This window comes from Sorex araneus, chromosome 5 (genome assembly GCF_027595985.1).
Source record: "Sorex araneus isolate mSorAra2 chromosome 5, mSorAra2.pri, whole genome shotgun sequence".
NCBI lineage: Eukaryota > Metazoa > Chordata > Mammalia > Eulipotyphla > Soricidae > Sorex > Sorex araneus.
In genome coordinates this window covers 118,095,932-118,198,103 of record NC_073306.1, presented here as the reverse complement: position 1 = coordinate 118,198,103, position 102,172 = coordinate 118,095,932, and the positions used below count along the sequence as shown (strand labels likewise).

General features: G+C 45.6%; 2 protein-coding genes and 2 non-coding genes across 4 annotated transcripts in view; 1 reads left to right on the top strand and 3 right to left on the bottom strand.

Moving 5' to 3' along the window:
* AHCY (adenosylhomocysteinase) overlaps window positions 1-9,782 on the top strand; it is a 17,644-nt gene extending 7,862 nt beyond the window's left edge. The window contains exons 2-10 of the mRNA XM_004612557.2: window positions 578-768; window positions 2,206-2,281; window positions 3,790-3,939; window positions 5,080-5,192; window positions 5,464-5,671; window positions 5,752-5,839; window positions 5,927-6,044; window positions 8,018-8,212; window positions 8,919-9,782. Coding sequence (XP_004612614.1) covers window positions 578-768; window positions 2,206-2,281; window positions 3,790-3,939; window positions 5,080-5,192; window positions 5,464-5,671; window positions 5,752-5,839; window positions 5,927-6,044; window positions 8,018-8,212; window positions 8,919-9,050 — 1,271 coding nt within the window. The 3' untranslated portion in view covers window positions 9,051-9,782. The remainder of the gene's footprint in view (window positions 1-577; window positions 769-2,205; window positions 2,282-3,789; window positions 3,940-5,079; window positions 5,193-5,463; window positions 5,672-5,751; window positions 5,840-5,926; window positions 6,045-8,017; window positions 8,213-8,918) is intronic.
* A 21,130-nt stretch (window positions 9,783-30,912) lies between these two features.
* On the bottom strand, window positions 30,913-57,711 carry ASIP (agouti signaling protein). Its single transcript, XM_004612558.2, has 4 exons — window positions 57,602-57,711; window positions 36,194-36,351; window positions 33,121-33,179; window positions 30,913-31,083 (listed from the first exon to the last, which is right to left on the bottom strand). Exons 2-4 carry the CDS (start codon window positions 36,339-36,341, stop codon window positions 30,913-30,915), a joined length of 378 nt encoding a protein of 125 aa, XP_004612615.2. The 5' UTR covers window positions 36,342-36,351; window positions 57,602-57,711.
* Window positions 57,712-74,171: 16,460 nt separating this feature from the next.
* Window positions 74,172-74,308, bottom strand: LOC129405340 (small nucleolar RNA SNORA72). Its single transcript, XR_008630506.1, has one exon. It is a non-coding gene; the product is annotated as a small nucleolar RNA SNORA72 (small nucleolar RNA).
* A 5,969-nt stretch (window positions 74,309-80,277) lies between these two features.
* LOC129405258 (U6 spliceosomal RNA) lies at window positions 80,278-80,384 on the bottom strand. Its single transcript, XR_008630439.1, has one exon. It is a non-coding gene; the product is annotated as a U6 spliceosomal RNA (small nuclear RNA).
* Between the last annotated feature and the right edge of the window lie 21,788 nt (window positions 80,385-102,172).

The following is a 102,172-nucleotide window of genomic DNA, read 5'->3' as shown; positions in this document are numbered from 1 at the left end:
GCAGCTCATTGCTGCAAAGGAAGGAAGAGCCGACCAAGGCTGTCCCACGCCGTCCACCTCCCCTGGGAGGAGAGCCCGAGAGCACACCTTCCACAGGCCCGTGCCCTTCCCGCAGAGCGAAACACTTGGGTGTTCACAGTCTTAAACAGCTGTCAATTCCAGGGTGTTAGATAAGACCAATTTGGAGTGTTGGCGTCATCCCTTCCCGAGAGGGATGACTGGGAAGGTGGAGAGCCAGGAATGGGGTGTGTCGGCGGCGGCAGAGAGGGGGAGGAGTGGGCGGTGTATTTGGTCTGGCGGTTGTTTTTCAACGGGGCATTTAGCCATGTTAAACGTTCGCTTGTATGTGGGCCTCTTTGGTTAAGCGTGCGGCCGGCCAAGGCTGTACGCGGCGGCTAGGCAGGGACCCGGGTGTCACGGTGTGGACTGCCCCGGCTCTGGCTCCGGCTCCGTGAAGTCCGCACTGAGCTTGTGGTGCACATCCCTACGCGGGGGCGTGGGGAAGGGCTGAGAGGCGGTGCTTTGCGGGCGGTGGGACAGGTGGCTGACCAACTCCCACCCTTCCCTGCCCCTGCAGCTGACATCAGCCTGGCTTCCTGGGGACGCAAGGCCCTGGACATCGCGGAGAATGAGATGCCGGGCTTGATGCGCATGCGGGAGATGTACTCGGCCTCCAAGCCACTGAAGGGCGCCCGCATCGCTGGCTGCCTGCACATGACGGTGGAGACCGCCGTCCTCATCGAGACCCTCGTTGCCCTGGGCGCCCAGGTGAGGCCCGGAGCTGCTCGCTGTGGAGCCGCCAAGTCCAGGGCGGTGATGGCCCCTCAGGCCCGCTGGAGCTCCAGCCGAGTCACAGTGTTTCCACCATTGGAGGGACCGGGGGACGAAGGCGGGAGGTAGGAACACCCAACGGGTGCTGGGAGACCATGCCACGCAGGGATTGAACCCACGGCACCCACATGCAGATCGTGGCACCAACACTGTTAGCCACCTCTCTGGCCTTGCTGCCATCCTTTGTGCCTTTGTGTAGTGACTGCTCTGCATTACTTTCTTCCCAATTGGGAAAACAATCTCACTGTCCTCGCTTCACATCTTCCTGACTGACAAATAAACAGGAAGAGACTAACAGGAAAAAACTAACAGGAATCTCTAACAGGAAGCTCTAACTGGAAGAAACTCACTCCCCTTGTCCCACTGGATTAGCTAAGCTCTGATCTCATAGGCTGGCCCAGGGTCATGTGCCTGCCTTCCACCAATCGTGGCTGCCTGTGGATGGTGTGTTCTGATTGGTTCAGTTTGGGTCATGTGTGCCATTGATTGACAGGCCTTCCAAGGTCATGCATAGGCGTGAACTGGTTAATGGAAAAAGGAGCTGGGCAGAGCAGTCAACATCAAGGTACTCTAGGGCTCAGTTCTTTAGACCTTTACTTTGTAATATTCATGTCCCTGGTGATTTTGATTAATTTTGGTTTTAAGTCCGGAGCTCAGAGGTCCAGAGAGATAGTACTGGGAGTAACGGGATTACCTTTCGTGGGACTGACTCCGGTTTGATCCCCATCCCCCACGTACCGCTAAGGAGTGACCCTGAGCACAGCCAGAAATACAATGAAGAGTGTGACCCAAATCTGCGCCTTGCCACCCCCTGTACCCCAGTTCTGCTTAGATGGCAGTTATGTACAAGTATGTATTCTGCACTTCTGAACTCTGGGTGTTTTTGTGTGTGTACACATATATATATGCAGCTGCTGAGACATCATCTCCATATGGACATCTAATAGTTTAACTTTGACAAGCAACAAACTGCTTTCCTAATCCCTTATCTACCCCCTGCAGTTTTCTCCACTTAAACAGGAACTTGAGCCATCCAGAATTTTTTTGTTTTTCGATTTGTGGGTCACACCCTGTGATTGATGCTCAGGGGTTACTCCTGGCTCTGCACTGAGGAATCACTCTGGTGGTGCTCAGGGGACCATATGGGATGTTGGGGATTGAACCCAGGTTGGTCATGTGCAAGGCAAACTGCTCCAGCCATGCCATCCAGGTTTTGTCAGCTCTACAACTTCGGTTCCTGAATCCTCTCTTGCCAACAACTAATTTCCTCAGCAAGTCCTGTCAGCCTGGCCTTCAGGATATACCTTCCCCAGTACTGCTACTAATTGCGTTCAGCACTGCAGTTGCCTTTTAGCTGTCTTGCCTGTCTTCCAGGTGCAATGGTCCAGCTGCAATATCTTCTCCACCCAGGATCACGCAGCAGCTGCTATTGCCAAAGCTGGCATTCCTGGTGAGTTGTGTGGGCTGTTGGGAAATGGGGCTGCATCCTGGGGCGCTTCTGTGTGTCACTGACTCCCATGGGGACAGGCAGGTTGGGAACTTAGGCCCACAGGCTCTTAGCCTAGTGGCCATAGGAAAGCACTGATTTGTCCCGCTGGCATCCAGAGTCCTTGGGAAAGTGTGTATGGTCCAGTTTCAAGTTATGTGATGGGCTAGAGAGATAGTACTACAATGGGTAGGGCCCTTGTCTTGCACTCAGAAGTCAAGTTCTGTGACAGGGAAAGGTGGGCTTTTAGGATTGGGAACCACATGATGTAAAGGAGGGGAAGTTCATGCAGGAAGAATGTTGTCTGTTTGCCAGAGTTGGGAGGGGGAAATAGTGGTCAGAAGAAGTCTTCTGATAGGTTTCCATTACCTAAGACTTAAGGTCTAGAGGGTATGAAGCAGAAGGATTTTTCTCAAGTTGCTGGAGAAACAGGGCATTTGCCTATGCCTGGGGAGGAGAGTAGAGACCCTAGGAGGGGAGTGGAGGCCAGGAAGGAGGAGAGACCAAGGAGGGGATAGGGGGAGGGGTAGAGGCCCAGGAGGGGAGGGGGAAAGGAGAGGGGAGTAGCCGGACATGGAGGCCAGGTAATGAACTAGAACCTTAGCGATTCCTTCCAGCCAGCTCCAGTTGGAAGATGGAGGGGGACGGGGGTGAGGCCCCCTCCAGAGACTGTGCAGCTGTCTCCTACCCTCAGCCCTGCTGGGGCTCCATGGCCCTCTGGGAAAAGCTTGGCTTCCATAACCGTGCTGCCCCAGGTGGGGAGAGGCAGCTGGCTGGCTTTATCCTTTGCTTATGGGAAGGTCATAGGAGTGCCGCACCTGTGTCCCAGTCATGCCGCCTCATGGGAACGCTCGTTTCACAGGGTTTCTGTGAGGGGAAAATGAGTTGGGGCATGAAGCAGTTAGAGTAATGCCTGGCACAAAGAAGTAAGTGCTTCATACATAGTAGCGGCTATTAGTAATTTTTTTGGCCAGACTCTGGAACCACCCACCAGTGCCTGCAGGGTCCTTGAGTTCTTGTAATGGAACTAAAACTTGAACCTTGTTTCGTGGGTCCATGTGAGTGTGGCTTCCTCCCCGTGGGGCACCCCATCTCAGCCGCAAGCAGCGTGGGTAGGAACTCCAGGGTCGCTGTGGGTTTATGCCCCAAATCCCTGGGGCCCGGTCAGAAAGGATTGGGAATGGAAATAATTCTTCCTAGGTACTTCTGGGGCATGGGTGGTCAGGGTGGGGGTGAGGTACCTCCAGCTCACTTAGTCTGTACCATAGTGAGCCCCATTTACAAACTGGCTCACTGAGGTGAAGTGGTTTGCTCAGACCCACAGCTCTGCGGTGCAGAGCCAGAGCTCCGGTCTTCCCAGCTCCCAGGGGTGAAGTGTCGCTGCTAAAGGGGCTGGAGGTGGCGGGGGTGGGAATCTTCAAGGCGATGGAACTGGCTCTGCCCTGGCGGTTGAACGTGCGTCTCCCTTGCAGTATATGCCTGGAAGGGGGAAACGGATGAGGAGTACCTGTGGTGCATTGAACAGACCCTGTACTTCAAGGACGGGCCCCTCAACATGATTCTGGACGATGGTGGTGACCTCACCAACCTCATCCACACCAAGTACCCTCAGCTCTTGTCTGGTGAGCACCGTGGGTGTGGGTGGAGCTGGAAGGCAGACAGGACCTCAGGCTGGCCTGGCAGGAATGCTGGGTGCCTGAATCCAGGAGGGGCTCCTGGAGGGAAGCTGAGGCCTGGCTGATAACGTTCCAAGGGCCAGGCAGGGTGAGGTGAGAACTGGGGAGGAGTGAGCTTTGTTAAAAGCAGAGGGAAGGGACGATCAGTGCTAAGGGGTCTAAGTGGTCAGTGCTAGGGACCTCAGGTGGGAAAGCAGGCCTGTTCCTAAACAGAGGAAGCCCACCTGGCCACATCTTCACTGGGAAGTGCAGATTTTTTTGTTTTTGTTTTTTTGTGTTTTTTTGCTTTATGAGTCACACCCGGTATTGCACAGGGGTGACTCCTGGCTCATGTACTCAGGAATCACTCCTGGCAGGGCTCGGGGGACCATATGGGATGCTGGGAATCGAACCTTGGTCAGCCACGTGCAAGGCAAACACCCTACCCACTGTGCTATCATTCCAGCCCCCAAGGGAATTGCAGCTTTTGGACTTCCATGAAACCTGGGTATGGAAGGACATCACAGGTCAAGAGCAAAGAATTTGGATATATTCTGAGAGAAAAGGGAATTGGAGGCTTTAAGTGGACTTCCGAATATATATATTCGGAAGTCCACTTAAAGTCCACTGGTATATATATATATATATATACCAGAAAGGACTGCTGGGGCTGGAGGATAGATAAGGGGTGAGGAGTGCATTTATCTTGCACGCAGCCAACCTGGTTTGATTCCAGGTATGGTCGCCAGACTCCCCCACCCCCTTCTACTCCACACAGACACACTCAAACACAGACATAAACAGAACTGCTGGAGAATGGGGTGTGATTGGCTGATTAGGTCAGATTGGCTGATTAGGTCAGATGGGGACAGGCCTGTGGGAGTTGAAGGCTGAGTCCTCAGGCCCTGGGTGAGTACAGCCTCCCTCATACCGTGGGTAACTGGTTTGTACTGGTCCAGACATGGGAACCCAGACAGGAGCTGCTTTAGGGGATAAAAGTGAGGAATTTGGGTAGATTAGGTATGGACTCTGAGGCTCTCTGGGCCTCATTGTGGTATGCTGACTCCCCCTTCCTGGCCTGAGGCTCATCCCCTTGCTCTTATTCAGGCATCCGGGGCATCTCTGAGGAAACCACCACTGGTGTCCACAACCTGTACAAGATGAATGCCAATGGCATCCTGAAGGTGCCTGCCATCAATGTCAACGACTCGGTCACCAAGGTGAGCCCATGGGCCGACCACTGTGCTAGGCAGCACCTCTGAAGGACTCCAAGGTGGGACTGGTCAGGGTGTGCAGCAGACCTCAGCCAGACACCAAGAGCTTCGGTCGAGTAGCCTCTTGGATGCAGCCCATTCCTTATACTTGACCCTCAGGAGCTTTTCTGGACAGTCAGGGAAAAGGGGAGAAAACCTCGGGGTGACAGGGGAAGAAGTCTCCGGAGGTGATCAGGGCCTGGCCTACCGCCAATCCATGTGCCCCGTTTCCTCTCAGAGCAAATTTGACAACCTCTATGGCTGCCGGGAGTCGCTCATTGATGGCATCAAGCGGGCCACGGACGTGATGATTGCAGGCAAGGTAGCAGTGGTGGCAGGCTACGGGGACGTGGGCAAGGGCTGCGCACAGGCCCTGCGGGGTTTCGGCGCCCGAGTCATCATCACCGAGATTGACCCCATCAATGCCCTGCAGGCCGCCATGGAGGGTAAGGAAGGGTGAGGGCAGGCTGGCAGCCATGGGGGCAGGGTAGGGCACCCAGATGACCTATGGCCACTGTCTGCACAGGCTATGAGGTAACCACCATGGATGAGGCCTGCAAGGAGGGCAACATCTTTGTGACCACCACAGGCTGCGTGGACATCATCCTGGGCCGGTAGGTGCCAGGCAAGGGCTGGGAGGAGCGACTTGGGGAAGGACTTCCTGGGTCCCTGATGGTCCCGTGGGCTCGGCTCCCGCACAGGCACTTTGAGCAGATGCAGGATGACGCCGTTGTGTGTAACATTGGCCACTTTGATGTGGAGATCGATGTCAAGTGGCTGGAAGAGAACTGCGTGCAGAAGGTCAACATCAAGCCCCAGGTGAGTAGCGCAGAATCTGCAGTAGATGGTCCGCAGCAGGGGGCGTGTGCCACACTGCCAGGGCTTTGGGAGAACCACCTGGGGGGTGCCAGCTCCTGGGCCACCTAAATTAGAGTTTCATGACATCCTACATCTTTTTTTTTTATAGTAAAACAGATTTTTTTTTTCTTTTTGGGTCATACCCAGCAATGTACAGGGGTTACTCCTGGCTCATGCACTCAGGAATTACTCCTGGTGGTGCTTGGTGGTGCTCGGGGACCATATGGGATACTGGGAATCGAACCTGGTTTGGCCGTGCGCTAGGCAAACGCCCTACCCGATGTGCTATTGCTACAGCCCCTAAGTAAAACAGATTTTATTGGGAGGTTTTTGAAGGTGAGGAGGAGAGAGAGACAGAGACACAGACACAGACACAGAGATTCGCTCGAGAGTGTGGGCTTCTCTGAGGACAAAGAGAGCCCGTACACACACCCCAGCATTAGCTATGGAAGCATGAAAGTACACATCTCAAGAGCGAGATGCAGGTGACACACGTGTTCGGGTGCCCTGTGGGCTCGGGCAGCATATGCGCCAACATCTTACATCTTTGAGGGCCAGAGGGGACATTCTAGCAGTATTCAGGAGGCCCCAGTTTGTCTCCTGGCGTTTCACAGCCAGTGGGTTTGGTGGTTTTCATGGCTATGGATGTGCAGCTGCTCAGGCCCTTAGTGCCTGGAATTTCCCGGGCTACCCAGCAGTGCTGGGGGCCTCCAAGGCCATGCCTGGCAGTGTTCGGGGCACCAAGTGGCGGTGGGGATTAAACTGGCATTAGTCACGCACAAAATGGGCGCTCAACCCCACTGCTGCCTCTCCAGCCTGGCTGTGCCTTTGCATGCTTGTGCAGCTGACATGCAATCAGCTTGTCTCGGTTGGCTCCCTCCTCACGCTCAGGCTTGAACTGCCATCACGCACTTCAGAGTGTGTGGCTCCAGACTAGTGACTTAACACCGCAGACTTCAGTTCATCTGTGAAGTGAAAATGCTAGTAGTATTTAAGTCACAGGGTTATTAAGACTAAGTGGGGGGGCTGGAGTGATAGCACAGCGGGTAGGGCTTTTGCCTTGCACGCGGCCGACCCGGGTTTGATTCCCAGCATCCCATATGGTCCCCTGAGCACCGCCAGGAATAATTTCTGAGTGCAGAGCCAGGAGTGACCCCTGTGCATTGCCAGGTGTGATCCCAAAAGCAAAAAAAAAAAGACTAAGTGGGAAAAAATAAGACAAAATGGGATTGATATATCTATAAACATAACTACAGTTAAATGTGTGCTCTTAATCTGTGAAAGTGATATTAGTAAGATAAACTATATGTGTGCCAGTGTGCATGCGGGGATGGGTTGTGACCATAGTGGTGCCTGGGGGCTGTTCTGACTCTGCTCAGGGCTCACTCCTGATGGTGTTCAGGGGACCATTTGCGGTGCGGGGAATCGAACTTGTATCTCCTGCATCTTTGTATATGCTCAGCCTGCTGGGTTCTTTGTCTGGCCCTTGGAAATTTTTATTGGATACTTAATGTGTGCCAAACCTCCAGCCAAGTGTTCCACACATGTCAGTTCACTATATTCTCCCAGCAGACCTGTGGGCGCTGCAGCTCAGAGTTGCTTCCATGTCACGTCATTGATTATTAATGGCCAGTGCCAGGGCCTGGAGGCTGTTCCTTTTTTTTTTTTTTTTTTTTCATTTTGGGTCACACCTGGCGATGCACAGGGGTTCCTCCTGGCTCATACACTTAGGAATTACTCCTGGTGGTGCTTGGGGGACCATATGGGATGTTGGGAATTAAACCCGGGTTGGCCTCATGCAAGGCAAACCCGCTGTGCTATCGCTGCAGCTCCTGGAGACTGTTCTGGAGTGGTTCACACCCCACCTGGGCACTGTGGGTGGGCATCGGGTGCCATAACCTGCTAGTCCTCACCGGTGCCCTGCCCACTTGCAGGTGGACCGCTACGTGCTAAAGAGTGGGCGCCGCGTCATCCTGCTGGCCGAGGGCCGACTGGTCAACCTGGGCTGTGCCATGGGTCACCCCAGCTTCGTGATGAGCAACTCCTTCACCAACCAGGTGCTGGCGCAGATCGAGTTGTGGACCCATGCGGACAAGTACCCTGTGGGGGTCCACTTCCTGCCTAAGAAGGTAGGTTCTCATGCCAGACAGGACCCCACGTGTTTGCCTCTCTCCCCTCTGTCAGGCCCTCAGAGGACCTTCTGTAGGGCAGAAATCTTTCTTTTCATGCAGGAGAAGAGGAAATAGAGACCCCAAATTGGGATTGGGTGGTGAGGGTATGGGCCGGGAGCAACACACAGAGCCCAGGTTCGAATCTCAGTCTCCCCATTCTGCCGCTGTGTTAATCAGGTCAAATCGGCCTCCCCATGTCTCTACTGTACCTCGGTACAGCAAAGGTAAAAGTATTTCCCTGAAGAAAGTGAGGGACTCTTCGCTCGTGTCACTAAGGATTTAAGAATCCTCAAGGAGCTGGAGTGTTCCTGTCTCTACCCTTCACGGAAAAGATGTCCCATTCGTAGTACAACTCCAGAAAAGCATCTGGGCTGGCCGCTTGGGGCGGGGTGGGGTGGGGTGGAGGGTGGGGGCTGAGGCTGAGGAGGGAGATGCAGTTGCTTCTCCCACCAGTGCTCAGAGAGGAGGTTTGGTTCCCTCTTGAGGCAGAGCAACTCGGAAGCCAAACCAGCACCTGCCTGAGGCTGGCTCCTGGGATCGAATGAGATGCCTGCCACGTTTCATGTGACAGACACCACAGCACAAGGGTTTTTGTAACTATTGGCAAATTAAGGCGGGAAACGGGTCTCCAGGCATGACACTGACACCAGGTCTCCCTCCCCAGCTGGACGAAGCCGTGGCTGAAGCCCATCTGGGCAAGCTGAATGTGAAGCTGACCAAGCTGACCGAGAAACAGTCCCAGTACCTGGGCACGCCCCGCGACGGCCCCTTCAAGCCCGATCATTACCGCTATTGAAAGCCAGGCCCGTTGTGGCCTTCCAGCTGCTGTCCTTGCCCAGGTCCCGCCTCTCCCCAAGAGCAAATGGCACCAACTTTGCAAATAGTTTGTTCATGTCTCCCTGTGGCTGGTCACCCTGTGTTTGGCCTCTGCTGCATCCCTCATACCGTTCCTAGTGTGTCAGGGGGAAACGAGAAGCCCTTCTCCAGCCCTGGTTGCCTTGAGGGGACAAGGGAGACGCCCAGAGGGGGCCATGAGCTCAGGGGTCTTGAAACTACTCACTTGGTCAGCCCTTCCTCAGACCAGAAGTTGGCAAGTCTGGTTACAGAGCTTGTGTGCTCTACTGCCTGGTCTCTCACCTGGCCGGTGGACTTTATCCCCATGTTCTCAGTTTACAAGTTCGCTGGTTTCTCAGCCCATGACAAGGAAAGGAGCAGGGAGGAACTGCTAGTTTTCATGCTCCTGAGAGCCTGGCTTAGTGCTGGGCGTTCTCTTAAACCTCAGAGCAATGAGGTTGCTGTTTTGAGTCCCTGTTTTACAGGGGTTAGAATATACGGCTTAGGACCAGCCAGGCCCAAAGTGACTGCCCGAGGTGGAAGGACCCACGCGAGGAAAGGGCAGGTGACGGTTTGCTGCCACTGTGAGACATGGTTCCTGTCACAACCCTGGGGCAAAAAAGTGTCTCGGTTCGTTTCTAAGGCTCATGATGTTAAAAGAGGAGGAAACATGGTTAATAAACTTTTTGGTGCCTAAAAAAATTTTGAGACTTATTGTCCTAATAATCCAGTTGAATAGCAGGTGATATAAGAAGGGGTTCAGACTGTGTGCTGAGGAGTCAGTGAGACAGTGGTTTGGGGGTCTCATCAACCCATGGGGCTTGGAGGGATAAGGACTTCAGTCTTCCTGGCAGTGCTCAAGGCTTATTCCTGGCTCTGTGTTCAGGGATCACTCCTCCAGTGGTTGGGGGGCCATATGGAGTGCCAAGGATTGAACCTGGGTTGGCTTCGTGTGAGGCAAGTCCCTTACCTTTTGTACTATTTCTCCAGCCTCTCTTCAATGGTTTTGATCACTTTAAAGATTTTTTTATTTTGGTTTTTGGGCCACACCTGATGATGCTCAGGGTTATTTTGGCTCTACACTCAGGTTAGGCTCAGGGGACCATATGGGATGCCAGGGATTGAACCTGGGTTGGCCACATGCAAGCCAAGTACCTTACCTGCTGTACTATTGCTCCAGCCCCTTATCACTTTTATTTATTTATTTATTTTTTGCTTTTTGGGTCACACCTGGCGATGCACAGGGGTTACTCCTGGCTCTGCACTCAGGAATTTCCCCTGGCCATGCTCAGGGGACCATATGGGATGCTGGGATTTGAACCCAGGTCGGCCGCTTGCAGGGCAAACACCCTACCCGCTGTGCTATCTCTCCCCTTATCACATTTTTAAATACCCCAATTAAGACTCATTTGATAGGTGAATTAAACCTGCTTATGTTTATTTCATCTGTTTATCTCACCTACCTATTTTGCTCCCAATTCATATTTTTTGCTTCAGTTTATTTTCTTTCCTTCTGTTGTTGGACCACGGTGAATGGTGCTCCAGAGTTACTCCTGGCTTGGTACTCAGGGGTCACTACAGGTAGTGTGTGGGGGACTGTATCACTATTTTCATTTTGGTTTGACCCACTTCCCTAGCTCTAATTTAATTTTTTTTTAATTTTGGTTGTTTGGGCCCTTGATGGTGCTCAGGGGCTACTCCCGGCTCTATATTTGTGGGTTGCTCTTGGCAGTACCCAGGAGACTACGCAGTGCTGGGGATCAAACCTGAGTCTCTTATTTGCAAAGTATGCACTCACCTCTGCGCTCTATCTCCTGCTAAATCTTATGGATGAGAATGAAGACCCAGAGGTTAAGTGACTTTCCTAAAATCAGCTTATAAGAAAGAGGCTTTATCGTAATCAAATTAGGGAGGTTGGGTAGGAGGTTCTGCTCCCTTTTAATTGTCTCAGGGGTCCTTGACTGAACCCTGGTCCTGGTTTTGGGAATGGTAGCTGGAGACTTCAGCAGCACCCAGCAGCAGTGGGAGAAGGAAGAGAAGGGGATGGGGGGCAAGAACTTGGAAAGAATTGAAGGCAGTGCGGGAAATAAGTGAGGGGACAGGGAGTGGGAAAAGATTGATTGTAGTGTTGGAGCTATGAGAGACAGACTGAAAAGGCAGCCTGGAGAACGAGAGGAGACTGTCAACATAAGACCTTTGGTTTTCATCCTCACGCTGCACACGCCCCCAAGATGGACCTACTTGGCAGAATATTCCATGACGGACTTGCTTTCTGGTCTCTGCCATGATGCCCATGTTAGTAATGAGAAATTCAGAGATACCAAAGTAGCCTGACACAAGGTCCTGTGGTCAGCAGCAAGGAAATAGGGGAGCTACTGCTCAGAGTTCACCTGCTGGCTGCATCATCAGTAATGGGTGATGTGGCAACCACTTCTAACTGATGGCGGCGCCAATGACCAACTCTGAGCCACTCCCCTGCCCAAATGCTATTTCTTTTACTCCTGATTGCAGCTGGGCCCGGTTCTTCACTGTTTATTTCTCATGATAACATGGTCATGATGATACCCAGAGCGGGCTATGAGCTCAGGGGTCTTGGAACTGCTCAGTAGGTCAGTCAGTCCTTCCTTAGACCGGAAGTTGGCAAGTCTGGTTACAGAGTTCATGGGCTTTACTGCCCGGTCTCTCAGCTGGCCGGTGGCCTCTATCCCCGTGCTGGTTTCGAAGCAAGCCTTCATTATGGCAGGGCCTGGAATTCTTGCTGCAAAGATGAGGACATAGGCTCTAAGGGTACACAGTCTTTTGTGCTAGGCAGGACAGTCTGAGACCCTAATCAAATCCTTTGCCCCACGCCCAGGTTTAGGATGAGATAGTCTGGTCATAGACTTTTAACTCTTGGATCGATAACTAACTCTGTAACTCAGGACCCCTGTAGGGAAGGTTTCCCTTAAAGTACTGCCCACCCCAGCTTCTCCCAGGAGGACCCCTGGGACCCAGGAGAAGGGCCCAGGCTGCTGCCCCTTCAGAATCAGGGAGGTTCAGGGATGTTATTCCCTCAACAGCACTCCAGCCTTTGTCAGCACCTTTTTCCTCGGCTCCCCTCACAGACTCAGGAAATACTTCACTTCAGATGTGCCCCCTGTGCAGTCCCAGGTTGTCCCCTAACTCCAGGCCCCCAGTGGTTCTGGTTTCTGTTACCTCCTACTGCCTTTCTTTTTTTGAGACACACTGTCAGTTCATAGAAATATCTTTCTTTTATGAAAAAAAAAAAAAGCCTCTCCTACATCTGGTCTGGGTTACCTCTGATGTCAGGTCTGCTAATGTGTCCCATGTGTGATTCTGACCACATTCCCACACTGACACACAGCAGTGTCTCCTGCTCCCACCCTGTATCTGGGTTCCAGCGAAGCTTCCCGGGCAAAGAAGGAGTTGGCTGCGAGTTCTGTAGTATTTGGCCAGGTCCTGAAAGTACTACTTTTGAGTTAAGAGAGAAGGGAAATTAAGAGCCAATGTTGGGGGTCAGGGAGGGGGTCTGCTGGGGGCCGCCTGGGGAGGATGGAAGACGACTCTCAGCCACTGAATGCATGCATCACACAGCACCCACATATTTTGTGAACTCACAGCCTAAGTCTCACTTGTCCCTCAGATAAACTCTAAACTGGGATGGGGACCGGTGCAATGATTCCAGCTGTTCCAGACCTGGGAAGGACATTTAGGCAGTCCTGTGCAAATCTGTCATGGCAGTGACTGCTGTTCCTGGCAGGAGCCCCAGGTATGGCCACAGCACCAATATGGGTGTTGGGGAGGCTCTGCGGAGGGAAACACCAAATCTTCTGGAGGAAGCTGCTGGTTTGGTCCCATGAACTTTGTAGTTCGGAGTAGCAGACCTTGCTAACGGGGGCCTGCCATCTGAGAATGGGGACTCGGATTCCCTGCAAAGGCCAAACTTGGAGGACTGCAGAATTCCAACTAGAAGTGAGAAGAAGCATGCCATGAGGCCAGAGCCACAGTACAGCGGTAGGGCACTTACCTGGCATGTGGCTGATTTGATCTGATCCCTGGCACTCCACATGGTCCCCTGAACCCCGCCAGGAGTGAGCCTTGAGCACAGAGCCAGGAGTAAACCCTGAGGACCTCTGGGTGTGGAGAAAGGAAAGTTTCTGCTCCAGTCGCTCTCCGGCTCAGGACAACAGTGAAGTGGCCAAGCAAGCGGTTAGGAAGAGCCAGGACCTGTGAAGGGACTGTGCATGTCATGGGGAGGGAGGTCAGCCCACCTGTAACAGGGTGGTAGTTACCAGGCCAGATCGGGGTTCCAGTAAGTGGAACACTACTCAGACTGCAGTCTCTGAAGAGGAAGATGCCACGGAGATCTCAGAGGGAAAAAGAAAAAGACTTGTGCAAAACACAAAAATAGCAGAGATGGCCCAAAGGAGTGCATCGTGGTCTGCTGGATCCTGCGTTTAACCTTACGCAGTACGGCTGTTCCCTGCTCCAAAAGCCCTGCAGCTAGAGAGGCCTGGACAGACGGTTTGACAGGCTCAGCACCTGCTTTTGTAAGTGGCACCGAATTCTGTTCCTGGCACCGCAGGTATGTGGCCCTTCCTGCACAGGCTGTCCTTGGAGACGCTCATAGAAAATGCCTGTGACATCGGGACACAGGCCTCAAAGACATTCCCCCCTCACCTGGTGGCAGACTGGTTCTATGGGTCCTTTCCTGTGCTCAGAGGGATGGTTCACCAGTGTGGATCCACGAGTCTGAACTGACCCCTCCTGCTCTTTCCCTGCTGGTGGGTACATTTGCCCACCCTCCCCTCCCCCGATGGTTGAAAGTGATCCTGGGACACCCTTTACTGGCAACAGTGGGTAGGAAAGTTCACCATAACCTGGCTTTACACCCGTGACCTCCCCAGGGGTGCGACTGAGGAACCACCACTGGCCTCTGCAGACAGGACAGGAAGTGGCCCAGGGCACTGAGGGTTTCCAGTGAAGCAGCCCTCATGGGAGCTCTCATACAAACAGGGGCTCCTCCACTGTGGCTGTGGGGCAGCGCTCCACCCCCAACAGGGCGAACCATAGCCTGTCACTGCCCCAGTCATGGGGACCTACATCGGCCTGGACTGTCCAAGTGCCACCATGTTGGGGTGCTCTGGGTTAAACCTGGTGCAGAGCGGGACCTTGGAGCACACTTGCTGAAGAGGTGAATGGGTGGTTCTCTGTGGAGGCTGGTCCCTGCAGCCAGGGTATATGTTAGAAGGGACCGGGAGACAGGCAGTGACCACTGAGAAGAGTGTCTGGAGATCACAGGCGTGCACCAGCTGCGCTCTGTTCCCAATATTGTCCCGCCTGATGACATTTACAGCAACCGGGGCACAGGAACAAAAGGTTCTTGTTCTGTGGCAGCTCTGGCGTGGCAGCTAAAGGACAACAAAACAGGCAACTGGCAGCCTCCCTGCTACGCCCTCGTTTTCTTTTATCTTTTTCTTTTTTTTTTTTTTTGTTTTTGCTTTTTGGGTCACACCCGGCGATGCATAGGGGCTACTCCTGGCTCATGTACTCAGGAATCACTCCCAGTGGTGCTTGGAGGACCATATGGGATGCTGGGAATCAAACCTGGGTCAGCTGTGTGCAAGGCAAACCCCCTACCCGCTGTGCTATCGCTCCAGCCCAGCCCCCATTTTCTTTCTCACTACAGCTACTTTCAGATTTCTCTTGTGGGGGGAGCAGGAATTGGACCACACCCAGTTGTGCTCAAGGCTTACTCTTGGCTCTGTGCTCAGGGATCACTCCTGGCAGGGCTTGGGGGACCATATGCAATGCTGGGGATTGAACCAGGGTTTACCGTATGCCGCACTCTCTCGTAACAAGAGACAATCTTCTGGTGAGAACAGCTGGAACGATGATCTCCCACTTTCGAAAGAAGTGGAAGCCCAGAGAAAGGCAGAGACTTGAGGAAGCAACAGAATTGAGTCCAGCCTAGGCCAGAGAAGCAGTTTTCCTGGGACTTGTCCACCTGGTTCTGAAGTGGGAAAATTGGAAGTGGAAGCAGGAAACTGGAGTCAGGACTCTGAGCAACCCATCCCAGGAGTTGGGTGATGAACAGGTTGTAAATCACAAAGATCTAACAAGAACTGAGCAAGTGAGCAAGTCTGATTAGGTTACCTGAGCAGGAACAGGGTGTCAAAAACGATTAGCAAATGCTTCTATGAAACAAGGCAAATCAGATTTATCACAGATTGTACCAATACAGTTAGCAACCGCTGAGTAGGTTAAAGGAGAAGTGTTTCTCCCTAGGAATGTTGCCTGTGACTGGCCTATAAAAGCTCTTTGTGAATTGTGTTAGGGGAGAGCCTTTTTGATCTCCTTTTTTATCCCTGGTGATAGTCAGGTCAAGTCCATGTGTGTAGTAAATGAAACTGCTGGCCTTTCCTCTTCTCTCTGCATGTGCCAGTCTGTTTCTCGGTCAGATTTCTGTTTCAGTTGCACTCCATCAATCCTGATTCTGGCATATTCCTCCCTCCCAGATTCCAGTTACTTTATCACTGTAGGCTCCATCTGGGTTTCCAGGGAAAGGTCCTTGACAATCGAAGGTTTTTTTTTTTTTTCTTTTTGGGTCACACCTGGCGGTGCACAGGGGTTATTCCTGTACATGCACTCAGGAATTACTCCTGGCAGTGCTCAGGGGATTATATGGGATGCTGGGAATTGAACCTGGGTCGGCTGTGTGCAAGGCAAATACCCTACCCGCTGTGCTATCACTCCAGCCCTGGCATGTTAAGTTTTTAGGAACTTGAATGACAGACCTTTGCACATAGACTATTGTGTGGAGAGAGGTGATTCCCTGGGCTCCAACATCCTTACTATCAAGAACTGAGATACATGAGGATGAGGAAGCTGCTCGATTATTCTGTGTCTAGCCTTTTTTTAGAATCTTTCTTGTGCACAAGGTTTTAGGAATCACCATCTTCCTGAAGGGGTAGAAGGAACCTTCCTCAAGATAATAATGGCTATCTATAACAAACCCATAGCCAGTATCATTCTTAGTGGTGAAAAACTAAAAGAATTCCCTCTGAGATCAGGCATAAGGCAAGGATGTCCACTGTCTCCACTTTTTTTCAATATAGAATTAGAAATCCTGGTTACAGCAATCAGGCAAGAAAAACTAACCAAAAAATGGGATCCAAATTGAAAAAGAAGGTGTTGGAGAGAGAGTACATCAGGTAGGGTGCTTGCTTAGCATGCAGTCAACTGAGGTTCAATCCTCGGCATCCCATATGGTCTCTGACCACTGCCAGGAGTAATTGCTGAGTACAGATCCAGGAGTAAACCCCGAGAATCTCTGGGTGTGGCCCCCCAAAACAAAAAAATTAGAAAAGAACTCAAACTATCACTATTTCCAGATGACATGATTATATACATAGAAGACCCTAAAGAGTCCACAAAAAAGTTCCTAGAAACAATAAACCAATGCGGCAATGTGGCTGGCTGCTGAGTTAATACACAAAAATCAGTCACATCCTTATGTACAAATAATGACTCAAAGGAGAAAGCAATCAAGGATCTGGATATCATTTATTTTTTTAATTTATTATTATTTTTTTGCTTTTTGGGTCACATCCGGTGATGCACAGGGGTTTCTCCTGGCTCATGCACTCAGGAATCACTCCTGGCGATGCTCGGGTGACCATATGGAATTCTGGAAATCGAACCCAGGTCGGCCACGTGCAAGGCAAACAAATGCCCTACCTGCTGTGCTATTATTGCTCCAGCCCCTGGATACCATTTAAAATAATACCCAAATACGAGTGTTTAGGAATCAACAAAAGTCATGGGAGATTTATATCATGGTAACGTTAAATCTCTTAAGAAGGAAATAGAAGGGGCTGGAGTGATAGCACAGCGGGTAGGGCGTTTGCCTTGCATGCAGCTGACCCAGGTTCGAATTCCAGCATCCCATATGGTCCCCTGAGCACTGCCAGGGGTGATTCCTGAGCGCATGAGCCAGGAGTGACCCCTGTGCATCACTGGCTGTGACCCAAAATGTGGGGTCCCCCCTGCGGGCATCATCCTGTCCTGCAGGGAGGACCCTTCGTGGGGCTAAGGAGGGGACGTAACCGAATGAACAGACGCAGAGCCAGAAGGAGGAGGAGAGAGTTTATTCACAGCAGTTACAATACTTATACCTCTTGGTAGGAGGGGGTGGTATGCATGCTTGGACCCCCACAGGAACAATAGTAAAATGTTGATCAGGCATGGCCATTGGCTAGTGAGACAAGTGGTGAAATGATAAGATCACAGGAATCCCAAGCAGCCTCGCTTGACTAGACGATAAGAGCCAAGCTCTGTAAGATGGCTCCCTACATCTCCCCCTGTTTTGTTTTAAATTAAATGTGGTCAGGGGAGGCATTGTCTGGTATCCCTTGTGACACAAACACGAAAGCATGAAAGTACACATCTCAAGGGGGGAGATGCAGGCGACACATGTGCTCGGCCACATGGCACAAGCAGCACATGGGCTCAGGCAGCATATGCGTGCGCTTCCTTTGTTCAAGGTGTCTTTTATAGGGTCTCTTCAACCTGCCCCCACATGGGGGCTTCTCGGGTAAAAGTCCATTGCTAAGGAGGTTACCAGGGAGGTTGGGAGTGGTGATGGTCTTCTTTAGAAAGTCTTATCAGGTCTGTTTTCTGTATCCACAGGGTGGGTCAGTCTCAGGATTCTCCTTCCCAGAGACTTTGTTAATCTGTTTCATTGCCAAGGGCCTTTCCCTATCTACCTGCCTACATCATATTCCCCCCTAGAGATTTCACCACCTTAAATCTTTAAGGGGAAAATGGTCGGTGATCCATCTTCTGAAGCTGCTTCATGCTGACAGAGGGGCGCAGACCCTGCCTGCACAAGGGGTGAATCCTCAAGCTACCTTAGTTTTAGTGGACTCCAGGCAATGAACTGGTTGGGTTCCTGAAGTTATCTGAAAGAAAAGATCAGATCAATTAGACTGAGGGATGGCACTTTGAAATGATTAGACTCTGGAGATGTGGAAGGTCCTTTCTGACCTAGTAAGGACAAAATAGTTTGCTGTCTTAGGAAACATAAGAGTTAAAGCAACAGAAACCAAAACAACATAATGCCATACCCATTTCTGTCATAAAAAACAATGGAAAAGAATAACTGCTTCACCCATGGTAGATAGAAAATGACTTCCTATGTCCAGATTTTTCTAGTGGCCTAGAAGCACCAAGCCACTTCTCAGGTTGGAAAAGCTACCCATCCACTGAAGCTATCAATTGGAACCAACAGATATTTATACCTTGAATGAGTGTTTGATCATTTGCATGTCAAGCTGCCAATCCTCTCCTTGGTGAGTTCCTTGATGCTGAACAAGTGTTAGGAAAGGAAGCCCAGAATTTCCACTAGGTTCATTAATGAAACAGAAAGCACAGTACTGAGTTCCTTCCCATGAAAGATGGCTTTCAGACTAGTGATAGTAAGTTCAACATTGAGTCCCAAAGACTAGGCTGCTTACTTTACAGTCAGCAAAACACATTTTACCTGAATTACCCAGAAGGGATACCTTTTAGATCAAGATTAGAATACATTTACTAAATCACTCTGTAGAATTTGAATCTGATTCTGTAAAAGGCAAGTTACAGAAACATGGTTTTCTCTCCACCTTCATTTTAAAATTTGCCTGATGGCTTAACAAATCTGACTTGTTCTTTTGCATAAACACAGCAAGATTGGAGAACTCTCCATTTTGGGGTACCCCATTATTTACTGAGAAGTCCTGGGGGTTGGGCTAAAGACAGGAGGCACACCAATAACGGCATTAATCTTATGTGGCACGTCAGAGTTACCCAGGCCTGGTCATAAATGTCCCACGGTGAACTGGATGGTCTCGAGCTTTCAGGTTGAACTGGAGGTGGCCTTTTCCGTAGATGCATCCTGGCAGAAAGGAGTCCATCCCCTCCCTTTTTCAGGGCTGGGAGAGATCCTGGTTTCCAGGGTTTTTCTTGATGCTGAGTAGGCCCAGATTGTGCCAGTCACACAGATTCCCAGATTCCTCATTTCCATAGCAGTGATGATTTCCATTCTTTCCTTAAGCCAACTGGCCTCTAGGGTCTCCCTGAGGTTTGTAGGGTACTTGAAACAGTACCTGTTAAATACCTGCTCCTGTCATTTAGACCAATCCCTTGACTCTTTCCCTGAAAGAGGGCTTTGGGGTCCCATAATTGATTTTCCTATCTGCATGAGGGGTAGACCCTATTACAGAGAGGAAAGACTTTTGTCTGGATTTATGCAAACCAACATAGTGCCACGAAGCATCAAAAACATACCGAAGGTACAAAGAAGAGAAAAACATTTCACTTTACTCATAGTGAGATGCAACACACCCATTTGTTGTAGTTCCTAGCCAAAGAATCTAAAATCTGTAGAGAAAGTGTACAATTTAACATCATATTTAACCCATTCAATCCCATGTTGAAAACGTTGACTTCCCATTAATAAGAGCACTGTACTGGGAGTCCAGTGTACAGTTAAACATGTCTAATTCATTTAATCCCATTTGAAAAAACCCTTGATTTCCCGCAACTTTTGAAGAATTCAATTATCTAAGAGCACTCTAACAGGAGTCCAGACAATCCATCCAATATCTTTTCCATAGATCCCACCAAAAAACATACTAGAACAATTCTGCATGTGATTTAAAGAGTTTCTTAAAACAGTGATCAGTTTCTTTCCTTCAAACACAACCTCAAACCTTCTACACTTTCCTTTATATTCATTCTGTCCTGTAACTTTCCTTCAACCCATTTCAAAATCAACTTCACTTTAACAGGATTACTTTCCTTTTTCCAAATGATGATATCTGCATCCATTATCTTTCTGACTTAAGACATACATCTATATTCCTTATAGTCGTCCCACAAATTTAAACTCTTATTTTACTAAACTCAGTACAACATGATTTCCCAAATTTGGACACTAATTATCAATCATCTCATTTAACACGACAAAACTACTCTGCCATACCATTTCAAAAGCATTGTCAGTTCTATAGATATTCAAAAAGGTTTAGAAAGTTCTTACAACATATATTCACTTGGCAAAAGTTCACTTCACATTAGAAATTAACCAGGAGACATCTTAGAATTCTGATTTCTAGGAAAACACAAATATAAAGATTAAAACACTAGGGGCCGGAGCGATAGCACAGCGGGTAGGGCGTTCGATCCCGGGCATCCCATATGGTCCCCCAAGCACTGCCAGGAGCAATTCCTGAGTGCAAAGCCAGGAGTAACCCCTGAGCATCGCTGGGTGTGACCCAAAAAGAAAAAAAAAAGATTAAAACACTCATAGATTACCATAAAACATTAAGGATCTCACACTTGCGTACAAAGTTCTCTGATGGTCCGAGCTAGGTATGATACCTGGTGACAAAGCTTTGCAATGAATAAAGTTATCAGAATAATAACATGCATTTTCATGTACTGGACAGACTGACTTAACAATAGTCAGTAAAAGTTCCCACATCTCAAACTTTAACCAAGGCCCAATACTATGGCTTTAGACTATCAGGCTGACACCTGAGATTAATCTATTATAATTCTTTGCTAAGTATCTATAGAAATTTTAGTTACCGAGTCTCAGATCAAATAAAACACTTGTAGAATAAATTTTTCAACCAATTTTATAACTCTAGAAAAACATTTTAACTAAACCATTACTCTTCGAACCTGTTTTTAACCACAACTATTTCAGCTCACATTCTAATAATCCAATATAGATGCATATGTACATTTACACAACAGCATAAGACCTTTAAACCATCAATTTTTATGAAACATGAGTAAATCTTCTTTGGCTTAAGTTCAATAGTTCTCGTACCTTAGTTCAAATCACAAGCTTTCTAACTTTATCAATTCCACAATACAAATATGCTTTCAAACACAGAAAAAACCCTTTGGGTATTTATATATATATATATTTTTTTTTAACCAAACTTTGATAATAGCATAGAAAGAAAAGCATTTGGACTGTCAAATATTTATGGAAACACAAGTAAACTTTGTTTATTTTGAGGGTTTCTGTACCTCTGTTGCTTGAAAAACACCTAAATTCCTCATTAAAATTGGCTGAGGCTTATAAGATAAAGCCTTGCACTCTCTGAATTCTTATTTCACTTTTAGTTTTCTGGCTCTAGCTCTGTAGTTTTTTCTAGATAGTACAGCTACTGGAATTCAAAAGAATTTCAACTGTTAATAACTATTAATGTTCTTCCAATAAGAAATTTAGACTAAAAATTTCAATTTCGTTGTAGGCGCCACATTCTAATTAGAAATCTTTGTTTAAACCTGGTCTAAAAGGTTCCAAAATCACATAGATCCTTTAAATTGCTGAACTGCATATCACTCTGATCTCTTGAGACGATCCTGTTTTCCCCAGGCCTAATTTTTACCACTGATTTTCACTCTGGCTCCAGCACTCAAGTGTTCCACATAGAGAGACAGACAGACAAACAAACAGACAGACAATAAGTTCACTAAAAACACCACATGTACATGTGCACACATCTGCAGTTGATCTATCGATCTGGCCCTTCAGAAACGGCAAGGAAAAAACTGATAGACTGAGAAAGGAAGGAACAAGTCCCCAGGGCAAAGTTAAGCCCTGTCGGCCGATTGGGAACATTGCTCCCCGTTTCTCTGCCTGACCAGCCCGTTTCCTGCTTGTTAAAAATGGGTCAAGAAAGCGCTTTTGTTGATATAAGCCGGCAAAACCTTTTCAAAATTGTTGAAACCTAAGGTGGTCAGATGCTAGCATTTTTCTTTCTTGGTCAAGACTAGTTCTGAGGCAGGGAACTAGTGACTTCTTATCAGATTTGGGGATAGGCTACCTTAGTGATATACTTTTATTTCCTGATATTATTAAACACTTAACCACATGATCTTGCATTTTCCTGCCTTCTCTGCTGATAATAATAAGCAGAACTAAGAGAAAGATAATGAGACAATTACACACACACTAAAGGCACATGCACAAAGCACACTCCTGCACTCGCTCGGACCGGTCCTTCTTTCACGAGGGTGCGCACCCACTCACCACATTCACACTGAAATTCCTGAACCTGCCCTACGGACGTCCACATTATCTTTGGTCTTATCCCCCTGACAATGGGGTTGCTCCAATGTACATTGGGCTCTTTCTAATTAGAAGCTAGCAAACTAAAGGCAAAGCGGGGGTGATCATCAGGATGCAAGGGAATTGAGAAAAAGCAGTCTTTTAAATCAAGTACTGTCTTATACATTTCTGAAGGAATGGCTGCTGGGGACGGCAGTCCAGGTTGAAGCGCCCCAAAAATGACTATGGTTTTATTTACTGCTCGTAGATCCTGTAGCAGTCGCCAACTGCCATTTTTCTTTTTAAAGTCTTGGAGGCGCCTCCGCTTGGGAGGGCTCAGGTAGGAAAGCAGGATGGTCAGAGTCTATAGTAGTAGAATTTGAGGAGTCAGTTCCGTGCATGGGGGTGGCCTCATCCCCACAGACTGAGGGAGCCTTGGAAACAGAGGATAAACAGGCCATAAAGCAAGAAGAGAAAAGAAAGGGTCACTGGTAGGCTGTTTCTGCCAACTCGACAGAAATGAAAACACAGGACAAAGGGGTTCAAGTCTTCCACCAGTGGCTGCTTCACTGGTAGGCTGTTTCTGCCAACTCGACAGAAATGAAAACACAGGACAAAGGGGTTCAAGCCTTCCACCAGTAACTGCTTCACTGGTAGGCTGTTTCTGCCAACTCAACAGAAATGAAAACACAGGACAAAGGGATTCGACCTTCCACCAGTGACTGTCTTCACTGGGAGGTAGTTTCTGCCAACTCGACAGAAATGAAAACACAAAAGACACAAGAAGGGGGCGGGGGGGATGGGGACACTCATAACAAACCACTCAGATGCATGTCTGGCCGGTGAGGAACTTAGCCATAGTGGATCAGCCTGAGAGGTGACTTGCGGCCGGTGTCTAAACCAGCACCACCCTAGACCATATGTTCCTCGTGGAATCGCAGACAGCCCAATCGGACTCCGTAACCTTAAAGGGATCTTAAGGATGCCAAGTCATGGAGCCACAGACTCAGTACAAGGACGAGGACGTCCAAGACTGCACAATCACTCACACATACACACAAGACAAGGGAATTCAAGCCTTTCCGCCAGTGACCGTCTCGTCCTTAACATGAGACTGTATTCGAGCCCGGTCCCATACCAGGGTGTGCGCCAAGAGAGAGGCGACCCTCAGAGACACTCACTTTTCCATGAATTCGTTGGCCGACGTGAACTTGACCAGGCGTTCGGTGGTCCCCTAGTGCCCCACGCTGAGTGCCAGATGTGGGGTTCCCCCTGCGGGCATCATCCTGTCCTGCAGGGAGGACCCTTCGTGGGGCTAAGGAGGGGACATAACCGAATGAACAGACGCAGAGCCAGAAGGAGGAGGAGAGAGTTTATTCACAGCAGTTACAATACTTATACCTCTTGGTGGGAGGGGGTGGTATGCATGCTTGGACCCCCACAGGAACAATAGTAAAATGTTGATCAGGCATGGCCATTGGCTAGTGAGACAAGTGGTGAAATGATAAGATCACAGGAATCCCAAGCAGCCTCCGCTTGACTAGACGATAAGAGCCAAGCTCTGTAAGATGGCTCCCTATACCAAAAAGCAAAAAAAAAAAAAAAAAAAAAAAAAGAAGAAGAAGAAGGAAATAGAATAGGACTTTAGGAAATGGCAAAATATCCCATACTTATGGATCAGAAAAAACAGTATTGTTAAAATGAATGCCCTGTCTAAGCTGTTACATAGATTCAATGCAATCCCTATCGAAATCAGATGACATTCTTCCAGGACATAGAAAGTCAAAAATAAATGGAATCAGAAAGGACCATGAATAGCCAAAGCTATACTGAAAAATAAGAAATTGGAAGGTATCTCATTACTTAATTTGGAACTGTATTATAAAGCTATAGTGATCAAAACTGCATGGTACTGGAATAAAGAAAGGCTCGCTGCTCTCCACCCAGATGTGACCCAAGTGGCTGCACACATGTGGCCCCTCCGTTGCTGAACGCCCATGATCCCGGAGGCCAACTAACTACTTTCAGCATCAACAGCTTCTTGCAGAAATGCCTCTAGACTGTGAACTAAGCTACGGCCAATGCCGCCCCAGGAGGGGAAAGGTTTTTCTCTCTTGGCCTTTTCTTTTTCTGGTGGCGGCATGGCGACCGCCATCTTATAAGACCCACTAAACAGAGGTACAAGCTTGCAGTGATGCAATTTCTGGCAGAAATTTCTCTGGACTTATTTACTAAAATACCAGAAATCCAAAACTGCACGGCCGCATATGCTCTTCATTCTCAGCAATGGAAAACAAATTATCAAATGCTGCCTTTTCAGCAGGTCTGATTTTTGGGGAAAAATTCCAAATAACAATAGTGAGTTTTCTGTTGAAATATTGAAAATAATCAAAGTAAAGAGAAAGTAAAGTGAAAATCATTAGCCACACAGGTGGGGGATGAGGGTGGGATGGGAGGTATACTGGGGTTCTTGGTGGTGGAACATGTGCACTGGTGAAGGGATGAGTGTTTGATCATTGTATGACAGATTTAAACCTGAAAGCTTTGTAACTTTTCACATGGTGATTCAATATTTTTTTTTTTTAAAAAGAAGCAATTTAAAGCATTTCCATCTGAAAAAAAAAAAGAAAGGCTCTCTGATCAGTGGGTCAGAATCGAATATCTAATGATAAAACCCAAATATATGGACAATTAACTTTTGATAAGGAAGCTGAGCACATGATACGGAGAAATGACAGCCTCTTTAATAAATGGTTCTGGGAAAATTGAATAGCTACGTGTAAGAAATTAAAGTCAGATTCATATCTTACACCTTACACAAAAGTCAATTCAAAGTGGATCAAAGATCTTGAGACCAGACCAGAAACTTTGAAGTACACTGAGGAAAATATAGGCAAGACACTTCAAGATTTGGACCTCAAAGGCATCTTCAGTGATCTAATACCACTAGCAAAGGTAACAAAATAAAAAATTAAACAAATAGGAACACATAAAATTAATTTCTGCATGACAAAAGAAATATGGGCTAAAACTAAAAAACAACTAGCTAAATGGGAAAAAAAATTCACATTCAACACTTAAGGGAAAGGGTTGATATCCAGGATATACAGAGTACTCACAAAGATCAATTTTAAAAAACTATAAAAATAGGGAGAGGAAATGAACAGAACTTCTCAGAGAGAGACAAAAGGATGGTCAGTAGCACATGAAACAATGCTCAGCATCACATATCATTAGAGAAATAACCACAGAGACTGGCCCACATCCAAAAGAACAAAAGCAACCGGTATTGACGTGGATATGGGGAGAAAGGGACCCTTCTACACTGCTGGTGGGAATGCCGACTGGTTCAGCCCTTTCGGAAAACAATATGGACGGTTCTCAAAAAATTAGAAATTTAGCTCCCATTTGACCCAGCAATACCACTTCTGGGAATATATCCCAGAGAGGCAAAAAAGTATAGTTGAAATGACATCTGCACTTATATGTTCATTGCAGCACTGTTTACAATAGCCAGAATCTGGAAAAAACCCCAGTGCCCGAGAACAGATGACTGGTTAAAGAAACTTTAGTACATCTACACAATGGAATACTATGCAGCTGTTAGAAAAGATGAAGTCATGAACTTTGCTTGTAAGTGGATCAACATCGAAAGTATCATGCTAAGCGAAATGAGTGAGAAAGAGAGAGACAGACATAGAAAGATTACACTCATCTGTGGGAGATAAAGTAACAGAATAGGAGACTAACACCCAAGAATAGTAGAAATAAGTACCAGGAGGTTCACTCCATGACTTGGAAGCCGACCTCACATGCTGGGGGAAAAGGCAGCTCAGGTAGAGAAGGGAGCACCAAGTAAAATGCGATTGGAGGACCCGCTCAGGATGGGAGATGCGTGCTGAAAGTAGACTATAGATTGAACACAATGGCCACTCAATACCCCTATTGCAAACCACAACACCCAAAAGGAGAGAGAGAACAAAAGGGAATGCCCTGCCACGGAGGCAGGGTGGGGTGGGTGGGATGGGATTGGGGGATGGGGGATACTGGGATCCCCATTGGTGGTAGAGAATGAGCACTGGTGGAGGGATGAGTTCTTGAGCATTGTATGACCGAGATACAAGCATGAAAATATGTAAATCTGTAACTGTACCCTCACAGTGATTCACTAATAAAAAATTTTTTAAAGTCTCATTAAATGTTAAAAAATCAAAAACAAGATGATAATGAGATATCATCTCACACCAGTGAGAATGACACGTCTCAAAAATAGTAGGAACAGGGGCTGGAGCAATAGTACAGCGGGTAGGGCGTTTGCCTTGCATGTGGCCAACCCAGGTTCAATTCACAGCATCCCATATGGTCCTCTGAGCACCGCCAGGGGTGATTCCTGAGTGCAGAGCCAGGAATAACCCCTGTGCATTGCCAGGTATGACCCAAAAAGCAAAAAAAAAAAACAAAAAAAAAACCCAAAAAACAAAGTAGGAACAATTTGTGTTGGGGGGTACATGGTGAAGAAGGAACCCTTGTCCACTACTGGTGGGAATGTTGCCTAGTACTACCCCTGTGGAAAACAGTATGAAAAGTCCTTCATAAAATTAGAATTGAACTACCATCTAACTCAAAAATTACATTTTATGGGAACTGGAGTGATAGTATAGCGGGTAGGGCATTTGCCTTGCACGCAGCAACCCAGGTTTGATTCCCAGAATCCCATATGGTCCCCTGAGCACTTCCCCTGAGTAATTCCTAAGTTCAGAGCCTGAAGTAACCCCTGAGCACCGCCGGATGTGACAAAAAAAAATCAACATCCTGAAGTGATAACACAAAGGGCAGGGTGCTTGCCTTGCATGCAGTTGACCCAGGTTCAATCCTTGGTACTCCAGAAGATTCCTGAGTACAGAGACAGGAGTAAGCCCTAAGCACTGCTGGGTGTGACCCAAAGACCAAATAAATAAATAAATAAATAAATAAACAAAAACTGAATAGTTGACTGGATAGAGAAACTATGGTACATATACATAGTGGAATATTACTCAGTCATAAGAAAAGATAAAATAATGCAATTTGCTGCTACATGGAGGAGGAGGTGATGTTGAAAGTTACTAGAGCATTACATATAAAACTCTATCAGAAACAGTACTGTAAACCACAAAAATCTAATTATAAAAACTCCTCTCTTAGAGGCAGACTGGTGAATGGGAGGCAAATGTCAGGATGGGCACTGGTGAAGGGACTAGTATTGAAACATCCTATTCCTGAAACCCAGTCATGAATAACTTTGTAATTTCATGATGAAAAAAAAATCACTTTCCTAAATTGGGTTGGAGGCATAAGTGTGGGGGTTTATGCCCCAGCAGATCAGAGTGTCTCCTGAGACCTGCCAGGAGGGATTTCTTGAGCACAGAGCCAGGAGTAAGCTCTGAGAGCAGCTGGGTGTGACCCCAGAATAAAATCATCTTCCTTTGAGAGTCATTTCTTAGGGTCCAGGAAGATGGCTCAAAGGGCCAGCTTTGCATTTCAGAGGCCTGGGTTTGGTTCCCGAGCACTGCTGAGTGTGGTGCCCTCCAAAACCATTGTTTAATGGTTGTAGCACTGTTGTTTGCAGCTTCTTCCGTGCTTATAGTGCTTGCTTGGGCAAGAGCTCCAACTGATGCGGGCACTGACAGGTGGCATGTCGTCAGTAGGGATTCTACCTCACCCCAAACAGTGCAAGAAGCTGCTGTGATTTGGAACCTTTGCCCCTCAAAGTTCTGGAAGCTACCACATGACTCCCAAACCTGCCCAGTCCGTCTTCAAAAACTCTAATACCTCACTCTATGAAGAAATATTCTAAGTGCCTGGGGCCCCTGGTAATGCAGGACTCACCATGCCCAGGTCCCCTCCTTACTGCTTCATGGAGTTGAGCGGGGAGAGAGGACAGATTCCTGGACCTTTGCTTTACCTGGGACCCCAAACTCTAGTCTATTAGTAGTTCTTGGTGACAAATGACCAGTGTTCATTTAGCTTCCCAGACCCCAGCACCTCAGGAACCCTGGGAGAAAGGGACAGGAGGGAGTAAATGGTATCTTTATCTTTGGATACCTTCCTGGGTATAGGTTCCTCCTGTGAGACTGGTGCAAAGAAATTAAAAGCAGCTGGGCCAGGGAGAGTTCAAATGGATGAGCACATGCTTTGCATCGGGAGGTGGGAGATTTGATCCCTGGCACTGCTTGGTTCTCTAGCACTATCTGGAATGACAACCACTGCCCAGCACAAAGCAGGAGTAGCCCCTGAGGGATGTGTCCCCCAAACAGTAAAAAGATAAGAAGGAAGGAAGGAAGGAAGGAAGGAAGGAAGGAAGGAAGGAAGGAAGGAAGGAAGGAAGGAAGGAAGGAAGGAAGGAAGGTAGAAAAGAAGGTAAGAAGGAAAGAAGGTTAAGAAGGAAAGAAGGAATTAGGGGTAGCAAGCTCTTCTAGATAAGGTGTTATCCTGGTCTTCCTTTTCCAAGAGCTAGAGATAAGGATAGTGTTCTTCATCTGTCCTTCCCCCAAAGCCTAATTTTAATTTAGTTTACATTTGCAGATAAGATGGAGTGTACCTTAGGGAACTAGGCCTTGAGGGAATTTATTGTTCATTCCTGCAACCCGCCCTTTGGAAAACAAAAACAAGCTTCCCAGTTCTCTGTTTCCCTCTCCCCTCTCTCTCTCTCTCTCTCTCTCTCTCTCCCCCTACACACACACACACCCACACACACCCACACCCACACCCACACACACACACACACACACACACACACACACACACACACACACACACACACACACACCCCTTAAGCAGTTTCCTTTGAGGATAGGTGTGCCTACCATCTTCCAACTTGCAATTCTCCACCTGTCACTCTCCAGTCTCTCCAGTCTCTATGGGCCTGTCGACTGGTAGTGGAACTGACCTTCACAGCCACGGTGGAATCCACAGCAACACCCAGTCACCTACAACTGGTCCCAGGTTGGTTTTCCCCTTCAGGCTTGGAAAATAGAAACGTTTATTGAAAAGTAGAGGAGAAAGGAAAAGAAACTCCCCACGTGGAGGGAACTTAGTATAGGACTAAGTTCTGCTTCCAAGTTTTACCCATAGAACCCCTGGGATGGAGAGCAGATGGGATTACTAATTTTTTTGTTTGTTTGTTTGTCTGTTTGTCCCTTTGGGGTTGGGGAAGCTCTCTAGAATGAGGAAAGTGTTAAAAACTGATGATTTTTTTTTCTGTTTTTGGGCCATGCCCAGCCAAGTTAGGGGACTGTGATACATGTCTGTGTGGCAGGGATTAAACCCTAGGATCCTGCATGCAATACACGTGTGCTATCTCTCCCAGGACTGCAGGGTTCCTTAGCTCTTTTATCTTGGTATGTCTGCTGGTCTGGCTAATTTTTTTTTTTTGGGGGGTCATACCCGGCAACACACAGGGGTTACTCCTGGCTCATGCACTCAGGAATTACTCCTGGCGGTGCTCAGGGGACCGTATGGGATGCTGGGAATCGAACCCGGGTCGGCCGCATGCAAGGCAAACGCCCTACCCGCTGTGCTATTGCTCCAGCCCCTGGTCTGGCTAATTTTGAAGGCTGTTTTGCGTGTTCCTAAGTTAATTATTTAGGGTTTTGGGCTATACCTGGAAGTGTTCAGGGTTTACTTTTGCTTACTTTCTGCTCTGTGCTCAGGAATCACTCTGGGGTGTGAGGGAGGCCTGACCTGCTGTGAGAAAACAAGTGGCTTACTTGTTTGTCCCCCAAGTATCCTAGCATACCCCCAAGTTATCTGTGTCCCTGGGGGTGTGGGGGTCAGGGGCGGGGCATATACCCAGAGGTGCTCAGGAGATCGTGACTTAAGCAAGTGGAACTGGGGCATCACATGTACTCAAGCATCTTAACTCCTGAACTATGACTCTGGCTCGTTCCTAGTTTTATTTTTGTTTGTTAGTGGGAGTATGTGTTTTTTTTGTTTGTTTGTTTTTTGGGTCACACCCGGCGATGCACAGGGGTTACTCCTGGCTCTTCACTCAGGAATTACCCCTGGCGGTGCTCAGGGGACCATATGGGATGCTGGGATTAGAACTAGGGTCGGCCACATGCAAGGCAAACGCCCTACCTGCTGTGCTATCGCTCCAGCCCCGTTAGTGGGAGTATGTGTGGCGGGGGAAGGGAGGATGAGGGGGCACACCTGGCAGGGGCACACCTGGCAGGTGTTACTTCTGGCTTTATTCAGGGATCACTTTAGACAGGCTCGGGGGACCATATGGAATGCCAGAATCGAACGTAGGTCAGCTGTGTGCAAGGCAAGTGCCCTAGCACAGTACTATTTCTCCGCCTAGTTCCTAGTTTTTAAAGGTAAGGAGAGGCACCGTCTCCGTGGGCCAGATATGGAGAAGCGCTGACCTAGAGCACAGTCAGCCCTACGGAGGGCTTACCGGGGTTCCCCCAAGAAACCTGGGTAAGTAGCACGTGCTCAGTCGGTGGGATTTCCATGGTGATGGGGATTTGGCAAAGGGAAAAGGTTTCAAGTCCTAGAAAGGAAACAGCTACACACTCTGGAGCAGCCTACGTTTATTCAGGTTTTAGCCCGACCCTCGCCAACGGTCTTGGAAGCCCCGCCCCTCCCAGAGCCAGGACAGAGGCCCCGCCCACCACAGACCCCGCCCACCAAGCCACGCCCATTTCCGCCTCGGAGGGGGCGGCGGCGCTCAGCAGTTGGGGTTCGTCACCCGGCAGGAACAGGCGCTCCGGAAGAAGCGGCACTGGCAGGAGGCGCACGGGTCGCAGCAGGGAGGGGCGGGAGGCCTGCAGCTGTCGCGGGTGGCCACGCAGGGGCTGGGCAACCGAGGCCGAGCCGCTTTCTTCATCGAAGTCCTTTTCTGCGGGAAAACACCGGGGCTGCTGGCCTGTCCTCTGCCTGGCCATGGGCGCCGCCCGCCCCGCTCTTACCCATAGAGCGCCGGGGCAGGTGGCCGCCTGCTCCCCCACTCATGCGTTCCTGCCTCCTCTATCAGAAACCCCCTGGGGGGTTCCCACTCCGCTTCACAGTGATCTGATTTTTGTCTTGTATTTTATTTTAGTTTTTGCTGTTTGAGTCACACCTGGCGATGCTCAGGGGCTACTCCTGGCTGTGCACTCCTGGCGTTGCTTGGAGGACCATGAGGGATGTCGGGGAGCGAACCTGGGGATCGAACCAGGGTGGGCCGTGTGCAAGGCAAATACCCTCTGTACCGTTGCTCTAACCCCCTTGTTTTGTATTTTAATTGCTTAAAAAAATTATCTCCTAAATATAGACTAGAGACTGAACACAATGGCCACTCAACACCTTTATTGCAAACCACAACACCTAATCAGAGAGAGAGAACAAAAGGGAATACCCTGCCATAGTGGCAGTGTGGGGTGGGGGGAGACGGGACTGGGGAGGGGGGAGGGATGTTGGGTTTACTGGTGGTGGAGAATGGGCACTGGTGAAGGGATGGGTTATCAAACTTTGTAAGGGAGAAACATGAGCACAAAAATGTATAAGTCTGTAACTGTACCCTCACGTTGACTCACTAATTAAAAATAAACTATTAATTTAAAAAAAAATTATCTCCTGGGGGTGATGGGAGGGAAAGTGGACACTGGTTCTGGGAAATGTACGCTGGTGGATGGATGGGTTTTGGAAGGTTGTATGACAAACCTAATCATGAATAGCTTTGTAAGGGCCTATCTCACAGTGAGTCAGTAAAAACAATTTTTAAGTTGTTATTTCTATTATTTCAAAGAGAGAATGCTGATCGTGATTCACATACTGATTTTTACAGTATTTCCTACACCTAAGAAACATGGTGGGTTTCAGTGCCATAGATTTTAGCTACCACCTCCAGATCTTTCCTCTTACAGAGGAACCTCGGTGTGCCAGCTGGACCCCGCACTGGCCAGGTACCCACTTCCACTCCTACCCCGGCCTGCACAGTGGCTGGCCAGGGCTTCTCACTTGGCTCTAGAATGAAACAAACTTCACTATAGCCTTTGAGATCCTCTTGCTTGGGCTCCACCCACCTCTTGGACCTGGCTCTGTGCTCAGAGATCACTTTCTGGCTGTGCTCAGGGTCAGTTGCATGCAAGGCAAGTGCTTTCCTGCCATACTAGCTCTCCTACCCTCATCTCATGTTTATGATTACCTTTGATTTATGGCAAGTGATACGGTCTTAAATCTAGTTATACACTTTTTTTTATACACTTTTTAAAAAGTTTTTATTTTTATTTATTTATTCATTTTTGCTTTTTGGGTCACACCCGGCAATGCACAGGGGTTATTCCTGGCTCTGCACTCAGGAATTACCTCTGGCGGTGCTCAGGGGACCATATGGGATGCTGGGAATCAAACTCGGGTGGGCCACGTGCAAGGCAAACGCCCTACCCGCTGTGCTATCGCTGCAACCCCCTAAGTTTTGATTTTGTTTTAATTTAATCATAGGTGAAACTCAAATATAACAAAAATTGTAGCAGTGGTTTTGAAATGATCAAAGTGGGAAACATTCAAAAGAAGAGAGTGTAGGTATTTCAGGCAGGCTCGTATAAGACTGTGTTTTAGCTGGTTTTCGATTTTGCTCAGGAAGCCTCAGCATCCTGAAATTCTGTGGGGGTCTGGCTCCAGGCCAGGAATAGTTTCTGTAGTTTTCAACTCTTTGTTTTTGCTTTGGGGTCACAGTCATTGGTGTTTAAGGGCTACTTCAGACTGGGTGGTCCAGGATTGCTCCGGGAATGTGCAGTGTTAGGGATTAAGCTTGGACCTCAAGCGCATAAAGTGTGTGCTCAGTCTGTTGAACTCACTCTCTGGGCCCAGTTTTCAGCTAAGAAAAATCTTAGTTCCAAGTCAGGCTTGGAGTCCTTCCCTACGGTCTCAATCCCACCAGAATTCCCAGACCTACCTTGGAAGATTTCTTCTCTGCTTCTTTTCTGCTGATGTTTTTGGATTTCTTGTTCAGTGCTTCAAAGAGAGAAAGAAGGAGTAAAGTCAGACGTTTTTGGGGCTCTGAGCTTGGGAGGAGTGGAACGAGTGCCAGGAATCCCAGGGGATGAAGTGGAGGGGTTGGCTGGATGAATCTAATCTTGGCACTTAAGAACCATCTGTTCTTGGTGACCTGGCTAGCTGGGGCCAGGGCCTGCAGTCTTGTCCTCTGATCCCAGCAGAGGCCCTGAGATCCACCTGCCTGTGGTCTCTGATCTCCTATAACCTGGTTCCTCCCTGTAGTTACCCCAGGGACCCTTTGGTCCCTACTCTGAAGAATATTGTGATACCTGAAAATGGTCTTAGTGTCAGACACATAACAGGACTTTTTTTTTTTCTTTTTGGATCATACCTGGTGATGCACAGGGGTTACTCCTGGCTCTTCACTCAGGAATTACTCCTAGCAGTGCTTGGGGGACCATATGGGATGCTGGGAATCGAACCTGGGTCGGCCGCGTGCAAGGCAATTGCCCTACCTGCTGTGCTATCGCTCCAGCCCTGGGACTTTTGTCTTCTTTTGGTTTGGACCACACTAGAAGATTCTTAGGGCTTACTCCTGGCTCTATGCTCCATAAGCAGTGTAGGGTAGACTGTGTACCTTACCCCTGCACATTCTCTCCAGCCCAGGACTTGTGGGCTGGAGAGAATGTTCCATTAAATACTTTTTCTTTTTGGGTCATACCTGGTGATGCTCAGGGGTTACTCCTGGCTCTGCACTCAGGAATTACTCCTGGTATGCTCAGGTGACCATATGGGATGCAGGGGATTGAACCTGGGTCTGCCACATGCAAGGCAAATGCTCTACCCACTGTACTATAGCTCCTACCATTAAATTCTTATGTTTCATTTATTGGAGCTTTAGAGTCAGGCACATGTTATTTGTTTGCTATATGACAGCTAGATGTCCTTAGGAAATCAACTTTGTCTTGTATGGACTCATTTTCTCATCTGACTTGAGGATAAATGAGATGGTTATAAAGAGAAAATCTGGCACATTAGAAGTAAATCTGGCTCCTTCCATGCCCTTACTTCCCTGTAAGAGATATAATATCATCCCTTGGGGAGGGCAGAGAGGTAATACAATGGGTAGAGTACTTGTGTTGCATATAGCTGACCCAGAGTCGATACCTGGCACTCTACATGGTCCCCAGTACCACCAGGAGTAATCCTTGAGTGCAGAGCCAGGTAAAGCCCTGAGCACTGCTGGATGTGCTTCTTCTTTCTTCAAGAAGCAAGGCATAAGCGATATTAATTTTGAGGTTACTTATGTTAGTCCTGGAGCTAATTACCTGGGTTTTAATTCTGGCTCTGCCAATTGATAGCTATGTGCTATTAGAGTTGTTACTCCTTGGCCTCAGTTTTTATCATGGCGAAATAGGAATGAAGAATAGTACTTGTGAAAGAAGTACTAAACCTGTCAGTTATTGTTATTGTTTGAAATCAGTAGGATTTCCAATGCCAGGTTCTAATACCTGAGATTGGCCCCCAGGCATTGCAGGGGTGGATCATTCATTACCTGGTTATTGTTCATTGCATTTCCTGAAGTTTGGTACCCTTAATATTATTCGACAAGTTTCAAAAGCTAAATTTAAAGAAGTTCATAAAGTATCTTAACCTTAGGCCTTCTCAGAGGTCTTAAAATGCTAAGCCTTTGGCTGGAGCAATAGTACAGGGGTAGGGCATTTGCCTTTTATGCAGCCAACTCAGGTTCAATCCCTGGCAACCCATATGGTCCCCCAAGTACCGCCAGGAGTATTTCCTGAGTGCAGAGCCAGAAGTAAACTCTGAGTATCACCATGTATGACCCAAAAGTGCCTCAAATAAAACAATAATAATAATGCACTATAGCACTGTCGTCCCATTGTTCATCGATTTGCTTGAGTGGGCACCAGTAATGTCTCCATTGTAAGACTTGTTATTGTTTTTGGCATACTGAATACGCCATAGGTAGCTTGCCAGGCTCTTCCGTGCAGGTGGGATACTCTCGGTAGCTTGCCAGGCTCTCCAAGAGGGACAGAGGAATCGAACCTGGGTCAGCTGTGTGCAAGGCAAATGCCCTATCCGCTGTGCTATCGCTTCAGTATAATAATTATAAAATAATAAGCAAAATTTATTAAAAAATAAATTCAATGCTATGACATCTTATATTTTTCACCACTAATATATCAAGAGTATCATACCACATTTTATGGGGTGTAAAGTAGAAGACAATCTTAGGGAGAAATACATTTATACATATACACTTATACGTATATAGATTTTATATATATATACATATATATATATATACACACACACAAGGCTCAGCCTTTAGCAACATGTTACTAATCTCTTATAGAAGGGCTTAATGACTCCTGGGTGAAATACAACAATCTTCACGCACTTTCCTCTAAGAAACCTTTTTTGGATCATTTTTAGTGGATTATTTATAACAAGGAATGCAGAATAAATTATTTCGGTTCTGCTTTGGGGGTAGGGTTGGGTTCAGGAGGGAAACACCCAAAATATGCTGGTGGGAAGGTGTAATGGTGTTGGGATTGGTGTTCAAATATTATATGTAATCAAATATTATGGTAAAAATTTAATTAAAAAAATGCTAGGTCTTGGGGCTGGAGCAATAGCACAGCGGGTAGGGCGTTTGCCTTGCACGCGGCCGACCCGGGTTCGATTCCCAGCATCCCATATGGTCCCCTGAGCACTGCCAGGAGGAATTCCTGAGTGCAGAGCCAGGAGGAACCCCTGTGCGTCGCCAAGTGTGACCCAAAAAGGAAAAAAAAAAGAAAAGAAAATGCTAGGTCTTATAATTTGGTGACATGCAGGGCTGGCCCAGAAGAGCCAAGGGACGCTTCCTTTCTCCAGAGTGACTGAGTGGGAGAGCACGGAGGCAGGTCTATAGCAAGGAGCCCCAGCATCACCCTGAGGAGAAGGTCTGCCACCCCGCACCCTCCTCACAGGCTAGAGGCCAGAGTCTGGGCCCCAGGGCCAGGGCTTACCTACAATAGAGACAGCCGGGAAGTCCAGAAGGTTTAAGGAGGAGTTGCTGCGCAGGCTCTTGTCATCCTCAGGTGCCAGGTGGCAATAGGCAGCGAGGCCACACAGAAAGACCAGCAGGGTCAGCAGGAGCAGGCGGGGAACAGTCATCCTGGGGTACCTGACTGGAACAGGGAAGACCATCAGGAGGGGTAGCAGAGGTGGTGAGGACGGGTGCCGTCTGGCTTTCTCTGAGTTTCTCAGCTGGTATCCAGGTGAGGTTGGGTACAATCAAGTCTGAAGACCAAGACAAGGAAGGGAAACCGATGAAGAAATGAGAAAAGGAGAGACAAGATGAGGAAGTAAGAAAGACCAGGAATGCCGCCAGAGAATGCAGTTCTCACTCTAGTCAGTGAGCTAGAACACATGCTTTGAATGTAAATAGCTACCTTACCTCTAAAAGCCCAAATGTCTAAGACCCTTAGCCAGTGGCCCAAGAAGCCTGGGGCATAGATACAGCTCATTTTGCCAATGCCGTGCGTCTGAGCAATGCCACTCAGGCACCAATCCCAACACTTGCAGGTCCTTGCACCCTCCCATGGCATGGGGGAAGAAAGCAGGAAGACAAGACCACTGGATTTGGAGGAATTCGTCAAGTCCTGAAGTTGTTTACTTTCCTCTTTGCCAGTGGTCAGCCCAATCCCAGGGGCACTGAGGTGTTAATTAAAGCCAAAGCTACTTCAGATCAGACCACCATGATGCTCAGTCGACAGTTAGTGTCCCTTTTATTTTTGGTTTCGGGTCATAGCCAGCTAATCTCAAGGCTTAGTCTTGGCTCTTCACTCTGGTGGGCATATGGGGTGCCAGCGATGGAACCTGGGTCAGCTGCATGAAAGGCAAACACCCTACCTACTTAGTACTATCATGCGAGTCCCCTGTGTCTCTTAGTTGACATTTTGCCTCCATTCTTCTTCTTCTTCTTCTTTTTTTTTTTTTTTTTTAGGGGGAGGAGGATGGGACACACCTAGTGGTATACAGATTATTCCTGGCTCTGTGCTCAGGAGTGATGCCTGGAGGTGCTTCAGGGAACTGTATATGGTGCTGGGTGGGGATCAAACTGGGCACAACTGCATACAAGGGAAGTGCCTTCTCCCATGGACCCTCTTCAGCCCCTGTATCCTTTTTATTGTGGGTTACACCGGGTAGTGCTTGAGGGCTCTTCCCAGTGGCGCTGGGGAAATCATGCAATGTTGGGGATCATAACATTGGTTTGCTTATTACAAAGTATGTGCTCAGCCCCTTGAGCTATTTCTTCACCTCCATTCTTGTCCTGTTTCATCCAGTCTCTAAATAGTAGCCATAATGATTTGGGGATGGGGTGAGAACAAAATTCTTTTTTTTTTTTCTTTTTGGGTCACACCCAGCAATGCTCAGGGATTACTCCTGGCTTTGCACTCAGGCATTACTCCTGGCAGTGCTCGGGGGACCATATGGGATGTTGGGAATCGAACCTGGGTCGGCTGCATGCAAGGCAAATGCCCTACTCGCTGTGCTATTGCTCCAGTCCTGAGGACAAAATTTAAACCACCTATCATTCTCCACTTAAAACCTGTTTTTCATTGTTCTTATGGGGGGGGGGGGGAAATCCAAAGTTCCTGCAAGGCCCAGCTGCTTTCTCTGACCTTACCTGACAGGAGTTTATCAAAGAGCAGGTGGAGAGTGTCTCTGGTCATGTAGCTGCTGCCACTAACTCACAGGTGAGGCTCTTGAATGAATCTCTCTACGTGCATTTGATTCCCTAACTTATACTGATTGGTTCCAAATTCTAAATGAGGGAATAATTTTTTTTTTATCAACCTTTGTTACTCTATGTGACCTTAGAGAAGTCACATAAACTGGTATGTTCACCTATGTGCTCAGTACTGATGTTTGTATTTTTCTCACTGCTTCAAATTTAAATTATTATAATATATGGGGGGCTTGAACCTGGCAAGCTGCCGAGAGTATCTTGCCCACACGGCAGAGCCTGGCAAGCTACCTGTGGCGTATTTGATATGCCGAAAACAGTAACAACAAGTCTCATGATGGAGATATTACTGGTGCCCACTCGAGCAAATCGATGAGCAATGGGATGACAGTGACAGTGATAGTGATGGGGGTTGAAGCCAAGGACTTACATGTACAAGGCAAGTGTTCTGTTGTTGGGTCATATATATCCCTGGTGACCTGCTTCAGAATAAGGGGCTGCTTTGGGCCTTACCTGACAATGTTTGGGAGTTGCTCCCAGCAGGGTTTGTGGGACATGCAGAATTCGGGATCTTACTGAGGTTAGTCACTTGCAATGCAGGCACCTTAACCTCTGTGCTATCTATCTGTCTCCATACTTAGATTTTTAAAAAAGAAATAGAATGTTATAAATATAGCTCTCCATTAATTTTTCCTCTTTCCCCTGGATTGACCCAAGGGAATTGGTAAGTACCACTCTCGTGAATAGTTTTGTTTTGTTTTAGGCCACATCTGGCTGTGCTATGGACTTATTCTTGACTCTGTGCTCAGGATCAGTCCTGGCAGAACGAAGAGGACCATATGAGATGGGATTGAACCTGGGTCAGTGAGTGCAAAGCACTGTATGTAGACCGGCTGTACTATTCAGGCTCATCTCATGAATTTTTTTTTCTTTTTGGGTCACACCCAGTGATACTCAGGGGTTACTCTTGGCTCTGCACTCAGGAATCACTCCTTGCGGTGCTTGGGAAACCATATGGGATGCTGGGAAACGAACCCGGGTTGGCTGCATGCAAGGCAAATGCCCTACCTGTTATGCTATTGCTCCAGCCCTATCATGAATGTTTTAATACTTTTACATATATAATTTTATTTATTTATTTTGAAGTAAAATAGATTTTATTTGGAGGTTTTGAAGGGAAGGAGAGAGAGAAAGTGGGAGAGAGTGGAGAGTAACATGCTCAAGAGAGAACTGGGGCTTCTCCAAGAGTGGAGAGAGTCCCTACACACATCCCAGCAATAGACATAAAAGTACACATCTCAAGAGGGGAGATGTGGGCAACACATGTGCTCGGGCATCACATGTGCTCAGCCATATGGGCTCGGGCAGCATATGTGCTATTATTTTATTTTATTATTTTTTATTATTTATTTATTTATTTATTTATATCTTTTGCTTTTTGGGTCACACCTGGCGATGCACAAGAGTTACTCCTGGTTCATGCACTCAGGAATTACTCCTGGCGGTGCTCAGGGGACCATATGGGAAGCTGGGAATTGAACCCTGATCGGCCGCATGCAAGGCAAACACCCTACCCGCTGTGCTATCGCTCCAGACCCTTATTTATTTTTTTAAAAAACAATGTTTTGAGTGTTTTATACACTGATAAAAATGGTTGAATACTATTTTAATCCTTCTGCTTTTTTTTTTTTTTTTTTTTTTTTTTTTTTGCTTTTTGGATCACACCCAGCGATGCACAGGGGTTACTCCTGGCTCATGCACTCAGGAATTACTCTTGGCAGTGCTTGGAGGACCATACGGGATTCTGGGAATCAAACCCAGGTCAGCAGCGTGCAAGGCAAATGCCCTAACCGCTGTGCTATTGCTCCAGCCTGAATCCTTCTGCATTTTGATTCTTTTTAGTAACATCATACAATTGAGAAGCAACATAGTTTAATGTTCAAACACTAAGATTCTAAGGTGGACAACCAGGGTTAATATCCTGTCTTTACCATTACTAGATTCATGATCTTCTTTGTTTTCTTTTCTTTGTGGCCAATGTGTAGCACTGTTCAGGTAGTACTCTGGCTTTGTACTCGGGGATTACTCGTGGCATTGTTTGGGGAACAGTAATGTGGTACTGGGCATTGCACTGGGATTGATTGTGTACAAGGCAAGTTCCTTAACCTTGTACTCTCTCTCTGGCCAAGCTGTATGACAACGGGTAAGTTGCCTAACTCCCTGAATCTCAGTTTTCTCACACATAAAATATGAATCAAAATTGTATGGACCTCATAGGGCTTTTGGGGCCTGGAGCAATAGCACAGGGGTTAGGGTGCTTGCCTTGCATATGGCCAACCTGGGTTTTATCCCTGGCATACCATATAGTCCATTGAGCACTGTCAGGGCCAGGAGTAATTCCTAAGTGAAAAGTCAGGAAAACACTAAGCACCACTGGTGTGGCCCAAAATCCAAAACCAACAAACAAAACAAACAAACCAAAACCAAAAACACCATACACACACACATTCATAAAACCTCAAATCACGTAGGGCTTCTGAGAGAATTATGTATTAAAGTATACACAACCCATGGAACAAAGCCCTTAACACAGTAAATTCTATGTATATTTTACTATTATTTGAGATTTATGTAAATACTTACAGATTCCATTCATTCAAGTTTAACTGCAATAGAGTAGGGCCGGATTGATAGTACAGTAGGTAGGGCACTTGCCTTGCAGGTGGCGGATGCAGGTTTGATCTCCAGCATCCTATATGGCCTCTGAGCACGTTTAAGAGCAATTCTTGAACGTAGAGATAGGAGGTACTCCTAAGCATTGCCTGGTGTGGCCCAAAGCCCAAATTAAAAAAACCAAACTAACTGCAATAGTGTAACAGTTCCTAAAAAGGGACAGTTAGGTCAATGACCATTCTTTAACAGACCTTCCTGATCAGAAAATCTCCCTTAGGATTGATCCAGCTCTAAAATGTATGATCAAATACGACCTTGTTATGAATGGACTCAGTCCCATTCCCAGTACCACTGAGTGGCCTTGGGCTTGGGCGTTGAGGCCAGTGGGTGTGGTCAGGCCCAGGGTGCTCCCAGACCCTTGCTGAATATACTAGAGCTGAGCTGGGGAACAAACGGAGGCCCTCCCACCTGCTAGACATATGCTTAAGTACTTGAGCTATATCCTTGATCCCAAACTCTTTTTTTTTTTTTTTTAGCTTTTTGGGTCACATCCGGCAATGCACAGGGGTTACTCCTGGTTCATGCACTCAGGAATAACCCCTGGCGGTGCTCGGGGGCTATATGGGACGCTGGGAATCAAACCCGGGTTGGCCACGTGTAAGGCAAACCCCCTACCTGCTGTGCTATCACTCCAGCCCCAGTCCCAAACTCTTTAGCTTATGACAGAGAACTGAGATCAGAAGAAATGAAGACTTACTGATGTCCAGTGCCACTGACTATTGGATGATAGTAATACTCAAGCTGGAGTCTTTATCCCTAAGTGTTCCTTAGTGTATTTAGGTTTAATTAAAACTTCTCAAGGATCTGGAGATAGTTCAATGATAGAGTGCCTGCCTTGCACAAGTTTGATCCTGGACACCACCCTACCTGCCAAATTAAATCCAGTGGCATTGTCTTTTGGGACCACAACCAAGTGTTCGATCTCTAGCATTGTCACAATCATGCACATTTGCATACAGAGACCAAGTGTGGTTCCTAGTGAACACTGCTACAAATGGGGTAGTTCCTGGCAAACACTACAACCAAAAATGTGCCTGAGAACCACAACAAATGTGCCAGCACCAAAACCTAGTTGTGTATAACCCTCGTAATTTGGCAACAACCACTTAAAGGAAGACAAGTTTTAGAATGGAGAAGTTATGGCTCTAGTAGGGTCTTAAAATTTTTATACATCAGAATTGGGCCTTTTTTCTACTTTTGACTTCACCAAAAAAGTTTCTCCTATAATTACAATCTTTTCAGTAAATGTAAGCAGATTCTTTAAGATGGCATTTTGTGATTCATCAAAGACTTGTATTTTAGGCAACTGCTTGTTGAACCCAAGAATCCTCTATTGATTTTATTTTATTTAAAATTTTTTAAGTGGGGCTGGAGTGATAGCACAGCGGGTAGGGCGTTTGCCTTGCACGTGGCCAACCGAGGTTCGATTCCCAGCATCCCATATGGTCCCCTGAGCACCACCAGGAGTAATTCCTGAGTGCAGAGCCAGAAGTGACCGCCGTGCATTGCTGGGTGTGACCTAAAAAGCAAAAAAAAAAAAAATTTTAAAGTTTGGGGGGGCTTGGGGTCACACCTGGCAGTGTTCAGGAGCTGCTTCCAACTCAGGGTTCATGTGGGTTTATGATCAGATTCTGGCCTCCTGTACACAAAGCATGAACTACAGCCCCTTGTGCTATCTCTCCACCCTACTTTATTGCCTTTAATTCTTGCAGCAAGTCTAAGGGCTACTATTTTATTTTATTTTATTTTTTGCTTTTTGGGTCACACCCAGCGATGCTCAGGGGTTACTCCTGGCTTTGCACTCAGGAATTACTCCTGGCAGTGCTTGGGGGACCATATGGGATGCCGGGGATCGAACCTGGGTTGGCCGCGTGCAAGGCAAACGCCCTACCCGCTGTGCTATCGCTCTGGCCCCAAGGGCTACTATTTTAGAGGTAAGAAAACAGGGCTTAGAGAGAATAAGAAATCATTGAAAATTACAAAAGCTGTTATACTGATGGAACAGGATTCAAGCCCAAGCCCTTTTATTCAGAGACTTCTTCTCAAACAGTAAACCACCAGAAGGAAAAGTTCCGCCCTCTCTTTTTATTCTCACATGATACTTGTTTTAGGGTTACTCCCAGTAGTGCTCAGGGTATTATGTGGTGCTTGGGTCTAAAACCTTGCCTCGTGCATGCACTTCTGCCCTTTGAGTTGGTCCTTATTTTTGTTTTGTTTTGTTTTTGTCTTTGGGCCACATCCAGCAGTGCCTAGGGCTTTCTACTGGCAATTCCTGGCAAAGAGGGCCAGCCATTCAGTGTGAGGACCCAAGGCTGTTTTGCCGCTCAGGATCTGCAGTGTCAGAGCTGGCATCACACTGGAAAAATAAGCCAAAATGCAATTAGTGGATCCTCTGTTCTTAATTTCTTCCTATTCAAAATAAACAGCATGTCACTCGGGCACTTACTGGAGCAGCCTGACTCTGGCCCCACTAAATTCATTACCCTGAGACCTTCCTAATGCCTCTTGGCAGTCCATCTCTCTGCCGCTTCCTATATTCTCCCACTCACTTGGCTTCCCAGGTACCTCTGATCTCATGTCTCTGTGGACTCATTTTCCTCTTCTAGAATTTTTTTTCTTTTTGTGTCACACCCAGTGATGCACAGGGGTTACTCCTGGATCTGCACTCAGGAATTACCCCTGGTGCTGCTCAGGGGACCATATGGGATGCTGGGAATCGAACCCGGGTCGGCTGTGCGCAAGGCAAACACCCTACCTGCTGTGTTATTGCTCCAGCCCCTCTCCTAGAATTTTTTTTTTTTCTTTTTGGGTCACACCTGGCTGTGCACAAGGGTTACTCCTGGCTCTGCACTCAGGAACCGCCCCTGGCGGTGCTCAGGGGACCATATGGGATGCTGGGAATCGAACTCAGTTCGGCTGCGTGCAAGGCAAACGCCCTACCCGCTGTGCTATCGCTCCAGCCCCCCTCTCCTAGAATTTTTAAGCATGGAATCATATAGCATGATTTTTTCTCTGCCATCTTTCACAAAGCTATTTGTGATTCATCCAGGTTGTCATATGTAATCAGTAGTTCTTTCCTTTTTCTCTCAGTATAATCCCTTCATTTTGTTCCGAATTTTTATATCTTTATATATATTTTTACCAGTGGATAATAGTATTCAATATTAAAAATAAGCTTCTGCTCTCTCCGCCCTTGGACAAGCCCATGTTCTCTCCTGAGCATGTTACCCTGTATCTCTTACTCTCCACTCTCTCCCATTTTTCTCTTCCTCCTCCCCTTCAAAAGCCCTCCAAATTAAATCTGTTTACTTTATTTTTCTTATTTATTTTTTTGCTTTTTGGGTCACACCCGGCTATGCACAGGGGTTACTCCTGCCTCTGCACTCAGAAATTACTCCTGGCGGTGCTCAGGGGACCATATGGGATGCTGGGAATCGAACTTGGGTCAACCGCATGCAAGGCAAACTCCCTACCCACTGTGCTATTGCTCCAGCCCCAAAATCTGTTTACTTTAAAAAAATAATAAAAGGGGCCGGAGCAATAGCACAGCGGGTAGGGCGTTTGCCTTGCACATGGCCGACCCGGGTTCGATCCCCGGCATCCCATATGGTCCCCCAAGCACTGCCAGGAGTAATTTCTGAGTGCAAAGCCAGGAGTAACCCCTGAGTATCGCTGGGTGTGACCCAAAAAGCAAAAAAAAAAAAAAATAAAATAAAATAAAATAAAAATAAAAAAATAATAAAAAATAAAGCTTCTATGGACATTCATGTATGTCTTTATATGAATATATGCATATACTTTTGGGAAATTAAGTAGACATAGCATTTTAGGATCCTATACAAGATATATGTTATCTTCTTTGGTGAGGGTAAAAGGGAGATATTCCTGGCTCTGTTATCAGGAGTGACCCTGGTGATGCTCAGGGGACCATATGTGGTGTCAGGGTTTTGAACCAGGATCAGCCACATGCAAGGCAAGTGCCATTACTTCTTATACTATCTCTCCAGCCATATGTTTTATCCTTTGGGGAAAACAACAAACATTTTTTTTGAACAATTGTCCCATTTTATGTTCCCTCCAGCAATGCATATTCTTCCATGGGTCTCTGGCACTCCTTGGATTTTGCATATGTGCTGGAGGGCAGTGTTGTCACTGTCCTTGGCCTCGGCCTTTTCTATGGATTGTACTTGTAACTAACAATCTTGGGGTTGAGATCATTCCACCCTCTGTGACCAAACCCAGGCTAGCTACAAAACAGCAGTTTCTCCAAGAGCAGGATTCCTCTGCACAATGCAGCCCACCACATACACATGCATCCGCCTGAGCCTACCTCGTGACCCCCATGGTATTTTAGGGCCAAGGAGAACTCATGTAAATATTCTGAAGCATTGTGTTGCCTGTCAGACAATGTGTAATAAAGTACTTTGTTTTCCACCCATCTGCCATCCTCAATAAAACAGTGCCATGCTAATTTATTAGCATGTAAGTAAGATAAAAAAAAAATCCAGGCTTGAGAAAAGTGAGGGGGGGAACCCTGATAAAGATAGGGTTCTTTCAAAAACAAAGACTCTGAAAAAAAGAAGCAAAGTCTGGAGTTATGAAGAGATGCTTGGAAAATCCCCAAAGTCTTCATTCTTGCCCCAAAAAGTGAAGCAGCGGGGCCAGAGTGATAGTATAGTGGGTAGAGCATTTGCCTTGCATGCGGCCGACCTGGATTCGATTCCCAGCACATCCCATAGGGTCCCCCAAACCCCGCTAGGAGTAATTCCTGAGTGCATGAGCCAGGAGTAATCCCTGTGCAATGCCGGGTGTGACCCAAAAAGAAAAAAATAAACAAAAACAAAAAAGTGAAGCAGATGAAGACTTCCTGCTTGGCTGATCTATAAATGGGGTTGAAACCGCCAGCCAAGTGGTGTTGGAGGAATGACAATGGAGAGATAGCTCCTGGGTCCCAGTGACAAAGTACCTGTGACTGACGAACCAGAAGTCTCTAAGGAAGACTTGAGTTTGGTGGTGATGAGGGATTAGAAACTTTTTTCTTGAACAGGGAGCAAGAAACCCAGCAGAAATAATATGGATTCTCAGAAGAAAGGGAAATTATAGCATTGAAAGATTAGAGGGCATTTCTTAGTATAGAGCCCTACTGTCTACTGCAGCCACCAAATGCAAGTGTCCCTGACACATACACACACACCCCTGCCCTCCTTGTGTAGCTGTTTACCTGTTACTAAGCTATTGTTGCTACTAAGAGTTTGGTCCACAGAAGCGTCACAACTTTTCAGTCTTCAGTTCTATTTTGGATAGGTCAGTAAAAACTTTACATTTAACATAATCACTATTAAAATGGCATATTAAAGGGCTGGGGAGAAAGCTCAGTGGTAGAACCCTTGCCTTGCATGTGTTCTAGGCAAGGCCCTCAGTCTAACTCCTGGCAAGCAACAACATTCCCCACGCATTTAAGAGTACATCCCTCGTGTCATTTCAGCATTATGTGAAAACCGTCCTATATTCTACCACATGAAACAAACCTTCTGGCTCAACTGTGCCCCTGTTTCCTAGAGGTTTGTCTAAATGCCTGAACCTGCTTCACCAATGGTTTTGCTAAAATGGAAGCTGATGGTGTCTACTGGGTGGCTGAACCCAGGGACCACTCTGGAAGATACACAGTAGTAAGAGTCCATTCTTTTTTTTTTTTTTTTGGCTTTTTGGGTAACACCCGGCGATGCACAGGGGTTACTCCTGGCTCTGCACTCAGGAATTACCCCTGGCGGTGCTCAGGGGACCATATGGGATGCTGGGAATCGAATCCGGGTCAGCCTCATGCAAGGCAAACGCCCTCCCCGCTGTGCTTATTGCTCCAGCCCCCAAAAGTCCATTCTTCTAGTAAGTTGAAAGTTGAAATGTAAGTTATTACTTTTACCTTATGCTAGTCTGCTAGATAATTTTTTAAGTTAAAAAAAAAGGCTTTGTATTCAGAGTTGTGCAACCAATAAGTAGGATTATATATGTTATAAATTTTTATTGACTCTTGTACTATTGCCAGTGATCTGGTTGTCTGGTCTGCTACTTGGAAAACTACAGAGTGGTGGGCTAAAGGTGCCTTTCTTTGGCACATAAACTATGGAAACAAATCGCAGATGCCAACGGGAGTGTCTGGATCAGCAGTGATGTCCAAGATAAAGGCTCATTTGTTAAGACCAAATGAAATCAAACTGCTGAAAGGACTGGAGCGAGTTCTTTGCAGGCAGGAGGTCCAGGTTGATCCCTGGCACTGCATGGTCCCCTGAGCACTCCCAGTTGTGACCCCTAAACAAAACAAACAATTTCTTCCAAAAGTTGTCCTATTTGTTTCCTGATGAAAAAGGACATATCGTGCTGAATCTTCACCTGACTGTTCCTGACAGACTGATAACCTCTGACCTTTGACCCCTTTTGAGGATGCCTGTCTATTGGTGCCTCATTGTTATTGATTCTTTCAGTTAAGAATTTCTGTTCTAGACTCTCAGTCCAATCTGGCCAAACCACTGTAGCCTTGGAAAATAGTATTTGTCATCATTTTTGTTTCCTGTACCATGAAAATTGTGAATACTGAGTATTCAACCATGGGCTGGTGGTCAAAGCATTTTTCTGTTTTGTTTCTGGGAGATTTCTAGAGGTCCTCGGGAGACCTTCCTGGCTCTATACTCTAGAGACCCTGTGGTGCTGGAAATGAAATCCAGACCTCCTATATGCAAAGCATATGCTTAGCCTTTGAGCTAGTCTCTGGCCGCAGTCAAGGAATAGACATTCATTCCCCTTATCAATCTCAGATTGCTGACATCATTGAGGAATAGATGTGTATTATGTTTTTCAACTACATCTGGCAGTACTCAGGGGCCGGTCCTGGCTCAGTGTTGGGGGGGGGTCATCTCCAGTGGTCCATGGGGGGCCATGTAGTACCAATGGCTGAACTCAGGGCTCCTGTGTGCAAAGCCTGTGCTCTAGTCCACTAAGCTATCTCCCTGACCCTGAAAATAGCTTTTATTAATACATGATACATACACCATCAAATTTATCCTTTAAAATGTATAAAATTGTCTTTTAAAGGAATGTTTGCAATGAAGTACTATGTGTTTATTACAATAATAGATAACTATGTGTGGCCATTATAAAAGATGAAGTCATGAAATTTGCTGCTACATGGATGAATCTCAAGAGTATCATGTGGAGGGAAATGAGTCAGAGAGAGAGGGACAGACACAGAATATCCCACTCATCTACAGGATATAAAGAAACAGAGTAGGGGAATAACTAATACCCAAAGATAATGAAAACAAAGGACAGGAGAACTGGTCCTTAGTAGGAAGCTAGCCACTGTGAAGGGAGGGTTTGGAGGTCAGGAAAGGGACCACTATGACAATGATAGAGGGAAATAGTCTGGGCAAGGACTAGGTTCTGAAAGGAGGTAAAGTGATATGCATGATACTCTATTAGTAACAATATTGTAAACACAGGGCCTAAAAGGGAAAGGGAAAAATAGTTTCTGTTAGAGAGGCAGATGTGGGGTGGGAGAAAATTCAGGGAGATTGGTGGTGGGAGGTGAATATTGGTAAAAGGGTGGTGTTTGAATATTGTTCCCCTGAAACTCAGTCATGAATAGCTTTGTAATTCATGGTGACTCAATAAATTAATTTTTTAAGTTAAAAAAGACTATATTCCAATAAAAAGACTGTGAAACTATAAATAGACTTTTGCGAATGACTTATTTCATGTTGCATAATATTTTCAAAGTTTATCCATGTTGCAGCATACAACATAGTGAAGCATGTAATAGCATATTTCTTATTCTTTTTCCTGTCCTATTTTATGGATACCATATTTCATTTATGTTCTCAGCTATTGATAGGCATGGGGATTGTTTCTACTTTACAGCTCTTACCAATATGCCTCTATGAATATTTATATAAATGTTTTTCTACTCACGTCTTTTTTGTTGTTATTATAGATTGGGGGTTGTACTGGTTATGGTATTCACATGTTTTGTGGAAATGTGTTGGGTGTTGGGGTTGTACTCAAGGTACATTTGGCAGTGCTGATGATCAGATTCAAGAGTGTGGGCTGGTTATGCAGATTGAATTTGTAGCTTTAGGCATACAAGGCAGACACTGTGCTAGTGAGCTATTCCCCAGGGCCCTATCTTTTGGGGATATATATCTATGAGTGGAACTGTTGCATTATGTGACTGCTCTATGTTTAATGTTTTGGGTCAGGGTCACTATTTTCCAAAGTGGCTGCACCAAGAAATAATCCAAGCAACAACCTATCTGGCCCCTCTTTAGCTTTGTTTTGTTTTTGCGCAATATCTTATAGCCTACTTCTCCCTCTGGGAGAACCTGGCAAGCTACCGAGAGTTTCCTGTCCACATGGGAGAGCCTCGCAAACTCCCCATGGTGTATTCATATGCCAAAACCAGTAACAATGCTGGGTCTCATTCCCCTGGCCCTGAAAGAGCCTCCCTTGTTGGGAAGGATGAGTAAAGAGGGGCTTCTAAAATCTCAGGGCTAGGGTGAATGGAGACATTACTGAGACCACTCGAGAAATTTGATGATCAACAGGATGATGATAATGATGATGATGATGATGATTTTGGCCACACTCTACTGTAATCAGGAATCAACTCCTGGTGGACTTGGGTGAGCATGCAGGATGCTGGGGATTGAACCTGAGTCAGCTACATGTAAGGCAAGCGTCCTGCCTGCTAAACTATCACTCTGGCCTCTCTTTGGCTTATTTTTAAATAGGGTTATTTAATTATCTTCTGTTGTTGAGTTGTTTATATAATATGAAATTTAAAAAAATACCACAGCAGATACATTATTTCCAACTATTTCACCTAATCTGTAGGGAGTCAAAAGAGGGGGTTACTTTGCTGGCTGTGGTGACTGGTCCTGTCAATGGCGGGAAAACTGGTTTATATCACACTACTGTATTAGTCACACACACACATACACACTCGCACTCACACAGATAGAGTACATTTCTACTATATAGTGTGAATGTGTGTGTGTTGTGTATCTTCAACTGGTTCTTTTGCTCTGGAGTACAACGACCAACATAAGAACACATAAGAACCATGATGTTCTTTTGTTTTTGGGTCACATCTGGCAATGCTCAGGGTTTGCTCCTGGCTCTGCTCTGAGAAACCACTCTTAGTGGCGCTTGGGGGACCATATGGGATGCTGGGGCTTGGACTTGTGCCTTTACCGCTGTACTATATCTCTAGTCCCAGACCCATGCTGTTTTAGTTCTACAGCTTTGTGGTGACTGGTCCTGTTGATGTAGGGAAAACTGGATTATATCACACTACTATATTAGTCACACACAGAGTACTTTTCCACTATATAGGATGAACTAAGTTTTGAAATGAATGTATAAATCTTCCAACTTACTATACCCTTTTCAAGATAGTTTTGGCCATTCTAGGCCCTTTGTTTTTCTATGTGAACATTTGGATCAATTTGATGGTTTTTTTTTGTTTTTTGGGTCACACCTGGCGATGCTCAGGGCTAACTCCTGACTCTGCACTCAGGAATGACTCCTGGCGGCACTCAGGAGACCATATGGGATGCTGGAAATTGAACCCGGTCGGCCGCGTGCAAAGCAAACGCCCTACCCACTGTACTATCGCTCCAGTCCCTCAATTTGATAATTTCTGCAGAAGAAAAGCAACTTGAATTTTACTAGAAATATGCTATTACATGCTTCACTAGCATCTTAAACTCTTTACTCTTTAATTCAAAATTTATTTTCTAACTTTTATTTTAATTTCTTCTTAGAATTGTTATTTATTTATATTTTGGGTACTGGGCTACACCCGGCAATGCTCAGAAATTACTCCTGGTGGTGCTTGAGGTGCTTTAGATAATATCTAAAAGAGAACAAGACATATAGGATGCCAGGGATCAAACCTGGGTCAGCCACCTGCAAGGTCAGCACCTTCCCTCACTGTACTATTGCTTTAGCCCCAGAGTTGTGTTATTCAGAATGTGTTAATTTTGTTATTTAATTTCCAAATATTCCAAGATATTTCTTTTACTGATTCCTACTTCAAATTATGCTGTGATCAAAGGACATATCTCGTATGACTTAAGTCTTTTAAAATTTAGTTAGAAGGAAGGCCAGACCACTGAGCATTGAGCTGGGTGTCACCTGGAGCATTGCTGAGTGTGGCCCCCAAACCAAAACAAAACAAAATGATATTTTAGGGCTCTGAACCACTGTGCATTGCTGGATGTGGCTTCCATAATTAAAAAAATATATAGCACTGGAGCACTGTCGTAGCACTATCATCCCATTATTCTTTGATTTGCTCGAGTGGGCACCAGTAATGCCTCCATTGTGAGACTTGTTGTTACTGTTTTTGGCATATCAAATATACCACGGGTAGCTAGCCAGGCTCTGCCATGTGGGCGGGATACTCTCGGTAGCCTTGCCAGGCTCTCTGAGAGGGATGGAGGAGTTGAACCTGGGTCAGCCGCATGCAAGGCAAACGCTCTACCTGCTGTACTATCACTCCAGCCCCCCCCAAATATATAAAGCAAAAAATAAATAAAATAAGATTAAATGACTGAAGAGATAATGCAGGGGTTAGGGCACTTCTCTTACACATAGTTGACGCAAGCTCCATCCCTAACACCATGTAAGGTCCCCTGAACCCCACTGAGATCCCTGAGTACAATACAGGGGTAAGCAGCTCAGGTAAAACATCAACAAACAAACAAAAAAAAACAACTCAACAAACAAGATACTAAAAGATAATATCTAAAAGACAACAAAACAGGATAGCCAATCACCAATATCAAAAGGTGTTTAGCTTCCTGAGTCATTAAGAAAATTCTTAAAATTATACAATGAACCCGCCAACCCGCTAAATGTAAAGAACAGGCAATAAAAAGCGTTGGTGAGAATAAAGAAAAAAATAAGTCTCAGACTGGGTGGAAGTGTAGAATGATACAAGTACTTTGAAACACTGGTAATACCTGTTACAACAGAACTCACACATGTCCTGTGACTCAGAAATTCCACTTCTAGTGTCGGAGGGATCGAGTGGGTAGAATGTTTGCTTTGCACGAGGCTGACTCAGGGTTGTTTTTATTTCCTATTTTGTCTCTTTGGGTCATACCTGGTGATGCTCAGGACTGACTCCTGGCTCTGCATTCAGGAATTTGCCCTGGTGGTACTCGGGGGCCATATGGGATGCCAGGGATCAAACCTGGATCGGCTGTGTACAAGGCAAATGTCCTACTTGATGTACTATCACTCCAGCTCCAGATGAGGTTTGATTCTCAACATCCCATCCCACCCGTACCCTAATCCTGCCTCTGCCCGAGTGTTTCCTGAGTACACAGTGAGTAACCCCTGAGCAGCACTGGGTATGGCCCCTGAACCAAAATGAAAACAAAACAAGAAACAAAAGCAAAACAAGAAACTCCACTTCTAGATATGCTAATTGAAATGTATTTGTATGTTCATCAAAAATTGTTTAAGAATGTTTCTAGTAGCACTGTTTTTAATATCCCCCAGCTGGAAACAATCCACATGCTCATCAATAAGGGAATAGATAAGCTGTGGTTTATTAATTTATGAAACATGGTTCAGCAACAAACCAAACCAAAATATTACTCCTTGCAATAACATAAATGAATATTATAAACTTAATGTTCAACAAAATAAGTCACACACGAAAGTATAAGCAAAGGCAGGGAGCTAGCTCAAGAGGTTGGAATGCATGCTCAGTATACATGGTTCAGATCTCAGCACCACCTCATATGAGCACTGTCACAAGAAGCAACACCTGATCACTGAACTAGGAGCAGCCCCTGAGCACTACCACACGTGCCCCTGTCAAAAGATGTATAGACACATATCTATAAAGCCCCCCAGGTAGGAAAAAGTTGATTATGGTGCAAAAAGTAAGTTTAATAAGTCCCTTGGGAGGAAAGGTCACGAAGGAGCTCCTAGTGCTGGTAACATCCTTTCTCTAGACTGAGATTCTGGTTTCTTAGGTATGTTCATGTGTGAAAAACAGGTTGAATTGAGGACACTTTAGTTCAATAAAAACAGAAAAAGTTAGGCCAGAAGGATATGACAGGAAGTAGAGAACCTGTCTTGCATGTGGCCAACCCAGTTGCCATATATGTCTTATATTTTGGAAGGAGGGGCACTTCTGACCATGTTCAGGGCTTATTCTGGCTCTGCACTCAGGGATCACTCCTGGCTGACGTGGGGGGACCATATGTGGTGCCAGGGATCAAACACAGATAAACTGTGTGCAAGGCAAGTGCTCCACCCACTGACACATCACTCTGGTGTCACATTTGGTTCTCTTGAGCACAACTAGGGGTTCCTACTGAGCACAGGGCCAGGAAAAGGCATTGAGCACTACCAGACATGGCCCTCAGACCCAAACACCATCCTCTGTCCTCCCAAAAGAGAACAACAAAAAGCTTTCAGTAAAAATTTTTTTTTTTTTTTTTGCTTTTTGGGTCACACCTGGCGATGCCCAGGGGTCACTCCTGGCTCCGCACTCAGAAATTACCCCTGGTGGTGCTCAGGGGACCATATGGGATGCTGGGAATCGAACCCGGGTTGGCTGCATGCAAGGCAAACACCCTTGCATGCAAGGTGCTATCTCTCCAGCCCCCATCAATACAAATTTTTAAAGAAAACAAAAGTGTGTCCAGACCATCCAGGACTCCAGGGAAGAGAGAGATGAGAAATAAAATGAGCAACTAGGTGAAAAGTTGAGCTGCTGCTCTGCGCTTTATTTCATGTTCACTTCTGCCTAGCACATCCTTTGGTTGTCACCCAGTGTGTTCTTACACGTAGGGAAGGGTTGTCTTTGTTTTGCCACTTGTACAAGGAGCGAGCAGCCATGAGCAGGTTAATGACAAGATGAAAGCCCCACAAGTAGTCAGAGGAAGGGGGTACAGCACCAGAAACTGGATTCATTTTTTGTTTTTGTTTGGTTGGTTTTGGGGGGCCACACTCGGTGATGGTCCCCCAAAATCCTTGCAATAACATAATCCTTGTAATGCCCTGAGATTACTCCTACACTCAGGAATCACTCCTGGTGGGTTCAGGGGACCATATTAGATGCTGTGATCCAACCCAGGTCAGCCACATGCAAGGCAAACACCCTACCAGCTGTACCATTGCTCTAGCCCCAGAAACTTTTTTCTGAGCTTTGTGCACCAGGGTCTTTTGCTCCTGTTAGCTCAAATGACCACACAGACGTGAGGCTCTAAGTGGCAAATGCCTTCGGTAGGGTCTAGTGGAGTTTTGTCTTTGTATCTAAGTCCTTGTAATGCCAAAGATGAGGATAGTCTCTGAATTTCTTTCGTGGAACAGACTCAAAGCAGATAATTTGTCAGTCATTGTTATGTACAAATGTCAAGAGTTACCACTATAGGTCATAATAAGGTAATTTGAAATAACCATTTCCCCCTCTCTAAAAGCCTAATTACGGACTGTATTGAAGGAGCTGGAGGTTGGCTGCCGGGGCTGGGTCCCCAACCGCTGCCGCCATGCTCCAGGCCACTTTATGGACGCTCTGGCCGAGCCTCATGCAGGAATGAAGTCCCACGGAACCCATAATGCAGACCTTTGTGACCTCGGACTCTGGACTCAACAGGACCCGGAAGCAGAGATCCTCTGCCTGCTATTCCCCAATCTCTGGTGACCCAGGGATCACACCCATAAGCCACACCCTGCCGGCACCAGATAATCTCCCCATGGCCACCCTCCAGATCTCAACGGCTGCTCCTCCCAGACAGGAGTATAAAATGAGGTCCCCATAGCCATGCCACGGGACTCTGTGCCAGGTTGTTTTCACTCAGGACAACCCAGAGGGGGTCAGGTAAGAACCTTCCCTACCCCAAGGGACCCAGCCCTGGCAGCCGACCTCCACTACCCAACCACTGCCATGCTCCAGGCTGCTTTCCGGACCCACGGCCACGCAACACATTATAAAACACTTCCTACCCATTTTCCATAATTACCACACCATATTTGATGGAGTTCAGACAGTAGGCAATAAATCATAGAGAGTCATATATATATATGTATGTATATATATATATATATATATATATATATATATATATACACATACCTCTCAGAGAGCCCAACAAGCTAACGAGAGTATCCCACCTGCACGGGCAGAACCTGGCAAACTATCCGTGGCATATTCAATATATCAAAAAAAGTAACAATAGGTCTCATTGCCCTGACCCTGAAAGAGCCTCCAATAATTGAGAAAGATGAGTAAGGAGAGGCAGCAAAAATCTCAGGGCTGGAGGAATAGAGACGTTACTGGCACCCGCTTGAGTAAATAGATGAACAACGGGATGACAGTGATACAGTGATTGAAGGAGCTGATGGCACTTGACAACAGAATAAACCAAAGGAAGATGGGGAACACAGCACACCAGGAATCCTATCTGCAACAACCATTTCTAAACCAGTGAACAGAGGCACATTTCCCATCCTTTCATCTTTTGAACACGATTCAAATGATGGTTTAGAATGTTATGAATTTAGTACTTTTGCTCTAAGCTGGTTTTTACTTGTTTTGGTTTTGATTGGGGCCACACCTGGCCATATTCAGGGGTTACTCCTGGCTCTGTGCTCAGGAATTATTCTTGGTGGTGCTTGGGGACCGTATGAAATGCTGGGGATCAAACATGGGTAGGCCATGTGCTAGGGAAACACTTGACCTGCTGTACTATCTCTCTAGCCCTAAGCTGATTCTTTTTTGCTTATTTTAAGTCACACTCAGTTCTTAAACAGGAGTCTGGCTTCCTGTTTAGTGCTGAGGAGGAAGAGTTCGTCGGGTTGTGCTCTGTGCCTAGGGAACCAGGTGGTACACGGTGCAAGGGATCAAACCCAGGCCTTCTGCAGCAAAGCCTGTGCACCAACTCTTTGAGCTATCTCTCAGAACCTAATGTAAGTTCTTCTTTAAAATAGCTGAAGATAGAGGTCAAGCCAAAGTGATAGCACAGTGGAGAGGGTGCTTACCTCGCACAGCCAACAGCACCCATATGGTCCCCAGAGCATGGGCAGGAGTTATTCCTGAGTGCAGAGCTAGGAATAAGTCCTAAGCACCATGGGGTGTGACTCCAAAACAAAACAAAACAAAACAAAAATACGTGAATACATGGAAAAATGATCTGAAAGAGTCTGAGGAACAGATGGAAGCAGGACTGGTGGCTGTCTAAGGCGATTTATGGCTGGTTTCTATCTCTGAGGGGGTCACCAGGGGGACGAAGAAAACTTTCTCCCTCCGCAACATCCCATTCCTCTTCTTGCTTGAGAGCTGACCTACGAACAAAATGCAGACCTCAAAGGGCTCTAGGGATTGCTTCACCCCCAGAACCAGCTGCATAGGTATTTAAATTGGACACAGATGCTGGTTTTATGCTTCTTTCTAGCTTCCTCCCCCCAAATAGGAACCAATATTCCCAACCCAACTGAAATCAGTTTTATCTTGATCTACTTCTTTACGTTGTGAAATCACACAGCACATGTCGTTGCTGCCTTCCCCACTTTCCACAACCTAATTATTTTGCCTACTGTATTTTATTTCTCTTCTATATGAATTTTTCTCTCTTTTTTTAACTACTGTCCCAGATCCTGTCCCTCCCACTCCTGCTTGACTCTGAGCATTTAGTTCCTTCACTTCTCTATATAACAGCATCTTTGTGAAAGTGTTTAAAATTTACATCTATGCGGAAATTCTTGGTAGTGAGAAACAGTCCAGGTGCAACTGAGAGATGGTGACTTTTATGTTGACTGCTGAGCTCCCTTCAGACTGTCTTGAAGAACCAGAAACAGTCCTTTTCCCAGACTGCATTCCAACCAAGAGTCATTTACTCAAAATGAGGGTGACTGCTATCAATTTTAAAACAGCCAATTATGCATAATTGTCTCACTTTGGGTTATATAATTCCTTATATCCATGACTCTGCAACGCTCCAATAGCATCTAGGATGTGGTTTTCCAGATTGACGGGTCTGCTTTTCAAAGCCTCAACCTGACAGAGATTGAAACCAAACACTTCAACCTCCAGCTTAATTCTTTTGAGGTAAAGGTTGATCCCGTTTCTACATCTGTCTAACAGGATGTTGGGATCACCCAGAAAAAAAAATAAATCAAAAGGCTATAATGGGCCCTCATTCTGATAATTACCTTCACATGGGGCCGCCCTGCTGAAGGTTGTGCCCCAAATGCAGCTGTTGATACGAGGACTCCCATCCGTAGCGAGACCCCCGTGCTTTAAGCTGAGAAGCAGACAAATCCCCTACCTTCAAGGGGAGTCAGAGTCTTTCCCTTCACGTTCACCGCAGTTTGACCAACAGAAAGATCTCGTTCCCAGGGCTGGATGATTTCTAACTCCATGCTCGGCGGCCTGGTTCCGTTCCTTCCCGGACTGGCTCTTCATACTGCCCCGGTGTCGGCTTTTTGCAACATGGCTGCTTCCTCCAAGAGGTTCTTCTCCCTCACTACATTTATTTCCAGAGAGCTCTGTACACCGACACGAAAGGGTACAGACCCGCAAACTTCTCTTCCCTGGAGCCATCTCAGCTACCTGTCTACAGGGGACGGGCAGGGTCCAGCTACTTTTACGATGTAGGTGTTTACATGGTTGAGCAGAATTCTATACCCGAAGAAGAAACGGTAATTCTGAAACTCAAAATTAGTGGCATGTCCCAGGCAAAAGTCATGTAAGCCCGACAACTTGGGGGCTTTTTTTTTTTTTTTTACTATAGAAGAAACAAAAGTAGAAAGCGGTAAAGTAGAAGAAGAAGAAGAAATTGAGCCCATAGATATCTTACTATCATATATGCTATACTGTACCAAAACACCCACCGAGAAAGAGAAAGAAATTTCTTCTTCCCATACTGGGGCTCACCTCTCACCGGACAGGACCCCGTCCCAGGGCGCAGCTCTCAGCAGCGGTCTTTATGATCCAGAACTGTTAATTCCAGTTCAAAGGAAGAGTTCTGAATCAGGATGTCGTTTTCAAATCAATGGTTCACTAAGTGGAATCCGGATCGCTGGCTGGTCTGCAAAGATTCTTCCAATCGTTCTGTGGGCTGGATCAAAATGTAGAGCACAGAAGTGTTTGGGGTGGGGTGTTCCCCCCCACTTTGAAAATTTTCCACTTCAATCAAAGCAGAAAAGCACCAAAACAAATGTATTTGAAGAGAACTATAAATAATCACAGGGATTCTCTAAGAGCACCTCAATTATGTTTTGTTTGCTGACTTGTTTATTTAATCGAGTAAATAGGTGAGCTTCTTGCTTTGTTCAAATAGGCTAAGGCTTACAAAATTTGAGACTTTCCAGACCATAGGAACAAATTAACTTTGCAAACATACCTTTTTTGGCGGCAGGGGGGCATACCCAGCAGTGCTCAGGGCTTACTCCCGTTTGCTCTGGGATCACTCCTGGCAGACTCAGGGGTGGGGGATGGGGATCATTTATATGATACCAGGAATCAAAACCCGTGTCAGCATACAAGGCAAATGCCCTACCCAGACCTCTCTGGCTCCAAAACATACCTTTCCCAGGGCAGGAATGTCCTTTCTTCCTTAGCTTCCTGCTTTCCAGGATGAGTTACTCCTGGTTTTGCCACTTCTCATTGCTTTCTAGCTCCTTGCCCACATCTTGGAAGTGAGAAGCAGCCACAACCAGGAGAAACCCTTCTCTGTGGCCACAGCTGTCTTTACTCCAGTTTCCAGGGCGCCAGGGCTCAGGTGTGGGGCGAGGGGGCTGGGAATGCTGCGAGGGGCAGCTCCAGTAGATCTGTTTTTCTTCATCTCTCCCCACAGCAAGAGTTAACCCCAGCAGAGTCGGGGCTGCGGGAGAGGAGTTTTATGAGTTATCTAAGAACCCGATGTGTAGCAGGACAAAGCTGCCAGGCCATGAGAGCTACTCAGTGGCCAGGAGATACAATTTAGTGCTTATAGCAAAGTTTGCTTTTCCCTCACTAAATAGAGCAACACGTACATGGAGTTATTTGTTGAGCCAACTTCAAAACAGAGAGGCAACCGATGCCGGAAGGTAACGAGTACGGAAGCTATAAATTAGAATGGACTTGGGGCCTCTAATTGGATTCTGCTAAAGTGTTTGCAACACCATTTACCTAGAATTCTATCCTATGCACAAAACACTCTCTGAGAATTTGGAAGCCAACCTGAATTACACAGACACCATTAACCCTCGTTGTCCTTGGGTGCAGACAGCCCCTCTCCGAATAAATACAGCATTATTCTTCCCACCTTATTTGACAAGGTAAAAAAGACTTTGTGATTTTTTTTTTAAAGAAAGCAGAAAAAAATAACAACAAACTAATCCCAACACCTGGATAGAATTTATTACATACCTCTCTGAACCCCCTGCTTCTTGTTCTGGCTAATGATTCCCTCTGCAGTCTGCAGAGCCTCGGCTCTCAGAGAATGAAACTTTGCTGCTAATTATTGCAAGTCGGTTAAATAGGCTGTCAAGTTGCTGTGGCGGTGACAAGCCTATGGCAGAGGGAGAGGGGTAATACATGCCCGTAAACACTCACATGGGGGAGTGCGGCACTCTCTGTGTGTGTATGTGTGTGTGTGTGTGTGTGTGTGTGTGTGTATGGTGTTGTGTGTGATGCTCAGTGGGAGGGCTATTGCCACATCTGAAGAAACTGGAGGCCCTCCACTGGTGACATGGTATCCCTCCACCTGAAAACCTGCCCCCTGCAGGTAAATGACATAAACCCGCTCAAGTTTCGGGGAAATATGTGTAAGCTTTCTTTTGTGGTGAATATTTCTGGATACCTAAGGTATAGCAGGAAGAGGACCACAGTTTTAGCAATCTTTTTTTTTTGTTTTGTTTTTGTTTTTTTGCTCTTTGGGTCACACCCAGCAATACTCAGGGGTTACTCCTGGCTCTGCACTCAGGAAAAACTCCTGGCGGTGCTGGGGGACCACATGGGATGCCAGGGATTGAACCTGGGTCGGCCGCGTGTAAAGCAAACGCCCTACCCGCTATACTATCGTTCTGGTCCCATTAACAGACAATCTTGTTTTATCTTCATCTGCTACTGAGAAGCTCTGTGATTTGGAGCTAATATTTCTGCCCTTCATGAGATTCGAGTTTTGGGGATGTGGGTATATAACATCCTTAGTGGAGACACTGGGGAATGAATTGAGATAACAGTGCGTCGTGCTCAGGATGGGATCCATGCACATGAATGCATATGAATCTGAGGAAGCGCATTATGGCAAAGGAGGGAACTCTTTGGTTTCATTTTTTTGTTCTCGTTTTTGTTTTTGCTTTTGGGTCACACCTGGCAATGCACAGGGGTTACTCCTGGCTCTGCACTCAGGAATTACTCCTGGCAGTGCTCAGGGGACCATATGGGATACTGGGAATCGAACCCGGTTGGCCATGTGCAAGGCAAATGCCCTACCCGCTGTGCTACCACTCCAGCCCCTGGTTACATTTTTGAGCCACACTCAGTGGTGCTCAGGGTCTACTCTTGGCTTGGTGCTAAGGGTCACTGCTGGTGGTACTCAGAGGACCATGTGGTTGGGGAGCCAACCCACACCTCCTGCATGGAAAATGTGCACTTGGCCCATTGAGCTACCTCTCTACCCTTGGATTCTTTCTCATAATTTTAATGGGAACCCAAGCAAAGGGGGTCAATGACTGCCAGGGATCCCTGTCTTACTGCAAGTTTCTGCTCACGTTTTAAGTGAAATATGTCAGACGGAGAAGACCACATTATTTCACTCATATGTGGAAGGGAAAAAGGCAGAGCAAATGAGCGAATAAAAGAAATCAAGAATAGACCCTTAGATTCTGACAACAGAAGAGTATTTACCCGGAGGAAAGGGGTTGTGTGGTGGCAAATGGCAAAGGGGCCTATTTCATGGTGGTGGGAGGGAACGAGCATTTTGGTGGAGAGTCTGATCACTGTCACTGTCATCCCATTGCTCATCAATTTGTTTGAGCAGGCACCAGTAACGTCTCTCATTGAGAGACTTTTTGTTACTGTTTTTGGCATAATATAAAATTAAGTGCTGTAAACTTGAAACCTATATAATGTTATAGAGTAATGTTACTTCAATTAAAAACAATTTTTAAGTGGATTGGTGGAAATACACTGAATTGGAAGTTAGAAAGTCAGGTTCTAGCCCTGATTGTGGTAACAAATAGAGTTAAGGAAATTTAGACAAGACATTTTAATCTTCAGATTTGTTTCCTCACCCACATAAAATAAATCTTCATAATTTTATTTGCCTAAGAACAATATTATTGTGAAGCTTAACTAAGGAAGGTTGTTTATAAGATATATGTAAAACATAAGAGATATTTTTACATTTATTTCTTTTTTGTCTTTTTGGGTCACACCCGGTGATGCACAAGGGTTACTCCTGGCTCTGCACTCAGGAATTACTCCTGGCAGTGCTCAGGGGACCATATGGGATGCTGGGAATCGAACCCGGTCGGCCATGTGCAAGGCAAATGCCCTACCCACTGTGCTATCGCTCCAGCCCAAGAGATACCTTATTTAGTTCAAAAAACTTCACAACAACCCTGCAAATCTTGGGGGGCTAAGATTTGCAGGGCCTAATACAACCTGAGAAGCTTACCTGAAATTTAATTTCAACTTCCTTCTGTGACTGACAAAAATAAACTATACCTGGGCTGGAGAGATAGTCTAAAGATCAAGGTGGCTGCCTCGTACTCAGCTATGGCAGCGACCCTAGTTTGAGTCCCTTCACTGCCAGGCCTGGCACAAAGCACAAAGCCAGGTGTGGCCTCAAGCACTGTCTAGTGTGCATGCCTCCAAATAAAGTAATCTACAGTTGATGATATTCTTTTTTGTTTTTTTTGTTATTTGGGTCACACCTGGAGATGCGCAGGGATTACTCCTGGCTCTGCACTCAGGAATTACTCCTGGCGATGCTCGGGTGACCATATAGGATGCTGGGAATAGAACTTGGGTTGGCCACGTGCAGGGCAATTGCCCTACCACTGTGCTATTGCTCCAGCCCCCCAGTTGATGATACTCTTATCCAAGCCTTAAACAGGCTCTTGGGTTCTGTGCATAGTCCTTAAAGGATAGTGAGGGGGGCCAAGAAGACAGCTGTACAGGCTGAGGATGCGCTTTGCATGCAGGAGGCCTGGATTCAATCCCTTGCACTGCACGGTCTATGAGCCCTGAGCAGGAAATAACCCCTGAAAACACTGTCATATGTGGCCCCAAATCCAGACAAACCAAAACAAAAAGGGGGGAGAGGCAACGAGAAACAACAGCAGGAGATGGGTGAAGATTTAGACATTTTATAAATTTTTTCCAACTGCATAGTAGTTGTTTCTGGGGACAATAGCATATTTTTTGTTTGTTTTGCTTCTAGACCATACCTGGCAGTGAACAGGGCTACTTTGACTTGGTGCTTGGGAGTTGTTCCTGGTGGTACTCAGGGGATCACGCAGTGCCTGGACTCTGACTGGGGCTTCTGCACACAAAGCATGAGCTCAGCCCATTGAGCGACCACTCCAGCCCAGGGCCCAGGTTTCTGATGGCTAGAACTGAGAGGTCTGTTTAGAGTTAATACACGTGAAGAACTTGCTCCCTGCTCCAATCTCAGGATACAGGGGAGCAAGTCACAAGGCCTGGGAAGCATGCAAAAGGTTAAGCTTAGGACAAATTCACCTTCAAATTCCTGATCATCGGGGCTGGAGCAATAGCACAGTGGGTAGGGCATTTGCCTTGCACACAGCCAACCGGAATTTGATTCCCAGCATCCCATATGGTCCCCGGAACACCGCCAGGAGTAATTCCTGAGTGCAAAGCCAGGAATAACCCCTGTACATCACTGGGTGTGACCCCCCAAAAAAATAATAATCCATGATCATCCAAGATTTGTAGAACACTAACTTTCAACATCAGCCCCTCCCCAGGAGAACCATGTGCTTGCTCGACCTTTCAGTTTCCCTCCCGTCTAAAACAAGCCCTCTAAAAATCTACCTGAATGCTTCTCCCGCCTGCATGGACACGGGGATGGACGCGCGCGCGCGTACACACACACACACACACACACACACACACACACACACACACACACACACACATATACACTCACACACTCTTTCCCCTACAAATAATGTCTTTTTCATGAAACCACTGCTGCAGTGGGTTAAGAGGGAGGAGAAAGGAGGCAGCACATGAACAGTAAGAGTTAGCATTCAGTCTTTCCCCAGGCACCCTGGCTTGGTCTACAGAGCAGAAGATACTGTGAGCTATCCCAGTTCTGGAAACACAGTCCCTCCTCCCCAACATAAACAATTTCTGTTCCCGTATCAGTAAGGACAGGAAACTGAACGCCACTGTAACAAGCCCTGTATTTAAAGTCCCCAAGCTGATCTAAGCTTAATCTTGCCATACTGAGTCTCTGTGGTCTTTTTAAAAAAATTTAAAAAAAATTTTGGGTCTCACCCGGTGATGCACAGGGGTTACTCCTGGCTCTGTACTCAGGAATTACTCCTGGCAGTGCTCAGGGGACCATATGGGATGCTGGGATTCGAACCCGGGTCGGCCACGTGCAAGGCAAACTCCCTACCCGCTGTGCTATCGCTCCAGCCCCTCTGTGGTCTATCTTTTAGTATGAATTTATTACTATTATTTTAGAAGCCTACCTGGGACTGGAGTGATAGTACAGAGGGTAGGGCATTTGCCTTGCATGCGGTCAACCCGGGTTCGATTCCTCCATCCCTCTTGGAGAGTCCGGCAAGCTACCGAGAGTATCCCGCCCGCATGGCAGAGCCTGGCAAGCTCCCCGTGGTGTATTCGATATGCCCAAAACAGTAACAACAAGGCTCACAATGGAGACGTGACTGGTGACTGCTCAAGGAAATCGATGAACAGGGACAACAGTGCTACAGTGCTATAGTGCTACCTAGAAGTGCTCAGGGGCTTATGAGTCACTTCTGGCAATACTTGGGGTCACTAGGGCTATACCTGACAATGTTCAGGGGATCTTACAGTGGCAGGGATTAAACTCAAACCTCATATTTGTAAGGCTTTACACTCCAGTCCTTTGAGCCAATTCCTTGTGAATATATTTTTAGTGCCTGTAGATGCTTCAGAAGCATCTGGGGAAAACCTAAAGTTCTTTTCGATAACAATACCTCGAAATCCTATTGCTCATCAATTTGCTCGAGCGGGCACCAGTAACGTCTCCATTGTGAGACTTGTTACTGTCTTTGGCATATCGAATATGCCATGGGTAGCTTGCCAGGCTCTGCCGTGCGGGTGGGATACTCTCGGTAGCTTGCCAGGCTCCCTGAGAGGGACAGAGGAATCGAACCCGGGTCGGCCATGTGCAAGGCAAACACCCTGCCCACTGTGCTATCACTCCAGGCCCAATAATAATGGTAACAATAATTTAATTTTGCTGTGAAACTGTACAGGCCTGAGGATCAAACAGGGTCAGTGGCATTCAATACAAGCACTATAAATACCTTGTACTACCTTTGACCCTCTAGACTTTAGAGAAGATGATCTGTTTAGATATGAAATAAACAGAACAATAAAGCAATGCTTGATTAAAATTTCTAAAATGTTTTCATCAGTTAATGAGAGTAAAGAATAAATAGGGGACCATTTTAATTTAATTTGGAGATGATCTGATCGGAGACCTTCAGGGGACCCTGAGGTTCCAGGGAGTAGGCAGGTTCTCCTCAGCCATTCCTACTGGAACTCCCAGCAGTCTGGCCAGAGGAGCATCCGGTGGCCCAGGAAAGCAGCCCCTTAGCTTGAGCATGTGAGATTGCCAGGACTTGGGGCAAGCACCCCTCTTTCACCCCAAGAAGCTTGTCCCCTGGCTGGCTCTCCTTCAAATTGTTCGGGCCTGTGATCTTTATTGCCAAGCGAAACGTATGGTTTTAATTCTCGCTCCTGGCTTAGCGAGCGTTTCATGTCTGTGGCAGCAGGAAGTCTTCTGGACCGTTCCAGCAGCTGTTTTGGCCTCCGAGGAGAGTCTTGGTCTTTCTTACCAGCTAAGTATGGCACCGGTAGAGAGCAACGCACAGCACGGAGGAAGAAAACAAAGTAGGAGTAAAGGGACATTCCTGGGGTGCCCAGAGGCAGGCACCAAGCTCTGGCACCTGTGTGTATCTTTCCCTCTCCATGCTGCCCTTGTACCTCCAGAGCAGTCTTCCTGGGAAATGACCTTTCCCTGGAAGGAGAGAGCAGGACCTTTTCAGAAGAGACCGGGAAGGCCAACTTCTCAGGTGGTCTCACTTCACTCCCTAGCACACTGTTTTAATTTTTTCCTGGAACTCTTAATTACATGACACTGTATTGTTTGTTGAAAAATTTTGCATTAATCTCTTTAGCCTACCATCATGTAAGTGCCATCTTGTATCCTCAGTGCCTGGAATAGATCTTGCAGTGGCTGGAGAGAAGGACAAAGATTAGGGCACTTGCTTTGCATATGACCAAGCTTGGTTTGATCCCTGGCACTTCATATGGTCCCCCAAGCATTGCCAGTGGTGACTCCTGAGCACTGCTGGGTGTGCCCTCCTCCCCAAAGAGTTCCTGCGGCACAGCATCTTTTAAATAAACATATACTGAAGGAGGGAGTAAGGAATGGAGGCTAGAGTTAGGAGGCTCAGTCAAGGAAAACTAGGAAAAATTCCCATGGGTTACATATGGCCAGAAAGAACAGAGATGATCAGGCAGGAAACTTGCAATCAGTAACCCAAGTCTCTTAAGAAGTGGAAATGGAAAGTGAAAATGAAAGAATGACATTTTGCTTGATGCTTTCCAGATTTCATCTCCAGGCTAACGGGCCTGCCTTCCTGGGCCACTGGGCGCTCCTGTTCAATACTTTCTGTGTGCCCAGAATTACGTTAATAACCTCAGATGCATAGATGAAGTAACAGGCTGAAGACGACGAGAAGAGCAAATGAAGTTAAGAGTGATTCTTCATTCAGTTTTCCAAGTCATTCACAGCGTTCACCCTTTGACAGGAAACACAATGGGCGGGGAGTGGGGGAGAGACATGAAGACGGAAGACCTAAGAGCTCTTTTGGTGGGGGGGGGGGCGTGGTAGAACAGAGCCCAGAGCCATCCACTCAGTGCTTGGGTGCAGTTCCTGGCTCTGTGCTCAGGAGTAACCGGGGTGGTGCAAGTTCCTTGCTCTCTGCCCCCCAAATGAGGCTGTTCTATCAGGAATGTTAGTAAACTTTGAGTAAGGGAACACGTCATAGGAAACTATAAGAGGTCAAGCGACAGAGCAAATGCTTAGGACATGCAAGGCCTGAGTTCGACCCCCAGGCCCACATGGCTCTCTGGGCACCACTGGGTGACGCCCTTATATGTCAAGATTAAAACAAAAAGAATAAAACTCCTCAGGATGGGGCTGGAGAGATAGCACAGTGGGGAAGTGTTTGCCCTGCATGTAGCCGACACAGGTTTGATCCCCGGCACCCCATCTCGTTCCCTGAGCATGGCCAGGAGTGATATCTGAGTATAGTGTGAGGAATGAGTCCTCAGCACAGTCAGGTTGTGACTCCAAAACAAAACAAAAAATCCTCAGATCTCAATTTGTTCCCTGTGCAGTCAAATCTACAGCCATGTAATTTCTCTATGCTTATGTCATTTTTTTCCCCCAGTTTATTTGGGCCACTCCCGACAGTGCTCAGGGGTTACTCCAGGCTCTGCTCTCAGGAATCACCCCTGGCAGTGGTGGGAGGGCGATACGGGATGCTGAGAGTTAAACCTGGGCCAGCGGCATGCAAGGCAAGTATTCTACCCACTTACCCACTATAGTATTGCTCTGGCCTACCCTGCTTATGTAATTAAATATATTCTTCTTTCCCTCTATTAATTTGTCTGATGTTAATTTGTTCATTGGGTCAGTCCAAGTAGAACCCAGAGAGGTAGAGGCAGTCTGCCCAGAGGATGAAATGGTACAAATTTGGATCTTTTACCACCCTCTGGCCTACTTCCTTTTCCGGAAGGGCTCCATACTCTGGGAACAGGGTATGAGACAGGTACTGCTTCTGTGTTTGACTTGGGAACAACTGTCACTTTTCTGTGGTTTTAGCTATTTCTGTTCCTCACAATCAAGTGAGCCATTCTATTTAGTCTTTGAAACAATGCCTGGGTCTCAGAGGTCACAGAGCTATTTTGTCTGTGACCAGAAAGGTTCTTAGGATGAAAGTGAAACAGTACAGAGTATCCCCTGTGGCTGGCTTGAAGGGTGAATGACCCCCTGCTCAGAGAAGTGAGAAAAAGCAGAAAGGGTGATCCCTGCAATTTGGGGACCTCAGTAGAAGAGTTCTGACCCAGCTAGGTTTCAAGAAAGGACCCTAGAATAGACCATTTGCATGAGTTCAGAACATGGGCGGCAGGCAAGGACTGCTAGGAATCTTCTCTCAAAAACACCTATAAACTCCTAGAGAAGAACCCATGACTGAATTTTTTGACTCAGCAGTGAGTGGGAATCAAGAATATTTATTTCAGGAAATGAAGGAACTATGGCAAGTCCATGACCTGGATGTCATGGGACTAAATGGCACCTTTTTCTATCAATCTGAACATTTGCAAGGTTTTAGGTTTCCAGGCTCTAGCCTGATTTATTTACCCCGCCCTTCAGCTGTCGGACACTGGAAATGTTCCAGTGCCTCTCTTGCCCATCTACCCAGAGCCCGAGCCAAAGGTATCATCCCTGGTACAGCGAGGCGCAGGGCAAGCAGGACTGGACTAGCTGAGCTTCAGGGTCTGCCCAAGCCGGTCTGTGAAACCACTCACAAGTCTGCACTGCCCTCTGGTGGTCACAGAGCACTTTGCGCTTGGGAGACCCAGGAGCCGAGAGAGAAGAAACGTCAAGAGGGGCGATCACCATTTGGACGCTGAAATAATCGTTTTGTAATGTCACTATGTGGTGGTTAGCGTAAATTTAAAGCTCAAAAAATTATAAGGATGAAATTCTAGGTAATTTAGGTTTACCTAAAATTTTCCCCATTTTTCCCATTGAAGACTAAAAAAAAAAAAAAAACAAAAAAAAAACCTTAAACTACTCCACCCTGCCAGAATGATAGGAGTTTGCATTGCACGCAGTCAACCCAAGTTTGACCTCCCAGCATCCCATACGGTTCCCTAAGCCCACCAGGAATGATTCCTGAGTCCAGAGCCAGGAGCAATCCCTGAGCACAGTCGGAGGTGGCTCCCAAACCAAAAACCAGCCAAACAAATCAATGCCATGCACTGTAAAAAGGCCACTTTACTTTAGGGGCTGGAGAGACAGCACAGCTGGTAGGACACTTGCCTTGTCTGCATCCGACCCGGGATTCAATGCTTGGCATTCCATATAGTCCCCCAAGCACTGCCAGAAGCACCATAAGGAGTAACTCCTGGGTGCAAGTCAGGGGTAATCCCTGAGCATCACCAGGTGTGGACCCCCAAACCCTCCTAAAAAAACAAAAACCTAAAACTACCTTTCTCACATAATTTATTTATTCAAATATAATAACAATAATTATAATTTAAAAATTATTTGCTTTTTGGGTCACACCTGGCGATGCACAGGGGCTACTCCTGGCTTTGCACTCAGGAATTACCCCTGGTGGTGCTCAGGGGACCATATGGGATGCTGGGAATCGAACTCAGGTCACTGTGTGCAAGGCAAACGCCCTACCCGCTGTGCTATTGCTCCAGCCCCCCAAATATAATTATTAATAGCTTATCTTTTGCCATGAACTATGCAAAAGAAGATAGACATTGTCACTCTGCAAAACGTACAAAACAGGGGGGCTGGAGAGATAGCACAGCGGGTAGGGCGTTTGCCTTGCATGCGGCCGACCCGGGTTCAAATCCCAGCATCCTATATGGTCCCCTGAGCACGACCAGGGGTAATTCCTGAGTGCAGAGCCAGGAGTAACCCCTGTGCATCGCCAGGTGTGACCCAAAAAGCAAAAAAAAAAAAATACAAAACAGACAAATAAGTATCTTTATATTATAAGCACATTATTGTGAAATAATAAAAATAATAAATGAAATTGTTTATTGATAGAAGTATACCTATGATATGAGCACCTAACTGTCAAAAGGGAGAAGGCTAGTCAGGTATGGCTTGAAAGAAATGACTAAACTGAATCTTAAACAATGAGCGAATTAAGCGTATGGGTGGGGAAGTTGATAACAGAAAATCACATTTTCTTTTTGGGTGGGCGGCACACCCAGCAGTGCTCAGGGCCACTCCTGACTCTGTGCTCAGGAGTCACAGCTGGCCATGTATGGTGCTCAGGGCCCATATGCAGTACCAGGATGCAAACCAAGGTTGTGGCCATAGCCACATACTATGTAAGTGCGTAAAGTTTGTACTTTCTCTTCAGCCTCCCCCCCCTTTTTTTGAAGCGCTCGGCCCTGCAAAGCAAACAAAATTCTCTATCATTAGAATGATCTTTCTAGGCTCACAGCCTGAAAGTTCCTTTATAATGCAAATGGAAGAGAAGTATTATTTGAATCCATTATCAGTCACATGAGTTGGTCTCAGTCAAGCAGAGAACAGGAACGGACAGTGAACAATAATCTTGGCTGGGTGGGAGGTGGGGAAAAGAAATGTTTCCCAAATGTTAGTTATTTGAATAGCATACGGATTTCAACTACATCTGTATCACATTCGTATTATATTTATGTTTCTTGAAATCAACTTTTTCAATTAAAATTGTCTAACTTCCAAATTTTACATATATTCATTTAAATGGGAATATTCCTCTCAATGCCACTGTCATAGATTGTGTAAACACACAAAAAAGAAGGGAGGGAGAGGGCACCACACCTCGGGCACAGGGCAACGGTAGTCTCCAGCTGCTTCCCCCACCCCGGGGAGGTTGATGGCGATGATGAGGCAGGCGAAGGAAGGAACAGAGCCAGGCTGGTTGGTCTCAGTTGCAGTTTATTCCATTCCCATCTCCATTCTCCTCTGATTCTCCTCCTGCATCTTCCTCCCCCATGCTACTTCATTCTCCTTCTCCTCTGGATCTGGATCTCGATCTGGCTTCTCCAGATCTGGCACTGGAACTGGCCCCCAGCCCACTCTTTCAGCCTAGTTAAATCCCCAAGCATGAGGGGTTGGGCTTACACATAGGTGTGGTCACAATCAATAGGGGTAAAGTTCTTTCCCTCAGGGGATGCTTCTTCTAGGACAGATTCTCTTTCAGCAGGACACCCACCAAGAGCGGAATCCCATGGGTGTGTTTCTCCTCTCCTTGTCCAACTAACATATAAGTATTCATAATATTAATCATTTTGTATGGACATAGCAAGAGATGCATTAATCTTATAGAATTGCTCTCCTGGGGTCATCTCGATCTCAGACTATAGTGCTCAGACCAGATTAGTCTTTTCTATCCCTAGCAGGGTCCTAGTCTCGTCGCTGCTTTTGGATCATGACAGCATTTGTCCATGACCAAGCTCTTAATTTATAGTTAAGCATTAGGCACTTTGGCCAGGCCCATCTCGATGCCAGGGTAGTACATAACTCACCGCTTGCCCTGGGTTCATCCCGTCCCTCATTGGGATCCTGCCTTTGGGGGTGCTAGGAAGTAAGGGCAGCTGAGGCTTAAGTGGAGAAAGCAGATGCCCGGGAGTGAATAACATTCAAAGCCAATTAAATCCCATGTTACCAAAGCATATTAACAACTGTCTTTCATTGTCCATACAAAAAGGACATTGTTTTAAAGTAAACTATTCAGAAGACACGAGGAGAGGAGAAAGGCAATATTAACTTACAATACAAGTTCACTGTCCTAGCAAGGTCTGACCTTACAAATTAACAGAGTCTGATTAGGGGAAAAGCTGATTAACTGGTTGGGGAAGAGAGCATAGAGAAATGGTTACAGATAAACAAAGGAATGGGGGTGACTTAGGAGCACTTTGATGGGTGTGACTGATATACCTAAGCTCCTAGTGGCAAGGGGAGCAGGACATACCAATGTAGTCTAGAATTGTTTAGAGATTATTACCAGATAAGCCCAAACTCTATGGCAAGGGAGAAAGGACAAGCCAATGATATCCTACAATAGATGATAAAAAGTAATCTTACATGGGGTCCAGAGCAATACAACAGTGGGTAGGTCACTTGGCTTGCATGTAGCTGACCTGGGTTCTATCTGACCTGGACATCCCATATGTCCCCCCAGGAACTGCCAGGAGTTAATTCCTGAGTGCAGAGCCAGGAGTAATGCCTGAGCACCAGTAGGTGTGGCCCCCAAACCAAATCATCATCATCCTCCTCATCCTACGAAAGGATTACCTTTTAGTAAAAGTGCCATTGATTCTAATGAACTGCTGCAGCTAGGAGAAAATTTTAACCAAGAAAATTTTCTTGGTTAAGAGAGAGGTTAAGGTTTGTTCTTCAAGCCCATATTCTCCCTAGGACATAGACCTCGCTTTGTCTCTACGTTTCTTTGCTTGCCTATTTCCATCTGGAGAAGCCTATGTTCTCTCTCTCTCTCTCTCTCTCTCTTTTTGGGGGGGGTCACACCCGGCTGGCGATGCACAAAGGTCACTCCTGGCTCTGCGCTCAGGAATCACCCCTGGCAGTGCTCAGGGGACCATATGGGATGCTGGGAATCGAACCTGTGTCGGCCTCGCGCAAGGCAAATGCCCTACCCACTGTGCTATCACTCCAGCCCCCGCCTATGTTCTCTCTTGAATTCCACATTTCTCTCTTTCTCTCCCCCAATATTTTTCTAAATAAGTTTCAATTAAAAACTACCTTGCTCACAAAAAAGATTTTTAGAAAAGTGAAGTTAGTGTTGAAGAATGTTAGTAATAGGCCCACATGAGACTTTCTTTTACATGCAATCCACACTTGACAGAGATCTAGAAAAGAAATTACCATAGCCCCCAGCCCCAAATTTTCAAAATAAAAATAAAAACAAGGTTCTGGAGCAATAGTACAGCAGGTATGGTGCTTGATTTGCACGAGGCTGGCCTGGGTATGATCTCTGGCACACCATCTGGCCCCTGAGCTCACCAGTAATTTCTGAGCACAGATTCAAGAGTAACCCCTGAGCATGGCTGGATGTGGCCCCCCAGACCTAAAAAACAAAATAAAAAAAAATGAAAACAGAAAGTCTGAAGATAGGTATAGGATTAAGTAAATATGGTTCCCTGAGACCCACCAGGAGTGATCCTGATCACAGAGCCTGGAGGAAGTCCTGAGCACTGCCGGTGTAGCCCCCAAACAACCACAATAAAATATTAGGGTTACACCTGGCGGTGATTGGGGCTACTACCACCTACATGGTGCTCAGAATCATTCCTGATGGTGCCTGGGGGACCATGTGATGCTGGGGATAGAAACTAGGCCTCCTGCAAACAGAGCATAAAACTTGTTAAGCTATTTCTCCAGTCTTGGGAACTATTTTATATTGATGTGAATATTTGTTATTTTATACATGTTTGCTTACCATCAAAAGTTATACCTGTATAACTTAAAGTAATTCCATGTATCCAAATGAATCTGGTACATGTTCCATCTTTGAAAATAAAGATGTAAGTGTCAGAATAAATTAGACTTAAGACATGGTATCACAGTGGGCTTTTGATACCAGAAGTAAATGAAAGAAATGAACAGGAAGATCTTCAAAAAGTTGACTTTGGGGCTGGAATGATAGCAGAGCAGGTAGAGTGCTTGCCTTATACCCAGCAGACCCAGTTTCTATTCCAACATAGATGGTTCCCTGAGCCCCACTCTGAGCACAGAGCCAGGAGTAAGCCCTCCACATAGTCAAACCAAACCAAGAGACTGATCTTTAAGCATGGTGTTCAGGGAGTGACTCCTGGGAGTGTCTGGGGGTCATGCAGCCCTGGGTTTGAACCCCAACCTCTGGCATGCAGAGCATATGATCCAACCCTCTGAGCTCTCCCCAAGCCCTGTTACTTTTTATAAACACTGGACATCTGAATCTCTCACAGGTAGTTAAAGAAATTCAGGACCTCTTATTAAGAAAGATGAAAACACCATCAGTAGGAATTTGCTCTGAGGAAGTCCATGTAAAAGTTACTAGATCGGTGAACAAAGACAATGCTGGCAAGCCTTGCATACTTTGACCTCGTGTGATGCAGAGAGCAGACCTTTCTCTGTGAAGGCATCTCGGAAGTTAAAGGAAATGTTTAAAAGATTAAAATAAACTTTTAAAGATTTGAAATAAACTTCTCTTTGAAAGGGTATAAGTTGGGTCAGAGAGACGAGTACAGATGAGTAAAATGAGATGCATACCTTAATTGACTGCAGTTCCATTCCCAGCACTGCACTCGGCCGCCAAGCACCACCAGGAGTGATTACTGAACGCAGAGATAGGAGGAGACCCTGAGCACCATCTGGTGTAGCCCAAACCACTCACCAGCCCCCTCATAGAGAAGGGGTATATACCAGCCATGGAAAACATTTCAGAAGTCTCCATCACCCTCCCACCCAGCCTAGTTAGGTGCTGAGGCTCCGTGCCCATATTTTAATAGAGCACCAGTTCCTGACTGTAGCTGGTTATTCAATTGTGAATCAGACATGGCAACTTCTAAACGATCAATTGGTTTCCCTTTGTGCCTTACTCCTGTGCATTCCCAGAGACTGCTAATAACATGATGACGATGATGATGATGAGGGTCCAAGCCTGGCAGTACTTACATGGGGGACTATATATGGTACTGGGATTCAAACTAGGGCCATCCCATGCTAGAGGCAAGCACCTTACCCTCTGTACTATCTCTCTGGCACCAGTTATTCTTTTTTTCCTTTTTTTGCTTTTTGGGTCACACCTGGCAATGCACTCTGCACTCAGGAATTCCTCCTGGCGGTGCTCAGGGACCATATGGGATGCTGGGAATCGAACCTGGGTCGGCCACGTGCAAGGCAAACGCCCTACCCACTGTGCTATCGCTCCAGCCCCTATTTTTACTTTTAATCTGAGTGAAATATAATAGGAACCCTATCGATGGGTTCTCTATTGTATTAGAGAACACCTGACTACCTGCCTGCAGAAAAATGAGGGTTAACCTCATTAGTAATTCAGGCCAGTAGCACTGGCCAATTTTCTTTCCAGTATCGATGGTACAGAGTAAAAGTGTCAGGCTTCTGAAGTAATTTTTCTTAAGACTTACCTGTGCAAACTGTTGAATGGGAAGGGACGGTGTGAAACCAGGGTCCCGGCTCTGGTTCACTGAATCTGACAGTCTGACCAAGACACAGCTTTTTATGCATCCTCAGCAGCTAATGACTTACAGCTGTGGCATACCACCCTCTCAACGCACCCCCCCCCCATCACTTAGTGTGGCTTCCCAGATATTCAGTGCTTTCAGGGAGAAGGGGCCTCTCTAGTCCCCTGCTCCTTGTCCCCCAGGGCCCTCTGCCACCCAGGGTGTTGCTAACTCAGCAGATGGTTCCCTGGTGTGAGATCCTTTTTTCCCCCCTTTTTATCACCAGCGTTTCTAAGACCAGTCTTAGGTAGGTAAAGAACTAGGTCTGGGTGTACATGCATGGTCTTTTTAAAACTGTCACTGTCACTGTCATCCCGTTGCTCATCGATTTGCTCGAGTGGGCACCAGTAATGTCTCCATTGTGAGACTTGTTGTTACTGTTTATGGCATATCGAATATGCCACGGGTAGCTTACCAGGCTATGCCATGCGGGCAAGATACTCTCGGTAGCTTGCTGGGTTCTCCGAGAGGGGCGGAGGAATCGAACCCGGGTCAGCTGCATGCAAGGCAAACGCCCTACCCACTATGCTATCGCTCCAGCCCCAGGATCAAGATTTTTTTGTTTTGTTTTTGTTTCTAGGCCACACCTGGTGATGCACAGGGGTTACTCCTGGCTCTGTACTCAGGAATCACTCATGGCAGTGCTCAGGGAACCATATGTAATGCAGAGATCAAAATTATGTCAGCTGCATGCAAGGAAATTGCCTTACCCGTTGTGCTATCTCTCAGGCCCCAGGAATAAGATTTCTGAAGTAGAACTTCTTATATTACCATGCTCCAAGTTTAATTAATGCCACTTCCTATGTGATCTTGGACTAATCATTTTATCTCTTAGGACCACAGTTTCTTCAGTTATAAAATATGGGCAGTGGTACTTGACAATGTTTAGAGAAAACCTTAGATGAGATGTAAAATGTGTAATATGTTATAGATTCTAACTTCAATCCTCTTAACCCTAATATATCTATTATTTATTTATGTATTTTGGGGGGCCACACCCAGCAAAGATCACAAGTCCCTGGCTTCGAACTCAGGGATCACTCCTGACAGTGCTTGGGGGACATATGGGATGCCAGGGATTGAACCTGGGTCAGTCACATGTAAGGCAAACACCCTGCCGACTGTATTATCACTCTGGCCTCTATTTTGTTTTATTATTTATTTATTTGAGGTGTTTGGGCCACATGAGGTGATGTTCAGAACCTATTTCTGCTCCATGCTCTGGGATCACTTCTGGCAAAGCATGTTCTCTTCAGCCTTCTGGATTTCGACTTTTTTTTAATTTAATGAAAAAAATTGTGTGTGTGTGTGTGTGTGTGTGTGTGTGTGTGTTGAGCCATACTTAGCAGTGTTGTGCTGAGGGCTTACTCCTGGGTGGATGCTCAGGGTTGACTCATGGTGGTGCTCAGGGGATCATACGTGGTACTGGTGGTTGAAGAGAGGCTGACTGTTTACAAGAGATAGTACAAGATATTAAGCCTTGTACTACCTCTCTAGATATCTATTTGTTATTTTATTTTAATTAATTTGGGAGAGAGGTGTTTGGGCCACACCCGGCGGTGCTCAGGTTTATGCCGCCTCGACACTCAGGGATCACTCCTGGAAGGCTTAGGGGACCACATTTGTTATTGTAAAGGAATTTTATTCACCCATCTCATCTCTCTCTCTCTCTCTCTCTCTCTCTCTCTCTTTTGCTTTTCGGGTCACACCCAGCGATGCACAGGGGTTACTCCTGGCTCTACACTCAGGAATTACTCCTGTCAGTTCTGGGGAACTATATGGGATGCTGGGAATCGAACCCGGCTTGGCCACGTGCAAGGCAAATGCTCTACCTGCTGTGCTATCACTCCAGCCCCCTCATCTCTCTTTTAGTGGAATAAACTATTTCCCAGGGTCACCTCAAGGAAGGATATTGGGCAAATATCATGATAAGTTCTGGCGCCAAGTCATTTGTCATGTTGAGTTCTCGACCCAGGCACATATAACTGCTGCATTTGGAGATGTTCATTCCGGAACTAGTTTGTTTCTCATGAACATTGTCTTCATGAGATTCAGCTGCAGTCCGACCTTTCCACACTCACGGTCCAAGTAGGCCAGCATTCGTGCCACTTGGCTAATGTTTGGTGTTATTAGAACAATGTCATCAGTGAAGCGGAGGTGGTACACATTGCCGACCGTCTATCTTCACTCCCATTCCTTCCTATTCCAGTCATTGCATGATGTTCTCGAGGGTGGCACTGAAGAGTTTTGGTGAAATGTTATCACCCTGCCGAACCCCTCTCTTTACGTCAATGATCACTTACTTGTAGAATGGTGAGATACTGGTGATTAATCTGTAGTACAAATCGAGGAGGATCCTGATATACTGAATTTGAACACCTCGTTTGGCTAGGGCTTCGATGACTGCTTCAGTCTTAACAGAATCAAAGGCCTTCTTTAAATCAATGAAGGTTAGACAGAGTAGCATCTTGAACTCTCGAGAAACCTCATTGAGCTTGGTCACCGTGTGGATATGGTCGATCGTGCTGAATCCTTTCCAGAACCCGGCTTGCTTGAATGGTTGTCCTTCATCTAGTGTTCTGCCAATCCTATTCAGGATGACTCGAGAGGACAACTTGTAGATGACAGACAACAGGCAGATGGGGTGATAGTTGCCAATGGCATGGATGTCTCCCTTCTTGTAGAACAGAAGGTCCTGCTGGTTTTCCATTGGGACAGAACCTTGCATTCAGACAGGTAGCATGTGAAGAGCCTAGCCAGTGTATTGATGAGCACTGGTGGCAGATTCTTCAGGTGTTCGGGTCTGACCTTGTCTGGACCATGTGCTGTACACTTTTTTTTTTTTTTGCTTTTTGGGTCACACCTGGCAATGCACAGGGGTTACTCCTGGCTCTGCACTCAGGAATTACCCCTGGCCGTGCTCAGGGGACCATATGGGATGCTGGGATTTGAACCCGGGTCGGCCTCGTGCAAGGCAAACGCCCTACCCGCTGTGCTATATCTCCAGCCCCGCTGTACACTTTTTTACCAACGAAATGCCATGTCGGATTTTGGAAGGGAGAACACTGGGAACGACATATCCATCCTGTGGAATTTGGTATGTGGGCAGGTGGATGTGGCTGTTGAAGAGATCTGAGTAGAAGTCGTGGATAACCTTCTCCTTTGCCCTTCTGGAAGATGTGGTAGATCCATCAGGACATCACAGGGCAGTCATTTTGGTGTTGTAGTTGGCAAAGGACAGGCAGGTGTTGTGAATACTTTTCCTGGCTTTTGCCACATCAGCCAACACTGCTGTTCTTCTCTCTTTAATGTCTTCCTTTATCACTTCTCTGCACAGCTTTGTGAGCACAGACGTTAGCTTGTAATTGCCTGAGGCTCACGCCAAACCACGTGGGTGAATGAGCTCGAGAATTTTCGAAGACAGACATCTTTTTGTGGCTTTCTCACTCTCGGCATTCCTTGCACGGTCATGGAGGTGCTGAACCAGTCGATCGTATTCCTCGTCGATGTTGTCAGTGATGGTATCTTCCCATACTGCCGCAATAGTGCTAGAGAGCTCCCAGTTGGTGGTCATTCTCCCAAATGTTCCAAACATCCAATGGCAATAGAAATGAAGAGCAGAACTGATGGGAGGGAAATTAGGGACATTGGTGGAGGGTAATTAATTAAAAGAATTGAGTTTGGAAGAATACATGCTTTAAATCAATCATAAATCTTTGAAACTTTGTGATTCATGGTAATTCAATAAAAAAAGAAGAAAAAGAAGTCATGGTATATATACACAATGGAACATCATGCAGCTTTAAGAAGATAAAATCATTCAGTTTGCTGTGATGTGGATGGAACTGAAGTGTATCATCTTAAGCAAAATAAGCCAGAGGGCGAAGGACAAACACCTGATAAACTCACTCATTTGTGGAACAGAATGAGACACAATAAGGGAATAGCTAGTATTAAGCAATGGGATAAACCTTGATCTTGGATGACAAAACTGATTAATAAATAGTGGAGAGAAGGATGGGTGGGATGAAGATCAGAACAAAGATGATAGAAGGACTATGATGGATGGTCATAGTGGCAAGGGGGGATGCAGTAACTTCTTATATCAATACCATTTACTTAAATATTTAAAAAAATTAAATCACTGTAAGATACTCAGTCACAAAGCTGTTCATGATTGGGTGTCAGTCACATAATGTTCCAACACCCACCCCTATTTCCCCTCCTCCCCACTCCTACCCCCCACCCCGCTTCTATGGCAGGCACTTTTCTTCTTTCTCTCTCTCCTTTTAATACCATATACTTTATAACACTATTGTAACTATGTTACCTAAACTATAATAAAACAATGCGAAACAAACAGAAAAAACCCCACTAGCCTACTGGCTACACTCCAGTTGTGTTAGCTGCCCCAAATAATGCTCAGTAGGGATTCCCCTCCTCCCACTGCAGCCAGGATCCCATCCAGGCATCACATCTGGCTGTCAGGTTTCCTTAGTCTCCTTTAATATGAAACAGTCAAACCCCTTTGTCTTTGATGAGACTGACATTTGAAAAATATAATATCATAAAAAATAGAAACATTTTGGGACTGTCTAATGTTTCCTCGTAATGAAAGTCAGATTATGTGTTTCTGACTGAAAATCTCCACAAACGTTCTGGGTTCCCCTCAGGGGTTACTATCTAGAGAGATAGACAATGGCCATCTGCTCCTTATTTGTGCCAATTGTGACCACCCAGTCAACTTGTCTGATTTCTCGACAGTAAACTCATTAATTTCCCTGGCAACCAATATCCCATCTATAGAGGAGATGCTGTACAACAAGCAAAAATCCTACACCCCCAAGAAAATGTTTCTAGATATAGCATTAATTGATAATATGCCTGAGTCAAGAACCATTTTGTTATTTTAACCAAAAAATGGTGATTTCAGTCTCAGCATTCCCTCCACATTATCATTAAGCTTAGACATTTTGCTGTGATACCTGGCTGTGCACGGGGCTTATTCCTGTCTCCTCTCGGGGTTCAGAGGTGGTTACCCAGCTCTGGTAACCATATAGGTTACCCAGATCATATGGGTTGGTGGTCATCAAACCAGAGTTGCAGTGTGCAACGTCTGTACTATTCTCCCTGGCCCTGAAAATCCTGAAATTTTTTTCTTTGTCACTAGAAACATACTGTCTGTCTTTTCTTTTTCAGGAACAGATTCCTTTTCTCACCACAGAAGAGGGTTCTTCTAAGTGTGTATAATCCAAGGAACAGTTGATGTCTCTGAGAATTTTTCTTTTCTTTCCTCTTTTTGTTTTTGGGTCACATCCAGCAGTGATTAAGACTTACTCCTTGGTCTGCACTCAGGGATTACTTCTGGTGAGAACTGGGAGACTATATTAGATGCCCCCTGAGAATTTTTCAACAGATATTAGAAGTCAAAACTATTTTCAAAACAATACTGACATCACTTGTTTTCTCCACTCTGATACTCTCATAAGTGGAATTTAATTTTTTTAACAAGAGAAACTTTTATATACTACATGGCATTTGGTATAGGAATTTAAATGTGGGACTGAGGCTAGAGTACAGTGGGTAGGGTCTTTGCTTTGCATGGGTCTGACCTGGGTTCAATCCCGGCATCCTATATGGTCCTGTGAGCACCACCAGGAGTGATTCCTGAGTGCAGAGACAAGAATAACTCCTGAACATCATCAGGGTGCCTCCCCTACTCCCAAATAAAACATTTAATTTTCTTCTTTATTGAAGAATTTTATATTTCCCTGGTTTGTTTTCCTAAGTTAGTCATATTGCGGGGTGGATAACCCCTGATAATGCTGGGAGCTGTGTATTTGTTTCCCTCTCCCCTATTTCTGGCTCCCAGAACTGTCTATGGGACCATGTAGTATCAGGGGTCAAATCAGTGTTGGCTGCATGCCAGGCAAGTACCTTCACTCCTGCACTATCTATCCATCCCTTGCTCTGTTTCTGTTTAGGACCATACCCAGTCTTCTGGGGCTCTTAAGCTTCCCAAAGCACATAAATGGTGTACATGAGTGGTTCCACTCAAATATAGAAAAGCTTCTTTTTAAAGGCAATAATGACTTTTGCATATTTCTAATGCAGTCCTTTTCTAATTTGATTTTGTTTATTTTTATTTGGGGGCCACACCGAGTGGTGCTCAGAGCTTACTCCTGGCTCTGCACTCAGGGATGACTCCTTGGAGGCTCCAGAGGCCATATGTGATGTCCGGATCAAACCTGGGTTGGCTGCATGCAATGTAAATACACAACCAGCTATACTATTGTTCTGGCCCCAAATTTGATTTTTAAAAAAATATGGAATGTTTTGCAATTTTGCATGTCATCTTTATGCAGGGGCCATGCTAATCTTCTCTTTGCTATTCCAATTTTAGTTTATGTGTTGCCAAAGCAAGCACAAGATTTGTTTTATTTATTTATTTTTGGGTGGAGGGTGCTCAGGGCTTACCCCTGGCTCTGCACTCAGGGATCATTCCTGCCAGGGCTGAGGGACCTTATGTGGTCCCAGGGATCAATCTTGGCAGACCATGGGCTAGGCAAACACCCTACCTGCTGTACTACCTGTTGTACTGTTTCCTAATTTGAAAACAAAAAAGGTAACAAGAGGAGAATGGGGAAAAATAAGGTCATTTATGAGAAAAATTACAAGATGTTCTGCACTTTTTTGAGGGAAAAAGATCAACATTAAAATGGAAATGGCATGGGGCTGGAGTGATAGCACAGCGGGTAGGGCGTTTGCCTTGCACGCGGCCGACCCGAGTTCGAATCCCAGCATCCCATATGGTCCCCTGAGCACCGCCAGGGATAATTCCTGAGTGCATGAGCCAGGAATGACCCCTGTGCATTGCCGGGTGTGACCCAAAAAGCAAAAAAAAAAAAAATGGAAATGGCAGAGAATCAGACTTTTGCAACAAAGGAAAGGCACAGATGTTTCATAACTCAAAGATCTCCCAGATGAAATTCCTTTGCCTTTGGTTACTAGAACCATTGTTACAGAAAAATGAAGATAAGCTTCTTGTTACTATTATTTTTTTTTAAAGAAATATTTTATTGAACCACCGTGAAAACAAAAAAAATACAAAGCTTTCAGGTTTAAGTCACAGTCAAATACTGATTAAACCACCATCCCTTCACCAGTGCACCCGTTCCACCACCAAGAACCCCAATACATCCCCCTCCCACCCCTCCCCCCATCTAAGTAGCTGATGATATTCCCATTATTCTCTCTATATATTGAGTACATTTCATATTTCCACACAAAACTCACTATTGTTGATTGGAAATTTTCCCCAACAATCAGGCCTGCTGAATAAGCATCATCTAATAATTTCTCTTCCTTGGTAAAGGTGAAGACTTTGAGTCCGCGCAGCCGCAATTGCGGCCGCGCGGTTTTGGGTTTCTAATATTTTAGCTCAGTTCACAGTCAAAATGGATGGCTGCAAGAATCTGCTCTGGTGCCCAAATGGGTTAGGAGACCTCAGGATCACAGTCAGTAGGCGGGAGGCTCTGCTTCTCGTGCCGCGGCTCTTGGTTCATCTCTGGGCGGAAGGCGCGCCGGGAACACCTCCCCTCCCCGGATCACCTACAGGCTACGTCACTAAAGAAAGTCCTACCTCCTGGTGTAGGGGTCTTAGAGGGTGGCTCTCACCGCGTGGCTGCTGCCGCTGCCGCCATTTTCGCTCAGAAAAATGGGGTGGAGAGGGAAAAAAATCCCTTCCCGGGCTGCACGAGGTTGTAGCTCAGTTCGCAGTCAAAATGCATGGCTGCAAGAATCTGCTCTGGTGCCCAAATGGGTTAGGAGACCTCAGGATCACAGTCAGTAGGCGGGAGGCTCTGCTTCTCGTGCCGCGGCTCTTGGTTCATCTCTGGGCGGAAGGCCTCTTGTTACTATTATTACTTGTACATTTTCACAAAGATAACTTCTTCAAGATAAATTACTTTTTAAATTTGAAAACTATAGACTATAGTTTTTAGTTTTTTAAGTTCTATGGTAATAGTCTATAGAGACTATATAGTCATCATTTTTTAAAGTATCACTGTATCACTTTATCACTATCATCCCATTGTTCGTCTATTTACTCAAGTGGGTGCCAGTAATATGTTTGCTCATGTGTGAGACTCGGCCTGAGCGTGTGAAAAGCAGCCTGGAGCATGGCGGTGGTGGGGTAGTGGAGGTCGGTTGCCAGGGCTGGGTCCCTTGGGGTGGGGAGGGCTCTCATCCGCCCTCCTCTGGGGCACCCCTGGTGTGGAGTCCGGTGGCATGGTTATGGCATTTTTTTTGAGTAATTGGGGAAAAGTGTATTGGCTTAAAGCAATGTTTACAACACAAACAAACTATGAAAAGGTAAATTTTAAAACAAAAAAAAAGTGTATTTGTGATGTGTCCAATTGCAAGATGTAGTATATATTATAATATTTATGCTATAAACTACTAAAATAATAAAATGCATATAATACACATTTCAATTTGAGGCTAGACTCAAAAACAAACAGAAGAAAAATATTTAAGGAGAGAAAATGGGGAGATGTCAATTAAACAGTAATAACATACACACAGGATGGCTGCATGTATGGCAGCAAAAGCTTCACAACCCACAGGAGCCAGGACTGAGTAGACGCCATGGGCAGACAGTGACAAAAGCTGTCCACATAGCACTGAATGCACTGTGCCCAATTAGCACCGCCCACTCCCTAACAGAATCAATCCTGAAAGAAAAGCACTTCTACAGAACTTGGGCGGAAATAGTCACCTACCTAGTGACTCTGCTATGAAGAAAACAGAAGATGTGAGGGTGGAGAGGAGCAGATTAGAGTAGTTTGGGAATGCCTGAATGATACTTGACTTAAATGACAAAAAGCTTCCAGTATGTGAAGAGTTAGGAGTACAGGGAAGAGCCACTAGGAAGGGCTTTGGGCTAGAGAGGTAGTATAGAGCACAGGGCACTTGCCTTGTATGGGTGGACCCAAGTTTGATACCCAGCATCCTGTGTGGCCACCTGAGTCCTGCCAGGAGTGATTCCTGAGCACAGAGCCAGGAGTGAGCCCTGAATATAGCCAAGCATGATCCAAAAACCAAAACCAAACCAAACCCTCAAAAATTAAAAGAAAAGAGGGCTTCAGCAGGAAAGAAGAAAACATTGTTGACATGCTCTGAGAGACTTGAGGAATAGGAAGAAGAGCTAAAATTTGAGAGAGTCAGGCTAATATAACACTTCCAGCAGATAATAGCAATCTTTACTGCAGGAGAGAGTCACCTTATCAGCTTAAAATATGTCAAAATAATGAATAAATGAACAATTATTTTTATTATTTTTATTTATTTATTTTCTGAACTGGCACGATAGCACAGCGGGTAGGGTGTTTGCCTTGCATGCGGCAGACCCAGGTTCGATTCCTCCATCCCTCTCGGACAGCCTGGCAAGCTACCGAAAGTATCCCAATCTCATGGCAGAGCCTGGCAAGCTACCCATGGCATATTCAATATGCCCAAAACAGTAACAACAAGTCTCACAATGGAGACGTCACTGGTGCCTGCTTGAGCAAGTCAATAAACAATGACAGTGCTACAGTGCTATTTTCTGGCACTGTTTTGGGGCCACACCTGGCAATGCTCAGGGGTTATTCCTGACTGCACTTAGGAATTGCTCCTGACAGTTCTTGGGGGATCATATAGGATGCCAGGGATCAAACCTGGGTCAGCTGCATGCAAGGAAAATATCCTACGCTGTACTATCACTCTGGCCCCTGAAAAATAATTCTTAAAACATGCTGATTTGCTGATTTGGGGACTGGAGTGAGAGCACAGTAGGCAGGGTGCTTTGCCTTGCACACAGCTGACCTGAGTTTGATTCCCTGTTGTCCCATATGGTCCCCTGAGCCCATTAGGAGTAGTTTCTTAGTGCAGAATCTGGAGTAATCTCTGAGCACTATTGGGTGTGCTACCCTCCTCCCCTACAAAAAATACATACTGATTTATAAAATAAGAAATCACAGTAAGACACTTGTCTTGAACTAAGCTCACTCTTGTTCAATCCCCAGAACTGTACATGGTTCCTTAAGTACCATCTGGAGTGATTTCTAATCACGCAGCAAGGAGTAAGCCCTGAGCACTGCTGAGAATGAACTAACTCCTCATCCCCCTAAACTCTCCCCCACCAAAAAACCCCACATCCTCATGCTATTTCTTCATTTTATGTACATTTTATGATTCTATGTGTGTCTATTTCATGTTCCTCTACTGTGCATGTCCATCTTTTCTCCTCATGAATATGCATGAGTTTCCTGACAACTACACAATTATGTCTAGACTTTTACATTATCCTAGTTCTTTTGATGAGCATAAAACCCAGACACCCACTTGCTTTCTTCAAACTTACTCTCTAGTCTGTGCTAGTAGACATACCTGCCAACTTAAATTGCTTTAATGCAGTAAAGTCACTCTTTTCTAGTCAGTCTTTTCTGTACCTTTTAAGACGATAGCTAAGCAAGGAATTATTTGTTCATATGGAAGTCTATATTTAACATGTTAAGGAGCTTCCTTACTGTATCCCAAAGTAGCATCAAGAAGTCCCTATTTATTTCAAGTACCTTAGGTTCACAAGGAAATTATGGCCAACTGGTAAGGACAAAAGATAGGAAATAGATGCTGGAGAAAAACTAGAAATCCCAGGAAGAAACTAGGGTTAAATTGATGTTGTGGTTTAAATTCAAATTACTACTACTAATTAATTAATTTCATTAATTCATTCCATTAATAAGCTGATGAAATACAGAGGGCACCCCAGACAAAGTGAACTTAAAGTTCACCTAAAGTGATGCCTAGCAAACTACAGTTAGTGAATAGAAGCAAAGTGGATTTAGAGACCAGAAAGATAATACAGCAGGTACTTGTACTACCCAGCAGCCTACCCAGGCTTGATCCTGGGGACCCCATTTTGTCCCCAGCACCACCAGGAGTGATTCCTGAGCACAGAGCCAGAAGTAATCCCTGAGCACCGCCAGGTGTAGCCACTGACCCCTCAACAAAAAAAGTTAACAAAACAAAACAAAAAAGTCAACAAAACAAAAAAAAGTCAACAAAACAAAAAGATACAGGCTTATTATTATTATTATTATTATTATTATTATGTTTTTGGTTTGTTTGGGGGCCATAACCAGTGGTGCTCAGGACTTATTCCTGGCTCTGCAGAGACCATATGTGGTACTGAGGATCGAACCTGGGTCAGGAGAATGCAAGGCAAGCACCTTACCGACTGCATGATCTCTCCTGCCCCTTTCAGAGATAGAGAGCCAAAATATTGACTGATGAAACCATTCAATAGGTTAACAATATAAAATATAATTTCTTTCACAATAATAAATCAGTTGTTAAAGTTATATGATGGACTCAGTGGGCTTCACTTTAGTTTTTTCTCTACTCCTGCATAGGATTTCAATTTTCCACCATAAAAATGTTTTAAAGATTGCTTGGAACATCTGTAAAATATTTAGATTTCATGCCCACTCCAGAAATTCTAAGTTAGTAGGTCTGACATGAAATCTGAGGAACAACAATGCTAATCTCCTCTATCCTTGCCTGACCCCTGTCCCTTTCTCCACGCAGATGCTCTTCAGACCACACTTAGAGAAAGTCTCCAATGTGTAACTGTCATTTCAACTTATACTTTTTAGGAGAAAATTTTCTTCATTACAGTTAGCTGCTAACATGCAGTTAGATTTGATTTCAAAATAACACCCCAGAGGAGGGGCTGGAGCGATAGCGCAGCGGATAGGGCGTTCACCTTGTCCGAGGCTGGCCTGGGTTCGATTCCTCTGCCCCTCTCAGAGAGCCCGGCAAGCTACCGAGAGTATCCCGCCTGCATGGCAGAGCCTGGCAAGCTCCCCGTGGTGTATTCAATATGCCAAAAACACTAACAACAAGTCTCACAATGGAGACGTTACTAGTGCCCACTCGAGCAAATTGATGAGCAATGGGAAGACAGTGACAGTGACCCCAGCTGAGAACACCAGTACCCTCTGAGAATGAATGTTTATCTATAAATCTCTTTTACTGCCCCAGAGAGTTAAATACCACAAGTATGCCAATGAATATAGTTAGAATGCATCTGATTCTTTGTATGCCTTTAGGTTCAAATCAAGATTGAGTAAGTGTACATTTCTCCTCCTTTACTCTTGTGCATAAACCTCCCCCAGCTCTCCTCCACAGAGAGAAAGTATATCCCAAACTCAAAACTGAAGAGAGAGATTCATGTAGAGAGATTTTGTTTTGTGTTTTGTATAGGATAGGAAGGACCTATTACTATACATTTTAACTTGGAGGTAAAGCAAATTGTCTTCAAATCAAAGTACATTGTTTGAATGTAAACGGTGATGTCTTGAGTCACAATTTTTTCACCCCTTCTCTTCAAGCCCCCTTTCCACCCAATCTGCAGCAGGTGATGCTGACTCCAGTAAGAAAGAACAAAATAGAATCCCTGGTAGTAAACTCCTTTGAGCTTTTTCTTCTCTATTCCTTTCTTTCAGCCTCACTAAAAAAAGAGTTTTCTCCCATCTTCCCCTAGACCTCTTGATTCTTGCCCTATCTTCTCTCTGTTCCACTTCTTTCTGGAAATGGAACACTTTGGTTAAACTCTTTTTTTAAAAACTTTTTTTGGGTCACAGGTGTTACTCCCGGCTCTTCATTCAGGAATTACTCCTGGCAGTGCTTGGGGAACCATATGGGATGCTGGGAATCGAACCCGGGTCGGCCATGAGCAAGGCAACCGCCCTACCCGCTGTGCTATTGATCCAGCCCCTGGTCAAACTCTTTAGTCTTGACTTTTCTATTTGTCCTTGTCTCCCTCTCCCTAATATTCTTCTCAGAATAGTTCTTTGATTTTCCTTTCCAGTCCAACCCCGGCCCCCCTGACACACACACCCGCACAGTTCCACCAGTTGTCACTCCTCTGCACATACTGTTTCCTCAACCTTGAGACATTTTAAGAAGAATAATTCTCAATACTCCAGAAATATTAAGAATGATGAGGAAAAATGTTTAAGCAATTTGTGCAATCTGGATGTCACTTGTGTTTTTAATTTTCTGTTTTTGATTTTACTATATTGACTTTAATTCATTTGTTCAACTGTGTGTTCATTCCTTCACTCAATGAACACTTAAGAACTAATTTTGCAGGATTTGGGAGTGGGGATAAAGATTTTTGAAAGTTTTACTCTGGAGGAATTATCTGTGTAATCAACAACTGTAAAGTTAAACTTGATAGGGTAATAGTACAGCAGGTAAGGTGCTTTCCTTGCAATTGTCTTGCCGCCAATCTGGTTTAGATCCCCAGCACCTCATATCATTCCCCAAATCCTGCCAGAGGTGAACCCTGAGTGTCAAGCCAAAAATAAGCCCTGAGCACTGCTGGATGTGGCCCAGAAACAAACAAGCAAGCAAGCAAATAAATAAATAAATAAAACTGTTATTTGCTAAACCTAAAAAACCTCAGTTCTGATGGCCCCTCTGCTCCCTAAAGACTATGATCCAGGAGGTCTACTAACCCATTTTGGCACCCAGAGACTTATAGAAATGCATCTAGACTGTGGGCTGAGCCCCGACCCCATGCCACCCGGGGAGGGGGAAGGATTTTCTCTCCCAACGCTTTCTTTCCACGGGGAAGAGAGCAGCAGCTACAGCAGCAGTGCCCAGATGGCATCCGCCATTTTCTAGGACTCACAGCCCAGAGGTACTTGCTTGTGGTGACGTGGCGCGCAAGAGATCATGGGATGGGGTGTTACCGGCACGCCCTCGGCCCAGATGAGATCCAGGGCAGTCGTGCAAGACACAGCCCCTCTGCTCCTTAAAGACTATGATCCAGGAGGTCTACTAACCCATTTTGGCACCCAGAGACTTATAGAAATGCATCTAGACTGTAAACTGAGCTAAAACAACAGAAATCCAAAACCGCATGGCCGCTGTTGTGGCCGCGCAAGCTCCTATAATCTTCATTCTCAGCAATGGAAAACAAACTATCAAAACATGCCTTTTCAGCAGGTTTGATTGTTGGGGGAAAATTCCAAATAATAATAGTCAGTTCTCTGTTGAAATATTGAATGTATCCAAAGTATAGAGAAAATAAAGTGAAGATCATCAGCCACTTAGGTGCGGGGAGGGGTGGGTGAGGGGGGGATATTGGGGTTCTTGGTGGGGGAACAGGTGCACTGGTGAAGGGATGGGGGGTTGATAATTATATGACTGAGACTTAAACCTGAAATCTTTGTAACTTTTGTCATGGTGATTCAATAAAATAAAATTAAAAAAAATAAAAAACCTCAGTTCTAATCCTATCTTTTTAATGTCAGGCCATGTAATGATTTTCATGTTATACTACATGAGACATAAAAAAAGATTTTCCTTGCATGAAAACATTACCTTGAAGTCCATATTTGTTTTGCTTTTTGCTTTTTGGGTCACACCCAGTGGTGTTCAGGCTTACTGCTGGCTCTGTGCTCATGGATTGCACAGTAGCACTGTCATCTCGTTGTTCATCAATTTGCTCAAGCAGGCACCAATAATGTCCCCACCGTGAGACTTGTTGCTACTGTTTTTGGCATACTGAATATGCCACGGGTAGCTTGCCAGGCTCTGCTGTGCGGTCAGGATACTTTTACTTTCAATAGCTTGCTGGGCTCTCTGAGAGGGACGGAGGAATCAAACCTGGGTCGGCCACATGCAAGGCAAAAGCCCTACCCACTGTTCTATTGTGCCAACTTGGGGACCATATGTGGTGGTAGGGATCAAACCCAGGTTAGGGATATGCATAGCAAGTGCCTTACCCTTTGTGCCATTTCTCTAGAAATTATTCTTGGCAATTTGCAAGGGATCATTTTCACTGACAAATATATCAGTTCCATTGTTGTTGCAGTGCCAGAAATAGAACCTTCCCTGCCACACGCACAGACATGTTCTCTACTATTGAGCCATATACCTGGCCCTGGATTCATTAATATCAAACTTTTTATCTAAGGATGAGGATATGGAAAAAATGCAAGCTGTTCCTAGGATATGATGAATGTATATTTCATATAACATACTCTTCCAGAGACTTCTGCATACAGCACACCTAGATGACTGATTCTAGCACACTTTAGTATAAACTTTATTCTACATATATTGGGATGAGGCTGGTGTTGAAGTCACATCTACTGGCCCAAGTGCTCTGTGGCTCAGGGGTGATCTGAGCTCAAGGCCTATTCCTGGCTTTGTGCTCAGGATTGACCATTAGTGGTGCTCAAGGGACTAAATGTGCCGCAGGAGATTGACTTGATCACCTCATATTATAGTTTAAAAAGTAGTTTAAAAAATAAAATAAAAAGTAGCTTAACAATAGAAGCTGCAAGTTACCCTTTACTCTATCCACTACACTTAATCCCAAAGGTTTCATCAAGTCTGGGGAGGGATGATAAACCAAGATAGTTTATTTATTTATTTAATTATTTATTTGCTTTTTGGGTCATACCCGGTGATGCACAAGTGTTATTCCTGGCTCTGCACTCAGGAATTACTCCTGGCGATGCTCAGGGGACCATATGGAATGCTGGGAATCGAACCCGGGTCGGCCGCATGCAAGGCAAATGCTCTCCCAGCTGTGCTATCGCTTCAGCCCCAAGCCAAGCTAGTTTAAAACAAAATAAACCCAAACTTTTTATGGGTCTTCTTTTAAAGATTATTTGCCCTTTAATGCCTGGCTGACTTTTCATAAAGAAATTTGTCACTAGCTCAGTCACCCCAAAAGAGGCATAAGATCATTTAACAAATGCTTTCCCTACCTTGAAGACCAGTTGTTCTTCTCAGATGTTTTCGAGTCAAAGGGAATTTCTATGTTACTTTATAAGCTGCAGCTTTTCTACTAGGGAGAAAAATGGTACTAGCTTCCAGAGAGAAAAAAAATCATATAGAATTAAATGCATTATTAGCAAGGAATATGGCCTGCACTTTGAAGTGGTTTGTTTCTAGACCTTCCCCCTCTTGCTTAGAAACTTTACCCAAACCTCTCCACCAATGCAGATGTCTGTGAGAAAGAAGAGGAACAGCACAAAGACATTTTCCAATGGTAAATCCCAGATGCAAGCTGCCCAGAGTGATGAAATGCAGCCTTGCAGTCTAGTTTCTGCACAATTATGCTGAGTTCTTCATACGTGCTTTTATACAATATTAGCAAAAGAAGCCTACATTAAGGAAAAAGTGACAAAATTCCATTCTTTCAGTCTTCCTCTTCTCTTGTGATAAAAATCTATCCCCCCTTTTCACCCCCTGCAAGCCATATAGTAGTTCTGCAAAAGTTGTGACTAATCCTAGTCTATCCAAGGCTGTAGCACTGCACTGTAGCACTGTCTTCCTGTTGTTCATCGATTTGCTTGAGCGGGCACCAGTAACGTCTCCATTATAAGACTTGTTGTTACTGTTTTTGGCATAGCAAATACACCACGGGTAGCTTGCCAGGTTCTGCCGTGCAGGCAGGATACTCTCGATAGCTTGCCAGGGTCTCCAAGACGAACGGAGGAATCGAACCCGGGTTGGCTGCGTGCAAGGAAATGCCCTACCCGCTGTGCTATCACTCTAGGACAACTAAAACACAATTGGGTCTCAAAATTTTGTCCTAATTTTTTTAGATTAATTTATTTTTATTTTTATTTTTGCGTCTCCCAAGAGGTAATCAGGGGGCCCAAGGATGAATCAGGCAATTCATTTCTTTGTGGGGAGGGTCACACCGGCAATGCACAGGGGTTGCTCCTGGCTTTGCACTCAGGAATTACTTTTGGCGGTGCTCAGGGGACCATATGGGATGCCGGGGATCGAACCCGGGTCGGCCTCGTGCAAGGCGAACGCCCTACCCGCTGTGCTATCGCTCCAGCCCCTATTTTTTGGTGTGCAGCAATGCCACCCTAGCAGAGCTCGTGGGTCTCCAGGACCTCGACTGGCCATTCTGGGGGCTTCCAGGACTACAAGACCATGCAGTGCCAGGGATCAAACCATGGTTAGTGGCATACAAGGGGAGAACATTAACCCTGAACTATTTCTCCCACTTGTCCTGAACTGTGTATCTAAGTATTTTAATGGTGTTAACTATAAGAGCAACAAGACATACATGACTTTCTGTTTTCTAAGTGTTATGAGGAGCCAGTTTTATAAAATTTTGCAAAGATATCTTCATAAAGGACAAAGTATAGTAGGAGCAGATGTGCCAAACTGTATGATGAAGAATGGCTGATTTGGACAGTTTTCGGGGGCAGATTTCAAAGCCGCGCTTTGGGGCTGGGGATGGAGTTCAGTGGCAGAGTATATGGTTAACATATGAGTCCCTAAGTTCTGTCCCTGGCACCGCCACCCCTCCAAATAACAGTTATGGTCAAGAATGTGGTTCAGTGGTAGTGTACATATTTCACATATATGCAATTGTGGGGTTGCTTTTGGGCACTTGGGAGGGAAACTTGGTGCCTTATTAATTGGGGCTCCTGAAACTTTGAAGAAGGCATCTTATTTTTATTTAATTTTTTGGGGGGAGACACACCAGGCCAGTGCTCAGGTCATACTCCTGGTTCTGTAATCAGGGATGACTCCTGGCAGTACTCAGAGGATCATAAACTGTGCTGGGGATCGAAATCAGGTCAGCTGCATGCAAGGTAAGCACCTCACTTATGGTATCATCTCTCTGGACTCTATTTTATTATGCCACTTAATTTATTTTGTGTGTGTGTGTGGAGGGGGGGGTCCTTCCAACTAGAGTTCAGTGAAACCAGGGCCACTCCAGCAATACTTGACTTGGCTATATGGGCTTGATGGCTTGCTGTTCAGGTCCAGAGCTGCTACATGGCCAGACAGTGTGGGGGTCACCAGGCTACCCCTGCAGTGCTTAGAAGACCATGTGGTGCCAAGGATCAAACTCTGGTACTCCACATGTAAGGCATACACTTCTGCCCTTTGATCTACTGCATAACCCTAGCTTGATGAACTCCGCGGTAAACTCTTCCCTGCTTCAGAGTTGTATATGTGCCATTTCTTCTGCCCAGACTGCTTTCTCCTTGATTTCCCCTGGACTCTTCCTCAGTCTTTGTATTTTAGCTTAGTTTCTTCTCCTTAGTAACCCACACACTGAAATCTTTACAGCAACTTATTCTTCTTTGACACAAAAGTTACCAGAATTGGGCCAGAGTGATAGACAGTTGGATAGGGCACTTGTATGCAGCTGATAAGGTTCAACCCCCCAGAGTCCCCTATGGTCCCCTGAGCCTGCTGAGTTCAGAGCCAAGAATAAGTCCTGGGAACCACTGGGTGTGACTCAAAAACAAAATAACAATAAAAAAGTTACCAGCGTTTGTAACTATATATGTAGATTACATGTTTATTTAGACCTTTGTTTTTTTATTTTTTGCATTTGGGTCACACCTGGCGATGCACAGGGGTTATTCCTGGCTCTGCACTCAAGAAATACTCCTGGCGGTGCTCAGGGGACCATATGGGATGCTGGGATACGAACCTGGGTCAGCCTCGTGCAAGGCAAACGCCCTACCCGCTGTACTATTGCTCCAGCCCCCTTAGACGTTTATTTACTATCTAATTCCCCATATGAGTGTAAACTCCTTGAGAATAGTGATATTTTTTGTTTTATTCAACCATTTTACATCAAGCACCAGACAAAAAAACCTTCATGGTCAATATAGTATAGTTCTGTTAAATGAATGAGTCATTAATCCCTGGTATCACTTAGGAATCAATTCTTGCCATATTTTATGGTTTTATTATGCATGAATTTGGTGGATTATCAAGGAAAATTGTTAACTCAATTTCACTTTAAAAAGTAAAAGGTTTTCAAACAACAACCACCTAACAACAGAGAGACTACAGTACATCAAAAAGAACAACATCAACCAGTGTTGGTGTGGATGCAGGCAAAAACGGACTCTCATTCACTGCACTATCACCGGAGTGATAGTGCAGCAGGTAGGGGCGTTTGTCTTGCACGCGGCCGACCTGGGTTCGATCCTGGTATCCCATATGGTCCCCCACGCACCACCAGGAGTAATTCCTGAGTGCAGAGCCAGAAGTAACCCCTGAGCATTGTGGGTGTGACTCAAAAAAGGAAAAAAAAAAGAATGACTGGCTCAGCCTTTTAAAACAATATGGACATTCCTCAGAAAACTAGGAATTGAGCTTCCATATGGCTCAGCAATTCCATCCCTTGCAATATACCCCAACGGCCCAAAAACACAAGGCAGAAAAAACATCTGAACTCCTCTGTTGATTGTAGCACTACTCAGAATAGAACAGATGACTGGATAAAGAAACTCTGGTACATACACACAGTGAAGTACTACTCGGTCATAGGAAAAGATGAAGTCATAAAATTTGTTGCAAAGATCTGGAAAATATTATGTTGAATGAAGTCAGAGGGAAAGGGACAGACACAGAATGATCTCTCTCATAAGTGAGATATAAAGAAATATAGTAGGGGAATAATAAATGTGCAAAAGCAACGGTGAGGAAAGGGAAGAATACAATATTGATGTAGGAAAGCTCTGGAGGAGCTAATGCTGAAAGGAGGTATAAAGTGCCTACCACAGGCACCAGAGAAATGGTGTATGTGGGGGTGGGAGGTGGGGAGGGGCGGATTGCTTGCCTTACAACTGGCTGGCCTGGGTTGGATCTTCAGCACCCTATGAGTCACCTGAGCCTTGCCAGGAGTGATTTCTGAGCACAGGGCCTGGAGTAAGCCCTGAGCAGTGCCAGGTGTGGCCCCACCCCCATCCCTGCAACCCAGAAACTAAATAATAAATCACTGTCATCCCGTTGCTCATGGATTTGTTCGAGCGGGCACCAGTAACGTCTCTCAATGTGAGACTTATTGTTACTGTTTTTGGCATATCCAATACTCTCGGGTAGCTTGCCAGGCTCTGCCGCGTAGGCGCGAAACTCTCGGTAGCTTGCCGGGCTCTCCGAGAGGGGTGGAGGAATCGAACACGGGTCGGCTTCGTGAAAGGCGAATGCCCTACTGCTGTGCTATCGCTCCCGGTTATTTATGTCAGAACATGTCAGAGATGAGACAGTTAAGCTCAATGGACTGCATGTATGGTTTGCAAGCAGGAGGCCTGGATTCAATCCCTGGTACTGCATGGTTCTCTGAGCAGGAGCAAAGCATATCTGGTTTTGGGGTCCAAAAACCCCAAACTTAACCCCTCAAATAATATGTCAAAAGAAGAAACATTGCTGTTTGAGGTATGTGTTTTAGAGATTATATTTGTAACCAACTAAATCTTTTAAAAATTAAATAAAATCTTACAGCAATGAAATGTTTTGTTCTTTTTGAGTGAGGCATATATATATAATTTACAGAAATGTTAATTTTTATATTAAAAACAAACCCAAGTCAAAATTTCTATGAAGAATTTCTTATAAAAATCAGTATGAATAATAAACGAGTTGACATTCACCAGACATAAATTAGTGGACTTAAAAGAACAATTTATTTTCTTTCTCTTAATGGTCTTGTTTTTTAAGAAATAAGCTATGAATTAAAAAGAAATAGAAGACAGTTGGGGGAAAACTTTGTTTTATCCTTTTCTAGTTTCATTTCTGATTTGCATTTTGTTTCATATTTGCTCTTGTGGGTCTCACTGCATTCTTTTCAGCATTTGTCTATTTGTTTCTTTTGTTGCAGTGATAGTAAATATGCCCTCCAAATTCTAGCATTTACCAAGGCCAAACCACATTACAAGAAAAAATATTTTCTTGTAATCAGATCCAAACAGCTCAGAGAGGAGTCATGTTTTTCTCAGATGTCACTATAACTACTGCCCAAACAAGTCTTAGAACTTGAGACCCCCTTCTAGAAGAGAAGGCTCTCGGGCTTCTATCTAGGGCCCATAGCAGGCAACTTAATAAATCATAGGCACTATGATTTTCTGTAAACAATATCTGCCTTGGTCTGGGAAGATGGCTCAAAGGCAATCCTATTCTTAGGCACCACATGGCCCCCCAAGCACTGTCGGGAAGGACCCCTGTGTACAAAGCTGAGAGCAGTCTGTGGTACTGCTGGGGATGACCCCAAACCAAACCAACACAACAAACAAAAAAATCTGCCTCCCACACCCAACTAAAGAAATAAAGCTATACTTTGGAGGTACTAAGTATAATAAATAGCAAATGTACAGCTCCTAACAAAGTGCTTCTCATTAATGATCTCGTTGAATTTTTAATACATGAGGCAGAGATTATTATGATGATCATTTTATTTATTATTATTATTTTTTTGTTTGGGGGCATAGCCAGTGGTTCTACGGGGTCATTCCTAGCAGTACTTAGAGTATCAGAGCTTAACCCTGGGACTCCAGCAAACAAAGCATCCACTCCGGTTCTTAAGGCTCTCTCTCCAGGGGCGAGAGATATAGCTCAGTGGTGGGACATTTACCTTGCACACGGCCAACCTGGGTTTGATTCCCAGCATCCCATATGGTCCCCCCCAGCTGGAGAGAGAACTTTTTTTTTTCCTTTTTGGGTCACACCTGGCGATGCATAGGGGTTACTTCTGGCTCTGCACTCTGCACTCAGGAATTACTCCTGGCTGTGCTTGGTGTGGGGGGGACCATATGGGATGCCGGGGATCGAGCCCAGGTTGGCCATGTGCAAGGCAAATGCCCTACCTGCTGTACTATCGCTCCAGGCCTCCATACCCTCTTTTTAGTAATTTTTGTGTTTTGTTTTGGGCAGTTTGGGAGGATCAAACTCATGACCTCACACACAATGCCCTACCACGGAGCCATATCCCTGGACCCATACTCCATAACCCCATTTTACATGTAAAGAAGCTAGGGTTCAGAAAAATCAAATGATCTTCCCAAGATCAATCACTTACTATCAGAATTAAGGATCCAAGTAGGTCCCAACACTGTATTTTATAGTCTTTCTACCACATCCAAAAAAAATTAGTTTCTGATAAAATAAATTAATCTCCCTATAAAAAGAGTGGAAATTAGGGGCTGGCGCGATAGCACAGCGGGTAGGGCGTTTGCCTTGCACATGGCCGACCCGGGTTCGATCCCCAGCATCCCATATGGTCCCCTGAGCACCGCCAGGAGTAACTCCGGAGTGCAAAGCCAGGAGTTATCCCTGTGCATCGCCAGGTGAGACCCAAAAAGCGAAAAAAAAAAAAAGAGTGGAAATTAGAGTAGGAATAGAAACAAGTAAAGAAACATTGTAAATCCAAGAAAACATCTGCTATACTGTGGATGAAGAATCCATCATGTAAGATCCTACTCCCCTGTCTCCTTATCCTTTTGCTCCTACAAAGCAAATGTACATAAATATCTTAAATGGTAGACTTTGTCTTATCTGGAAGCGTCATCAACTGCTCATAGGCCACTCTGTCCAGAGGTGGTTAAAATTCTATCACAACAGTTTGAGAGTAAGTGCTCTAATTCCAGCTTTTGGACAATTCCAATAAACCTTCATCCCTCTGATCTTGTTCTCAGTCCATCCTACACATAGTTACTAAATAAACTTTCAGAAGTTCATGTCCTAGTCTATTTAAAATCCTTCTAAGATTCAAACGGTTCAAGTGGCACAGCACATGCCTAGCATGTACAAGACCAGAGTTCATTCCCATCCCTGGCATTGCCTGCCCTCTTCCTCCCCTACCACCCCAGAATTGCTGGGTGTGGTTCTGTGGCTCCTGAGCACTTCCAGGTCACCTCTAGTGGATGCCAGCATAGCTGGGTGTGGCTCCTATTAAAATAACAATAAAATCCTTTGATAACTTATATTATGAGATAAACTATATACCATATAATAATTCACATATACTATATAATAATTCACAAATCCTAACCCCTAGTACTTCAAAATGAAATCTTATTTGGAAATAGTCTTTAAGGCTCAGGGATATGGCTCAGTGGTAAAGCTTCCAGCCTTTTAGGTATGAGGCCATAAGTTCCATCTGTGGCACCACCCCACATCACAATGTGTAACACCAGCAGCACTGCTGTGGACATCCTTAGTGTTACAAGTGTACCATCTTTGGCATACCATAAGCAAGTGTGTAACCCCTGGACATTGCAATAAGAAAGGGAGGGGAAGAAGAAAAAAGGAGAAAAATAATAGACAATTAAGTTAAAAATACTAATTCAGTCCGACTTGTGTCCTTATGAGAAGAGTAAATTTGGACAAAGGGGAAAGACCATGTTAAGACACAGGGAATAGATGACAATCTTCAAAACAGGAGAGGCCGCAGATGCTGACGTTTTGATTTTGTATCTCTAGCCACCAGACTTTGAGAAATTCATGATCACACGATCACGAAATCCCGTTGATTGTCGAGTTTCTCAAGCGGTCTCAGTAACCTCTACATTCATCCTATCCCTGAGATTTTAGAAGCCTCTCTCTTCTTGGCCTTCCCAATGATGCCGCATTGGAGGCTCTTTCAGGGTCAGGGGAATAAGATTCAGCTGGCTACTGGCTTTGGCATATAGATACACCATGCGAGGCTGTCCCATGTGGGCAGGAAGCTCTCAGTAGCTTGCGAATTTCTCCCAGAAGGAAAAGTAGGTTATAAGATATCACACGGCTGCAAAGCGGCCACACACTTCTGGGAGCTTGCTTTTAAGTCTCTGGATGTTGGCCATTGAGAAATTAATTTCTATTATTTTAAAGCTATCCACCCTGCAATACTTTGTTAGGGTAGCCATAGTGAAAGAGATATAACTTTTCAATACCTGTAAACTTCTTTTTTATTATTATTATTTTTTATTGAATCACCATGTGGAAAATTACAATGCTTTCAGGCTTAAGTCTCAGTTATACAATGCTGAAACAACCATCCCTTCACCAGTGCCCATATTCCACCAACAAAAAATAAAACAAAACAAAACCCCAGTATGCCCCCCATCCCTCCCGTCGCCCTCCCCTGCCTAGGTAACTGATAAATTTCACTTTACTTTCTCTTTACTTTGGTTACATTCAACATTTCAACAAAAAACTCACTATTATTGTTAGGAGTTCCCCATTAGAGTCAGACCTGTGGTGAAGAGATATCGCCGCGTGGTTTTGGATTTCTGTATTTTAGCAACTAAGTCCAGGGAAATTTCTTCCAGAAATTGGATCATTGCAAGCTTGTATCTCTCATTAGTGGTCCTCATAGTATGGCATTTGCACGCCCTCCCCCCCACTCCCCGAAAGGAAAAGGCGAGAGAGAGAAAAACCTTTCCCCTCCTGGGCAGGCATGGGGCCGTGGCTTAGTTCTCAGTCTGGAGACATTCTGCAAGGAGCTGCCAGTATCAAAAGTAGTTTAGCTGGCCTCTGGAATCATGCTCATGCAGCTGTGGTGAGGCCGCACACATGCAGCCCCTGGGATCACATCTCGGCGGTAAGCCACCTGTAAACTTCTTAAGGTGGCATGGATCCTTCTATGACCTGATTCTTGCTTCCCCAACATTATTTCTGGCTTTACCTGTCTTTGTCAATACACTCTAGAACATTTAACACTCTAGTACATTTAATAGCTTTCCGTGTCTTTGACAATATACACTAGAATATTTAATATAGCTTTATTACATTCTCTTGCCCGCATGCCTGGCTGTCTTCCTCAGGGCCCCTCAGAGGGGATGGGCTCCAGCTTCCCTCCCTGCACCAAGCAGAGCTCCCGGCAGCCGAAGATCACCACAACCTAGCCACAGCCATGCTCAAGGCCCCCCTCCACACGTTCGGACAAGCCTCACGCATGAAGGTACCGGCAGAGGAACCCAGGTGTGTGTAATCCCACCAACGGCCTACATCCAGAGACTTAAAACCAAACTCCCAGAAGTGCGCGGCTGCTTTGTGGCTGCGCGATATCTTATAACCAACTTTTCCCTCTGGGAGAAACTCGCAAACTACTGAGAGCTTCCTGCCCATATGGGACAGCCTCGAAAGCTTCCCATGGTGTATCTATATGCCAAAGCCAGTAGCCAGCTGAATCTCATTCCCCTATCCTGAAAGAGCCTCCAATGTGGCATTGTTGGGAAGGCCAAGAAGAGAGAGGCTTCTAAAATCTCAGGGATAGGATGAATGTAGAGGTTACTGAGACCGCTCGAGCCACTTGATAATCAACGAGATTTCGAGATTTCGTGATCATGATCGTGACCTTTGTCTGTAGTGCATTGTATTGTATTTCTCATTTTATCCTCTAAGACTCAGCTCCTTACTGTGACCTCACACCATGGTTGAGTGTGAGGTACTGGTGGTGTGAGTACCTCTAGTACTAGAAAGGATAGACTGTCTACTAGTCTTTATATTTTCATACTCCATCACTCTGATCCATTCACAGGCAGATATCATATATATGTATATATAAAAACATGTACTATATATATGTATATATGAATGTATGTTGCATTAACCTGAGCTAGGTGGAAAGAGAAAAGTGGTAAAGAAATAGTTGTCTCAGAGATCTCCTTGTTCTACCCATTTCATCATGACCTCAAGCTGCCAGCTTCCCTGACCAATTTGAAAGTTAAGGGACATTAACAGGGGCCAGAGAGATAGTACAGGAGGTAAGGCATGGGCCTTGCATGTGACTGCAGTAGCTGTTACTACTGCTTAAAATCCTCTGCACCATATATGGTCTCTCCAACAACATCACAGGTCACTCCTGAACACAGAGCCAGGAGCACCCAGTGAGCACTTCTGGGTGTGGTCCAGCCCCCCTGCCCCCCAAAAGAAAAAAAACATTAAGAATGTGAATTAAGAGTTTTAATTCTCTCTCCTATGCTATCTCTCCTTTACCCTATAGTCTCTTATTTATTTTTGATTTAGAGGCCACAGTTGACTATGCTCCAAGCTACACCTGGCTCTGTGCTGAGGAATCACTCCTGGTGGGGCTCAGGGGACCATAACCTGTGCTGGGGACCAAATCTGGGGTAGTTGCATGCAAGGCAAGCACTTTACCAGCTGTACTATCTCACCAGCCCTTCAGTCTTTCATTTGTTAGGTTCTTTAGACTCACAATTATATCTAAATATGGATGTTTTGACCAGTATACATAATTCCTGGAAGAGGCTGGGATTCTTTTTTTCCTTTCCCCTCCCCCCATTTCCCTTTATGCATTGTTCTTATTCTCTCCTATCATAGGAGAGCTTCCTTTATGCCTCCAGGAAAGAAAGAGAGTTCAAATTTACACAGTCCTATATAACCCAAGTCCTATGTAACCCAAGTAGAAAAAAGTCCTATGCAACCCAAGTAGAAAGATTTTTTTTTCAGGAAAAAGAATGTAAGGAATGAAATTCTATGATTTTCTAGGTTTAATGTAATTTTCCAATGTGAGGATTGCTCTTATGAGAGAGAGAGAGAGAGAGAGAGAGAGAGAGAGAGAGAGAGAGAGAGAGAGAGAGGAAGAGAGAGAGACTCCCTACCCATTTTCCATAAAATCATAGAGGGAAATATATATGTATGCCTCTCGGAGAGTCTGGCAAGCTACCGAGAGTATTCCGCCTACACGGCAGAGCCTGACAAGCTCCCCGTGGTGTATTCGGTATGCCAAAAACAGTAATAATAACAGGTCTCATTCCCCTGACCCTGAAAGAGCCTCCAATCATTGGGAAAGACGAGTAAGGAGAGGCTGCTAAAATCTCAGGGCTGGGACGAATAGAGATGTTACTGGTGCCCTCTCGAGTAAATAGATGAACAACGGAATGACAGTGATACAGTGATACAGTGAGGATTGCTCAATGGGCCGAACACATCTTTGCATTTGGGATGCCCAGGTTTGATCTCTGGAACTAATCATATCCAGGAGCGATCCCTGAGTACAGAGACAGAAGTAGCTCATGATCACCACCAGGTATGCCCCAACACAAAAGCAAATTCTCCAAACTGCCCTCCCTCCACTCACAGCAATATAGACAGATATGATAGGGCTCAGGAGATAGCTCAAAGGACTGAAGTACTTATGTTGTATGTGGGAAGCCAAGGGTTGATCCCTGTCACTGCAGCACTGCATGATGGAAAGTTCACAGGAAAACCTCTTCTAGGAGATACTCAAGGACAAAATCTCATCCTGCTAGATCCACCCAAGGGTGGAATTCCATCTAAGGGTACAGTTCTCCTTTCCTTAGTCAATATACATTTAAACAGTCACTGTAAATTTACTTCTTAATGCTATTTTTAGTCATTTGGTATGAACACAGTAAGAGATATATTGAGCTTAAAGGGCAACTCTCCTGGGGACATCTCACTATAGTCCTCAGGCCAGGTTAGTCTTTCCTAACCCCAGGAGATTCGTTTTCCCGTTACTTCATTTTGGGTCATGACAGTTTGTTCCATGACTGTACTCTAAACTTATTATATGTTTTATGGTGCCTAGTCTGTCCTTTTTCCATGCCAGGATAGCTTGCAGTTATCAGGATAAAACTCAAGATATTGTTATAGTGGGAGTGGAAGGGTGGCATGCCAGATGAATTAATTTATTTATTTTTAATTTATATTTTTATTTTATTAATTCACCGTGAGGTACAATAACAAAACTTTCATGTTTGAGTTTCAATCATATGGTCATCAAACACCCATCCCTTCATGAGGGCACGTTTTCCACCACCAAAATCCCAAGTATCCCCCCCTGCCCAATTCCACATCTCCCCCTGCCTGTGTGGCAAACAATTTGCAAAATACTCTCTCTCTACTTTAATTACCTTTGATATTTTGAGACCAGTCCTACCACCCCTATACCTGCTGAAAATGCAATGCTGGACAGTTGTGTTTTGTATTGCTTGTTATAGATATTATATAATGTCGCGTGGCCGTGAGCGTGGTCGAGTGCTCCAGGAATTCTAAGATTTTAATAATTAGGGTCTGAAGAAGTCGCTATAGCAAGTTGCTCAGGTCTAAGATTTGTTTGTGTGTCTCTGGATTGTGGCTGTGTGGGAGCTTAAGTAGACGGTGGGCGGATGTGGCTTCATCTTGGAGTCCCATTGGGGCAGGGTGGGTGGGGGAGGAGAAGGGCCCACTCTTCCCCTGTCCCATGAGACTTGGGATTTGCCAACACCACCACTCGTACCTGGACCTTCTCGCTGACTTCTAGAGAATGGAGCTGCCAGAGCTCCTAGAGGGCAGGCGGAGAGACAACACCTGCCCCCGTCTGGAGCAGCCCAGCGGAAAAGGCCTATTGCAACGTCCCGGGTCATCTCT

What these genes read in the sequence shown, in the direction of transcription:
- ASIP (XM_004612558.2), bottom strand. Translation starts at nt 36,341, where the DNA reads ATGACTGTTCCCCGCCTGCTCCTGCTGACCCTGCTGGTCTTTCTGTGT. An exon ending in CCCGGCTGTCTCTATTGTAG is followed by an intron (nt 33,180 to 36,193) that starts GTAAGCCCTGGC and finishes CTCTCTTTGAAG; the next exon opens with CACTGAACAAGAAATCCAAA. An exon ending in CAGAGAAGAAATCTTCCAAG is followed by an intron (nt 31,084 to 33,120) that starts GTAGGTCTGGGA and finishes GTTTTCCCGCAG; the next exon opens with AAAAGGACTTCGATGAAGAA.